This window comes from Vipera ursinii (assembly GCF_947247035.1).
Source record: "Vipera ursinii genome assembly, chromosome: 10".
NCBI lineage: Eukaryota > Metazoa > Chordata > Lepidosauria > Squamata > Viperidae > Vipera > Vipera ursinii.
This window is the reverse complement of record NC_139520.1, coordinates 6,019,624-6,145,830: the sequence shown is the minus strand read 5'-3', so window position 1 is coordinate 6,145,830 and position 126,207 is coordinate 6,019,624. Positions and strand designations below refer to the sequence as shown.

Below are 126,207 nucleotides of genomic sequence, written 5' to 3'. Positions count from 1 at the left end.
ATATATGTTTACTTCTGTCATGCTCTCATCATACGCTAAGTAACAAAGTAGTAGTCCTTGTTTAGCAGCTGTTGAGACCCCACCCTAACAGCCACCCTTTTGTGAAGCCTCCCATGGGCTCTTTTAAGGTCAGACCAATCAAGAAAGAAAAAGTCATATACGCTATAATAGGTGGAGGACGTCCACCCCACCACGTTGTCGATTCCACCGAGACACTGAGATTCCCACAACTCTAGCAAATTAGCCTTGCGCAGAATTTTGAAAAAACACTTTTGAAAAGATCTTCGCCATCTGCATCTCCTGTTTGAGCAGGGGGTTGGACTAGAAGACATCCAAGGTCCCTTTCAACTTTGTCATTCTGTAAATGCCTTTCCCTCCAGCCCCAGAGGTTTTCATAAACATTGGAAGGTTTTCTTCCAAAACTAGCAAAGGGATAAGGCAAATAAAATGGTAATCCTCGAAGCAAAGGCCTTCCCCCTTAAAAAAAAACGCCTTCAGGAGTTCCCACAAAACTTTAAAGACAGGATAGCTTCAGGGCTTTGTCAGATGACCGTGTGAGACCGGGTGTGGTCCCAAGATCGTTCCAGGAATAAACGATGCTATGTGGGAAAAATGTACTCTTCACACGCAGCCCTTACTGTCTGCGGGAGCAATTCTTGGAAGGATTCCTTTGATGCCCCACAGAAGGACACTTGCATTGGTATTAAACTGACTTGTCATTTGTCCAGAATATCTCCAAGCGGCAGAAAATGACGTAGTCTTCAATCCTAGTATTTTAGCCTGCCAAGGCTACTTACTATTCAGGCTGCAAACTATGTACGAGGCCAGGAACAGCGCCTGAAACCTATGATAGTTAATGGGGATGTGCTAATTGTCAGCACATCTTAAGGACCTTGGGTTGGAGAAGGCTGAGCCGAGCCGTGGATTTCTTTTATCAAAATGTGGCCCCTCTCTTTTGTAATCAGAAGCTTTCCTTCGTTTCCTGTTCCTCTTGTTCGTCCCTTTTGAGGACGAGAAGGTTCCAAGCCCTGCGGGATTAACAGGATAACAGAGCTGGAAGGGGCCTTGGAGGTCATCTAGTCCAACCCCCTGCTCAAGCAGGAAAACCCTATACCATTTCAGACAACGGGCTGTCCAGTCTCTTTCTCAAAAGCCTCCAGGGATGAGGCACCCACAACCTCTGAAGGCAAAGCCGTTCCAACTGGTTGATTGTCCCCACTGTCAGGAAGTTTCTCCTTAGTTCCAGGTTGCTTCTCTCCTTGATGGGTTTCCATCCGTTGCTTCTTGTCCTGCCCTTCAGGTGCTTTGGAGAATAGTTTGAAACACCACCCCCCTCCTCTTCTTCATGGCAGCCCCTCAAATATTGGAGCACTGCTGTCACGTCACCTGAATATATTTTTTTTATGCATGTAAAAAAGAAAAAAAATGGTCAGGGGCTTCAAACACGTGCTTGAGGCCATCCTCTTTAATTTCTCCCCCCGCCCCCGCTTTCCGTGGCAGAACCCCCTGCTCCACTGTCTCCCCCCCCTTCTCCCCCAGCCCCCCCCCAACCTCCGAAACCTCAGAGACGAGAAGAAGCTGAGCAAAGCCTCCATTTAGGTGCAAGCCCGCCCGGCCGGGGGCCTCTGATCTGACATGCAAGATGTATTATCAGTAAAGTTAGCTTGAAAAACCAGGCCCAGCCAAGTGTGGCATCTGTTTCTAATGAGAGGTACAAATTTAGACCTAACTCGGCATGAATCACAGAAGCAGGCAGGGCCAAGTTTTCGTACATTGATGCCATTGTAATGAGCCCAAATGGGGGAAGCATGTCAGGAGAAGCGGGGTGTGCCGTTGAGAGCAACTGCTCTTTTGTGGTTAACAGCCTCCCCCCCAAACCCCAAGCTTAGGGGGGGGCGACCTCATGTTCCTGCCAAACAGGGTCCTATTCCTCCCCCACCCCATCTATTCCTCCCCCACCCCATCTTTCTCAGCACATTTGGGCAAGGCTTTGGGGGGAAAAACCCCCGCCTCCCCCCACTCCCCGCCTCCCCCCCGGAAGAAATGATGGGTCTGAAAGCGCCACGAACAGCCTGTCAAAGCTACTGAGCAACTAAGTGAGGGGGCCCCACCCCACCCGAATTTCCTCAGGCTTGGCGGGTGGGACAGAGGCTACCCGAAATGAAAACCAGGTTGGCGAAGCTGCGGCTGAGCTCAGCCTGCTTATGGCTGTTAAATCAGAGTTTCTCGAGGGCTCCCCTTAAAGGGATCGCTTAAGCGAGCGGATCCATTCCGCTTTGCTCTTTCCTTCGTTCAGGATGCAGGGGAAAGAGGGTTGGGTAGCCGTGGGGCTGGAGCAGAGTTGGGGTTTGGGGATGGGGATGGGGCAAGAGGTGGGTTTCTTCGCAGCAGGATTTTATGGCTGGGAATTTGCTGGAGGAAGGAAGGAAGGGCAGAGGAAGGAAGCTGCATCAATATCTGGAGCAGCTTTCTCCCAACCGCAGCCTGCCAGAGAGCTCAAACGCAGGCCCCATCGTCCTCAGCCCGTCTGACTTCCTGGAGAAGGAGCACCAGGTCTCAGATGAATTGGCCAGAGGGGGTAACGGTTGCCCCAGCAGACAATCAGTCCCTGGATGGTGCTTTTTTGGCATTCTCCTTATGATAGATAGATAGATAGATAGATAGATAGATAGATAGATAGATAGATAGATGGATGATAGATAGATAGATAAATAGATAGATAGATAGATAGATAGATGATAGATAGATAGATAGATGATAGATAGATAGATATAGATAGATATAGACGTAGACAAACAAAATGATAGATAGATAGATAGATAGATAGATAGATAGATAGATAGATAGATGATAGATAGATAAATAGATAGATAGATAGATGAATAGATAGATAGATAGATAGATATAGATATAGACGTAGACAGACAAAATGATAGATAGATAGATAGATATAGACGTAGACAAACAAAATGATTGATTGATAGATAGATGATAGATAGATAAATAGATAGATAGATAGATGAATAGATAGATGAATAGATAGATAGATATAGACGTAGACAGACAAAATGATAGATAGATAGATAGATAGATAGATAGATAGATAGATAGATAGATAGATAGATAAATAGATAGATAGATGAATAGATAGATGAATAGATAGATAGATATAGACGTAGACAAACAAAATGATTGATAGATAGATAGATAGATAGATAGATAGATAGATAGATAGATGATAGATAGATGATAGATAGATAGATAGATGAATAGATAGATAGATAGATAGATAGATAGATATAGACGTAGACAGACAAAATGATAGATAGATAGATAGATAGATAGATAGATAGATAGATAGATAGATAGATATAGATAGATGAATAGATAGATAGATGAATAGATAGATAGATAGATAGATAGATAGATAGATAGATAGATATAGACGTAGACAGACAAAATGATAGATAGATAGATAGATGAATAGAGATAGATAGATAGATGAATAAATAGATAGATAGATAGATAGATGAATAGATAGATAGATGAATAGATAGATGATAGATAGAAAGATAGATAGATATAGACGTAGACAGATAAAAAGATAGATATAGATAGATAGATAGATAGATAGATAGATAGATAGATAGATAGATAGATAGACAGACAGATAGACAGACAGATAGACAGACAGACAGACAGACAGACAGACAGACAGACAGACAGACAGACAGATAGATCCTAAGAAGAAAGCCCCAGGGAACCAAGCTGGAAGCATGGACAGGGGATGATGGGAGTTTTTGTCCTCCACATCTGGAAGATTGAGCAAATCGGATGAAAAAAAACTATGTTGCACAGACCCCCGTTTTTATTTTCCCCAGAACACTTCTTTAAAATCTGTGCTGTCGGAATTCTGAACACGTTCTTTATTTCTCTTTGTGTCGGGTTTCGTGTATCTTGTGATAAATCCCTCACTCTGTCATACCTGTTTCTCACAAAGCGTGGGATTTTCTTTTCATTTTCTATCTTTCCATGAGAAGGATTCTGCCCAGGCTTCTGCTGTCCTGCTGTCTCTGTCCTCCCGTAAAGGGGCTCTCAAATCAACTTCCAGATTAAAAACACAGAGAGCCGAATTTAAGGAAAATCAGAACATTGGTAAAACCAGAAAGAGTAACCGTTTCAATTCAAACAATAGCAAGGTTGAGAAAGATAATGATTTTGAAAAGAGAAAATTGCCAGAAGTTAAAATAAAACAAGTTATAGGAGGGAGGGAGGGAGGGAAGGAAGGAAGGAAGGAAAAGAAAAGAAGGAATGAAGAAGGACTGGAAAGGAAGGAAAGAGGGGAAAAAGGAAGGAAGGAATGAAGTAGAGAAGGAATGAAGGAATGAAGGACTGGAAAGGAAGGAAAGAGGGAAGGAAGAAGAGAAAGAAAACGGATGGACAAGAGAGGGAAGAGAAGACATAGGAGAAACGGGAGGGAGGGAGGGAAGGTTTCTGTGGCTGGCTGAGGAATTCTGGGAATATAAGGCCACACACTTTAAAGGTTGTTAAAGCTGAGAAGCACTGGCCTAAATCATTCAGAGAAAGATCACCCCAGAGGTCTGATTCATAGTATTTCTTGGGATGTTAAGATAATGGCAGCCAGTCATCTTTTTTTCAAATTACCTCCTTTTGGAGAGGCGATTGAGAGCAAGAATTCTCATCACTTTCCTCCCTGTTTTCTGTGTAGTAGAGGACTAGAAACTTAATACTTCCCCCAAATGACATAAACTTTGAAAGAAAAAGGCAAACTGGATTTTCACAAGATTCCAGATTAGAGGCGAAAGGGATTGGATGTTTTACATGCACTGCGTGGAGGAAACTCAACCGGTCTCTTTGTGTTTGTCTGTGTGTGTGTGTGTGTGTGTGTGTGTGTGTGTGTGTGTGTAGTATATTCCATTTCATTAATTTCCTGGAGAATACATACACAGAGATATTGGGGGTGGGAAAGAGCTACCACTTTGTTTTCCATTAATATAATTATAAACGGCATTTTAAAGGGAAGCAGAGTACCGAATACTGTTTTGATGGCTTTTTTTTTCTCTTTTTTCTCTTGACAAAGACACGGTAAACTTAGTAGAAAGAATGAGGATTGCTTATGTTGTCATATGTTGAGCGGTGGCTGTTCTTTTATCCTTGTCCCTTTTAAAAAGAGAATGGCGTTGGGCCTCTGAGAATTCAGAGGGTCGCTTCAACTCACTTGAGCAGGAATTTCCAGGCTAAAATATCCCAAACTGCTACAGGTAGTTCTCGACTTACAACATTTCATTAGTGACCATTCAAAGGCGCTGAAAAAAAAGGGACTTATGACCGTTTTTCACACTTACGACCATTGCAGAAGCCCCAGGATCACATGACCAAAATTCTGATGCTTGTCAACTGGCCTGTATTTATGACGGTTGCAGTATCCTGGGGTCATGCAGAAGTGGTGATGCTCCAACACTGGAAGTTTAAGAAGAGATTGGACAACCGTTTGTTCAAAATGGTATAGGGTTTCCTGCCTGAGCAGGAGGTTGGACTAGATGACCTCCAAGGTCCCTTCCAATTCTATTCTATTCTATTCTATTCTATTCTATTCTATTCTATTCTATTCTATTCTATTCTATTCTATTCTCCAATATTTATTCTATTCTATTCTATTCTATTCTATTCTATTCTATTCTATTCTATTCTATTCTATTCTATTCCATCCCATCCCATCCCATCCCATCCTCTATTCTTCTATTCTATTCTATTCTATTCTATTCTATTCTATTCTATTCTATTCTATTCTATTCTATTCTATTCTATTCTATTCTATTCTATTCTATTCTATTCTATTCTAATTCTATTCCATTCCATTCTATTCTAATTCTAATTCTAATTCTAATTCTAATTGTATTCCATATTCTATTCTATTCATGCGATCACCATTTGTGACTTCCTGACAAGCAAAGTCAGTGGGGTCCACTTTATAATTGTATTACTAACTTAACAACTGCAGCGATTCACTTAACAACTGTGGCAAGAAAGGTTATAATATGGAGCAATACTGACTTAGCAAGTGTCTTGCTTAGCAATGGAAATTTGGGCTGACACATCCCTTTCACAAACCGATGTTGGTTTGCTGGGGAATTCTGAGACATCTGGAGAACACTGTTCTGTCTTCTCAAAGCCCTGTAACTTGACTCAAACAAAAAAGGCACCCCGAGGTGGTGCATTAAATGAAAACCATGCAAAAACAGCCAAAAGATCAACCACAATGCAATAGAAAATCTGATGGATAAAGCTAACTATTCGTTGATCAGCTTCAGAAGCCCCATTGACATGAACTATACCAGGGGTAGGCAACCTCGGCTCTTTTATGACTCATGGACTTCAACTCCCAGAATTCCTGAGTCAGCATAGCTATGCTGACTCAGGAATTCTGGGAGTTGAAGTCCATGAGTCATAAAAGAGCCGTGGTTGCCTACCCCTGAACTATACAGTTGCATTCCACAAGTGACTGGAATTGTCCACAAGATGGCGCCATAGAAAAAATGAATTGTGACTTTTCTTCTAGCAGAATCTCTCTCTCTCTCTCTCTCTCTCTCTCTCTCTCTCTCTCTCTCTCTCTCTCTCTCTCTCTCTCCATCACGACATGCTTTCTTCCCCAACACATGTGTCCTTCAAGCCCAGCTTGGCCACCCAACTTTAAACACAGACAAACTGTGGCAAAGCGCCAGAGAGGAAGGAGCCGAGAAAGGCAGAGGGCGGGATGCCGGCGCAACTCTTCAAAAGTGGGATCCTGGGATGATGAGCAAAAACATTGTGAATAACCAAAGACAAATGGTTGGCCACTTGGCCACACCACAGTGACACCGAGTTTGTGCAATGCAGCTGGTTGTTGGAAGGCCACCTACACGTTTGCATGGCCTCCAGCATCTTTTAGAGAACAGAGAAAGAATAGAATAGAATAGAATAGAATAGAATAGAATAGAATAGAATAGAATAGAATAGGATAGGATAGGATAGGATAGGATGGGATGGGATGGGATGGGATGGGATGGGATGGGATGGGATGGGATGGGATGGGATGGGATGGGATAGAAAATAGAATGGAATGGAGTGGAGTGGAATGGAATGGAATGGAATAGGATGGGATGGGATAGAAAATAGAATGGAATGGAAAATATGGTAGGATAGAATGGGATGGGATGGGATAGAAAATTAATAGAATAGAATAGAATAGAATAGAATAGAATAGAATAGAATAGAATAGAACAGAACAGAACCTTGTAGGTCATCTAGTCCAACCCCTCACCCAACCAGGAGACCCAACACCATTTCTGACAGGTGGCAGTCCAGTCTTTATTATTTTTTATTATTTTATTTATATTTTATCCTGCCTTTGTTATTTTTATATCCCAGGGTGGCAAGCATACCTATATTCTTTCCATTTCCTATTTTCCCTACAACAACCCTGTGAGGTGGGTTGGGCTGAGAGAGAATGACTGGCCCAAAGTCACCCAGCTGTTTTTCACTGTCTGGCTGGGGAATTCTGGGAGTTTGAATTCCACAGGTCTTCAAGTTGCCAAGGTTGGACACCTCTAGTAGAGGGTCTCCTGCTACAGCAGGGCTCTTCAAACTTGGCAACTTGAAGACTTGTGGACTTCAACTCCCAGAATCCCTCAGCCAGTCTTCAAGTTGCCAAGTTTGAAGAGCCCTGTGCTATAGAGCAAGGGGATGGACTAGAAGACCTCCAAGGTCCCTTCCAACTGTGTTATTGCTGTTCAAGTACTGATTCCGAATGGCCACTGGATGGCATCGGTCTTTCACTTTTCAAAACACTACAGCTGCAACAACATAAAACCTCGGTAGCGTTTGCGTTTGCATTCTTACGGCCCTTGCTTTACATTGTCAGGGTTAAACGTAACTTGTTATGCGTCAGCCTTAAGTCAGTTTTCTTTGGCGTGGTTGCATTCTGTCTTAGTGTACAGCAGTGTTTTTCCGCACTTGGCAGCTTTTTAAGATGTGGGAGCTTCAACTTCCCAAAGTGCCCAGCTAGCGTGAGGTCCAACTGAAGTCCACACATCTTAAAAAGTTGCCAAGTTCGAAAAACACTGCTGGACAGCAAGCACCTAACCGGGATAATTGATGGTTAAGAGTTTTTGCATGGGCAGAACAAAGGCTCGCTGTGCGTAGCTACAATGCCAGGCCTTCCGATCCACCCTGTTGTGTCTTACTCTTTTACTCCGATGTTACTCAGTGTTCAAAACTGTTTTATCTCCAGGAGCTTCACTTTCCCCAGACATCCAAAGTTCTCTAGATTTCTTCAGTGCTTCCACATTTGCCTTCGGTCGAATTCTTATTGCATTATCATTCTAGTATTTTCTCTCCTTCCTCCCTCCCTTCCTCCTTCACTGTCTTCCTCTCTCTGCTTCCTTCCACTCTCCCTCCCTCCTTCCTTCCTTCCTTCCGGGGTCAACTTCCAGTCCCCTTCCCCCAAAGGCGGAAGGAAGTACACGAGCAAAGGTGCCTCTGAGATCGTGCAGAGTTCCACCAGTCCCACCCTTGTCCTCTTCTGGGACTAAAGGCAGACACGTGCAACGCCACCACCCCCCCTCCAGGGAAAGAGGAGAGCAAGAAGGGGAGGGGAGCCCCGAGTCCCGTCCCCGGATTCCCCAGCACCCCCATTGTTGCAAGAAAAAAAAGCTTCTGAGCGCGTGCAGAGGGCTTTTCTCCTCCTTCCACCTCCTTTCCAGAAGGGGAGAAGAGATGGGGGGGAGACCCCTGAGCACACAGAGAAGTCTTCCTTCCTCCTCCCCCCCCTTAAGATTGCAGGAAAAAAGCAACCCCGTTTCCAGTGGGTAGAATAGATGGGATGCCTTTATTTTTTATTTATTTTAATTCCATTTATATCCCGCCCTTCTCCGAAGACTCAGGGCGGCTTACAAGCTTAGCCTTTGAGCATGCGCAGAGTTCTCCCCCTGGGGGGAGGAGGTGGTGAGGGTGTTCCTGAGCACGTGCAGAGAGTTTCTCCCTCGAGATTGCAGGGGGGAGGGAGAAAGGGGGGGAAGCCTCTTTGCTACCGGGCATGCGCAGAGTTCTCACACACCCCCCGGAGGGTAGGAGGGGCGGGGGTGTCCCTGAGCACGTGCAGAGGGCTTCTCCCTCGAGATTGCAGGGAGGGGGGGGAGAAAAAGGGAGCCTCCTTTCTATCGGGAGGAAAAGCGATGGGGCTCCTATGAGCATGCGCAGAGTTCTCCCTTCATTCCCCCCCCCTCTGGGAGGAAGAGGAGGCGGAGCGTCCCTGAACTAAGGCCGGGCTCTCTCTCTCTCTCTCTCTCTCTCTCTCCCCGCGGCGAGCCCTCAGCGCGCAGGCGCGGCCCCTCCCTCCTCCCCCTCCCCCTCCCCTCCCCTCCCCTCCCCTGCTGGGCTGGCGGCGGCGGCGGCGATTTTCATGCTTTTTGCGGCAGCCGCAAGTGAGGTGAGTGGCAGCCCCGCCGCCCCCTCCCGGGCAGCCGCGACCCCCGGGCAGGGAGGGGCGGGCGAGGGAGGGCCGGGCTCCCTCCCGGCTCTTCCCCGGCGCCTTTGCGGGGGCGCGAGAAGGAGCCCCCCCCCCAAGAAAGGAGCCCTCTTTGGGGAGGGGGCGCCGCTTTTCCCCCGGGGGGGCTGCGGGGGGGGGGGAGAGCTGCGCCCCTCGGCCCGGCGGGATGACGCTCCCCAGCCCCGCACTACAGCCCCCATCGCTCCCAGCCTCTGCAGGGCGCCAGGTTGGAGAAGGCCAGGCGGTGGGGGGGAGGCGAGGAGGAGGAGGGGGCTTCTCCCGGGGAGGAAGAGCGGCGAGGAGGGGTCTTTCCAGACCCAAAGCCAGCCCCCTCCCCATAATGGGGAGGCATCTCTTATGCAGAGCCCTCTTTGGGGGTGAAGCAGCCCCCCCCCAGGCTTACATAAGTAAAGGGGTGGGGGACCCTTCCCAGGCAGTCTGCCCTCCCCCCACTCTCTGCGGGGAGGGGGCTGCCCCTGGGACTGCTGTCCCTGCTAAGAGAAGGAGTCCAGGAGGGGATTAACCCCACAAACAGACCCCCTCCCCCCTCCCTCTGATGGGACAGAAGGGCATACAAAAAGGGAGGGGGGGTTCCTCCAGGTGTGGAAAACTACCATTCCCAGCATCCTCCTCTGACTCTCAGCCAGACTGCTGGGACTCGTATTCCAGCACCATCATTTTGGGGGCGGGGGCAGGGGGGGGCTTGCGTGACTTTTTGGAGATAGATGGTCAGGGTCCTCGCCCACCTTCGCCCTGATCTTCTTCCCCTGGATCTGCACAATGCGTGGACTTGTAGGTTCGCACAACCAGCGTCGGTTGTGCCAACATCACCGTTGTCGATCATTTTAGGCGCATCGGTGGGCTTTTTCCTCCTGGGGAAAATCCCTCTCTGGTTTCAGGGTCTGTCCGTGACTGAGAAAAACATTATCCCAAACTTTGGCAGGCGGGCGAGGAATCGATTAGACTCACCTGGCAGAGGGACAAAAGGGGAGGGGGGGCAGAGGAGAGAGCAAACAGGCCAGATTGCCTGCCCGTCACTTGTGAACGCAATCCCTCTGTGTCCGAGTATCCCGTGAAGGGAGAGCAAGAGGAGAATATTATGGGATTTACCTGCCTGCTGCAAGACATTGCATCTTTAAAGGGTTTGGGCATTTGGGATCTAAAGGGGGGGGAAGGAAAGTTCTTGTGAAGAAAGGAGCAACAGAAGTGGGAATTTGGGGGTGAAGGGACCCCGTCCGATCTTGGCTTTGGCTTTGGGGTGAGGCCTGAGATAAGAAGGGAAGATTGAAACACCCCCCCCCCCCCCCCGTTTCTCTCCATCTGTCAGGACGAACTACGGTTCATATCGGGAACCAGCCAAGGGCAGCCGGGCCATTCTGTTTAAACCAATGCTAGATTTGGAAGTGCTTCCCGAACGATCTCTTGGGAATGAACAATGGGAATTCACATTGGGTAAGTGCCGGATCCTTCCACTGTGGGGTTTTCCTCCCAGAATTAGGAAAACGGTTGGAAGAAACATTCATTGGATCCAACTTTATCATGCTTCTTTACTGGGTTGGACTTCAGTCCCATCATCCATTACCAACGCAGCACCAACGTGGATGAAGGGACTGAACCACCCCATCTGTTTGGTGGGGGGAAAGGTTCATCTCCGGTGCTGTTTAGATGCTTACGGTTAATTAATTGGTTGGGACCATTTAAAGCAATGTTCTCGGCAACTTTGAGCTGGGTGGATTCCACTCCCAGAATTCATAGTGTGCCTGGCTGGGGGATCCTGGGAGTTGAAGTCCATCCAGCTTAAAGTTACTAAGCTTGAGAAAAATGGCTTTAAGCATTTTTTTAACGTTTTGCAAAGTGGAGATCTAACATAACAGTTTTTAAAGCTTAAAATATATATGTTTGAAATGAACTTTAAAATATAAAGGAAAGCTGAAATGGAGATATGTTTTGGCAGCTTTTCTGCCTGCATTTAGTAAATTAGCACCTCACCGAGTGCTTTAACAAAGCCACTTCCAGGATAAGGCTAGGATTATTTTTATTTTATTTTTTGTCCTTTTATCTTTTGCAAAGGCTTCTTGCATACTCTTGCGTGTCCTTAAAAGGGGTCGTGTTTTGTTTTGGTTTGGCTTCGGGACTCCAGCGTGTTTAGCAACATGTATCAGCCATCACATGGGTGTTGCTCAGATCACCTGGCATGTGGCCCTTGTGGGAAACTAGACTAAAAAGACATGGGGTGTTTTTCCACATTCTGTTCTGGATGCCATATTTCGGAGGGAAGCTGCCAGCTAGGATGCCAGGAAGACGGTGACAGCTGGTGGACTTGGAAGTCTTCAGAAAGGGCAGGTTTTGGTTTTATTCAATATTTGTCGCCAGCTTTCTTAGCCTTGCTAGATGGAAAGGCAGAAGGACTGATCAGATCCTGACTTTGAAGTGTTCCAAGCCTGCATTCTGCTTGAACCCAAGAGAGACCGGTTCAAATCCTCCTTTGTTTTCATTTTATGGTGTCCATCGAATTCAGGAACAGTCCCTCTCCCTCACAGAGGGGTGGTGGAAAAATGAACTATTGAAACTTAAAACGCTGGATGTAAAATTTGAAGAGGCAAAAAGATACTAACTACTAGGCTGACAGTCATTTGTGGCTGCAATGACAGCCAGAATTCTCCAACCCCTAGGAATAGCAATAGCCCACAAATTGACACAGTGACGCTCCGCCAGGAGTTATCCAGAACTGAAGACAAGATACAGAAGGATGAAAGAAACAATGTAATTTACAAAATTAACCATAACAATTGCAACCAATTCTACGTGGGACAAACATCAGGTTGATTAAAACCCAGTATACATGAACGTCGGCTGGCAGTCAAACGCCACGATCCCAAATCCTTCATCTCTACCCACACCGACACCCAACAGCACCAGTTCAATTGGAACAACACTAAAATCATCGGCCATGCTACCACCCGCCACATGCGTGTGTTCATCAAAGCCTGGCACCGCACAAGCAATTCCATCAACAGACACACCAACCTACAACCAGCCTACGAACCCCTTGGAATTGAAAACAACCGCACAGCCCACCTGGGACAGCATTGACCCTCAACCCACCCATTCAAGCCCCCCACTCCCAGTGACCCTTATCTGACATGACCTCTCCACCACAAGACCCTCACTTGACACACCCACACCTGACCCATCACAAGACCTATTGAGCACACAAAGCCTTTACAAGCAGAAACACACACACACACACACACACACTATCATTTCCGCTGAAGATGTTGCCTAGCCCAGTAACGCAACGTTCGGAAACAAGCTCAGAGAATGAACTCCATCCTTATGCTGAATATTCTTGGCTTGGCCAGTATCTTTAGCTTCTTAAAAGCTAAAGGTTCCCCCGCACATGCGTGCTAGTCGTTTCCAACTCTAGGGGCCGGTGCTCATCTCCGTTTCAAAGCCGAAGAGCCAGCGCTTGTCCGAGGACGTCTCCGTGGTCACGTGGCTGGCATGACTAGACGCCAAAGGTGCACGGAACGCTGTTACCTTCCCACCGTAGTGGTCCCTATTTTTCTACTTGGCTTTTTATGTGCTTTCAAACTGCTAGGTTGGCAGAAGCTGGGATGAGTAACAGGCGCTCACTCTGCTACGCGGCACTCGGGATTTGACCCGCCAAACTGCCGACCTTCTGATCGACAAGCTCAGCGTCCTAACCCACTGAGCCACCGCGTCCCTTCTTTAGCTTCTTAGGGCTCTTTAAAAGACAAAATGGAATAGCCTTACGCACAGGTTGTTGGGAGGGAAAAACAGAACCAAAAGTTTTTTTTAAAAAAAAGTCTGAAAGAAAGAATCGGATATAGTTTTGTCTGGGTTTCAGTACTGAATTTGCATTACCAGAATTTCTTATTGGGCGGCTTTGAAACCTGGGTTATTTTCATGCCTGGAGTGTCTTCTGGGGACTTGATTTGCGGTGATGTGAAATATTAGTCACATGGAGGTAGTCCTCATTTAGTGACCAATATCACAGTTAACAATGGTGAGGAAAAAGCAACTTAACGAGCAGTCTTTGCATTTCCTTTTTCTTCCCCAACTTTCTGGAGATTCAGCGAGGAATAAAATCTAGGTAGCCCTTAACCCACCACAACTGAGCCCACAATTTCCATCGCTAAGCAAGACAGTTGCGAATTGAGCTTTGCCCCACTTTAAGACCTTTCTTGCCACAGTTGCTGAGTGAATCACTGCAGGTGTCAGTAACCTGGTGGATAAGGGAATCTGGCTTCCCCATTGACTCTGCTTGGCAGAAGGTCTCAAAAGGAGATCACGTGATCCCTGCCACCGTCATAAATATGAACCAGTTGCCAAGCGTCGGAATTTTGATCGCATGACCGAGGGGATGCTGGTCATAAATAGTCTCCTTTTTCAGTGCTGTTGTAACTTCGAACAGTCACTAAATCAGGGGTAGGCTACCTTGGCTCTTTTATGACTTGTGGACTTCAACTCCCAGAATTCCTGAGCCAGCCATGCTGAGGGGAAAGGGAGAGGTTTCCAAGCTGAGCCATGCTGGCTCAGGAATTCTGGGAGTTGAAGTCCACGAGTCATAAAGCGGCCTAGGCCAGGGGTAGGCAACCTTGGCTCTTTTATGACTCGTGGACTTCAACTCCCAGAATTCCTGAGCTAGAATGGCTGATCTTGGAAACCTCTCCCTTCCCCTCATCATGGCTGGCTCAGGAATTCTGGGAGTTGAAGTCCACAAGTCTTAAAAGAGCCAAGGTTGCCTATCCCTGCACTAAATGAATGTTGCAAATTGAGGATTACCTATGCAAAACATAAAGAGAATTTAAAAGGGAGAAATCGGGGAGGAAGGAGTGAAAAAAATGAAAAAAGGGTTAAAAAAAGGGGAAAGTGGGAGACAACCAGATTTTGCTACCCGATGGTTTGAATTGGCCAGTTGTGTATAGAGAAGATGGTCCTGTATAAATACAAGTCGTTCTTGTTTAGTGACTGCCTCGTTTAGCAACCAGTCCCAGATGGTGATGGAAACATACCTTTACAACAGTCTTTCACATTGATGACCTTTACAAGTGTCTCAACTGTGAGAAACACAGTTGTGGTTTTATTGAGGGTCTGCTTCACTTAATGGCCAAATTGCCAGTCCCAATTATGGTCGCTAAATGAGGACCACCTGTACTCTTATCTCCACGCTCTAGCTGCTTTTAAAATTGAGTATGTGGGTTAGATCAGGGGTCTTCAAACTTGGCCCTTCTATGACTTGTGGACTTCAATTCCCAGAATTCCTCAGCCAGTGATGCTGGCTGAGGAATTCTGGGAGTTGAAGTCCACAAGTGATAAAAGGGCCAAGTTTGAAGCCCCTTGGGTTAAACAGAATGCTCTTCTTGCATACGTCCTTAATGAAGGCTGCCTTAAATCCCTACATTTCTTCACTTTGTCAGCCAAAGGTGGAAGCAGTGACATACAGTTGAGTGAAATTATCCCACCCAGTTGTAACTTTGGGGTTTATTCACGATGAATCACATGGGTGCAGTGTTTCTCCACCTTGGCATCTTTTAAGATGGGTGGACTTCCAGCTCCCAGAATTATTAATGGATAATCATCTCCCATATTTTATCTGCTTCGAAGCTTTTCTTCAAATGTCAGAATGGGGTAATTTCCTGCTTCCTACTCGCTTGTGTCTTCAGCTCCAGAAAAAGGCATTTATTAGCTAAGTATCCTCAGACTCCTATTTTAATTTCATACGCATTGTTCTATTTTTATCTGCATCTTAATCACCACTTGCTGTTCTTTGCTTCTTCTGCGATGATCAGCACCAATGCACTGTAAATAAAATAAGCTCTTTTGGGGTTTTATCCCTTTGCAAGGCAGTTGTAAAAACACAACGCCTTGATTTTGGTTCTCCTGTGCTCCTAAACTGGCCAGACTTTGGCTAATTTTTTCTATTTAATCTACAGGTCGTCCTCAACCTATGACCACAATCGAGCACAAAATTTCTGTTGTTAAGTGAAACAGTTGTTAAGTGAATTTAGCCCCATTTTATGACCTTTCTTGCCTCGGTTGTTAAGTGAATCACTGCAGTTGTTAAGTTAGTAACAGGGTTGTTAAGTGAATCTGGCTTCTCCATTGACTTTGCTCATCAGAAATTCGCAAAAGGGAATCACGTGACCCCAGGGTGCTGCGACCGTCGTAAATATGCATCAATTGCCAAGTGGCCGAATTTTGGTTATGTAACCATGGGGGTCGTAAGTGTGAAAAATGGTCACAAGTCACTTTTTCAGTGCCGTTGTACAGTCACTAAATGAACAGCTGTAAGTTTGAGGAGTACCTGTATTTTTTCAAAGGAGCAGGCATGAATCATGCTTTGAAGGGCATCTTTTAATCATAACCTTATAACTTGCATAAATTCTGGCAAATTCTGGGATAAAAGTTGAACTCGCGTGAACTTGATTCTGTGCCTCTGTTTATACAACCCAGGATTGGACTGGATTGTATGAATCACTGTAGTTCTTAAGTGAATCATGTCTGCTTCCCCCCCCCCCCTTATGAGAATGGGGGACCATTGAGGCAGTCTGAATTGTGCCTGGCTGGGATGGGAAGAGTTCTTAATTGCTTGCATTTAAAAGCCTACGAGCTCTTGACTTTTTATCACAACAAGACCGCAATCAGCTGTAGTTCTTTGTGATGGTCAAAGACCAAACATATTAACAGAACGTTAATATGGTTACTAAAGCCGAGAACGTCAACGAAATAGTCACAGGTCAACGAAATAGTCACGCTAGCCCTGTATACATTCTGCAGGCTTTAACAGTGGGAATTTAGAGACATTTGGAGAAATTAAGTCCCTCCGATCTGACAGCAGGCACGGAAGATCGAAGTGATTGTCCTGGGAAATTAACCGTTAATGGGTTTATGTAATGCGCGTAGATGTTCTTACAGAGAGTGCAAAATGAAAGGAAATGGTTTTTGAGTGGCGTGAGGTTTCCACTTGGAGAGAGTAATATTTCCTAGTTTTTCTTCTTGAAAAGCAGAGTTTGAATCTCACTTGTGGTTCCATGCATTGTTTCCTTCACATTTGCTCAGTTCTATGCCCCATCTGATTTTTAGTTTTTTTTAAAAAGAATCTACAGATAGTTCTCACCTTACAACCACTCATTTAGTGAGCATTTGAAGTTACAGTGGCAATGAAAGAAGTGATTTATAGCCAATCCTCAAACTTGGGGCCATCACAGCATCTAGTGGTGAGGTGATAGCAGTCTTCCAATATTTGAGGGGCTGCCACAAGGAAGAAGGGGGTCGACCTATTCTCAATCGGTCAGTCAATCCGAATAGAGCTGGAAGGGACCTTGGAGGTCTTCTAGTCCAGCCCCCTGCTCAAGCAGGAGACCCTATACCATTTCAGACAAGCAGCTGTCCAGGGTCTTCTTAAAAACTTCCAGAGCTGGAGCACCTGCATCTTCTGAAGGCAAGCAGTTCCACTGGTTGATTGTCCTCACTGTTCGGAAGTTTCTTCTTAATTCCAGATTGGAGAAATTTCCTCACGGCGAGGACAATTAACCAGTGGAACAGCTTGCCTTCAGACATTGTGGGTGCTTCATCACTAGACGTTTTTAAGAAGAGAAGGTGCTTCTACAAAGGACCAGAAGGCAGGACAAGAAGCAATGGATAAAAACTGATCAAGGAGAGAAGCAACCTAGAACTAAGGAGAAACTTCCTAACAGAACAATCAACCAGTGGAATGGCTTGCCTTCACAAGTCGTGGAGATTATTGTGAATACAGGCAATTCCAACTCAGTTGACAAAATCCTAGCATACCGTGCCTTAATACAAAACTCAGCCAACCCGGATGCTCTGTGTCATTGGCACAGTCGCACCTTGCAAACATCACAATGAAATTCTTCATTGAGAAATGGGGGCAGATCACCAGGAAGTTGCAGCTGATTGAGTGACTTAAGTCAAGTTAGGAAAAGTATTTCTCTTAACCCTTGAACTAGGTTTGGCTAATGAGGGTTGCGTACACGTTTTGTTTAAGATGCGTTGGCCAACACTTGATCTTAAAGTGTCTTGTTTGTTTCCCACAAATCTACTGTGCAAACCCTTTTTAAAACAGAAACTGTTTTTCAATATCTCTAGCTGATATTTTCAAGCATAGCCTGTAGAGGTGCCTTCAATCCTTAATCTCAATAAGATACTTCAAAAACATTAAGCTAGTGAGAAAATTTATTAGGGTAAACCAAACCCTTAAATATCTGTTGCTAAGTTTCTGTTGCAAAGTGAAACATTTGTGAATTTTTGTCCTGTTTTACGGCATTTCTTGCCAGAATTGTTAAATTAGTAACATGGTTGTTAACTGAATCTGACTTCCCCATGGAAGTTTAATGTTTTAATTAATTTTCTACTTGTTTTTTAACTTATAAGCCACCAAGAGTCACCTTATAGGGAAAGAAGGGTAGCATAAAAATGTAATTAGATGAGAGAGAGAGAGAGAGAGAGAGAGAGAGAGATGGATAGATAGATAGATAGATAGATAGAGAGAGAGATAGATAGAGATAGAGAGATGGATAGATAGATAGATAGATAGATAGATAGATAGATAGATAGATAGATAGAGATAGAGAGATGGATGGATAGATAGATAGATAGATAGATAGATAGATAGATAGATAGATAGATAGATGATAGATAGATAGATAGATAGATGGATAGAGGGATGGATGGATGGATGGATGAGGGATGATGCCAAAATATGAACTGCATTCTGTATTCTTTTTATTCAATCTGTTTCTTTGATTCCCTCTTATAGATAGGGTCTTAGTTGTGTTCTGTGTTTTATATTCTGTTTTTGATAAGGCTTAATGGCTAATCAAACAATAAAGTTACTTCTCACTAGAGAAATAGATTTGTCTGCATACTTTTACTAAGTGTGACATGTCTAGAGAAATTCTTGATTCCTGCACCATTTTTTTTTGCTCTGCTTCATTTATATTTCATCAGTTACCCTTTAAATCCGGCAATAAATTCACAGCCTATAATCAGTTCTGCATGCCTTTGTTTTTCTTCGGGTGATAAACAGTTCCGTAGGGCAGTTTTGGAAGACAAAGCTATAAAACACTAAGCCTTCTAGGGGATACTAAAATTTTCCACTACTTCTGTAAAATCAGAATACATGCTTGCTCCCCACTTATTTTGTAGAGTTTATGCTGCTTTAGGATTCTGGGATAGTTAATCATAGACTGATGTTTCTCAACCTTAGCAACATTAAGATGCGTGGACTTCAACTCCCAGAATTCCCAACAACCAGCAATATTAACAGATTAACAGAATGACAGAATTGGAAGGGACCTTGAAGGTTTTCTAGTCCAACCCCCTGCTCAAGTAAGAGACCCTATAAATGTAATAAAATAAAATAAATAAAAATATACCATTCCAGACAAATGTTTGTCCAATCTCTTCTTAAAAACGTCCAGTGTTGGAGCACCCACAACTTTTGAAGGCAAGTTGTTCTACTGATTAATTGTTCTCGCTATCGGGAAATTTCTCTTTAATTCCTGGTTGCTTCTCTCCTTGATGAGTTTCCATCCATTACTTCTTGTCCTGCCTTCAGGTGCTTTGGAAAATAGCTTGAACCCTTCTTCTTTGTGGCGGCCCCTTAGATATTGGAACACTGCTATCATGTCAGCCCTAGTCCTTCTTGTCATTAAACTTAAAGACCTCCAATGCAGTGTTTCTCCACCTTAACAACTTTTAGGTATGTGGACTTCAACTCCCCAAACTGGGAGTTGGCTGGCTGGCTGCGGAAATTCTAGAAGTTGAAGTCCATATATTTTAAAGTTGCTAAAGTTGACAGACACTAGACACAGCCATAATTGCATTTGGCCAGCCCTAGGGAAAGCTGAATCATTAGATATATGGCACTCTTTTCAGCTTTAAGCTATGAATAGACATGTGCATGCAACATTACAATAATATATGGCTTTTGTGCCTCTGTGCCCAAAGGCTGCTTGTACCAAAACAGTCAAACTGATCCTTCTGGACATCTATTTCTGTTTTTAGTTTGCAACCATTAATATTCTTACTTCCTGTTTAATAATAATAATAATAATAATAATAATAATAATAATAATAATAGTAATAATAGTAATAGTAATAGTAATAATAGTAATAGTAATACAACGATACCTATTGTCATCGGGGCACAGGGAACTATGTCCCAAAACTTTGCAAAATACATCAAGAAATTGCAGCTTCCTGCAGTAACTCCAACAAAGCTACAAAAAACTGCACTACTTGGAACATCTTGCATTTTAAGGAGATACCTGTTGATACCTAGGATGCTGGCAGCAACCCATGTCAACCATTAGTGCCAGTCAGTTTGAATGTTCAGTGGACTGAGGTTCATGTTTAATGAATAAAAGTTCTATAATAATAATAATAAGAGTTGGAAGGGACCTTGGAGGTCTTCTAGTCCAACCCCCTGCTTAGGGGGTAGGCAACCTTGGCTCTTTTATGACTCGTGGACTTCAACTCCCAATTCTGAAGTCCATGAGTCATAAAAGAGCCAAGGTTGCTTACCCCTGCGTACCATTTCAGACAAAGTGTATGAAACCCAGGCATTGTGATTTGTAAGGCATGGGTTTTGACCTTACATGTTCTGGGAAGACAGCCCAGCATGTGAGAATCCAGCCATCAAAATTTATAATCAGGATTTCTGGCTTAGTGTGCCCAAGCATGGGATTGTTAAGCTCTGGCTTACATATTAGTTGAACCCAGTTGCTTACATAGGTAGTTCTTGATTTATGACACAACTAAGCCCAACATTTCCATTGCTAAGCAAGGCAGGCGTGAGTTTTGCCCAATTTTAGGACCTATTTTTAAAAAATGTGGGCCAGTGTGGTCATAGTAAAAAAATGACAATAAAAGTTATCTTATGTAACCTGTCTTACAAAATTTATTGGCCGCCCATCTTACCATAGGGTAACTCTGGATGGCTTACAGTTACATATAAGCTAAAATGTAAAAAAGTTAAAAACAGACATAAAAACCAAAGGTCATAGACAAATGCAATAGTGGCTAAGATTAATTGTGAACATGCACAGGAAAACTGATTCTTTTCCATGAGCAAAAAAAGGTTGAGCTAAAGAAGGGATAAGAAAGTTCCATCAGCCACCTAGATCAGGGGTCCCCAACCGTGGCAACTTTAAGACCTGTGGACTTCAACTCCCAGAATTCCCTAGCCGCCATGCTGGCTGGGGAATTCTGGGAGTTGAAGTCCACAAGTCTTAAAAGTTGCCAAGGTTGGGGACCCCTGACCTAGATTGTTAATTTAAGCAATTGTTAATATGTTAAGAAAGAAGAGACAGACTAACACTGTTATATTCAAAGATTCAGGTTAGGCACAGCTTTAATGAAGAATGAAAAGAAATGATAAAAAAGCAGTGTGGTGTGTAAAAATAGCTTTCAGCTGGATGGAATGCCTTGGGCACAAATTTGTCCAAAACTAAACAGAGCTATAGACTCTGATCAGAAAGATGGTTTCCCTCAATGTTAGGCTTGTAAGCTGCTAACCACAACAGGCTGAAAAAGCAAAACTTTTGCAGAGTCCTAAATCCAGATTCACAGTCCAAAAGAAACGGAGAAAGCAGATATTTACTTGCTTATTCATCTTAAAACAGGGCTATCCAACCTCGGCAAAATGTCTATGAAGATTCTCCTAGGCAAGCTTGGCCCAAAGTGTTTTTTCAAAAGGCAACTGGACTTGGTTTTTCCTTGAAGACGTTTCCCTTCTCATCCAGAACTGAAGAAGGTTCTTGGATGAGAAGCGAAATGTCTTCAAGGAAAAACAAAGTCCAGTTGCCTCTTGAAAAAACACTTTGGGCCAAGCTTGCCTGTTTTAAGATGTGTGGACTTCAATTCCCAGAATTCCACAGCATGGCTAGTGGCATGTGCTGCTGTTGAAAACAAATTTGTCTAGCGCAATGTAGATAATCTGGTAGTTATAGAGTTGGAATTATAAAGATAAACCTGTTGAGCAATTAAAAGTCTCATGGAATATAGCAGATACAAAACCACAGCGTAATTTGCTGGATTTAAATATCTGTTGAAATGTTCCTAGAAGGCTTTGCATTATGATGAAGACATCCTACTTTGTCCATCAGTTTAATTAACATTTAGGCAAAATACACCTTTGACTTCAAATGCTTTAAAGTAGGTGCAGAAAACTTCCCTGGCCCACAGGTTTTTTTGAGAGTGTGTTGTGGGAGCTTTAATAATAATAATAATAATAATAATAATAATAATAATAATAATAGTAATAAGTTGGACGGGATCTTGGAGGTCATCTAGTCCAACCCCCTGCTCAGGCAGGAAACCTTATACCATTTCAGGCAAATGGCTGTCCAGTCTCTTCTTAAAAACCTCCAGTGTTGGAGCTTTCACAAAGTGGCTTCCATGGGAATGGCCATTTTCTGAGGGGGGGGTCTAATGTTGGTAGGCCTCGATTTACAACCACAGTTGAGCTCAAAATTTCCATTGCTAAGCATGGCAGTTGTTAAGTGAGTTTTGCCCCATTTTATGACCTTTCTTACTACAGCTGTTAAGTGAACCACTTCAGTTGTTAAGTTAGTAATGCGGTTGTTAAGTCAACTTTGCTTTAAGTTGACTTTGCTCATCAGGTGGCAAAAGGTGATCATATGACCCCGGGACACCGCAACCGTCATAACTATGAGTTGGGTGCCAGGGGGTCTCAATTTTGATCACGTGACCGTGGGGATGCTGCAATGGTTATTAGTGTGAAAAATGGTCATAAGTCACTTTTTTCAGTGCCTTTGTAACTACAAACAGTCATTAAACAAATGATTGTAAGTCAAGGATTTCTAAGTATGTCCATCGGCTCAAAAACTTTTCCAGCCTTTGAACTCACAAAACCTCTAGCAGACAAAAATTAAGGGTGCCACCAAAAAACTTACTTTTAATACTTTGTCAAGGGAAGGAATGTTTACACGATAGTTCCTAGATAGGGCTGAAGCCGTAATTGTTCTTTTTCTTTCTTTTTCTTTTTTTAAGAAAAATGTTCCCAATTTTATGGCTCGTTTCTGCTGTGAAAACACAGGTTACTTCTCCTGATTTGACGTGGAGCTGAGTTTACTCACTGCCTTGAAATGTTGTGCGGGTCAACTGGTTTTTCACCAGCAGATATTGCTCCACAAATACTCTGCTGAGCCAACACCTTTGCATCAACAGAATTAAAATAGGAGCAATTCTCTAACTCTTGTTTTCCTTTTTTCCCCCCCTTCAGGAATGCCATTGGCTCAGGCTGTAGCAATTGTTCAGAAACACTGTCGTATCATAAAAAATGTCCAGGTTCTCTACAGTGAACAAGTAAGTCTGGTTTAAGCTTGCTGGCTTTTCTTTTTGCTGTTTATTGCACACCCTGCAAGGAAGAGGAAGGTGTCTCAATGTTGCACGATGCTACTGTATGTGTGTGTTGGTCCATATAATGTCTAAACATTCTTGGCTGTTGCCACATCCCGAGGAATGTAGTTTTAAATCACACAGTGGCTTTCACGTGTGTGTGTAAGTTTATGTATCATTAGTTTTAATCAAGGGTATTTTCTGACCATACCATGGCTTGCAAGTCTAAGGGACCCGTGACATGTTTTGCTTTTTACAATCAGAAAATGTATTGGATTCAGGAAGGTGAATTGAATCCTTTTTTTTTATTATTTGGATCATTGATTTCATTTGGAAATAAGAGAGTTTTGCACACCTCAAAACAATTCAGTAATTTGGTTGCATCTAATCTGCATTGCCGAGTTAGATCTCTAAAACAGACCATTAACCAAAAAGATTGTTAAACTTTTTGGATTGGGGGGGGAGACATTTAACAGCTTCAAAGAATCACTTGTTCAAGAGATTACGATGGATTTTCACAGACACTGTACTTCCATCTTATATTTAGGGTTGCATCAGGGATCAAATCTAATCAAAACCAATGAATTCTCTCATAAAAGCAGAAGAATTAAAAGCAGGATTTAAGACATATTGACGGTTTAAAGAAACAATTGTGAATACATGATTAAAATCTCATTCGGCATTACTGCAATCTCTATTTTCAGATTCACACTTTGCGGTCTGATATCACAATGCTTCCATTCATCCGCACTGAAGTGTGCTTTTGTTTTGCACTCTATTTTTTGTAAGGAAAGGCGGGGAGGATTTTAAAAAGAAAAACCTACAAATCACTGGGTTCCTTGCGACATGGATTTTGCTTCTTGGAAAGAAAGAAATTGACAAAAAAAAGGCCTATGTTCTTAATAGTCACAATTTTTGTCAGTGCTCGGTATCTGGCTGATTTCATCCTCATATATACCGTTGTTAACTTGACTTTTGTAACTTTACACACACACACACACACACACACACACACACACAGAGAGAGAGAGAGAGAGAGAGAGAGAGAGATATTTAAATAGCTATCTGTGTGAAGTAGAATAAAGGAAAATATATTAGTGAAGAGAGTATAAACGTGTGTGTGTGTATATATATGTGTCTGTGTGTATATGTATGCATATCTGTATGTATATATCTGTATGTAATGTATGCATGTATGTGTATATACATTACATACATATACATACATACACATGCATACATTACATACATAGATATACATGCACGCACATACACATATATGGTGGTCCCTTGAAGACCACTCGGAGGCTCCAACTGGTACAGAATGCGGCCGCGAGAGTTGTCTTGGGAGTTTCCCGGTACTCTCATGTTACACCTTTGCTCCGCGAGCTGCATTGGTTACCAGTTGTCTTTCGGGTGAGGTTCAAGGTGTTGGTTACGATCTTTAAGGCCCTACATGGCATGGGTCCGGGTTACCTCAGGGACCACCTGCTGCCGGCATCGACTCCCCTCCGCCCTGTGCGTTCCCACAGAGAGGGCCTCCTCAGGGTGCCGCCAGTCAGGGAATGTCGACTGGTGGCCCCCAGGGGGAGGGCCTTCTCTGTGGGGGCTCCGGCTTTATGGAATCAATTGCCGGTGGAGCTCCGGATGGCACCAGACCTTCGAACTTTCCGTCGGGGCCTGAAGACCCATCTGTTCGAATTAGCTGGTCTGGCCTGATGGGGGATTATGGGCTTTTAATTGTTTTTAATCTGTACTTCTGTTTTTAATTGGGCATGGATTTAATTCTTTTTAATTTTTGTATAGTGTTTCTTATGTATGCCCTGTGAACCGCCCTGAGTCCCACCAAGGAGAAGGGCGGTATATAAATCAAATAAACTATAAACTATAAACTATATGTATGTATGTATGTATACGTATACATATACGTATATACCTGTTTATACTCTCTTCACTAATATATTTTCCTTTATTCCACTTCAAACAGATAGCTATTTAAACAACGTCTGTCCATAACTGTTAATGTGAAAAACTAATAAGGGCGTTTGTCACACATGGCCAATGTTTCAGCGGGAGAATTCTGCAAATGTTTCTGCCATTGCTCGGCTGCCTTTCAATCTGACTCTTGCCTAGTCCGTGTCCAGATAAGAGCATAGCTCGAGTGGTCTCAGCTGCCTCTTATCTGACTATTGCCTGGACTGCGGCTCTTCGTCCTGTCTCCAATTATTATCCCGTTCTCCTCTTTCACGTTAGGACAAATGATATAACTAAGAGCCCGAAATCAGTCAGAGGGCAGGACAAGAAATAAGCTTATGAAAGAGAGATCCAGTGTAGAACTAAGGAGAAATTTCCAGCCAGTGAGAACAAGTTAATGGGTGCCCCATCACCGGAGGGTTTCAAAAATAGTGTCAGACCTACCCCAGCTTGGTCTTCTAGGAAAGTAAGATTCTCGACTCCATTTGTAATGGGGGGAAAAAGAAACCTTTACTAAAAGCCAAGTGGTTACAGTAGATCAAAGCCAGAACTGAGGTTTTTCAAGCAAAAGCTTCTCCGCTAATTTTCCGCCCTGCTGTCTCCTGTTTGTCCAGTCACATTCAAAGAAGTTCTTTTGGTAACTGTCCCTGCAAAGGCTAGATTTTGAGGGTCACGTTCCATTTTCCAGGCCCGTGATCTTAGGATGACGAGCCGAGGTCAGTTTCCCGGTTCCCCCAGCTCCCTCCCACTGTAGTTCCCCCCTGTAGTCCAGCAGGGGGCTGGACTAGAAGACCTCCAAGGTCCCTTCCAGCTCTTTCCAGCTTTTAAACATTTATGGCAGGCTGACACCCAGCGAAGCAGGGCTGGAGTGAAGAATGGCAGTTCTGACAAATAGGTTGCACAACCACTTGACCGGGATGATATAAGATCTCCTGCCTTAAGCAATGGGTTGGACTAGAAGACCTCTAATGTCCTTTCCAGCCCTATGATTCTTTGTTCTATGTCCCCCAAGGTTATTCCCCCATACCACCACAGCCCTGATGTTATACCTAGCTCTGCCTCGATCTAAGTGTGTCTCACAGGGGTTCTTCCTTAGAGAGAATTGTGGCCAGACCAAGCACTAGGCAGACAGATTTTCCTATGCAAAAGGACACACTGTATAAATAATAGCAACATGCTGGCGGTTGTTGTTAGCTGCGAAGTCATATCCGACCCATTGCGACCCCATGGACAACGTTCCTCCAGGCCTTCCTGTCCTCTACCATCTTCTGGAGTCCCTTTCAGCTCACATCTCCTGCTTCAGTGACTCCATCCAGCCACCTCCTTCTCTGTCATCCCCTTCTTCTCTTGCCCTCAACCTTTCCCAGCATTAGGCTCTTCTCCAGTGAGTCCTTCCTTCTCATTAGGTGGCCAAAGTATTTGAGTTTCAGCTTCAGGATCTGTCCTTCTAAAGAGCAGTCAGGGTTGATCTCCTCTAGGACTGACCGGTTTGATCGCCTTGCAGTCCAAGGGACTCGCAGGAGTCTTCTCCAACACTATACTTCAAAGGCTTCAATTCTTTGGTGCTCAGCCTTTCTTATGGTCCAACTTTCCCTGCCATACATTGCAACTGGGAAGACCACAGCCTTGACTATATGCACTTCTGTTGGCAGGGTGATGTCTCTGCTTTTTAGTGTGCTGTCTAGATTTGCCATGGCTTTCCTCCCCAGGAGCAAGCGTCTTTTAATTTCTTGGCTGCAGACCCCGTCTGCGGTGATCTTGGAGCCCAGGAAAATAAAATCTGTCACTACCTCCATTTCTTCCCCATCTATTTGCCAGGAATTGAGAGGACCAGATGCCATGATCTTGATTTTCTTAATATTGTGCTGCTTATATAGTTTTATCTGACATTTCTATAGCCGTTCTAACAAATGCTTCAGTATTTGCACTCCTTGTATTCCTGTATTGGCGTGTTTCTTTACCGGGCCAACTTTAAGATGCGTGGACTTCAACTCCCAGAATTCCCTAGCGGCTAGCCAGTAAGTGGGTTGAGGAATTCTGGGAGCTGAAATCGACGCATCTTAAAAGTTGACTAGGTTGAGAGACATTGCTCTTTTGAATGAAAGCTGTTCTGCTTTGCTTTCGAGGAAGGGAAACATAGCTCCGTGCTCTTTTGGGAGGTATTCCGTTTTATTGCACACTGCTTGCTTGAGATGAGCAACTATATAAATTAGATAAATAAAATAGAGGAGGGCTTAAGGCCTGCAGAGAGGCAAACTGTATTTTTAAGCACCTTCCAAAAGCGGCTGCATGTGCTGCTCAGGAAATTTCAAAATTGACAACATCTCCTGAAATTTCCTAAGCAGTGCAAGCAGCAGCTTTTGGGAGGCACTGCTCAGATGTTTGAAAAAATAAATGGCTCTATCCAAGCAAATCATTCAGGGTTGGAGAGGCTTCTTGAAGAAATTGAAGTCCAAAGTCCCTCTTGCTAATTCCTTTCAGCCTACCTTTCCTGAGTTGAGGAGGTCAAAAAAACAACATTTCATTATTATTATTTTTTTAAAAAAATACAGTATAAAACAGCTGGCTTCTGGAAATGAATTTAGCAATCTGTGCAGTTCTTAATTCACTGTGAGGCACAGAAGTTTCTTCAAAGCAATAGGTGGAATGGGGAACTACAAGGTACACAAAACAGGTTGCTTGCTCTTTCCGCTTGCCCAAGAGCAGGGGTCGGCAACCTTGGCTCTTTTACAACTCGTGGACTTCAACTCCCAGAATTCCTGAGCCAGCATCGCTCAGCTTGGAAGCCTCTCCCTTTCCCCTCAGCACGACTGGCTCAGGAATTCTGGGAGTTGAAGTCCATGAGTCATAAAAGAGCCAAGGTTGCCTACCCCTGCCCAAGATTCCAGGGATGGGAGTTACTGGATCTTAGGGGTCATGAGTGATTGACAGTTTCTGATCATCATGTATCTCAACTTAATCCTTTGAATAGAGGTAGCCTTTGAGTCACAACCATTAGCTTATTGACTGTTTGAAGTTACAACAGGACTGGAAAAAGCGACTTAGGACTGCTTTTCACCCTTAGGACCCTTGCGGCATCCCCTCGGTCATGTCATCAACATTCCGGTGTTTGGCAACTGGCGTGTATTTATGACTGTTGCAGTGTCCTGGGGTCATGAGATCTCCTTTTGCAGCTTTCTAACAAGCAGAACCAATGAGGAAGCCAGATTCACTTACCATTAAATACAGGATGTATTTAACGGCAGTTGCAGCATCCCAGGGTCGCAGGATCGCCATTTGCGACCTGCCCAGCTGGTTTCCGACCTGCAAAGTCAGATTCATTTAAATGACCACATGTTTCGCTTAAGAACTGCAGTGATTCGCTTAGCAACTATGACAAACAAGGTCATACAATGGGGTGCGACTCTTTTAATGACCTTCTTGCTTAGCAATGGAAACTGTGATCCCAATTGTGCTTGTAAATCGAGGACCAGCTATATCTCAGGAGAGCATCTTCTTTGGGAATGACTCTTGTAAACACTCACTCTGTTGGAATGACATTTCACTTTGGTGTAAGCTGACAGTTTTGTTCCTGTGCAAGAACGTGACATCATTTCCCCTCTGTGGATCGGTGTTCTGACTTTCAAGCAATTAACATGCATGTGCCAGTCCTCCCTTCTTCAGTCTGCTGCCTTCAGAAGCTGAGAAGGAATTTGAGAAAATTATCCCCTCTCGTTCTAATTGGCCACGGAACAGCAGGGGCTGTTTATTAACTGTAATAATAAGAATTGGGTGGGTGGGGGAATCTTTGGTGCTCTCTGAACTTGCTTGTTTTCTTGCAGACATTTCATTACCCAAACTAGGTAACATCCGGAGGAGGACTGTGGGGTCTTGGTGCTCTCTGAGCTTGTTCATTTTCTTGCAGATGTTTCATTACCCAAAGTAGGTAACATCATCGGTGCTAGAAGGGTATGAAGTTCTAGCACTGATGATGTTACCTAGTTTGGGTGATGAAACGTCTGCAAGAAAACAACCAAGCTCAGAGAACACCAAGGACCCCACAATCACCATCTTCTTCTTCTTCTTCTTCTTCTTCTTCTTCTTCTTCTTCTTCTTCTTCTTCTTCTTCTTCTTCTTCTTCTTCTTCTTCTTCTTCTTCCTCTTCCTCTTCCTCTTCCTCTTCCTCTTCTTCTTCTTCTTCTTCTTCTTCTTCTTCTTCTTCTTCTTCTTCTTCTTCTTCTTCCTTCTTCTCCTTCTCCTCCTCCTCCTCCTCCTTCTCCCTCTTCCTCTTCTTCCTCTTCCTCCTCCTCTTCCTCTTCTTCCTCTTCCTCTTCCTCCTCCTCCCTCTTCCCAAATCACACTCCCTTCTAGCACTGATAACGTTAACTAGTTTGGTAATGAAACACCTGCAAGAAAACAACCAAGCTCCCCCACGGTCGTCCTCCTCCTCCACCTCGCACCGATGATGTTATCTAGTTTGAGTGATGAAACATCTGCATGTTCAGAGAGCACCAAGGATCCCTCATGTCAACCCTGAGCTACAGATATTCTCCTTTACTGATAATAAGAATGGATTTAAAATTTGAAACGGAATCATAAAGTTGAGGTGAAAGAGCAGAATTCTAGCTTTTTATTTCTCAAAGCAAGGGTGGCTGATTGTATAGTAAAAGTGTCTCTCTGGTGATGCATTTTAGTTGTTCGTCCTCAGCCAGAAACACGAGGTTTGGCTGATGTTCCTGTGGAAGCAGATTTTAAATGTAATCTGAATCTTGCCCAGTGCCTCTATATTTCATTTAAATAAGATGAGGAAAAGAAACTTGGCAACCCCAGGTTTGGGGCAGTGGCTGTATTCTGGCAGCCTCCAATGAACCTGCAACCTTTCCTGGTGCCAACTGAGAGAAATCAGCCTCAACGGTTCCTTCGGAGAACAGGGCGCCGGAAATTCTCCGCCAGCTCCTCGAAACTGAATTTCTTTTGATTTATTTTCCAGTCTCCTCTCAGCCATGACCTCATCCTTAACCTGACTCAGGACGGAATCAAACTGCTATTTGATGCTTTCAATCAAAGGCTCAAGGTAATTCTCAATGTTCAGCAGTTAACCTTCGTCTCTTTCTCCACCCTACCGAAAGACCCTGTGTGTGCATTGGAAAGGTGGATTATTGCAAAGCCGACAACACCATGTTCTGAGCTACGACGGCACAACTGTATCTCCATGGCTACTGCTTCTCTCACTATTTGTGTGTTTACCGGGCTGGCGGCTGCCGCAGTGAGGTTGATGTTGATGCTTTTGTTGGTCTTGATTTAATGCCTTGGATTTTAGATCACTCTGCCAGATTGGAGTGTGTTGTTTCAGCTGGAATATCTGGACAGCTTTTGGATAAGCAGCTTTGGAAAGGTTAGGTTTCAAAAGAAGAAGCCTCCCAGATTTGTTAAACACAGGTAGTCCTTGACTTACAACTATTCATTTAGTGACTGTTGGAAGCTACAAAAGCACCGAAAAAGTGGCCCGTGACCCTTTTTTTTTACATTTACCACCATTGCAGCATCCCCATGATTACGGGATTGAAATTCGGATCCTTGACAACTAGTTTATATTAACGAGGGTTGCATTATCCTGGGGTCACATGATCACCATTTGCAACCTTCTGACAAGCAAAATGAATGGGGGAAGCTGGATTTACTTAACAACCCTGTGATTCACTTAACAGCCGTGGCAAGAATGCTTGTAAAATGGGTCAGAACGTAGTTAATAACTGTCTTGCTTAGCAACAGAAATGTTGGGCTCATCAGCGGTCGTACGTTGAGGACTACCTGTATAAGGAAGGTGATGGGTGAGCCTCTGTTTGACTTCCCTCCTCCATATTTTGGCTGGTAAAGGATGCCAACTACCCTGTTTCCCCAAAAGTAAGCCCTACCCTGAAAATAAGCCCTAGCTTGATTTGTGGGTGGCTCAGTGGGTTAGGCTAGAAGGTCGGCAGTTTGGCAGGTCGAATCCCGAGTGCCGCGTAACAGAGTGAGCGCCTGTTACTCGTCCCAGTTTCTGCCAACCTAGCAGTTCGAAAGCACGTAAAAATGCAAGTTGAAAAATAGGGACCACTACGGTGGGAAGGTAACAGCGTTCCGTGCGCCTTTGGCGTCTAGTCATGCCGGCCACATGACCACGGAGACGTCTTCGGACAAGCGCTGGCTCTTCGGCTTTGAAACGGAGATGAGCACCGGCCCCTAGAGTCGGAAACGACTAGCACGCATGTGCGGGGGAACCTTTACCTTTACCTTTAATATAAGCCCTACCCCAAAAATAAGCCCTAGTTTGGGGGCAAGGCACAGACTTAAAAATCAAGCTAGGGCGGGGGTGGGGAGGTGGATCTGCCCCTCATGGCCCACACCCAGTCACTGTTGCAGCCAGGCCTCTCCTCGCCAGCCCACTTCTTCTGCGGCATGTCCTGCAGCCAGGCCTGCATTTTGCAGTCAGAGGCCTTTCCAAGAAGGCCACTGCAGCCGAGAATCGAGCTATGGATTGAATCCATAGCTCGGTTCTGCAAGAGCTCTGCAGCCGAGGACCGAGCTATGGATTGAATCCATAGCTCGGTTCTGCAAGAGCTCTGCAGCCGAGGACCAAGCTATGGATTGAATCCATAGCTCGGTTCTGCAAGAGCTCTGCAGCCGAGGACCAAGCTATGGATTGAATCCATAGCTCGGTTCTGCAAGAGCTCTGCAGCCGAGGACCAAGCTATGGATTGAATCCATAGCACTGTACTCGTCTGCAGAGGCCTTCCGGAAAGGCTTGACTGCAAAATGCAGGCTGGAATGCAGCTGCGGCATGAAGCTGCTCCTTCAGCCCAAGAAGAAATGGGCTGGCTGGGTGAGGCCGTTGGTGCCGGAGGGGAGTAAGACATCCACCCAAAGTAAGACCTGGTGCCTCTTTTGGAGGCAACCCCCCCCCCAAGACCTGGTCTTTTTTGGGGGGGGAAACACAGTATCTCTCATATACCATGAACAGCTCCTTCTTCCCTCTTGTCTAACAGGAGCAGTATATCAGTAGTCTTGGTATTAAATGGAAGCATGGAGGCTTTGCAACTTACACAGGCCATAAACTAGGAGAGTTCTGCCTTTTTTTAGGGGTCTGTGTTTCCCCCAAACACAGCCAGGACCAGGGCAAAAAGATATTGGATACAATGAATGACATTTAAGAGGCGTGGACTTCAATATGCTGGCTGGGGGATTCTGGGAGTTGAAGTCCAGATCTCTTCTAGGGATTAATGTTAAAGAAGCACATCTGAACTAAAAAGAGAAGCAGCTGGAACTAAACATCCTTCCCTTCCTTCGTTTTATTCACATATTATTGTAAGTTTTAAGTTTTTCTTTGACTAACATACTTACAGAGGTCAAGTATGCCCTACAATTCCAGGGGACAATGATTAATTTTTCATAGTTTGTAATTTACGGTTTGTTCCTCTTTTTTAGGTGATTGAAGTTTATGACTTGACTAAAGTGAAGTTAAAGTACTGGTAAGTAGCTACGCGGTGCTTGCGCTGGCCACAAAAAAGAATTATTAAGGCGTCATTAAGACATTTTCAATTCTGCAGGAGGAGTGCGTCAAAAGCCAAAAAAGATGGTGGCTGCCACTGTGCAACCAAATTCCTGCCTTTTTTTTTAATGTACATCAGGAATCTCCAAATTTGGCAACTTTTAAGACTAGAGGACTTCAACTCCCAGTTGCCAAATTTGGAGATTCCTGATGTACATTAGAAAACTTCAGTCAGATGGTTGTGACTATTGACTTGACATTTTGGACTCGCCCCAAAGACATTGAATTTCTTAAGATGCTTCTTGGAAACTGAATGGTTAAAACTGGTTGATTTCAAAAGAGCTGTGTCTCTTTCTAAGCACGCTTAAAGACAAAGATCAAAAAAGAGAGATGGGTGTTTATAGATTTTATCCTCTGATTCAGCACGGTGCAGATGGAATTTTGAGTTGCATCAGATGAGGAAGCTTCAAATAGAAGCTTTGGTTTCAAACTCCTGGGTAGCTGCTGTATTGCTGCTTACCTTCCTAATTTATTTGAGAGAAACATCCATTAAACTAAGCATCTTTTTATTTTAATCTGACCTGGTGCAGACGGTCCCTTTGTAGCTTAACGAGTAAACGAGAGCAATTTCTTTTGCCTAGCTTGATGGGGTGAACCAGCAAGCCAAAAAGTTCTGTTTAATTACTGTTTCTCATTGTGCGTTTGTTGGAGAATGATGGTTGTTTTCAGGCTGAAATAAGGGCTATTTGAAACGGCCTTTAGGACAAATTGGGATTTTCAGCTCCATGTCTCATTGGGTATCCTGGCTGATTCCCAAGTGGGTTGCCATAACTTTATTGTTAAATTCTGTGTCACAAAATTCACGCCCTGGTGGCTTAAAAGCAGCTCTTATCTTTCAATTGATCTTAATCCACCAAATTGTTGGGATAGGATTGTGTATACCACACCGATCTTCCGAGGGAGGAATAAAGCAGGTAAAGCCTGCCATCCTCCACACCTCATCTTGCTGGAGGGGGTGTGTCGGTTCGTGTGTGGGAGTGTGTAGGGGAGGGACACACAAAATGGTTGCTTGGAAGGCATTGCAGCAAAGGAATCTAGGTTTGTTTCTCCCTGAAGTTCTCAAACCAAACGTACAGGTAGTCCTCCTTTAATGACCACGCTGAGAACTGGCAACTTGGTCACTGAGTGATGTGCTCGCTAAGTGAAACCACCGGTGTGCTTATGATCTTCCTTCAGGCTTCCTTTGTTTCACAGCAGTGTTTCCCAAACTGAACCACTTTAAGATGGATGGGCTTTCTAGGGGATTCTGGGAGTTGAAGTCCATCCATCTTAAAGTGGCTGAGATTGAGAAACATGGCTTGGGCAGACCCGTGAAGGCTGTAAATGAAAGGATTGGTCGCAAAGTTACATGTTCATCACTCTTGCAACTGCAAACCGTCACTAAAAGAGACAGTCCTTAAATGAGGACTACCTGTACTACAGTTTCCCCAGCATTGCGTTATGTACACGGCACAAGGAGGGATTCTTCCCTGCTCACGTACAACTGGGCAGGCAGACAAATTCAGTAGATTTCTTACTACACGTTTGTAAAATTTGTATCTGCCAGTTCAGTTGTTGTAGCTTACTTCTTTCTTCCCACCTTCTCAATCAAGCAGGAGACGGGGAGCAGCTTGACAAATGTGCCATCTGAAGATACTTTTCTGATTTTCAGTTACAACGGCACTGAAAAAGTGACATATGACCATTTTTCAAACTTACAACCATTGCAGTATCCCCATGATCACATGATCAAAATTCAGATGCTTGGCAGCTGGTTCATATTTATGGCGGTCGCCGTGTCCCGGGATCACGTTATCTATCCCCTTTTGCGACCTTCTGACAAGCAAAGTCAATGGGGAAGCCAGATTCACTTAACAACCAGGTTACTAACTTAACAACTGCGGTGTTAAGTTGTAAAATGGGGCAAAACTCACTTAACATACGTCTCACTTAGCAACAGAAATTTTGGGATCAATTGTGGTCATGAGGATTACCTGTATGATTTCTTGAAAGATATTTGGCGTGAGGGAGGGAAAAATTATGATGAGGAACTAGCAACAATGCATGTTAATGTTTTGGATTTTCTCTTCTAGCCCCACATTGTTGTTGTTTTTTAAAAAAAAATTAGAACTGTAATTGCAGAAGATCTGATGAAAATAAGAAAACATAGACTTGGCTTGAAAAAGCCTTCTGTTTCTCACCCCATTAAAGCCAGTAGTTGCAACAAAAGCATTTTGTACGTGAGACGAAAGAGCGTTAAATATACTTTTGAGCCTGTTATACCGAAAGGCCCTCTGCCCTAGAATTTCACACTTGAGCAAATTTGGTTAGAAGCAGAGATAGAATAGGGAATTTAACCTGAAACCCTAGAACACAAATAGCTTTGAGCAATGTAGTTGGTCACAGTTGCAAGTTTCTACGCTGCAAAAAAAAGAAAGAAAGAAAGAAACGTTCTAGTTTTTTAGGTTGTGGATATCAGGAGAAAAGAAACAGTGAAAATAAAGGGATCTTGAAGCAGTTTGTGAATGCATGGCTTGCTCTGCATTTGACTGATGATAGGTTTTAATCAATCTTTCTTTCTTTTTCCCCCCCTCCCCCAGTGGTGTCCATTTTAACTCTCAAGCTATTCCTCCTACCATTGAACAAATTGATCAGTCTTTTGGAGCCACGCACCCAGGAGGTGAGTTGTGGACATTAAAAAAAAGAAAAGATGCAAATCTCGCTTGGCAGCTCATGTCCAGAAGGACCCCAAAGAGCCCCTCCTTCCTTTTAATTTCAGATTCAGGTTGATCACAAAGTGGTAGGTTTATACCAATAGTCCTCAACTTAACAGTGGTTCCTTTTGTGACCATTCAAAGTTACACCCAGTTTTGGGACGTTTATCGAAACTTCCAGAGACTGAGATGATCTGTTCCTACCTACAGCAGAAGGGGTCTTTCATTGAGGGTCGAATGAGTGGACCAGATTCTTTGAAGAAAGGAATTGCTTACAAAGCACAGTGTTTGCACCCAGACTGCTAAACCAAAACCAAATCAAAGTCATGGTAGCTTGGTGCCACCTTCTCTAATTTGATGGAACTCGAGAATTGCCCAACCAACATCAGTTGAGAAAGTCCCAAGACGTCAGGAGGACAACAGATAGAAGAAGATCATGGGCTAAAACTGAAGACATTTCGTGACTATGGGAACAATTAGTCACTGGAGCGATTCACCTCCGGAAGGTGTGGATGCTCCATCGCTTATCGAGCAGAGACCCAACCCTAGAGCTAAGTAGAAATTTCCTGACAGTGAGAACAACTAATCAGTGGAACGGCTTAACTCCAGAAGGTGTAGGTGCTCCATTACTGGAGGTTTTCAAGAAAATCCTGGACAACCAATTGTTTGGTTGGACTAGAAGACCCCCAAGGTTCCTTCCAATCCTATTATTCTGTATTCTCTATTATTCTGTATTCTATTCTGAGCAACACAAATGAAGGAAAGCACGTCAGGCACTTGCATCCAGTTCGTTTGATTTTTCTTGTGCTTGTCTACCAGAATTGTGCAAAACCTTCAAAGAGACTCATGATGAGATGACCAGGAGCAACATCCAAAGCACTTGTATAAATCTGGGGGAGGGGGGGGGGGAAATGCAGTTACTGTGGCAATTCAAAAAGAGTTGCTGTGAAACACTTCTTTTGAAAGGATTGTTTGTTGTCTTTTTCTGGAAGATGGAATGTAAGGCTTGAGTCTTTGAGCTGATTTTATGAAATGGACCCCCCAATATTAGAACTTTCATTAAAAAGGCACAACAAAGAATGTTCCTCCTGCGTCAACTCAGAAAGTTTGGACTGCCCCAGGAGCTGCTGATTCAGTTCTGCAGAGGAATTATTGAGTCTGTCGTTTTCACCTCGATAACTGTTTGGTTTGGCACAGCAACCAAGCAGGACAGGTACAGGTTTCAATGGATAGTTAGGACTGCAGGAAAAAAACAATTGCAAACCAGCCTGCCTTCCATTGAGGACCTGTGTGCTGCACAGGCCAGAAAGAGGGCTGAGAAAATATCTACAGACCCCTCACATCCTGGACATAGACTGTTTCAACTTCTCTCCTCTGGATGCCATTATAGGACACTGCATGCCAAAACAAGTAGACATAAAGACAGTCTCTCCCCCTCCCCCTGTGCCATCACACAGCTGAACACTTAATTCCCACAGCACCATCTCATTTCTCATCTTTTCTCCTATCTTCCCCTGTTGGTTTCTTATGATTTATTAATTATTTATTATGATCTATGACCTATTACTTATTGCTCCTTGGTGGAGCAGTGGGCTAATGCCTCCCTAAGTAACACCAGCTGCCTGCAATTAGTGCAGGTTCGAGTCCCACCAGGCTCAAGGTTGACTCAGCCTTCCATCCTTCCGAGGTAGGTAAAATGAGGACCCAGATTGTTGGGGGCAATAAGCTGACTTTGTAATAATGCCGCTTGGGTGTGTGTGTGTGTGAAAGCCCTAATAAGCAGGCATATACATAGAATGAAGGCTACTGCTAAGTTTGTAAAAGCCGCCCTGAGTCTTCGGAGAAGGGCGGGATATAAATGGAATTAAAATAAAAAATAAAATAAAATAAATGTCTGGGCTTATGCATGGGAGACAAATTCCTTGCGTGTCCAATCACACTTGGCCAATAAACCTATTCTATTCTGTTCTGTTCTGTTCTATTATTCTGTTCTATTCTATTCTATTCTATTCTATTCTATTCTATTCTATTCTATTCTATTCTATTCTATTCTATTCTATTCTATTCTATTCTATTCTATTCTCTATTCTATTCTATTCTATTCTATTCCACTCCACTCCACTCCACTCCACTCTGTTCCATTCCATTCCATTCCATTCCATTCTGTGATGGTATAGCACAAACAGACAAGTTTATTTTAAATGTTTATTACACGCCTCAAAATACTGTAAATAATTCCTACCAGGAAAGCACCCTGTTGCTTGGAAGGGAATTTGCATTCTGTTCATATGTTACAAGATTTTTTTCCCTTGTTAGTAACATTTAATTGCTTGTTTATTTTAGTCATCAAGCTGAAGGTTCTACTAAAAGGTGAAACATTCAAATTCTGCAGTAACTAAATGTGTATACTGTCCTTTGCAATAGTATCTAAATATCAAACTGAAAATGCAATGAAGCTCTAAACATTGGCCCTTCTCAATTATCCACAAGATATAAAGTATCAGATCAACAAAAGAGGATTTAAAAGCCCGGATGAAACAAAACACATCCAAATACCGTTTTTCTTCCAAGAATTCAGCATTTGTAGGAGACAGGAAATCAAGAAAAATGTCTGAATTCAGACCAGAAACTTATACAGGTAACCCTCAACTTAACAACAGTTGGTTTAGTGACCGTTCAAAGTTACAACGGCACTGAAAAAAGTGACCCATGACCGTTTTCCAGTTACAATCTTCATAGCATCCCCTCGGTCACATGATCAAAATTGAGGTGCTTGGCAACAGGCTGATACTTATGACGGTTGATGTGTCCCGGGGTCATGTGACCCCCTTTTGCGACCTTCTGAGAAGAAAAGTCAGTGGAGGAAGCCGGATCCACTTAACAACCGTGCTACTAACTGAATACCTGCAGTGATTCTCCTAATAACTGTGGCAAGGAAAGTTGTAAAATGGGGTGAAACTCACTTCACAACTGTCTCACTCAGCAACATAAATTTTGGGCTGAATTGTGGTCGTAAATCTACCTTTATTTGTTTATTCCTCCTACCTCGTTTCTTAATTTAGTTGCCCCTTGATATCCTATTCTCATTACTTTGGCCACCTAATGAGAAGGAAGGACTCACTGGAGAAGAGCCTAAGGCTGGGAAGGTTGAGGGCAAGAGAAGAAGGGGATGACAGAGAAGGAGGTGGCTGGATGGAGTCACTGAAGCAGGAGGCGCGAGCTGAAATGGACTCCAGAAGATGGTAGAGGACAGGAAGGCCTGGAGGAACATTGTCCATAGGGTCGCGATGGGTCGGACATGACTTCGCAACTAACAACAACAATGACAAGTGTGTTTTAGAACTTGGTTATCTGTCTGTTTTGTAAGCTACGATTAATAACAATTGCAATGTATGGCAGTGAAAGTTGGACCATAAGAAAGGCTGAGCGCCAAAGAATTGAGGCCTTTGAACTATGGTGCTGGAGAAGACTCCTGTGAGTCCCTTGGACTGCAAGGTGATCAAACCGGTCAGTCCTAGAGGAGATCAACCCTGACTCCTCTTTAGAAGGCCAGATCCTGAAGTTGAACCTTAAATACTTTGGCCACCTAATGAGAAGGAAGGACTCACTAGAGAAGAGCCTCATGCTGGGAAGGTTGAGGGCAAGAGAAGAGGGGACGACAGAGAATGAGGTGGCTGGATGGAGTCACTGAAGCAGAAGGCGTGAGCCTAAATGGACTCCAGAAGATGATAGAGGACAGGAAGGTCTGGAGGAACGTTGTCCATGGGGTCGCGAGGGGTCGGACACGACTTCGCAACTAACAACAATCCTGTAGCATGCTTCCTTGTGTCTTTTCCTTGTTTTCTTATTATTATTTAGCCCTATTATAACGTCTAGCCAAACAAGTCAGGTAGGTTGTTTTAGAACTGTCAAAACTTGCAGATCCTGTTTGGGTTGCGTGCCACAGGAAACAGTGCCCCGAGAATCCAGAAACGGGGACATCTGATTTTTTTATCCAATTAAAAATACCCACTGGGTTTTTCTTGACCTTCCTCTTGGGTTTTTCACTGTGTATATTTAATTTTTCTACAATATCTTAAAACTCCTACACTTTACCAGAGGATTGGATAAACTGAGTCATGTTGTAATGAAGAGCTCAACGGGGCCACAGGTTGAGAAGGAAAATGTTTAGATTATTATGCAGTTAGTCGTCAATGACTATAATTGAACCCACAATATCAGTCCTAGGTGGTGGTGGTCATAAAGTGTTTTATGACCTTTTTAGCAGTGGTTGTTCAGCAAACCCATTGCTTGTTATGGGGCGTTTACCAGAAATGGGAAGTAAAGGTTGATTTCTGGAAATTCGTGGTCACTACAAAGGGCTGTTAAGGCGGGCTGGTTGCCAAGCACCCAAAATATGATCACATTACTCCAGGGAGCAGACATTGGAACTTCAAATCTGGATCATAGATTACTTTTTTGTTGTAACTTTGAGCGGTCACTAAGTGATCGGTTGTAAGTCAAGGATTACCTGTACTGGAGTGTTGTGAATGCAACATTTGGTTGTATCAGTATTAATGCCAAGTTTGGGTTTCAAAAAGAGCCACTGTTTTCACATGGCTGCTGTGTGTTTCTCCCCAGTTTACAACTCTGCTGAGCAACTTTTTCATCTGAACTTCAGGGGCCTGTCTTTTTCCTTTCAGCTGGACTCCTGGACTGAAACGCCAAAGTATGAGGTCAGCTACCTTACTCAAAAATAGAAATAATGTATTCCTTCCTTCCTTCCTTAAGCCTGTTGATTGTGAAATTGTGTGGTTTAGGCTACACAGCAGGGGTGAATCTGGAGAAGGGTAAAAAAAACACCCAGTCTGGAGGCCCTGATTGGAGACCAACCGTCTTTTCGTACAAATTCAGGACACGCGTAAAAACAGCCGGCCTTGTGGACTTCATCTTGAACTAACACACACACACACACACACACACACACACACAGACCAAGCTATAGCTGTAGCCATCATGTCAAGCTATGGCATGTTTATCCATGTTTTGTTGAATAAACCACAATTGCCCAGGTTAACACACCACACCAAACCCATAAACTTTGATTTTAAAGACACAGTGGCTCCACTCCCGGAACCGAATCAAATCACCTTAGGGCTCACCCAGTTATGCGAAGCAGATCCTGGCTTTGTGGAACAGACGATTAAATTTTCCACTAAGCGCTTTAATGTAGAGATTACGGCAGTGGCCCCCAACCTTTTGGGCACCAGGGACCGGTTCCGTGGAAAGAGGTTTTTCCACGGACTGGAGAGTGTGTGGTTTTATTTATTTATTTATTTATTTATTTATTTATTTATTTTTGGGACTTATATGCCGCCCTATCTCCCGAAGGACTCAGGGCGGCTTACAACAATAAAAAACAACAATACAAAAATTAAAAAAGAATTAAATAACAGCCCCAAAATAAATTAACTACAGTTAAAAATTAAAACATATTTAAAAACCCATCATCAATCCAGGTCAGCCTGATGGAAGAGAAAAGTTTTGAGGTCGCGGCGAAAGGACCGGAGGTTTTGTGTGCTGACTGCATCCCGCGGATGGGGCTTTGCTTGTTTGTGCGGACCGGTTGCTGGCATGCCACGGCCCGCTACTGGTCCACAGCCCGGGGGTTGGGGACCCCTGGATTATGGTGCTGCTTTAGGAATGTAAAGAAAGAGCTTATCCGTGGTGCGTTCACGATAACTTTTCAACTTGATTCCCACAGCCAAATTTTGCCCACGGCTTAGCCTCCCTGCAAATCCCACACGGGGCAACTGTGAAACGCATGTACATCTACAGCGGAAACAGCCTACAGGATACGAAGTAGGTCCCTGGCATGTTGTGGAAAATATCCCCGGATTATTTGTGAGCGTTGCTTTTTCGTGAATACAGGTGACATGATAGCAGTCTTCCAATATCTCAGGGGCTGCCCCAAAGAAGAGGGAGTCAAGCTATTCTCCAAAGCACCTGAAGGCAGGACAAGAAGCAACGGATGGAAACTGATCAAGGAGGGAAGCAACCTGGAACTAAGGAGGAATTTCCTGACAGTTAGAACAATTAATCAGTGGAGGTTTTAAAGAAGAGTTTGGACAACCATTTGTCTGTAATGGTATAAGGTTTCCTGCCTGATCAGGGGGTTGGACTAGATGACCTCCAAGATCCCTTCCAATTTTATTTATTAAATATTATTAAACATCATTCCCCAAGTTTAGGTGATCAAAATTTGGGCACTTGGCAGCCAGGATTGTTTACGGCGCTTGCCAAGTCCAGGGGGTCAAGCGATGGCCATTGACAGCCTTCCCAGCTGGCTTCCAAGGAAAGTCAGTGAAACGAGCTGGATTCAGTTAACGACCGTGTGATTCGCTCAATGGCTACAGTGATTCAACGATGAGGGCAGAAAAGGCCATAAAATTGGGCGTAATTCACTTAACCCACCGTCTTGCTTAGCAACATAAATTCTGGTTCCAATTGTTATCGTAAGTTGAGGACTCCCTATACGGAGAGTGAATATTTTGCATTAGTCTTTCACCGAGATGTATTTCATCTTCTGTTTTGTGCTTAAACTCTTTTTTTTTTTTAAAAAAAAAATCTTTGTTCAGTTCAGGAAACTCTCTCAGTTTCCAGGCTGAAAAATCTGCTCTTTCACAGATTGATTTCTTGGCATGCAAACCATCTCTCAAAATTCTGCCTTTTTTTCCCCTCCTAAATGAATGGCCCCTGGGGATACAGTGAATATCCAGAATAAAATAATATGGCTTTTGGCTTTTACTTCTTGGCAAGCTTCAAACTATGATTTATCAATTCAGCCATTCTTTAGCGGAGGCTTCCACTTTGTCTGTGTTGGTTTACAGTTCCCATCATCCTCCAGTCAGCTTCTGGAGTTGGACTCGGCCTTCCAGTGTGGTGTCTATTTTGAGTTAGGAAGATTGGGGTATGCAACCTTCAGGGTCGGTAAAGCAGTGTGTCCCATTTTACATTATTTACATTAATTTATGCTTTTAGGGCACCCATGATGCCACTCAGCTGTTTCCTCGGAAATGTGTATGCAGAATATGTTGATGTTCTGCGAGATGCCGCTGGACCCTCAGGTTTACGACTGCGATTACTCACTGCAGGTAGGTCCAGTTCTGGTCACCACAATATAAAAAAGATGCTGAGACTCTAGAAAAGAGTACAGAGAAGAGCAAAAAAGATGATTAGGGGGCTGGAGGCTGCAATATATAAGGACAGTTGCTGGAATGGGGTATGTCTAGTCCAGGGGTAGGCAACCTTGGCTCTTTTATGACTCGTGGGACTTCAACTCCCAGAATTCCTGAGCCAGGCACACTGAGGGAAAGGGAGAGGTTTCCAAGCTGAGCCATGCTGCCTCAGGAATTCTGGGAGCTGAAGTCCACGAGTCATAAAAGAGCCACGGTTGCCTACCCCTAGTCTAGTCTAATGAAGAGAAGGATGAGGGGGGGCATGCTAGCAGTGTTCCAGTATCTCAGGGGCTGCCCCAAATAAGAGGGAGTCAAGCTATTCTCCAAAGCACCTGAAGGCAGAACGAGAAGCTTATCAAAGAGAGATCCAACATAGAACTCAGGAGAAATTTCTTTAATTAATCAGTGGAATGGTTTTCCTTCAGGAGTTCTGAGTGCTCCATCGCTGGAGATTTTCAAGACTGCAATTTGTCTGGAATTGTATAGGGTCTCCTGCTTGAGCAGGGGGGTGGACTAGAAGACCTCCGAGGTCCCTTCCAGCCCTATGAATCTATATTCAGTGTTCTAATTCCAGGCTACAATATTTGTTCTAGGTTTTTCCATTAAAAGACAAGAAAGAGAACGTGACTCAGTTGGTGAGGCTGGTCCCAGCTTTTCTAGCCCGCTCACCTGCTCAGAAGTAAACAACCCAATACTAGATCAGACTGTGACAAAAACAACAATAAATCTCTGTATGCTATTAAAAGTCATGTGTCTATTCCTAACTTTGAGTGGAGTGCAACTTAGGCAACAGTTTTTAGATCAGTGTACCCCCAAATGAAGGGACGCAGTGGCTCAGTGGGTTAGGATGCTGAGCTTATAAATCAGATGGTCGGCAGTTTGGCGGGTCAAATCCCGAGTGCCACGTAACAGAGTGAGTGTCTGTTACTCGTCCTAGCTTCTGCCAACCTAGCAGTTCGAAAGCACATAAAAATGCAAGTAGAAAAATAGGGACCGCTCCGGTGAGAAGGGAACAGCGTTCCGTGTGCCTTTGGCGTCCAGTCATGCCGGCCACATGACCACGGAGACGTCCTCGGACAAGTGCTGGCTCTTCGGCTTTGAAACGGAGATGAGCACCGGCCCCTTGAGTCGGAAACGACTAGCACGCATGTGTGGGGGAACCTTTACCTTTACCTTACCCCCAAATGGGATAATTTAAGGAGTGATACTTTGGCCACCTAATGAGAAGGAAGGACTCACTGGAGAAGAGCCTCACGCTGGGAAAGGTTGAGGGCAAGAGAAGAAGGGGATGACAGAGAATGAGGTGGTTGGATGGAGTCACTGAAGCAGTAGGTGTGAGTTTCAATGGACTCCAGAAGATGGTAGAGGACAGGAAGGCCTGGAGGAACATTGTCCATAGGGGTCGGACATGACTTCACAACTAACAGTAACAAGGAATGAGTCTTTAAGTCATAATTTCATTTCTTTCAGCATAAAGTTCACAGGAGGATTCTAGTTGTTTTTTTTTTTTAAAAAAAGGCTTTGTTTTCTCTCTGACCACCCTCGTTCACGTAATTTTACTTTCTAAGACAATTGGGATCCGTTCGGGTGCTTCCGACTTATCCTACAGATCTCACATCGTCCTTTCTCCTTTATTTCTCCTGTATAGGTTGCGGTCCTGGTGTGTTAGCCGATGCCAAAATACGGGTATCTGAGCGTTGTGTGTATTTCGGTGATTCGTGCCAAGATGTTCTAAGCACTTTGGGGTCCCCTCACAAGGTTTTCTACAAATCTGAAGATAAGGTTAGGCAAAATCCATGCAGATCGTTTTTATAGGCAGCCTGCAAAGACCTTCCCTCTGGTCTTCCTTAATGTTACATAAATTACAGATAATCCTCAACTCATGACCACAGTTGAGCCCAAACTCAGTTGTTAAGTGAGATTTGCCCCATTTTACGACTTTCTTGCCACAGCTGTTAAGTGAACCACTGCAGTTGTTAAGTTAGTAACACGGTTGTTAAATGAATCCGGCTTCCCCATTGTCTTTGCTTGTCAAAAGGTTGCAAAAGGGGATCACGTGACCCCAGGACACTGCAACCGTCATAAACATGAGTCAGTTGCTAAGCGTCTGAATTTTGATCACGTGACCCTGGGGATGCTGCAAAAGGTCGTAAGTGTGAAAAATGGTCATAAGTCCCTTTTTTCAGTGCTTTTTTCGAACGGTCACTAAATGATCTAAGTCAAGGACTACCTGCGTTCTGTTTGGTTTTCATTAATTTTTCCTGCTTGTATTTATCGGTGAAATATTTTTAATGTCATTTTAATTTATTGAGCGTTGGTGGGGGTTTTAATTGTGAACTACGCCTATACGGAAAGTGGCATGTGGATGGATGTGGTTTCCCACTAAATACCGGGAGGTAGTCCTTGACTTACAATTGTAATTGAGCACAACGTTTCTGTTGCTAAGCTAGGCTGTTGTTTAAGGGCATTTTGCCCCAATTTACAACCTTTTTGCCACGGTTGTTAAGTGAATCACTCCAGCTGTTAAGTTGCTAACATGGCTGGCCGAGGGATTCTGGGAGTTGAAGTCCACTAGTCGTAAAGTTACCATGGTTGGAGACCCCTGGTGTACAGGGTTGAATCCGTTCCTGATTTCTCCCATTCAGCTTATGTCATCCATTCAAAGCTTAAGGCTCCCCTTTTCCAATGAGTGCCCAGCCACTGTTAAGTTTGAAAATGAAGCTGTTTCTTGCTTATTTTTTTTGCAAACAGATGAAAATCCATTCCCCTTCGCCTCACAAGCAAGTCCCTTCAAAGTGCAATGATTTTTTCTTCAACTACTTCACGCTTGGAGTGGTGAGTTAAAAGATGGGGTTAGTACATGCCGCTAAAACATCTTTGTTTAACCATAAACACAACTGGCCAGGATCACCCAGTATGCTGAACCACGTCACCTTAGTTCTAGCATTATCTGAGCTTGTCTGGTCAAAGTCCCAAGGGATCTGCAGCGCCACTAGATGGCGCCTTAGGGCCTCAATAATAGAATAGAATAGAATAGAATAGAATAGAATAGAATAGAATAGAATAGAATAGAATAGAATAGAATAGAATAGAATAGAATAGAATAGAATAGAATAGAGCTGAAAGGGACCCTGGAGGTCTTCTAGTCCACCCCCCTGCTCAAGCAGGAGAACCTATACCATCTCAGACAAGTGAATGTCTAGCCTCTTCTTAAAAGCCTCCAGTGATGGAGCGCCCACGATTTCTGGAGGCAAGCTGTTCCACTGGTTAATTGTCCTCACTGTCAGGAAGTTTCTCCTTACTTCCAGGTTGCTTCTCTCCTTGATTAGTTTCCAACCCTTGTTTCTCGTCCTTCCCTCTGCTGCTTTGGTAAACAACCTGGCTCCTTCTGCCTTGTGGCAGCCGCTCAGATACTGGAACACTGCTATCCTGTCTCCCCTGTTTCTTCTTTTCTTCAGACTAGCCAAAGTCAAGTCCCTCAGCCATTCTCTGATGTTTTAGTCTCCAGGCCTTTGATCATCTTTGTTCCTCTTCTCTGAATTTTTTTTTCCAAACTCTCAACATCTTTTTTGTGATACGGTGACCAAAAGTTGGGTGCAGTATTCCAGGTGTGGTTTCACTAAGGTTTTAATCTCAATAAATGAATAAAAAAAGACAGACTGTCCATCAGAGAGTAAAAAGCTGGTGAGATCTTCATAGTTTTAACTTAAGGAGAAAGGTATGGAGCTGCCACACATGACATTACGTAAAATTGCATGCCAGCTGGTTGAAAAAAATAGTTACTTCATTTTTTGAAGTAACTACATTTTTCAAGTTGCTCATGCATCGAATAACAAAGGACCTTGGAGGTCTTCTAGTCCAATCCTGCTCAAGGCATGAGACCTTATGCCATCCTGGACAAATAGCTGTCCAATCTCATCTTAAAATCCTCCAGTGATGGAGCATCCACCACTTCAGGAGGAAAGGCAATACCTGGTTAATTGTTCTCACTCTCAGGAAATTTCTCCTTAGTTCCAGTTTAGTCTAGACCTACCTAGTTCCCTTAGCTGTTCATCATATACTTTAGCCTCCAGATCCCTGATCATCTTTGTTGCTCTTATCTGCACTCTTTCTGGAGTCTCAACATATTTTTTGTGTCGTGGTGACCAGAACTGGATGCAGAATCCCAAGTGTGTCCTCATTAATGCAACATAAAGTAGTATTGTCCCTTCATATAATCTTGATACTTTTCCCTCTGTTGGTGCAGCCTAGGACTGCATTGGCTTTTTTGGCAGCTGCAGCACACAGCTGGCTCATACTTCAATGATGGTCCACTAGGACTAGACCCCTCTCAGTTAATACTGTTGAGCCAGGTACATGTTGACTGACATGTAAAGCAGGGGGGGTCTGTCGGCCCGCAGGCCGGATGCATCATGGCGAAACCGCACCCACCCCATTGTCGGCAATGGAAAAAAAGTCATGATACATCGCAACACATCACGTGATGTTGCAAGTTTGACAGCCCTGATGTAGAGCGTTGCAATAATTTAAACAGCTCAATTGATTATGATGGCTTATTTCATCACTTAAATGTGGTATCCATGTGTTGTTGTTTTTTCCCTGTTCGGTTTTTCTCTCACACAGGACATCCTTTTCGATGCAAATACTCACCGAGTGAAGAAATTTGTTTTGCATACCAACTATCCTGGTCATTATAACTTTAACATGTGAGTAAAGCGCTCTAATGTACGTGCTCCATTTTCCATTTCAGTTTGAAAAGTTATGAGCTAGAATGGCAGCCCTCAACCTTTATGGCTTGGCAGCCCAGTTGGAGGGCTGGGGTGGGGTGGAGAAAGAGATCCTGGCTGCGCAAACTGCGGGTCAGAGTACATGTGTGCACACAGCTCAACTTGTGCAAGTGGTGGGCCAGAGCTCGACTGCAAGTGGAGTGCATGCGTGCATGTGCACGCTGGCCCACCGCTTGCGCAAGTTGAGCTGTGTGCATGTGCACACTAGCCCGCCACAGTCTACTAGTGGGCTGGCGGAAACTTTGTGCTTTGCTGGATTTCTACCAGTGGAAACAAAAAATGCCCAATTTATTGTTTCTAAATCTTCATCAAACATTTGAGGAAGGATTCTAACCCTTTCCAAAAAAAATTCATACAGTCAAAAGCATTAACTTCTTATTCGGTGGAATAGAAGCAGCCCTCATTTAAGGGCCACAATTGAGCCCAGATTGAACAGTTCAATTTAAAAATAATCCATTTAGAGTAGGAATGTCCAACCTTGGCAGCTTTTAAGATGTGTGGACTTCAACTCCCAGAATTCCCCAGCCAGCATGGGGATGCATGCAGGCTGGAGAATTCTGGGGAGTTGAAGTCCACAAGTCTTAAAGCTACCAAGGTTGGACACCCCGATTTAGAGTCAAATATTTTTTGAAATGAAATTCTTGTTTATGATTGTATTTTCTCCTAACTGCTAATTCCATTCTTGCAGTTATCACCGTTGTGAATTCAAGATCCCACTCATTATTAAACGAGGTAAGAAAGAGGAATCTTTGCCAAAAGGTATGTGTGAATAGAAGCATCTAATAGGAATGAATTATGGGTTCTTTTAGGTTCTAGGACCTTTTTTCATGTGTTCTAAAAAAAAAAGTTTTAAACAAGCGAATAAGCCCAAAGCTACGGGTTGTGAAGCCGACACTATTAGGCTCAAGATGGCCAACAATATGAGTGAATTTATGAAAGATTAAGGAAACAAAACAGAAAGACAAAAACTAGTGCTCCCATTCTAATATATTTCATTCATTCATTCATTCATTCATTCATTCATTTATTTATTTAATTGGATTTGTATACCGCCCTATTCCCGTAGGACTCAGGGCGGTTTACAGGGCAGTTAAAACCATGAATACAAAAAATTAGAAACAAATAAAACAATTAAATTACGACCACAATTGAGCCCAAAATTTCTGTTGCTAAGCCAGCCACTTGTTAATTGAGTTTTGCCCCATTTTACGACCTTTCTTGCCAGAGTTGTGAAGTGAATCACTGCAGTTGTTAGCTTAGTAAAAGGTCATTAAAGTGAATCTGGCTTCCCCATTGACTTTTCTACTTAGAAAGATCTCAGAAGGGGATCCTGGGACACTGCGACCGTCATAAGTATGAGTCAGTTGCCAAGTGTCTGAATTTGGATCCCGTGGCCGTGTGGATGCTGCAACGGTCGTTATACGTGTGAAAAGTGGTCGTGTCATTTTGTACAGTGCCTTTGTAACTTCGAACCGTCACTAAACGAATGCTTGTAAGTCAAGGACTACCTGTATATATCCAGAATGCAGGCAGTCCTTGACTTACAACTGTATTGGAGCATGCTTATCGCGCTCGCGATGGTCATAAAGCGAGTCACCTACGTAACCAACCCAATTTTATGGCATTTTTTGCAGCAGTTATGAAGGAAACTCATGGTATACTCTGGGCTGGTTTAGCCGAAATTGGAAGCAAATGCCAATTTTCCATAAAACCACCATAAAATGCTGTTCCATGACTATGGGAGACTGCAAACAGCTGTAAATTTAGGTCTGACATGCAGTCACCAGAGCCCCAGTGGGAGGTGGCTGTCGGACTTTAGGAACTGGGTTGTAACAACCCCTGAGAAAGTCTGTCCTTAACTTCAAACAACCCTTAAGCAATTGGTCATAAGTTGAGGACTGCCTGTATACGGAGCAAAACAGTCAAACTGGAGTATAGTTTAGAGGCAGGAGAGATTTTTTTCCCCTTTTTGATGATACCGGTGACCTACCTATGCGCATATGAACAGGAAGAAAATCCAAATTACCTGCTGCCTGAAGAAGTTGCTGCTTTATTGATTAGCAGTGTGATTGACGTGATCTGGATTTGTAAATAATTTCTTGAATGAGCGACTAGCCAGTGATGTGCTATTTAATAAATAGTAAACCTTTATTGTCAAAGTACAACATGTGTACATTGAGATTAGCTGAGCCTCCCCCTGTGCTCCCTCCCCCCAACACACAGTGACAACAAACCCTCCATCAAAGTCTCCGTTAAAAAAAATTAAAAAGTTGTGAACCTCCAAGGGGGCTAGAGTGAAATGTGGTTCAAGATGCTGGCTAAGTACTGTCAAACCTCTTATTTATTGGAGCAGGGCAATGCAAAGCAGGCCACCAACAAAAATAAGGCTTTAAAATCAGAACCGTCCGGCGAATTCTGTCAGTTGAATTCCACAGTTCTTAAAGTGGCTAAGATTGGACACCCCAGATTTAAAATTATTAACAAAACTGGTTACTTAAAAGAACCAGTTGCTCTAATTTTAATGTTGAAGTTCTTAGTGCTAATTTTAGTCCTTTTTAATGCCAAGAAACAGATTTTATTCTCCAAACATTTTCTAGGCATCCCAAGTGATTAGCTATATTTAAATAAGGGGAGACAGAGAGAGAGAGAGAGAGAGAGAGAGAGAATTTCGGGAAAAACAAGGAAAAATAGATATTTGGCTTCAGTACATACTTTCGTGACCCCTCTTTTAAATTTAAGGAATCCAGAATTCCTCTCATTGAGGGTGTTTTTATTTTGAATTACAGCTTCTCCTCTTTTTTCCTCGTTCCTCCGACAATTGTTGTGCTGCTGTTTCCCGTCATTTCCTGTTTCTTTCTCATCCTAGTTGCAACACACATACAAACACATGCCAAGTGGTGTGCTGCTTAGTTTAGTTCGCCTCCCGTCACCAAGAATAAATTTTCTTTATACTAAAGAGAAATTCTGTCCTTGCAGACTTGCGCAATCTCAGCAACTTCACTTCCATTTCCTTTTATGTTCTTTAACCACCGGCAGCTCATTTCTCTGGGCTAATGGATCCTCTTCCTCTTCCAGATCGCTCACAATCAGCCCATCCAAAGCTTCTGCCCTGCTTTCTCAGACTTCAACACCCCCAACCACAAACTTACAGGTGTTGCATCTTTTCCCAGCCCTAAAAGTGTTATTTTCCAAAATAAAACCTGACAGTCATAAGAAAGCACGGGCCGTGTGATTTTTCTCCGCTTCTGTAGCACACGGCTCCTTCTTACACAGGCCCTTATTTCGCAACAACTCTCGCTCTCCGTTTATTTTAAGGAACAAATAGGCAAATACCTTGAGCCAGTGGGCAAATTTAGAGTTGTGGGTGCCTTCCTATCGTGGCTGCCCCAAGATGTGGTTACTATACTGATTTGCTTCCAGCCAGGCAACTTTGCAGAGGTCTCCAAAAATTCCATAGCCCTGGGATGAAAGCCCTACCAAATTATTTTTTACACACAGCACGGTTGTGATTGCTAACTTGACTTTCCTGATGCACAACCCTTGGAAACACATGTGTCCTGCCATGTTCTCTACCTCCCCCATTCTCTCTACTTGCCTCAGTTTCCCTTTGACTTTGTGGAGAGGAGGGCATAACTTCAAACAACAACTCTTTCACCATCATTCCTTTCTAAGAAAGATTAAGGAATTTTTCTAACACCCCAAATTTGCATCCTCTTAACATTGCGGCTGTGATCATAAAATGCTGTAAAATGCATGAGCATTACAAAATGCTGTTTGTAAATGCATGAGCAGTTCTCATGAGATTTGGGACCCACCACAGAAATCTGGGGCTAATGTACAGCTAGTCCTCATTTGATGATTTAGTTGGGAGTGGCAACTCTGTCATTAAGTGGTGAGGTTGTTCAGTGAAATGTCACAGGACCATGCTGGACCTATGACCTTAGGTCTGCTGTGGCCATTAAGTGCATCACCTGAAGTTGTTAAGCATGACATCACATGACCACAACTTGCAACTTCCTGCTAACTTCTCCATTGATCATGACGGCTGCAAATGGCCCAATAAATGCGTGCCAGTTGCTGAGCACCCCAAATTCGATCACATGACGGGGGGCATTGGAACTTTGAACCTGGGTCGTGAGTAGCCCTGAGGAGGTCTGTCGTAAATCAGAACAGCAGCTAAGAGACAGTCATAAGTCAAGGATTACTTATAGAATCACCAGTCTGGCTTAATTGGATTACCTTTTGAGAGTAAACCCAAAACCTCAGTGGATCCTCTCTATTTATTTATTTATTATTTATTATTTAGACTTACATACCTATACTCTATCTCCCAGATTTGCCAAAATACACAACACCAGTCACCCAGGTCATGGTTGTCCCAATGATGCTTTTCCACGGGGAAACTGGACTTTCTTGTTTTTCTTTGAAAATGATTCCCTTCTCATCCAAGAAGCTTCTTCAGCTCTGACTGGATGGCGGGGAATGGAAGGATTTATACTCCTTGCAGACGGCTGGTCATTTGCATTCTTTTAGAGAGTGGTTGAGGCCACTTGGAGGTTTATCTGTTTCCTCAGGGTCACCTGGGTGGTGCAGATGTGTGCAACCTTGACCCGGATGACCGAGAAGCTCCATAGACATTTAGCTATGCACTTTGGGGTGAACACCCTTCAAATGGGGAGGAAGCAGGAACAGATTCCCCCGAAATCATTTGCGCTTCAGTTTGAGAGGCAGACAACACAAGACACATCCCCAACAGCCTGTGCCTGTTGAAGGGACCCAGGGCAGAAAACATCCTGCCGTCAAGAAGGCTCCACACCCATTTGCACCGCTCAGCTGACCCTGACGACACAGATAAACCTCCAAATGGGAAGAATGCAAATGACCAGCGGGTCTGCAAGGAATACAGGGAGTGCAGAATTATTAGGCAAATGAGTATTTTGACCACATCATCCTCTTTATGCATGTTGTCTTACTCCAAGCTGTATAGGCTCGAAAGCCTACTACCAATTAAGCATATTAGGTGATGTGCATCTCTGTAATGAGAAGGGGTGTGGTCTAATGACATCAACACCCTGTATCAGGTGTGCATAATTATTAGGCAACTTCCTTTCCTTTGGCAAAATGGGTCAAAAGAAGGACTTGACAGGCTCAGAAAAGTCAAAAATAGTGAGATATCTTGCAGAGGGATGCAGCACTCTTAAAATTGCAAAGCTTCTGAAGCGTGATCATCGAACAATCAAGCGTTTCATTCAAAATAGTCAACAGGGTCGCAAGAAGCGTGTGGAGAAACCAAGGCACAAAATAACTGCCCATGAACTGAGAAAAGTCAAGCGTGCAGCTGCCAAGATGCCACTTGCCACCAGTTTGGCCATATTTCAGAGCTGCAACATCACTGGAGTGCCCAAAAGCACAAGGTGTGCAATACTCAGAGACATGGCCAAGGTAAGAAAGGCTGAAAGACGACCACCACTGAACAAGACACACAAGCTGAAACGTCAAGACTGGGCCAAGAAATATCTCAAGACTGATTTTTCTAAGGTTTTATGGACTGATGAAATGAGAGTGAGTCTTGATGGGCCAGATGGATGGGCCTGTGGCTGGATTGGTAAAGGGCAGAGAGCTCCAGTCCGACTCAGAGGCCAGCAAGGTGGAGGTGGAGTACTGGTTTGGGCTGGTATCAAAGATGAGCTTGTGGGGCCTTTTCGGGTTGAGGATGGAATCAAGCTCAACTCCCAGTCCTACTGCCAGTCTCTGGAAGACACCTTCTTCAAGCAGTGGTACAGGAAGAAGTCTGCATCCTTCAAGAAAAACATGATTTTCATGCAGGACAATGCTCCATCACACGCGTCCAAGTACTCCACAGCGTGGCTGGCAAGAAAGGGTATAAAAGAAGGAAATCTAATGACATGGCCTCCTTGTTCACCTGATCTGAACCCCATTGAGAACCTGTGGTCCATCATCAAATGTGAGATTTACAAGGAGGGAAAACAGTACACCTCTCTGAACAGTGTCTGGGAGGCTGTGGTTGCTGCTGCACGCAATGTTGATGGTGAACAGATCAAAACACTGACAGAATCCATGGATGGCAGGCTTTTGAGTGTCCTTGCAAAGAAAGGTGGCTATATTGGTCACTGATTTGTTTTTGTTATGTTTTTGAATGTCAGAAATGTATATTTGTGAATGTTGAGATGTTATATTGGTTTCACTGGTAAAAATAAATAATTGAAATGGGTATATATTTGTTTTTTGTTAAGTTGCCTAATAATTATGCACAGTAATAGTCACCTGCACACACAGATATCCCCCTAAAATAGCTATAACTAAAAACAAACTAAAAACTACTTCCAAAAATATTCAGCTTTGATATTAATGAGTTTTTTGGGTTCATTGAGAACATGGTTGTTGTTCAATAATAAAATTAATCCTCAAAAATACAACTTGCCTAATAATTCTGCACTCCCTGTATAAATCCTTCCATTCCTCGCTTTGGAGAAGCGAAACATCTTCAAAGAAAAACAAGAAAGTCCCGTTGCCTCCGGAAAAAGCACCTTTGGGACACAACACTCAGAAAGATTACTAATGACCGGATGACTGCAAGGACTATAAATCCGTCCATTCTCCACCGCTCAAGTCGGAACTGAAGAGGCTTCTTGGATGAGAAGCAAAATATTTTCGAGAAAAAACAAAGAAAGTCCAGTTGCCTTTTAAAAAGAAAGCATCTTTGGGACAGCCTGTTGTGATTCAGGGTCAGCCTGTGGGTTCGGCAGTTGGGTCGGATGACTCAGATGAGGGGGAGGAGGGGGGTGTTGAAGAACTTGCTGATGATGGCTTTGAGGCTCCGCAGAGCCCCCAGCCAGGCCCCTCCCACCTGGTGGAGACCCAGCTGTGTGAGCCTGACAGCGTGGATGAAGATGACCCACAGCTGGCCCTGTTCAAGGACGCCCGACACAGGAGGCAGTCAAGTAGGAGTAAACAGAGGAAGGCAATGGGGCTTCTCGGAAGGAGGCAGAGAGAAGCCACGCCCTGAACTCTTTATAAGGGGAATGTGTGGGGAGGGCTGGTTTGCTGAAAGCAACCGCTCAGATAGTGTTTCAAAGCTCCGGTATCTTGGTTCGTGTCTTGTTTGTTTTTGTAATAAATTTGGCAGACGTATTCCAGCCTCTTGCCGTCTGTAAAGGGGTTGCCTTTTCTGCAAGGCCGGTAGCAGGCTGGTACAGAACACAGCCATGACCTGGATAACAGAATCTCCACAGACCTTCCTTTCTCGGCTCCAGACCAAACCCAGCTTATTGGTGTTTTATTAGGCGTTCGCTAGGAGGATTGTGGCCCTGACATGTAATCTTATAAAATGTTTGTTGTTTTTCTCCCCCAAACTAGAAAGCACCGAGTCACAGACGGAAACCTGCACAACCTATAGCAAGGTAAATCACAAAGAGGAGCTTCCTAGAACGGCCCTGACCTTTACAGGTGTTTTACCTGTTTTTTGTCCAGGTTAATAGGAGATGAGCTGAAAAAGACCATTTTCCAGGGGCTCTGGGAAAAATCTGGGGTTGATGGATTCATCCCAGGCTTACTTTGAGATATTTGCAGTTTTAAGTTTCCAGTAAGGCCCAAGAAAGAGCAGGCTTCATTAGGCCAGAAACAAGGCCTCCGCAAGGCTCTGGGGTCACCACCGGGAGACCATTTTGCAGCTCTTCCAAAATGGCGCCTGAATTCTGGGAGTGAGATGCACACAGAACCTTTTTTGCATTTGTTTTTAAATAAGTATATTCACAGAGAGCTTCATTCTCTCAATTTCCTTTTTTTCCTAGTGGGATAATATTCAAGAACTTCTTGGACATCCTGTGGAAAAACCCGTAGTTCTTCACAGGTAAAAAAAAAAAAGCATACCTGGCTAGCAAAATATGGGGAATAAAATCACAGCTCCGAAAATGATATTGAGGAGCTGAAAGGGGATCGATTCTAGATTATTTAGTACTGCTGCAGAATTCTGCTCAGCCTTCATTTGTGTCACGCAAAACTCATTGTCAGAACAGAATACAGAATATAGCTGGAAGGGACCTTGGAGGTCTTCTAGTCCAGCCCCCTGCTCAACCAGGAGACCCTATATAATTTGAGACAGGTGGGTGTCCAGTCTCTTCTTAAAAACCTCCAGTTATGGAGCACCTACAACTTCTGGAGGCAGGCTGTTCCACTGGTTAATTGTCTTCCCTGTTAGGAAGTTTCTCCTTAATTCCAGGTTGCTTCTCTCCTTGATTATTTTCCAGCCATTATTTCTTGTCTTGCCTTCTGGTGCTTTGGAGACTAAATTGACCCCCTCTTCTTTGTGGCAGCCCCTCAAATACTGGAAGACTGCTATCCTGTCACCCCTACTTCTTCTTTTCCACTAGACTGGCCATTCCCAATTCCTGCAACCGTTCTTCAACCATTGTAACTTTGAATGGTCACTAAATGAATGGGTTATAAGTTGAGGACTTCCTGTATTCTATCTTCACCATTATTTTGTTTGTTGAATAATATGATAGAATTTATTACTTGCTGAATAAGATGTAGCATAGCAAAGAATGTGACGCGTTTTCATTTCATAACGTCAGTTTGAGGCCAGCAAAACATACATTGCAAAATTGTGCCGCGTGTTGAAAAATCCAGGATTCCTAAAGGGGCGTGTTTTTTTTTTTTAACCTTAGCTGAGGTTTGCTTTTATACAACCGGTCAACATACCTGCTTCTCTCTTTCCTATAGGTCGTCCTCTCCCAACAACACAAATCCATTTGGGTCAACCTTTTGTTTCGGATTACAACGGATGATCTTTGAGGTTAGGAAAGCAGCCGTCAGTTGCGGTTGGGTTGGGTTGATATTATTGCTGTCCCTTTTTTAAAAACGGATTATTATTTTCTGTTGAGGTAAGAAGGGCCACGATGCCTACCGGATACATTTCCAAGTCTGTTGGTTCGTTTTGTTTGCTTATTCCACGGAGAGGCTGCCCAACTCCACGACCCTTGCAAACATTTAATGTGCTATTATCGTATTGAGATGTTTTGCTTTCTGATCCCATCCCTTTGGGCTAAAGTCGAAAGCAGATGCCTTGTTCTAGGATGGTATGTGTGAATGGCCTTGGGACACAGGGAAGAGACACACACTGATAGATAAGATAGCTAAGATAAGATAACCTTTATTGTCTTTTTTTTTTTTACTGTGGGCACAACGGCAGGCATCAAAAATGAAATTTAGTTGCCCGCTCTCAAAGTGGAAGACATACACGAGACACACCTAACCATACTATATACAACATACAGTATGTATAGATCCACACCCCTACATATACATAACAAATGAATATTAAATACTGTCCATCTGGAATATATAATGGAAGGAGGAAAGCTTGAGGGTTCACAAGGTTAATGCGGTATGGAATGAAACTGTGCCTGAATCCGAATCTTCTGCTGCGGATGCCACTGCCCACTCCCCTGGGGTCAGAAAAGAGGCAACGGAGCCCTCAGAAGTAACGTGGGCAGGTGAACAAATGTGTCCGCAGGGACCCTCCCTATTTTCGTGGTCTGCAAAGGCAACAGGGGAGAAACCTCCTCTCTTGACTTGCAAGATTTTGTTAATATAACCTTGCAATAAATTACAGATCATCTTCTGTTAATCAGGGTAATCGGTAATTTCCATGGCCAAGAGATGGGATTCGTGGTTGCCACCGTTAAGCAAGGATGGTGGGTCATTAGCAAGCAGCCCAGCTGGCGGGTGAGCGGCTGGAGTTGGGTGGGGGAGGGCCGAAGAAGGGCAGTTTGAGTGGGGTGGGGCCGAGGGCAGCTACTGCGGGCTGAGTTGTTAGCCATAGCCACTAATACGGGTAGTCCTTCACTTAACGACCACGATTGAGCCCAGAATTTTATGTCGCTAAGTGAGAAATGTGCTAAGTGAATTTTGTCCCCATTTTGTGACTTTTCTGGCCACAGTTGTCAAGTGAACCACCGCAGTTGTTCAGTTAGCAACACGGTTGTTAAGTGGCTTCCCCATTGACTTTGCGTGTCAGAAGGTCACAAGAGGGGACCACGTGATCCCCGGGGACAATGCGACCGTCGTAAATACGAACCGGTTATCAAGCATCCGAATGTAAATCATGTGACCGTGGGGATGCTGCAGCGGTCATAAGTGTGAAAAACGGTCATGAGTCATTGTCAGTGCCATTGGAACCTCAAAAGTCGCTAAATGAACTGTCGTAAGGTGAGGATTAGCTACATACCACTTCACACTGCTTTACAGCCCTCTCTAAGCGGTTTACAGATTCAGCCTTTCGCCTCCAACAATCTGGGTCCTCATTTGACCAAACTCGGAAGGATGGAAGGCTGAGTCAACCTTGAGCCAGTCAGGAGCAATTTAGTGGATCAATTTTGCAGCCTTCCTTGCTGTCTTTTCCATTGAGTTGCTTGTGAGAAGATGGCAGGGAAGCAGCAAGTGATGTTCACATGACCGTGAAACACTGGAACCATTATGAGCTGGTTATTAAGCACCCAGATTGCAGTGATGTAGCCTCAGGGATGCTAAGACAGCCAGAACTTCAAAGACTTGTATCCAAGTACCATCCTAACTTTGAACGAACAAATGATCATTAAACGGAGACTGCCTGTAGTTCGTCTGGGCACGCTTCCTGTCTGGACTACCTCACAGGACTGACGTCCCTTTCCATGGGGTTGGCTGAGCCACATCCTGCCCTGGGGATTCTGCTCTGGCCTTCAGCCGATGCCTTCTCTTGCTCCCAATCCCCTTGGCTGCCATTTTGAAGTTGTTGGCCGTCTTTTATTCGCAGGTGATGCAAAACAACCACATCGCGTCCGTCACCCTCTATGGCCCGGCCCGGCCCACCATCCAGAGCAAGACCTTGGATCTTCCCCAGTGAGCAATACCCATTGAGCATAATGCTACACAATTAGTTCAGCGTGCCTTGAGTTGCTGCCGCTTATCATATGGAAAAGCACGAAACGGTGGAGAGCATGTGTGGGTGTGTGTCTTTATGGGTGTGACACACACACAGAGAGAGAATGTGTGTGTGTACAAGAAAGCTTGGCCCTCGTCCTCTATGGATGGCAGAAGCCGGAAAGCCTCTGGAGCTGAACCTTGCGGGACTTGGAGCCAGTGGCAGAGGCACATCACACACACACACACACACACACACACACACACACACACAACTAGGCAGCACTACCATTAATCCTCTCTTCTCGCTTGGCCTCGGAAGATGCGGCATAAATGCAAACAGTTTGTGGCTTTGCCGAGTTGGACAAAGGAAGAGCTTCCGAAGAGCTCAACAAGAACTCCACAACTTAGAAGCACAAGTTTCTCGGCCTTGGGCATCTGCAAGCAGGTTTCTTTATATAGAGATAGATAGATGTATGTATATGTATTTTTCCCTCTCCTTTCTTTCTCCTCTGTGTGTTCCACGTATTCAGAATCGCGTTCCTGTGTTTTATTTTGCTTCTGAGGGGGGAAAAAAAGGAATAAGAGAGAGATATGGATGGATACAGACTCACACAGAGCTCATGTATAGGTATATATGTATGTATAGATATATATATATTCAGCAGCTTGGGATATCACACCAGGCTCGGCTCGCAGGAAGAGACAGGCCCACAATTTCAGTCGTTGGATGTTGGAAATAAGGCGCGAAGACTTGGCGGTCATATATATGTGTATATATATTTGCACTACATACACTTTAATTACTTGATAAGATCTTTACTAAGTGCTGGGCGTGAGTGGAGGCTGGGATAAGTGTTTGCCACACCTAAAACAGTGGAAGAGAATCCGATGCAATTTTTTTCTGCACTAACGCTTGGTACTTGATGCAATGAAGCAATTTTGTCTCCTGCCACGTTCAGTGAACTAAACCCCAGTTTATGGGGTTGGAGAGGAGGAACAAACCTCCAGTTAGATGATTCCTACGAATTATGCTCTTAGGAGGAGTTTGGATATCATTTTTTTTCCTTTGTATGCAAAACAGATAAATAATATGCATTCTCGGAAGAGGGATGTGGCTACCTTAACTGTCCGCAGTGTGACATGGATCTGATTGGAAAGTCTGATTTCCCGCTCCTTGTCTTGTAAACAAGTTTAGCGGGGAAATTAGCGCTATTCATACCAGATTCCTTTTTTGTCTCACATATATCCTGCTGAGATGAAATGGAAAACATGTCGCCTTAAAGCAGAGGAATTTTCCCAAGAGCTTTTTGAGGAACACCAATCCAGGAGGAGAAACTTCTGGGTGGTTTTACTTGTAGCAGAACGAGGACTGCCGCTTTTTTTGTGTTTTTAATTTAATGCCAAAATTTTAGCCAAAGAGGTCCTTAATCTAGTTTCAACATTTCTACGTGTATTAGATAGACATAGATAGGAAGAGTGATCAGTGTTGGGCAGGTCCACATCCTCCATCTGTGGCAGGGGAAAAATAATAATTTAGTGACTTCTAGTTAGTTATTTAACACTTGTTATTTCAAGAAGGTTTTAAGGGACGCATGTGATTCTTTTGCTGCTTTTTGTCTAAAAAAAAGTAAATAATAAATGGTCTTGCTTTTCTTTCGATCGCAACCCTTTTTACAACAGCAGAGAGAATTTAAAAAAAACTGCATAGAGAGGTTTATAATTTTATCCCATTTTTTAATATTTTGGTGTAGCAACTTGTGATATAAATTATAGATGATTTTGTGAGTTTTAAAACTGTGTGTAAATACAGATTTTTGTAAATACAAAAAAAAACATTTTGTAATTTTAATGCTGTGTACAGCGAAAGCGTGTATAAATTTATCCACAAATGAGGAATAGGGGATTTCAGAGTGTTAAAAAGTTATCAATCCTGGACCGGTAGCAGGATAAATGTTGTCTGGGTTTGCTGTAAATTTGTGTGTGAGTGTGTGTGTGTTTGTGTCCTTCCTTTTTGTCATTCAGTCCTCTACACACTGTTGGACTAATAAATAAATAAATCAAGGAAGCCTCATTGGGCTAACGGGAAAAAATGGTTTAGGATTTACCTTAATTCTTAAATGTTTCTCCAAATCTTGAACAGTTGCTTGCTGAGAAATTTTCTTTTCTTTTTATCTCGTGAATTTCTGTTTTCATAATTCCCCTGTAGATTCTCTGAAATGCATTAACATCTAGCATGTACATTAAGAGGACAAATAAACAAGACCCAGTTGCTGTGTTTGGTTACAGCGGCCGAGTCTGTGTACTTTGCAATCAATGAGTCGGTCTTTGATTTATCTTCCCATCTAGAACCTGCAGAGGTGATTACGGTAATCCTTTCAGAGTTACTTTGTAAAGTAGATTAGGTTGAGTAATATTTGCATAGTGCTCAAAGGTAAATTTCTTTAAGGCGAGGATTACTTTAATACATTCTGTAAGCTCGTGTGTTCCCTCTAAAGGCAGTCCTTGATTTGCAAGCATTCATTTAGCCCAGGGGTAGGCAACCTCAGCTCTTTTATGACTCATGGACTTCAACTTCCAGAATTCCTGAGCCAGCCATGCTGGCTCAGGAATTCTGGAAGTTGAAGTCCATGAGTCATAAAAGAGCCGAGGTTGCCTACCCCTGATTTAGCCTATGCAATAAATCACAATTCCAGTATGTTCCAAAATTTGAACGGTCAAGCTATTCTGCAAAGCACCTGAAGGCAGGACAAGAAGCAACGGATGGAAACTAACCAAAGAGAGAAGCAACCAGGAATTAAAGAGAAATTTCCTGACAGTTAGAAGAATTAGCCAGTGGAACAACCTGCCTCCAGAAACTGTGAATGCTCCAACACTGGAGGTTTTTAAGAAGAGACAGCCACTTGTCTGAAATGCTACATGAGCAGGGGGCTTGAAGTAGAAGACCTCTTAAGGTCTCTTCCAACTCTCTTCTTCTGTTAGATTGTACACCCTAAAGTACTACAAGTAGTCTTAAACTTAACAACGGTTTGTTTTGTGACTGCTCAAAATTACAACGGCACTGGGAAAAGTGACTTATGGCCATTTTTCTCACGGCCTTTGCAACCTCCCCGTGGTCAAGTGATCACAAATTAAGATGATTGGCCACTGGCTCATATTTATGACAGTTGCAGTGTCCTGGGATCATGTGACCCCTTTTTTTGTGACCTTCTGGCAAGCAAAGACAGTGCAGTGATTCACGTAACAACTGTGGCAGGAAAGATTGTAAAATGGGGCAAAATTCACTTTGTTGCTTTGTTCAGCAACAAAAATTTCGGGCTCTTTTGTGATCGTAAGTCAAGGAATACCTGTATTCATCTCTCTCTCTCTCTCTCTCTCTCTCTCTCTCTCTCTCTCTCTCTCTCTCTCTCTCTCTCTCTCTCTCTCTCTCTCTCTCTCTCTCTCTCTCTCTCTCTCTCTCTCTCTCTCTCACACACACACACACACACACACACACGCACATACACACACACCCCTGGAAGTTGCCCCAGTTGAGAAATGCTTTTCCAGAAGAAAGTAGTGGCATACATGCATGAAGTCACAAGAAAAGGATCAAAAAAAATTATTTAAAAATGGAAAACATATTTTGCCTTCAGGTTCAGAACCTGGCAGACCTGATGCCAATGTGCTATTATTATTCCCTTTTCAATTTTATATCTGTCCTATAACTTAAAATCTGGACAAGCATTTGATTGGGATGGCATAAGGTCTTCTGCCTTGAGCAGCGGGCAGGACTAGATGACCTCCAAGGTCCCTTCCAGCCCTATGATTCTATGTTTTCTGTGTTCCCAATGTTTCTGCCTTCCTAAGTGATCACCATGCACCAAGTTGTAGTATGGCTTGTTTGCTTCGGTGCCCAGGTTGGTAATAAGCCCGGCTGTGTGAACTGAATATAAGTACTAAGAGCCGTAAAGGATTAATTGAAGGGATTTTGAAGTACAGAGGAAAATAAAATTCTTACTTCTTGCACGTACTGTACTGAAGTGCGAGTAGTTGGATAGGCTAGCCATGAAAAGAGGAAAATGTTTTTTCCCCCTCTCTTAATATTTATTTCTCTGGAGAAATGCTCTCTATCAGCACAACACAATTATAGTCTTGTCTGTTCTGTCTTAATTTGAAACAGATTTCCCACCCCGCCCCCGTGGTAAAATCATGAGATGACGTGATCTGACTTGCAAACACTGATTTTAACGTTCTGTCTTTTTCTTTTTCCTTCCTCTTTGCTGTTTCTAACCTCTTCCCCCCCCCCGCCCCTCTCCCCCCCAAAAGCCTGGTCAACTCAGGTTTTCCATGCCCTAACTTGGAAACTTCTTTTAAAGTTTTCCCCCTTTTCGTTAAATGCAAATCAAAGCAAAAAAAAATCATATTTCTTGAAGGAGTCTGATCAGAGAGATCTGGAAAAATAAACAAGAGTGTAATGATTTCTTCCAGAGTAATTTAATTCTCATTCTTCCCCACCCCCCTCTCTCTCTGTCTCTCTCTCTCTCTCTCACACACACACACACACAGTCAATTTGAACAGTATTTATTAGGTCATTTTTAAAAAGCTCCCATCTTCGGGAACAAATTGAGGAAGGAAGAAAGATTATTATTTTTCTTTAGTTATATGCTGCCGAGTCCCAGAAGGCTCCAGGCAATCAACAACCGCATCATAAATTTAAAATAATCTATTAAAAAAGAAACCACAATACATTAAAATGCCAATCAAAAATAAATAAATAAATAAAATCGGCAAAACCTAACGAACACCTGCTTGCAGCCTCACTGCCACTGATCTTTTCCTGTGCTGGGCAAAACAAATGGGAGTTTGGTGTAATGGTTAGGACACTAAGCTAGAGACCCTGAGACTTGAGTTCGAGTGTCACCTGAGGCACAAAGCCAGCTTGGTGTCAATTTCTCCCGGGCTCAGGAAAGAGGCAGTGGCAAACCACTTCCAAAATCTTGCCAAGAAAACTGCAAAGAATTAAGGCACTCACGACTGTAGGAGGGGCATAGCCAGCCCAGTTTTTTTTTGGGGGGGGGAGGAAGTGGCTATTGAAAACTACTGCAAAGCGATTGTAGGATTTTTGTTGAATTTTTGTTCCGTCTGCTGTGCACCCTCATCGTGCCCCCCTCCCAACATGATAAATAACCTCCATTAAAAATGTTGCTTTTCCTGGTGAAATAAGTTGGGAATTTTTTCTTGGTTTTGCAGCATGCAGAACTGGCCAAGGAAGCTGATCTAGAGCTGGATCTAGATTTGACCACTGCTGAAAACTCAAGATGGTCAGTTAAAGTAGGGTTTTAGACCATCACTGTCCCTTCCTTCCTTCCTTCCTTCCTTCCTTCCTTCCTTCCTCCTTCCTTCCCTCTTTCTTTCCTTCCTTCCTTCCTTCCTTCCTTCCTTCCTTCCTTCCTTCCGTCAAAAGATGCCTGCATAACACTGGATCTTTTTCCCAAGCACAGCATTGCAAGCTTATCAAATAAATTACATTGGACACCATAAATTTCTACAGGTAGTCCTTGACTTACAACAGTTTGTTAACTAGCCAGTGTGTTGGGTAAAAAAAATGACCAAACAAGCGCAGTTTGTGATTATTTTTTTAAGATGACCATGTCTTTAAGAATCAGCAGAAGGACTTCTTATTAAGAAAACTACTTGGGGAAGAACTGCACAGGTGAATTCATATTACTAGGTGGTTTCATGTCTGGCATTGGCTATAAAAGATGAACTGAGATGCTTGTATTTCAACTATCTCACCCTACGAAAGCTATACTAGCCCTGAAGTTCACCTTCAACAGAACTGAAGTAGTCAGTTGAAGACCTAACATCTGCCTTCGAGCAACATGATAAGCTTGATTAATCTTGGTTAATTGGTTTGTGGGTTTAGCCCATGGTTTCTGCTTGGTTTCTGGTTCAGTGTATTGGGTGGACCCTGAAAAAAGGATAATTCAGCATCCTTGCGTGAGCCCAGCCATGGTTCCCACCAACCCTCAGGCAGCATAATTTTTGGCAGTGTCTTTAATTTTCTTCTTCCATCGGAAAGCTTTCCTTATCTGCTTGTTTTGGGTGCAAGAGAGCCGTGGGTTGTGGAGGAGATTCCACATTAGCCAGACTTCGGCTATCTTCAGACCATGGACTACCATGAGATCTTTGTAGAAACAGGGATCAAAAGTCTGCAGGTTGGGAGCTGCTGAAGGTTTGGGTATTCCAAAAGTCTTGAACCCTTCGTGCAAGACGGGCTTCAGCTTGATCCGCTGCAAGCACATGCCCAGAAAGACATCATCAATTGGGAAGAGTTCCACTTGGGTGCAAGCTTGAGCAAGTTTCTTCAAGGTGCTGATGGACAACAGGAACCCACCACCCCCGGCATAGGCTGGGTACATACCTAGCCCATACATTGTTTCCGGAATATAATATTTGCTTTTTCGGATTCGGATCGGTTGTGCGTTGTAGATGATGTCCCCAACAAAGAGGTCCTCGGAAGGATTGCAGCTTGTCAAGAAGTTGACGATGTTTTCCATGTTGACAAAAACATCCGCATCACCTTTGAATATGAACTTGGTCCTGGAGCAAAATTCATCAGCCCAGCTTAGGAAATGGATCTCTTTCAAGGTCAAGTTGAAGAAGGTATCCATGAAGTCCCAGAGTAAAATGTCCCGATACAACTGGCTCTCTTGCTGGACCAGAGTTTCCCACGTGGGCAGTGCCGTCTTGTTCTTTGGAATTCCTAGGAGGAAAACTCTTTGGACCTGCATCCCGTTCACTAGGCCTTCTCTCCCCCATGTTTTGCGTACAATCTCACGGTGGTCGAACTCCTCAACCAGCGATTTTATGGCAACGAGCAAAAAAGGCCTTTCTGAGCTTCTCATGCACTTCTTTGGCTGATTAATGAGAAGGTTGAATTTCCTGTTGTCCTTATTCCTTAGGTAAAGTCTAAAATCAAAGGTGGAATGAGTCAGGGGGGCTGGATTGGTGACTGGGTCTTCCTCAGTTTCCAACTTGGCATCCTTCATAGGCGAGATAATTTTTGGCTCCGATGCGTAACTCTGCGCGTTCGGCTCTTTCTGGAAAACGGGAACGCGGGAATCCCTGTGAGATGCGGTTGAAGTCTTCTTCTGGCCTTCTACTTGTTCTTCTCTGTTGGACGTGGGGCCCAGTTGGGAGTAGAGCATGGTGAAGAGGGCTACCACCAGACAAAGTGTACAGATAGCATCGCTCTTGAGTTGAACTCTCATCATTTCCAGTAATTTCAAAGAAATATCCCAATGTAGTCCTAGGAGAAATCTTTGCTGGCAAGGTCCATCTGCAAATACAGACACTGTAGGTTAGTACAAGCTTTGCAACATCATTCAGAATCTCAGAAATGTCCTCCACTCAGAACAGGGATATTAACCAGCTCATGGAGGATGTTCCTGCTACCATGTTTTTTTTCCCCAAAACCAGTGGGGGTTCTTTTGTTTGTGTTTTTTAAAGTGGTGTAGCCATATAATAAAATTGGAAGAGGGTAGAGTGTTTTTTTTTCTCCTGCATATATTTTAATTCTGGAACCTTTAGGGCTATTCTGTGCCAAATTGTAATTTTTAATGTGACAGAAGAGGAGGAAATAATGGCTTGCCAGTTGTTGAATAATTGTGTCAATTTACCAAAATAAATATAATTTAAACCTGATCAAGGTTTTGCTTAGGCTTTTAGAAACTGGAAACACTTTAGGAAAACAATGAATAAATTTTATTCTGGCCTTGCTTCTTTTTCTTTGTGGTTTCTGGCATACTCAACAGAACTCAATTTTAAATTTAAATTATCAATTCAGGAATGCAAAGATGCTGAACAACCACTAGGTGGCAGCCAAGGATTGCAGATTTCTTCTCTCTTTGCCACCCTCTGTTGCTTGACTATATTTCTGCAGCCTAACTCTTAAGTACCCACATCTTTTCATAAAGTATATTGTACACTCCTAGGAAGGTGGCAGCAGGTAGCTGATCTGAAAAACTAAGTAAGTTTAGACCTGATTAATATTTGGAGGGCAGCCACCAAAAATTCTTGGAGCTAGAGGGTCAAATGGAAGTCAAAGAACATCCCACAGAAATGCAAATTAATTATTGATGTCAAGAAAATAACATGGATGAATAACAGAGTTGGAAGGGACACCTTGGAGATGTTCTAGATCTAATCCAACCCCCTGCTCAAGAAAGAGGCCCTATATCATTTTTTTCTTTATTTTTATTTTTATTTAAATTATTCATCAAACAAAAATTACAAATTCAAATGAGCAAAATGAAAAAAACTAAAACGTGACAGGGACAATAAGCACGCTAGTGCACTTACGCACACATCCCCTTAGGGACTTCTTAAATATTGGTTGATGTCCACAGAAGTTAAGTTGGAGTTAAAACTGTGAAAGTTAATACCCATTCAAGACAAGCGACTATCCAGTCTCTTCTTAAAAGCTTCCAATGATGGAGCACCCACCGCTTCTGAAGACAAGCCATTCCACTGCTTAATTGTTTATCACTGTTAGGAAGTTCCTCTGAATTCCAGGTTGCTTCTCTCCTTGATTAGTTTCCACTTATTGTTTCTTGCCCTGCCTTCTTCTGCTTTGGAGAAGTAGGTTGACCCTTCCTCTTCTTTGGGTCAGCCCCTCAAATACTGGAAGACTGCTATCATATCACTCCGGTCCTTCTTTTATCTAGACTAGACATACCCAATTCCTGCAACCCTTCTTCAAATGTTTTAGCCTCTAGCTCCCTAATCATCTTTGCTGCTTTTCTCTGCACTCATTCCGGAGTCTCAACATCTTTTTTATATTGTGGTGACCAAAACTGGATGCCTTATTCCAAGTGTGATCTTGAATTTGAGATTGCCAAAGTCAAGCATTGACTTAGCGTCTTGACTTTTAGAGGACACGTAAAAACTTTACTTGCTCATTTCTGTAGTATCTTCTGGGTCCACCCAACAAACTGAGGCCCACCCTTTGGACTCAACCGCTGCTCAACATGCTGTGCTGTTTCATGAAAGAAAACTATTCTGAATATGATCGTATAACTTTTCCCAGTCCAGGCAGAGAATTTAATGCACGGTACATGATTTGTTCAGCTGATAGCAAGGCCCAGAAATGTTGAATCCTGGATTTCAGTGTGGAGCTGGCTCGACTTAAGGTTCAGGATACAAACGACAACTTTGGATGTGAGTCTTGGCCCTCTTTGCGGCTTAAGTCAATAAACTCAGGCCTTGGAACCCATTTTTGTGAGAAGACACTCCAATGTTTCCATGATTTAACAGATTTTGCTGGCTAGCATCCAGCAACCCCTGGATGCTGTCAGCAACAACGTCTCTCCCATGGCCAAGACCACCTTTAAAGTATCAGAACAAAGGCCAACAAAGAGAAAGAGAAGACGTTTCTAACTGGGAATCTTGTTAGGAAAGCGACTCAGGAACCATTTTCTTGATTCATCGTAGATTTGGTTGAAACCTGATGCTAAACTAATCACCATTAGAGGAACACGCCTATAACAAAATAACAAGAGTTGGGAGGGACCTTGGAGGTCTTCTAGTCCAACTCCCAAGTCAAGCAGGAGACCCTATACCTGTGGTGGCGAACCTATGGCACGTGTGCCACAGGTGGCACGCAGAGCCCTCTCTGTGGGCACACGTGCCGTCACCCCAGTCCTAGGCCTTCAGCTGGGTTTTATAAAACCTTTTCGCTTTAGGCCTCTGTCGCCATGGGCAAAAAAAAAAGTTCAATCAACCAATTAATTTCAACTTCTTGCGGGGGAAAAAAAAGATCTCGCAAAGTTGGAATTGATTGATTGAACTTTTTAGTCCCACCCAGTCTGCCATTACCACCGCAGCCACGCCCACCCAATTGGCCACACCCACCCAATAGACCACACCCACCCAGCACCCGACAATACACATTGGGTTGCATTTTGGGCATTCATTCTCTAAAAGGTTTGCCATCACTGCCCTATGCCATTCTAGATTAAGTAGCTGTCCAGTCTCTTTTTAAATGTGATGAAGCTCCAGTGATGAAGCACCCACAAGTTCTGGAGGTAAATCATTTCACTGATTAAATTGTTCTCGTTGTCAGGAAATTTCTCTCCTTGATTAGTTTCCATCCATTGTTTCTTGCCCTGCCTTCAGGTGCTTTGGAGAATACTTTGACCCCCCTCTTCTCTGTGGCAGCCCCTCAAATACTGGGATACTACTATCATGTCACCCCTGGTCCTTCTTTTCTCTGGACTAGCTATACCCAATCCCTGCACCTCTTCTTCATGTGTGTTAGTCTCATCTTAGTTGCTCTTCTCTGCACTCTTTCCAACCTCTCAATATCTTTTTTTTATAATGTGACCCAAACTGGATTGCATCAACTCTTTTGGCTGCTGTTGCACCCTGCTGGCTCATACTTAAGTGATTGTCCACTAAGACTCTTTAAGATCCCTCTCGTTGCTTTTGAGTCATGTTTCATCTAATCTGTACCTGTACGTTTGGTTTTTCCTGCCTCAGTGTAAAACCTTACTTTTCTCGCCGTCGAATTTTATTTTGCTCAATAGGGCCCCGTGTTCAAGTCTGTTGGGATCCATTTGAATCCTGAGCCTATCATCTGGGGTGTTGGCTATTCCTCCCAGCTTGGTGTCATCTGCAAACTTGATGAGCGCTTCAGGTGAAAGCCAGATTAGCGCTCGGAACGTTCTCCAACACATTTTGCAACAGGCCCCTTCCCAAAAGGCCTTTTTACACCCCCCCCCCTTTTTAAAAGGACAAGAATGAAGAAGGGGAGACTTAACGTTTCACGTCACATATTAAAACAATCAAGGGAGGGACAGCTCATCTAGCATATGGCCGAATGGCCCGGCGAGCATCTGATGCAACTTTAAAGTGATCTGGATCTGGGCTGATTATGCAAAACAGGAAGCCAAGTTCATGCAGAGTTTGAAAAACAAACTGTGCCCCTTCCCTCATTTTCTGGCTGTTTTCAATCAAAGCTCATTAAGGAAGGGATAAGAGAGAAGAGAGCCAGAGTCGGTTCCGAATGTCTTCAGTTGGAATTCTGCCTTGAGTTTCCAAACATAATAGCTTCCAAAACGATACCCACAAATAGCCAAAAAAAAGCAAACCACCCAAAAACAAAGCCCCTGCGTAAAACTAAAGTTGCCACAGGAGCTGAACCACAAAGTTAGGAAAGACCCAATCTGGGTCGGTCACTGGGATCACAGGCTTTGTCTTCTGAGCTTTCAGGATCGGAATTTCTCTGTGTGCTTTGGGCTGTTCTGTGTGTGGTATTTATATGGTACCTGTTGTGTGTATCTTTTTAGATGTAGATTGGTGTGTTGGTGGCTGGCTAGTAAGTCCTTGGCTGTCGTTTCCTTGTGCTGCCAAGCCTTTGCCTTCTAGGTACATGGCAGGCTGGGAGTAAATCAGCATTCCTGTTGACTGAGGAGGGGGCAGTTTCCCAGGCTTCATCCACTTCCCTGGCTGTTTTTGTGCCTGCTCGTCCAACAATCTTGGTAGCTGCCAAATTGAATAGGTGTCCTTGTTCGTTGCAATGTGAGGCTACCAATGACTTCAAGTTTCCTCGTCTGACCGCTCACTTGTGTTCTTGCAATCTGGTGGTCAGCTTCCTCCCCATCTGTCCTACATAGTCACAGGGGCAATCCATGCAGGGGATCTGGTAGATTACATTGGAAGTATCTCCCAGCTCCAAGCGATCTTTACAGGGCATAATCTGTCCTCGTATGGTAACCCCTGTCATGTCTCCGTCGGAGCCTGAATCTGCTGAGGAAAATGAGCTGGAACAGGACTCTATGGAGGTCGAGGGAGAGATGTCTGTGGCTTCAGAGGAATGTGGGCAAGAGCAGGCCGAGGCAGGCCAGGGCCTTTTAGGATTGGGACAGGATGAACAGGAGAGACAGAGCTCAGGCAGTAAGCAAGGGCCACCCCCTCCTGATCCTAGAGCATGGAGAGAAGGAGGGAACAATGCAGGCAGGCTCAACTACTCTGGAGGAGAGCGCCCTGCCCTTCTCCACAAGGCACACCTGGAGACTGAGATTTAAGGAGATGCTGTGGGGAGGGGCATTTGTCGGGAACAAACGCTGATTCCCTGGAGTTTTGAGTGTTGTTGCTGATCTTGGAAACAACTCTCTGATCTCTTGTTCAGTGTTGTGATTTCTGCTTGGAAACCCAGAAAGTCTGACCATCGGACTGGCTGACAAACTTGATTTGGGTTCAAAGACCTCGGATTGTATTTTGGCTTCTCTTCTGGAACTGCTCAGGCAAGCTTGTGTTTCCACAGACTCATTAGATTTTGGATGTATGTTTCATTCCTTGTTATCTATGTGGCCTTGAGTAAATTACTCTTCTAATCAGACTGTATGTGAAACTACTTGCAGCCAGAGGTGGCTGTGTTACTCTGTTCTGGGGCTTGCCAGAAACATGGGAGCATTTGGGGAAAATTTGGAGCAATTAAAGGGCGGTTTGAATTGCCAGCTGACTGCGTTGCCTCTGTGCCGTGCCCTGGATCATCATACCCCTGGGCGGTGTGTGATGCCCACTTGCAGATCCCGGAAGCTGCGTTCTGCTGCTTCCAAAGTGTTTTTGATGTATGGCAGGGTGTGCCATGTGGTTAGTCTTTGCACCTCGTTTCTTCCTTTCTCTCCTCACCATGTTGCGCAGACATCTTTTGACTAATGATTGTGGGTACCCGCTTTTGACACGCTTTTGAAATTCCAAAGCCGGCTACCATCAGCCCAGGGTGGCCAACTGCTAAGTCGAGGCGGCCTTGCAATGGAGGATTGTCCTCTGTGAGCAGGGCTGGGTGGCCGCCAGCGTAACGGAGACGGTTCCCTCAAGCTGGAGATTCGTGTCAGAGGTCCTTGGCTCTGAGGCTCGAGTCTATTGTTCGTTTCTCCATGTTTAGCCTAACAAAGCAAATTCCTTCTGATGTTTGGCTTGGGAAGGAGCCAGATTCTGCTGAATATGCATGTTTAAGAGATGCCATTTTGTTTGCTGCCTCCGTGAGGAAGAAACACAGTGCAAAGAATACCACTTCGGACACGCACTGATTTACTGCCGTTCCCTATTTACCAGTGGGGGGGGGGGAAAAAGTACGATAGGTTGGGGGGAAAAAACAAAACCTCTAGCCATATAAGGGCCTGGCTATTTTCTTTTTCAACATTCCTGAAACGCTGTGCCAAGCCAATGGTCTCTACAGCTTCTCTATATATATTACAAAAAGAGGGAAGGAGTGTTGTTTAAATTCTGCACCAGACTTTCGACATTTGAAGCATAGGGATCCAACCCAGGAAAAGTTAAAAGGTGCTTATTCTCTTCAAAGACCCTCTAATATCCCCTTATTTCTTGGAGCAAAAGGCTTGGCCCTCCTTCAGTGGCTCCGTTGGCATAAAACACTCAAGCCAGCTTGTTAAAAGACCTGGTGAGTTGCACTCACATCGTAGTTTGTTAGCACCTTCGGCAAACCCAGAAGGCTGTACTGGTTAATGTATGGTTTGATTAATGCCCAAACCCAGAAACTTAAGTCAAATACAGATAGTCCTCCCCAGTGCTTTTTTTGTAAAAGAAAAAGGTGCCGGAACTCACAGATGTCATACAACCCGCCTTGCCTACCCTACAAGGTTCCATTCAAAAAAAGGTGCCGGAACTCCATTCTGAGCGTTCTATGAGAAAAAAAGCCCTGGTCCTCGACTTACACCACTTCATTTAGTGACCATTCAAAATTACAACAGCCCTGAAAATAGTGACTTACGACCGTTTTTCACACTTAACCACCATTACAGCATTCCCGTCGCCATGTGATCAAATTCAAACATTGGCAACTGGCACGTCTTTATTATGCAGTCTCCCGGGATCATGCGATCACTTTGGGGGACCTTCAGACAAGCAAAGTCAACAGGGAAGTCAGATTTCCTCAACAACCATGCTACCAACTTATCAACTGTGGTGATTCACTTAAAAACTGTGACCGAAAACGTGGTAAAATGGGGCAAACTTCACTCTGCAGCTGACCTGCTTAGCAACAAAAAGCTTTTGGCTCAGTTGTAATAAACTCAGTCATAAGTTTATTTAAGGAACCGATTGATAGCATTTTATGATCACGATAAATATTCGGCACACGCGGAACCGTCTACTTAGCAGGCTGCAGAGCCAAGCAAAGAATTCAGCAGAGATTCCAGAACGAGGAATTCGCACGACTCTTTTGCAAGTCTTCGCCCTTTGCAAGTCTACCTTTGGTCAAGTCCAATGGAGGTTCAGACGGGTGTGTGGGGCTACACTCTGAAAGCTCAATCCGATACAACCGAGTTGAAAAACAGTTGACTCGGTGATGACTTGGGACAGATAGGATGGTGTCATTTTCTATGCGTGGATTGCAATAACGGCTTGTCAACCAAGAGTTTTGAAACTGAAAGTTTGCTCTCTTTATTATTCTCCTTCCTGTTAACTACTTTTGTCATTAATATAACATACAGAAGGCAGGTCAGTCATTTGCAAATAGATTTGAGTAGTTTAAAAATTTTGGGAGGGCCTCTTTCGCAAGGGGTGGTAATTAAGGTTGTAGTAATATATTGATCAGCATTCAGCTAGAGAGGATAATATGTGCATAATGTGGTGTGGGGTTTTTTTGATGCACCTTTTTTAATGCTTTGTTTTTGTGTTTTGTGTTGTTTTCTTTTTGGTCTTGGATTTTTTTTTTTGAGTTTTGTCTTTTGTCTTTTAACTTTGTTTTGAATAAAGTATATATGTATGTATGTATGTATGTGTGTGTGTGTGTGTGTGTATGTATATATATATATATGTGTGTGTGTGTGTGTGTGTGTTTTCTGAGGTTTTCGTGGGTGTTTGTATGTAGATCTTTGGTCATTTGGGTTTTTTCCCATGTAGAATTGAAGGTATAAGAGCAACGTTTCGACGAAATCTCATCCGTCATCCTCAGGCTGGTGGCTTCAGCTTCGTTCCCAGAGAAGAAAAACATATCTCCCTTGCTTCTCAGCTAACAAAGTGAGAAAGAGCTTGTGGCCTAGATGTTAAAACAACTGCCTAATGTGCAATCAGCCCAGGTTCGAATCTCAGAAGGGTATGGCTGACTGATGAAAACAAATAAGTTTGAAATATATATATATATTTGTGTAAATTGCTAACAAAGAATTAAAGGAAGTAAATTGTTAGCAATTTACACAAATATATGAGCTGTCACCGGTGTGACTACTGCCTATTCGATGGCCTTCAAGATAGGCTGAAACAGGAAATAAAGATTTGTCCCATGTTTGGGGCCTAGCAAGGTAATCTAAATAGTTAACAAGCATTTGACATATATATATATATATATATATATATATATATATATATATATATATATATATATATATATATATATATATATATATATATATATATATATATACACACATATATATACATATACATATATATATATATACATATACATATAGGTGTGCTCTGATTGGGTGGGAGTTTAAGTGTGTTCTGATTGGGAACTGAGACCAGCTGAGACCAGCCCATACACTCGAAACACACCTCCACCCAATCAGAACACACCCACCATTCAAAACACACTCCCACCCAATCAGAACACACTTCCACCCACAGAACACACCCCCTCTGGCAGTTTAAAAAAGAGGAACAAACAGCCACATGCTTCTCCCAGAAGAAGGAAACAGAAGCCACCAGCCTGATGATGACGGATGGGATTCCGTCGAAACGTCGGCCCTACACCTTTAGTTCTACGCAGGGAAAAACCCGAATAACCAAAGATCCACATACGAACACCCGCGAAAACCTCAGAAAACATATATATATATATATATATATATATGACCCAAATACGCCAAGACCTACATACATACATATATACATATACATATACATATACATACACACACACACACACACATACCGTATATATATATAAATTGTAGACTTGACATAAGCCGCAGAATAAATCACGATGCACATCCAATTAATGTAAAACTAGCTACAGATATTCCTCGTCTTATGACTACTCCTGGGACCAGAATTTCCCCTGCTGAGCAAGGTGTTAAGTGAGTCCAGTCCTATTTTATGACATTTTGGCCAGCACTGTAGTTGTGAAGTGAAGCACATGGGCGTTAAGCGATTCTGGCTTCCCCCATTTACTTTGCTTGAGGAAAGTCAGCTGGGAAGGTGGCAAGTGGCAGTCACGTGACCCTAGGATGCTGCAACCAATTGTAAAAACAAGCTGGCTATTTAATTTAATAGTTAAATAGCAGCATTTAATACTTGATGAAGGAATGAGGTAAGTCAAGGATCACCTGAACTTTAAATTAAAATGCAGTCCAAGGGGCAGTGAAAATGTGCCGGCCTAACTCTATTCTCCCTGGCAGAAGCTCAACCCGGAGTTGGCTTTCTGGAAAAATTTAACAGAATAACAGAGTTGAAAGGGACCATGGAGGTCATCTAGTCCAACCCCCTGCTTAAGCAGGAGACCTTATAATGTTTCAGACAAGTGGCTATCCAGTCCCTTCTTAAAAGCCTCCAGTGATGGAGCAGCCACAACTTTTGAAGGCGATTTGTTCCACTGGTTAATTGTTCTCACTGTTACGAAGTTTCTCCTTAGTTCTAGGCTGTCTCTCTCTCTCTCTTTGACAGGCTTCCTCTATTACTACTTGTTCTGCCTTCAGATGTTTTGGAGAATAAGTCAGCCCACTCTTCCCCGTCACAAGCCCCTCCAATGTTGGAAGACAGCCCTCCTGTTGATCATTTGTTTTTCATTAGACTTCCACTGGTTAATTGTTCTCCTTGTAAGGAAATTTTCTCCTTAATTCTAGGTCGCTTCTCTCCTTGATTTAATGGGGTCACATCTGATATCTTTCACAAATCAAGGGCTATGTCTCATTCCTCTTCTTCAGAGGCCAGGAAAGGGGTGTGGGAAGAGATAATAGTGTGGCAGAGAATATTACTCATAAAAAAACCCCAACTACTTTTGATCTTTTTTTCAGCTAAATTGACGCCTGCAGGCGTCGATTTCCAGGATAATTTAGCATGGCTGAAGTTAGAGTGAATTACAAAAAAAACAAAAAACCTTTTTTGCTGTTCTGCAGGCCAAGTTCTTCAACTTCTCATACAGGGGAGATATTCTGCTTGTTTTGGGGTATTTTGGAAGACACTTGGAAAAGAAACCCTTTTTTCTTTACTCCCTGGGAGATCGGCTCAGTCTTCCCAATTGCAATGTATGGCAGTGAAAGTTGGACCATCAGAAAGGCTGAGCACCAAAGAATTGAGGCCTTTGAACTATGGTGCTGGAGAAGACTCCTGTGAGTCCCTTGGACTGCAAGTCCTAGAGGAGATCAACCCTGACTGCTCTTTAGAAGGCCAGATCCTGAAGCTAAAACTCAAATACTTTGGCCACCTAATGAGAAGGAAGGACTCACTGGAGAAGAGCCTCATGCTGGGAAAGATTGAGGGCAATAGAAGAAGGGGACGACAGAGAATGAGGTGGCTGGAGGGAGTCACTGAAGCAGTAGGCGTGAGCTTAAATGGACTCCAGAAGATGGTAGAGGACAGCAAGGCCTGGAGGAACGTTGTGCATGGGGTCGCGATGGGTTGCACACGACTTCGCAGCTAACAACAACAACAATCTTTATACCCCTTAGCTGATGGTGGGGAGATGAGGGGGAAACAGCCCACCCAGGAGTACTGCAGAGGGTCAAGAGAAAAGTGCGGCCTCTCCTTAGCAAATCTGTCAGTCACAAGAGTCTGAGCAAATCCACCCAATCCGTTGCAAAGCCTCAACTCTTACCTCTACGGCAATCACAGCGTCTGCCTCTGCCCAGCAAAGCTCCGTCCCACGGTTGCCAAGTTGGCACATCTGGATCGCGTTAGTTCTGGCATTCCTCTCAACGTATAGCTTGGAGATGGTAGCTGAACTGTAGCAAGAGAGCTGCTTTTTTTTTTCTCCTAGTGCACTTCCCCAAGGATCTGCTTTTTCCTCTAAACAGGATTACACGGGAAACCCGGCTTGCTCTTCGCCTCCTGAAGGCTTTTCTTCCTCACTCCTGTCCAAAGCTCCTTTCCCGGGACGGCTTATCTGCGTGTGTGCGTGCGGATGAAAGAAAATCTCAGCTCTGCCTCAAGCAAGGCAGCTGAGCTGGCCTCCAGTCCTGCTCACGTGACCTCCAAGCAGATGTTTCGGGTCAAAAAGGCTCATATATGTGCTTGGTAGCCTGCCCCATACAGAGGTTTGCCAGCAGCAGCATAACTTTGGCAGGATCTGTGTGCAGATGGGGATCGCTCGGTTCGCAGACCCGCTGCTAGGTGGGCTTGCCAAAGCTGGACAGACTATTTGGCTATTTTTTTTTCTTTTTCTTTTAAAAAAACATCATGGCAGATGCAGCTCCTTGGGCAGAGGGAAATTATTGGAGCTTGGAAGCAGGGCTTCGGTGGAGAGATCGGGCACGAGCTATAATGGGCCAACTGTTGGTGAAATTGACAGATTTTGAGAAATTGATCCCTGCCCTTCCTGATTATAGTTCAGTTAAAATGGCTTTTAATGCTGAACAGAGCATTGATGTCATTATTTTGATTTAAAAACCAACGTTTCCACACTGAATGCTAAAAAGGAAACAGATCCCATTCTACCCACAGGGGTAGGCAACCTTGGCTCTTTTATGACTTGTGGACTTCAACTCCCAGAATTCCTTGAGCCAGCGTGGCTCAGCTTGGAAACCTCTCCTTTTCCCCTCAGCATGGCTGGCTCAGGAATTCTGGGAGTTGAAGTCCACGAGTCATCAAAGAACCAAGGTTGCCTACCGCTGCCTAGGTGCATTATGAGAAGGGCTGTAACAGACAGCAAGAGTTCAAAGGATGAAAATTAAAAATTAGTACAGGTAGTCCTTGATTTATGACCACAACTGAGCCCAACATTTCTGTCCCAAAGCGAGACTGTTGTAAAGTTGAGTTTTGTCCCATTTTACCACCTTTCTTGTCAGTAAGTGAATCACTGCAGTTGATAAGTTAGTAACTCGGTTGTTAAGTGAGTCTGGCTTCCCCCATTGACTTTGCTTGTCAGGTCACAAAAGTGGGGAAATCCCATGACCCCAGGACACTGCAACCGCCCTAAGTACATGCCCCTTGCCAAGCATCCGAATTTTGATCACAGGACCGTGGGGATGCTACCATGGTCGTAAATGTGAAAAACAGTCACGAGGTTACTTTTCCAGTGCCGTTGTATCTTTGAACAGTCACTAAATGAATTGTTGTAAGTCGGGAAATATTTGTAGAAGCTGGGGAATGCTGGCTCAGGAATTCTGAGAGTTGGAGTCCACAAGTCATGAAGGAGCCAAGCCATAGTTTTCCCATGGTTCATCTATAAGCAGAATTATAATTTTTTATGCCATGAGGACACATCACTGTCTTCATGCTCTTCCTCCTTGTATTGTGTCCATGAGTTGATGGGAATATTCAATATATTTTGAATACTAGCACATCTTTATTAAAATCTGTTAGGCAACCGGGATATTGATATTGTTGCCTTTTAATCACACTGAATTAGAACAAATGTTACAGCACCGGTGAAAAAGAACGGTTAATTAGTGAAATACCACGAAAATGAATACGATTCTAAAAGTTAGTAGTCTTTTACAACAAGGTTTTAATGGCCTTAGTCAAAACAGAAGCAGCGATTCACAAAGTTTCCTCCAGATTTTTTAAAAAATAGCACTATAGTGTTCTACGCTCTTGGATTGTTTTTTAATGTAGAAAAAAAGAGATTTTAATCTTTGTCAGATTCTAAGTGTTAGTATTTGATTTAGCATTACAGCATGATAGTGCTAAAACATTAAATATTACTCCATGTTTTAGCAGTTGTTAAAAGACTAAGAGAAGCAAGCAATTAAGGACAGCAACTATAAAGATTAAAGTGAACGTGTGCTAAATTTCCCTGCTCAACATTGTTTTTTAAAAAAAGTCACCATGCAGACCAAGCTTGTTTCGGGATAAATATATATATATATATCAAATTTCTATTTTAAAAAAATTGAGAACGGTTCTATACAAAATACCTGAGACTCACTTGTTTCAAGGAAATGTGTTGACAAACTTCAAAAGTCACAGAAACTGTTTAGAACGGTATTTCTCAACCTTGGACTTCAACTCCCAGAATTCTCTAAACCAGTGTTGCTGGCTGGGGAATTCTGGGAGTTGAAGTCCAAACGTCTTAAAAATTGCTGAGAACCATTTAATTAGAAGCATCCTCTTGAATAACTCAGATTGAAAATGTCAACGCAGAAAAATCCATTAGTGTAAATGTTACCCAGGGATGGCTCAAACTTCGCAACTCCAGTTATTGTGTTTATGAATGAGTCATTCATCACTTTTCCCTACCTTAGAAACATCAGCTGGCTATCAGTGTAAATATCTAAGGCAGGGTGTCCAACCTTGTCAACTTTAAGAATTGTGGACTTCAACTCCCAGAATTCCCCAGCCACCTATGCAAGGCTGAGGAATTCTGGAAGTTGAAGTCCACAAGTCTTAAAAGTTGCCAAAATTGGACACCCTCAATCTAAGTCCTTCAACGGCTAGTGGACTAAGCTCCTATCAATCAATCAACTCATAAATCAAGGTATGACTTGGCTCCTCTCAAAATATTTCTGAGAGCATGTAATAATATAACTCAGAGGTCCCCAACCTTTTGGGCACCAAGGACTGGTTCCATGGAGACGTTTTTCCGTGGAACAGAAGGTGTGTAGTTTTGTGTGCTGCCTGCATCCCGTGTACTGGTCCATGGATGGGGCGTTGGGAACCCTGATATAACTCATCTATTTAGGAACAGGAAACATCAATTGCTTGGCTGTCTGGTATCTGGGGGATCATGAATTTCCCAGCGTTGACTGAGGTTACTAATCTGTAGTTAATTGAATTTCTGGGCTATTTTTTTTATTTAACTAGTGGTCTACTCAGTTACTCAGAAGGCCTCTTGAAGACCAGGAGAACACCAAAGTTAAATCTGCCCTATGATCATGATAGGGGGAAGGAAGAACCATAGGCTGGAAAGGACTTTGGAGGCTTTTTGGTCAAAGTAGTCCAAGGCAGGAGACCATATATCATCCAGGACAAATGACTGTCCAATCTTTTCTTGGAAACCTCCAATGACAGAGCACCCACAACTCCAGAAAGCAAACTGTTCCACTGATTAATCATTCAAACTGTCAGGAAATTCCTCCTTAGTTGCAGGTTGGATCTCCCTCTGATTAGCTTCCACCCATTGCTTCTTGTCCTGCCCACCCTCTCCTGTGCTACTGTATGTTTCTCCAGACTCTTGACAGTGTCTGGGCAAGTCCTCTTTTTTCATTTCCAATTAGATAGTTCGCTGCTCTTCCAGGGTAGGCTTGCAATTTGTGGTTGAAACCATACTTGATCTTCCAGTTTGACTTCAGCATCTTGGACTTGATTCTTGTTGGGAAACAGTCACAGGGAGAGGCCATAGCTGATCAGGGACTGAATACGATGCACAAGAAAGACCGGTGGGAGGATCAATCAGAGGCGTAAAGCTAGCAGTCTCCAAAAAATTTTTAAAAAAATTAAAAATGGTTCTCTTTTGTCTTCACGGCAAGTCACCTTGGTGGAGACCCAAAATTTCTTCAGCTATGTTGATGAGGCCGTTCTCTTCCAAGGCGGCCACTAGATTTTGAATGGTTGCCTTCTTGCCCTCTGAGTCAATGTATCTGCGGAGCAGCTGATACGCTTGTTCGTACAGGCCTTCGCGTTCATATTCAACGGCCAGGTTGTCAATGAAGGGGTCCCGAAGGGCTCGGCATTTGGTCTGCAGGTAGAGGGACCGGCCCACCTGTTTCCACTTCTTGGACACCAGTTTGGCAAACTTCTGATGGTCATCGGGGGTGATTTTTCTGTTTGCTGCAAAAGGGAGCCAGAAAATCAAGTTATTTTTTTTAACATCCTTGCAGGCCTCCTCTTTACAAAGATATGATTAGGCTACAGTTCTGTACGCTGCCTCTCCCAGCCTGGATCTCCCCCAAGATGTAGTGGTAGCCCTCAAGTTACAACCAGGTAGTGCTCAAGTTATAACCAGTCGCCGTTTGAAGTTACAACGGCACTGAAACGAAATGACCGTTTTCACACTTATGGTTGTCGTTGCATCCTGTAAGCGTTCTTCATATGTTTCTACCTCCAGGCCCTTAATCATCTTTGCTGCTCTTCTCTGCACCCATTTTAAAAAGCTCCGTGGGAGGGAAGTGGGTGCATTCTTGAAGGGGGGGGGGGCTTTCAAAGTTGCACAAGGGCTGCATGCGGCTCACAAGCTGAATTTTTGGCGAAACTAGTCTAGAGAAAGGTCTTGCTCAACGCCAGGGGTCCTCAAACTTGGCCACTTTTAAGTCTTGTGGACTTCAACTCCCAGAATTCCCCAGCCAGCCTGGGAGTTGAAGTCCACAAGTCTTAAAGTGGCCACGTTTGAGGATCCCTGCTCAACACAAACATCCATACCAGGGGTCTTCAAACTTGGCCCTTTTATGACTTGTGGACTTCAACTCCCTGGCTGAGGAATTCTGGGAGTTGAAGTCCACAAGTCATAAAAGGGCCATGTTGGAAGACCCCTGATCCATACTGTACAAAGAAACTGTTTTCAGTGCGCCCTCTAGGGGGAGGCTGAAGAAATACACCTTTGGTTAAAACTTTACCTTCATTGCGAACCCTTACAGGAGAAAGTCCTTGACTTACAACTCGAATGGAATCTGCCATTAGGCGTCGAAAACTGGAAATAAAGGCCGTTCTACAGCCAAAATGTCATAAAATGTGATTAGGTTACCGTGGGACACAGCAAACGGCCATAAATTTGATCCAGTTGTCCAGTGCCCAAAATACGGTCACATGACTGCATGGTGGGGTGGGGGGGCGACTATCATAACTTTAGAACCGGTTCTTAAGTCCCCTGCGGAAATCTGTTGTAACTCTGAAGAGTTGCTAAGCGACGACCTGTACACCTGACTTCCCTGCTGGTCCTATTTGCAACTGCACAAACCTTTGTGTGTTCTTCCAGCCACAAATACCTGTGGGATTTATGCAACTTTCTATCGGGAACTGTCCTTAGATGTTGCACTGCAGGATTCCACAAACAGGTGGGCCACAACTGAACCCGCTGCTAAGTGAGACAGTTGTTCGTTGAGTTTTGCCCCCTTTCTTGGCCCAGCCGCTAAGCGAATCGCTGCAGTTATTAAGTTAGCAACGTGGCTGTAAAGTGAGCATGGCTTCCCATTAACCCTGCTAGGCAGAAGGTCGCGAATGGTGATCACCTAATCCGCGGTCAAAACACGCCAGCTGCCCTGCGTGTGGATTTTGATCACATGACCACCGGGATGCTGCAATGGTCACCAGTGTGAAAAAGGATCGTGTCTTCTTTTTTTCAGCGCCTTTGTCACTTTGAACAGCCTCTAAACGAACGGCTTTAAGTTGAGGAGTACCTGTACAGTCCTTGTGGAGTACACATACTCCGTATGGCTGGCACCCGGTCGCGTTTCGGCCTTCCGTTCATTATCTCTGCCCAGGATTTTTGTCTCAAGGCCCCGCCTGAAACACTCACCAAATTGCTGCTTCTGGAAAACGAAGGTGTCTTCTTTAGCCTCTGAAACCCCTGGAGGGCCGTAATCCGGAGGCGAGGAATTCAGAGTGGGAAGGGAAGAATCTGAAGAGAGTTGCTCCATTTTCGCGGATGGAAGGAATCTTCTTTTCAAAGAAAGACTCTTGAGCGATTCTTCCAGTTCTGCTATTTCTTCATCTCTAAGGTGATCCGGCTTCAAAAGAAAAAAGAAAAGATGGGGGGAAAATGTTTCTGTGAATTATTTTCTTTATTTTCTGTATTAGTTAGCATTTTTCTAATCTGAGTAACAGAGTTGGAAGGGACCCTGGAGGTCTTCTAGTCCAACCCCCTGCCCAAGCAGAACCTATTCCATTCTAGACACACGGCTACCTAATAATCTCTTCTTAAAAACCTCCAGTGATGGAGCACCCACAGCTTCTAGAGGCAAGTCGTTCCACTGGTTAATTGTTTTAAGTGTCAGGAAATTTCTCCTTAATTCCAGGCTGCTTCTCTCCTTGATTAGTTTCCGTCTGTTGCTTCTTGTCCTGTCCTGCTTTGGGAACTAGGTTGACCCCCCTCTTCTTTGTGGCAACCCCTCAAATAGTGGAACACTGCTAGCATGTCACCCCCAGTCCTTCTTTTCATTAAACTAGACATACCCTATTCCTGCAACTTTTCTTCAAATATGTTAGCCTCCAGTCCCCTGATCATCCTTGTTGCTCTTCTCTGCACTCTTTCCAGAGTCTAACCATCTTTTTTATATAGGTAAAGGGTAAAGGTTCCCCCGCACATACGTGCTCGTCGTTTTCCGACTCTAGGGGCTGGTGCTCATCTCCGTTTCAAAGCCGAAGAGCCAGCGCTTGTCCGAGGACGTCTCTGTGGTCACGTGGCCAGCATGACTAGACGCCAAAGGCGCACGGAACGCTGTTACCTTCCCACCGGAGTGGTCCCTATTTTTCTACTCGCATTTTTACGTGCTTTCGAACTGCTAGGTTGGCAGAAGCTGGGACGAGTAACAGGTGCTCACTTTGCTACGCGGCACTCGGGATTCGACTCGCCAAACTGCCTGATCGACAAGCTCAGCGTCCTAACCCACTGAGCCACCGCGTTCCTTTTTTATATAGTGGTGACCAAAACTGGATGCAGTATTCCTACTGTGGTCTTTCCAAAGCACTACAAAACTGGTCAGATTTAAAACAAGGAAAGCTAGAATGCTTGGTTGAGAAAGACAAGGGGGCCTTCGTTCATGTGGACACTGGGCCTGCATTTTAGTGGCTGTCTCTCCGAAGTGACAACAAGCCACCCATTTCAGGCTGACACATACCTTCTGCCGAGAGATGTATTCCAGACAACGGTCTTCCTCCTGGATGATGGGATCCAACTTTTCAGCACCAGCTTTTAGCTCCAGATTGATGGGCCCTAGGATGGCCAAGGGCATGGAGGCACTGAGACTCCTCGGGATAGCTTGCTGAAGCTCTCCTCGGTGGTAGCTTCGCAGGAACTTTCTGCATTTCTCTTGCTCACAGAATTTGAGCTGGATGATCAAATCAGGCTCACTAATATGGATCTTCAGAATATCCACCCCGCTAGAGTTCCCTACGGATTCTGCGAAGGAAAGAAGGGGGAAAACGGAGGGTGAATCAGAAGGTTTACTACTGGTTGCTGCAGCAGAAGATCTAAGCTGGTGTTTTTCAAACTTGGGAGTAATGTTACAATGTGTGGACTTCAACCTCCAGAAGACCAGCTGGGAAATTCTGGGATTTGAAGCCCCATACATTTTAAAGTTGCCAGGCTTGAAAAACGCTACTGTGGTTATGTCCTTGAATAAGTAAGTCCTCTCTGGAGGAGGAGCTTGTGAGGAGCTCAGCTAGGGCCTCTCTTAGGAGGAGAAAGAAGAAGAAAAGCAGAAGTCTTCTGAAGTCAACTTGGGTCATCACACCAGGGTCTTGGAATCATTTCTGCGTGCTCCTGATTCTGCAGTCCTGTAACGTCGGCACCACGAAACTATGGACCAGCGGCCAGACAAAAATAAGACAGGGCTCATTTTGACTGTTTGAAAGATTTCCTTGGGAGTAGGGATCTATTCTGGAGCAAGTGCTCCACTTAAGGCAGGGGTGTCAAACTGCTGGCCCATGGGCTGGATACGTCACGACAAAACCGCGCCCACCCCATTGCCGGCAATGAGGAAAAAGCTCCGATACACGGGTTTGACACCCCTGACTTAAGATGTAGGTTGTTACTCTTGAATGCACTTTCTGCATTTTTGCTCTAATCAATGCCGGCTATATTGGGAAGGAAGTATAAAACTCTCCAGAAGGGGAAAAAACATATTTAATTATACTCTGTTATATTTTGGTTTCAAGTTCCCTAGGTCAGGGCTTTTCAACCAGTGGTACGGGTACCGCATTGGCACCTAGCAGGTGGTATGCATAGCTGACTCAGGAATTCTGGGAGTTGAAGTCCATGAGTCATAAAAGAGCCGAGGTTGCCTACTCCTGGTCTAGTCTAATGAAAAGGATTAAGGGTGACAGGACAGCTGTCTTCCAATACTTGAGGGGCTGTGATGGGAAAGAGGGGGTTGACTTGTTCCCCAAACACCTGAGGGCAAGATAAGAAGTAATGGATGGAAGCTCATCAAAGAGACATCCAACCCAGGACTAAGGAGAAACTTTCTAACACTGAGATTCTAAGCATAACTTTACTAGCATGTGAAATGAGTGCAATGGTGCAATAACAAGGAAGGAAATCCATCATCATCATCATCATCATCACCATCACCACCATCATATAGCTGATTGATATCGCTGTACCAGGAGATGCCAGAGTTGAAGAAAAAGAACTGGGGTGGAACATAGGGTGGAAAAAGTTGTCAATGAGAGGGTGAAGATCTTGTGGGACTTCCGAATACAGGCAGATCACCATTTGGAACACAACACACCAGATATCGCAGTGGTAGAGAACCGAAGTGTACAGCTGATTGATATCGCTGTACCAGGAGATGCCAGAGTCGAAGAAAAAGAACTGGGGAAAATTACGAAATATCACGACCTGGCCATCGAAACTGCGCGATTATGGATGAAACGGGTAACAGTGCTACCCACTGTCATTGGGGCACTGGGAACTATTGTCCAAAAACTTTGCAAAACACATCAAGAAACTGCAGCTTCCTGTAATAACTCCAGTAATGCTACAAAAAACTGCACTACTTGGAACATGTTACATTTTAAGGAGGTACCTGGTTGATACCTAGGATGCGGGCAGCAACCCGTGTCCACCATCATTTGACTGAGGTTCATGTTTTAATAATAATAATAATAATAACAACAACAACAACAACAATAACCACAACAATAATAATAATTTACACAGGGTAGTGGTGGAAAGCATTTTGAACTTGGAAGTAAAAAATCTGAGCTGTTTAGCCAACTGATTCCCGCTGATCATAAACACGTGAGCTGGGTGGACCAAGGCCAATGCCAGCGACATACCTGCAAGTGCCAACTTCAATGCTTTGTATACCAAGTGTCTGCAATTTGGCTTTTGGTAGAATGAAGGTAGAGAGTAAACTTCCGAGGATGTTCGGACAAACAGGTGAGCACTGCCCACCCACTCATCCATACTGGCCGCCATCCTGGAAATGCCTCCTGAAATGGAACACAAATCAGCCGTTACCAGAGACGCCTTAAAACAGGGGTCCCCAACCTGTGGGCTACAGCCCACTAGTGGGCCATGAGGGGCTTTGCAATCAGGCCACAGGAACGGCCGGCGAGCACACACACACACACACACCCTCGCTTGCAAGCAGGTGGGTGTGCATGCTGCTCGTGGAAATGGAGCTGTGCGCATGCCAGCCGCTCGCCCGGAACTATCCCCTTCCCCTCCCCCTCCGTCGGTCCACAAAGCTGGAAACGCCTGGGAACTCTGTCTTAAGACATACTCATCCGCAGACAATCATCAACCAAAGGTAGTCCTTGACTTACAACAGTTCATTTAGTGACTGTTCAAAGTTACCAGGGCACTGAAGAAAATGACTTATAATTTTTCACACTTATGACCTTTGCAGCATTCTCATGATCACGTGATCAAAATTCAGACACTTTGTCCACTGGCTTATATTTACGACGGTCGCAGCGTCCTGGGGTCATGTGATCTCCTTTTGGTAATCTTCTGACAAGCAAAATCAATGGGGAATCTGGATTCACTCAACAACCGTGTTACTAACTTACCAATTGCAGTGATTCACTTAACAACGGTGGCTAGAAGGGTTGTAAAATGAGGCAAAGTCCATTTAACAACCGTCTCACTTAGCAGCGGAAATTTTGGGCTGTATTGTGGCCGTAGGTCTATGAATTGTGAGAGCTGAAGTCCTCATTGATGGCTCGTTAACACTAGAACGATGCTTTTGGGCTGACCCTGCTTAAGAATTGCAAATATGGCATGTATGACTGCTTAAAGGTAAAGGTTCCCCCACACATGCGTGCTAGTCGTTTCCGACTCTAGGGGCCGGTGCTCATCTCCGTTTCAAAGCCGAAGAGCCAGCGCTTGTCCGAGGACGTCTCCGTGGTCATGTGGCCGGCATGACTAGACACCAAAGGCGCACGGAACGCTGTTACCTTCCCACTGTAGTGGTCCCTATTTTTCTACTTGCATTTTTACGTGCTTTCGAACTGCTAGGTTGGCAGAAACTGGGACGAGTAACAGGCGCTCACTCTGCTACGCAGCACTCGGGATTCGACCCACCAAACTGCCGACCTTCTGATCAACAAGCTCAGCGTCCTAACCCACTGAGCCACCGCGTCCCTTATGACTGCTTAGCCTTGGACAATAAAATGCCTTGCTGGAAACGGATGTTGATTCAAAGGACAGAAGCCAAAACTGTCTCCAAAGTTGTTTGCAATAGCTTTTCTACTGCATCAGCTCTTTTGTTTCTCTTTTCAATTGCATGTATTTTTTTTTGTTTTTATCTCTTTGGTTGTGTGTGTGTGTGTGTGTGTGTGTGTGTGTGTAAGAACCTCCTCCAGACACTAAAATAAAAAAATAAAATGTGGATTTCAATTCCAAAAATTCCCCAGCCCATAGAAATAGAAGCCTAATCTATATTCTTGGGATTCCTTAGTAAACTCTGGCCTAATTATTGACTGATCCCGGTTTCTGAGTTTAGATAAGATCAGCCTACTTACAATCATTTGTTCAGTGACCGTTCAAAGTTGCAATGGCTCTGGAAAAAGTGACTGTGTATGACCGTTCTTCACACTTAGGACCACTGCAACATCCCCAGGGTCGTGCGACCAAAATTCAGGTGCTTGGCAGCTGATTCATATTTATGACGGTTGCAGCATCCTGGGGAGGGGGGGTCACATGATCACCATTTTTAACCTTCCCAGCCTGCTTCTGACAAGCAAAGTCAATGGGAGAAGCCCGATATGCTTAATGACTGCACGATTCATTTAACATCTGTACTGATTCACTTAACCTGTGATGTTTTGGCAACCTGAGCTGTGGTGGCGCATTGCAGTATTGCAGGTTGACTCTGCCAACTGCCAGCAGTTCAGCCTTGACCTGCTCAAGGTTGACTCAGCCTTCCATCCTTCGGAGGTCAGTAGAGTCCTTCGGGAATAGGGCGGTATATAAATTCAACTAATAAATAAATAAATAAATAAAAGAAGACCCAGTTTGTTGGGGATTATATGCTGACTCTGTAAACCGCTTAGAGAGGTCTATAAAGCACTGTGAAGCTGTATATAAGTCTAAATGTTATTGCTATTGCCCTTTCTTCCTTCCTTCCATCACGTGCAGTGATTAGAGTATTGCAGGCTGACTCTGCCCACTGCCAGCAGTTCGATCTTGACCTGCTCAAGGTTGATTCAGCCTTCCATCCTTCTGAGTTTGATAAAATGAGGACCCAGCTTGTTGGGGGCCATATGCTGACTCTTTAAACTGCTTAGAAGTCTATAAAGCACTGTGAAGCGGTGTATAAGTGTAAGTGCGATTGCTGTCTCTAAATATTCTTCACACTCTGATGGAATCTGTAGTCCAGAACTGCTGTAGACTCTCAGGTTACAGAACACAAGCGGTCATGTGGTCAAAATTGGTCACTTGGCAACTGTCAGGTATTTATGATGGTTGAAGCATCCTGGGGTCATGTGAATGCCATTTGAGACCTTCCCAGCTAGCTTCTGACAAGCAAAGTCAATGGGGGAAGCCAGATTCGCTTAATGACGTTGTGACTCGCTTAACAGTTGCAGTGATTTGTTTAACAACCATGGCAAAAAAGGTCATAAAATCTGGCATGGCCCTTTAACAATTTTGCATAATAAACAGAAATTTTGGTCCCAGCAGGCGTCATAAGTCAAGAACTAATTGTAGCTTGTTTTACATTAATGGGACACACACACCATGCTTTATTCTGCATATTAGAATAGAATAGAGCTGGAAGGGACCTTGGAGGTCTTCTAGTCCAGCCCCCTGCTCAAGCAGGAGAACCTATGCCATCTCAGGTAAGTGATTGTCCAGTCTCTTCTTGAAAATATCCAGTGATGGAGCACCCACGATTTCTGGAGGCAGGTAGTTCCACTGGTTAATTGTCCTCATTGTCAGGAAGTTTCTCCTTAATTCCAGGTTGCTTCCCTCTTTGATCAGTTTCCAACCGTTGTTTCTCGTCCTTCCCTCTGCTGCTTTGGTGGATAACATGACCCCCTCTTCTTTGTGGCAGCCCCTCAAATAGTGGAATACTGCTATCTTGCCTCCCCTATTTCTTCTTTTCTTTAGACTAGCCAAACCCAAGTCCTGCAACCATTCTTCGTATGTTTTAGCCTCCAGGCCTTTGATCCTCTTAGTTGCTCTTCTCTGAATTCTTTCCAAACTCTCAACATCTTTTTTTGTAATACAGTGGTGGCCAAAATTGGCTGCAGTGTTCGAGGTGTGGTCCTACTACTAGGGCTTTATAAAGTGATACTAGTACTTCTTGCAATGTATGGCAGTGAAAGTTGGACCATAAGAAAGGCTGAGCGCCAAAGAATTGAGGCCTTTGAACTGTGGTGCTGGAGAAGACTCCTGCGAGTCCCTTGGACTGCAAGGCGATCAAACAGGTCAGTCCTAGAGGAGATCCACCCTGACTGCTCTTTAGAAGGCCAGATCCTGAAGTTGAAACTCAAATACTTTGGCCACCTAACGAGAAGGAAGGACTCAGTGGAGAAGAGCCTAATGCTGGGAAAGGTGGAGGGCAAGAGAAGAAGGGGATGACAGAGAAGGAGGTGGCTGGATGGAGTCACTGAAGCGGTAGGCGTGAGCTTAAAGGGACTCCAGAAGATGGTAGAGGGCAGGAAGGCCTGGAGGAACGTTGTCCATAGGGTCGCGATGGGTCGGACACGACTTCGCAGCTAACAACAACAAGCAACAACTAGTACTTCGCGTGACCTTGATTCTATGCCTCTGTTTATACAACCCAGGCTTGTTCAACAGGACTCCAAGGTCCCTCTCACCGTTGCTGCTTCCAAGCCAGGTCTCACCCAATCGGTATTCTTCGTGCCTTTGGTTTTTCCTACCTAAGCGTAGGACTTTGCTTTTCTCTATGCTGAAACTCATTTTGTTGGACAGGGCCCATCGTTCAAGTTTGTCAAGATCTTTTTGGATCCTGAGTTTGTCTTCTGGGGGGTTGGCTATTCCTGACAGTTTGGTGTCACCTGCGAATTTGATGAGTTCCCCTTCAATTCCCTTGTCTAAGTCATTGATGAAGATGTTGAGGATGACTGGCCCAAGAGGGAACCTTGTGGTTCCCCACTGCTTACCTGCCGTTGAGGACTACTCGTTTTTTGTTATGCCGAGTCTATTATTTTAAAATATGGCCTGCATCCGATCAAGCTTTCAGGCTGTCACCCAACACACCTGAACTTGTGCAAAGGTAGACATGCAAAGAGCATGCGTGCATGAGTCACGCTCAATAGCGTGCTAACTCCTAGTGATTCGTTTAACAACCGTGACCCCAAAAAAAGAAGTCCTAAAATAGAGCACAACTCACTTACAGGGAGTGCAGAATTATTAGGCAAGTTGTATTTTTGAGGATTAATTTTATTATTGAACAACAACCATGTTCTCAATGAACCCAAAAAACTCATTAATATCAAAGCTGAATATTTTTGGAAGTAGTTTTTAGTTTGTTTTTAGTTATAGCTATTTTAGGGGGATATCTGTGTGTGCAGGTGACTATTACTGTGCATAATTATTAGGCAACTTAACAAAAAACAAATATATACCCATTTCAATTATTTATTTTTACCAGTGAAACCAATATAACATCTCAACATTCACAAATATACATTTCTGACATTCAAAAACATAACAAAAACAAATCAGTGACCAATATAGCCACCTTTCTTTGCAAGGACACTCAAAAGCCTGCCATCCATGGATTCTGTCAGTGTTTTGATCTGTTCACCATCAACATTGCGTGCAGCAGCAACCACAGCCTCCCAGACACTGTTCAGAGAGGTGTACTGTTTTCCCTCCTTGTAAATCTCACATTTGATGATGGACCACAGGTTCTCAATGGGGTTCAGATCAGGTGAACAAGGAGGCCATGTCATTAGATTTCCTTCTTTTATACCCTTTCTTGCCAGCCACGCTGTGGAGTACTTGGACGCGTGTGATGGAGCATTGTCCTGCATGAAAATCATGTTTTTCTTGAAGAATGCAGACTTCTTCCTGTGCCACTGCTTGAAGAAGGTGTCTTCCAGAAACTGGCAGTAGGACTGGGAGTTGAGCTTGACTCCATCCTCAACCCGAAAAGGCCCCACAAGCTCATCTTTGATGATACCAGCCCAAACCAGTACTCCACCTCCACCTTGCTGGCGTCTGAGTCGGACTGGAGCTCTCTGCCCTTTACCAATCCAGCCACGGGCCCATCCATCTGGCCCATCAAGACTCACTCTCATTTCATCAGTCCATAAAACCTTAGAAAAATCAGTCTTGAGATATTTCTTGGCCCAGTCTTGACGTTTCAGCTTGTGTGTCTTGTTCAGTGGTGGTCGTCTTTCAGCCTTTCTTACCTTGGCCATGTCTCTGAGTATTGCACACCTTGTGCTTTTGGGCACTCCAGTGATGTTGCAGCTCTGAAATATGGCCAAACTGGTGGCAAGTGGCATCTTGGCAGCTGCACGCTTGACTTTTCTCAGTTCATGGGCAGTTATTTTGCGCCTTGGTTTCTCCACACGCTTCTTGCGACCCTGTTGACTATTTTGAATGAAACGCTTGATTGTTCGATGATCACGCTTCAGAAGCTTTGCAATTTTAAGAGTGCTGCATCCCTCTGCAAGATATCTCACTATTTTTGACTTTTCTGAGCCTGTCAAGTCCTTCTTTTGACCCATTTTGCCAAAGGAAAGGAAGTTGCCTAATAATTATGCACACCTGATACAGGGTGTTGATGTCATTAGACCACACCCCTTCTCATTACAGAGATGCACATCACCTAATATGCTTAATTGGTAGTAGGCTTTCGAGCCTATACAGCTTGGAGTAAGACAACATGCATAAAGAGGATGATGTGGTCAAAATACTCATTTGCCTAATAATTCTGCACTCCCTGTAATGTTTGCATTGCTTAAGAACAGAAATTGTGGTTTTAAGGACTGTCTGTAGGTAATGTGAGATGTCTCAAAGCCTGTCCATCCCGGGTCATCTAACTGTGCCACCTTTTTTTGTAATGATCAGGGACCAAATGCACTGCAGAGATTGGCAATCTGGGGGGTTGGACTAGAACAGGCCTTTTCAACCAGTAGTACGGGTACCATTTGTGGTACATTGGCACCTGGCAGGTGGTACGCGACCATCCTAGAAAAGTGGTAGTGGGGGAGGGGAATGAGCTGAACCGGTGGCAGCACCGCACAAGCCTGAGCGAGAGATGGCTGGAGCTGCAGGGCTGTCAGGGCTGAGTGAAAGAGCCAGGATCAGCGCCAGGCTCCAGCTGGAGCTGGGCGCTGATCCTGGCCCTTTTGAGCCCAGAAGAACCGCCGATCAGCTGGAATGTTGCAGCATCTCCAGGGTCTTGTGATTGACATTCAGATGCTTGGTAACTGATTCATATTTATGACGGTCACAGTCTCCCAGGGTCATGTGAAGTGACCAAAACCTGCTGCAACCATCCAGCAGAGGGGAGGGAATAAAAACGAAACACCCCCCCACCCCACCCCCACTGCCAATCCTCAACAGAAATGCTCACAACAATGAAAACCTCGGACAGGAGGAAGAGCACCGCCGGGCGGGCAGGCAGGTGTCTTGCTCGGCTGTGGCTTAGGGGGGGCACTTTTTTCAGTGCCATGGTCACTTCAAACAGTCACTAAGCGAACTGATGTAAGTGAAGAACTGCCTGTACTTCATCACTTTTTTCGTTGCTTTTTTTTTGATCATCAAGTTTTTGAACCCTTGCTGGGCGACTGGCGGTACTCGGATGTTGCCGTATCCTAAAAGTGGTACAACGGGTGAGAAGGTTGAAAAGCCCTGGACTAGAAGACCCCCCAAGGTGCCTTCCAGCTCTTATCCTGATCGAGGGGATGAACCTCCTTACCAGTCATCGGACAGGACCGGATCAGCACCCAAAGCACCAGTTGGGCCAGGGGTCTTCAAACTTGGCCCTTTCATGACTTGTGGACTTCAACTCCCAGAATTCCTCAGCCAGCATGCCTGGCTGATGAATTCTGGGAGTTGAAGTCCACAAGTGATAAAAGGGCCAAGTTGGAAGACCCCTGAGTTGGGCGAATGACCTGATTCCGGAATAACGACCTCGCCCCGCCGAGGAAAGGCAGAAGGCCCGGCGCCTCTCCTTCCCTCCCTCCCTCCCTCCCTGCCTCGGCCCAGCGCTGCGTCCGCCCTCCTCGCCCTAACGGCGGAACGAGGAGGATCCCCTTCCCGGCAGCGCCGGGGCCGAGAGCCGAAGCCCGCGGCGGAGCTGCGAAAGGGAGCGGCGGCGCCGCCGTCGCCTCTTCCCGGAAAGGCCGAGACGGCGGGCTCGGAGCAGCCTCGCCCTCCCCACGATCTCGCAAGCCACCGGGGCTCTTCCCCTCCTCTCCCTCTCCGCCTCCCCAACGGGAAAACCGGCTTCCCCTTCGGCCAGCGTGCAGACTAGCCCTGCAAGCCCCCCTCGGGGACGGAGCCAGGCGGGCGGGCGGGCCGGCTAAAGCGAAAGTGCCGCGGGGCCGCCCTCCTCCCGACCAGCGTCCGCCCGACACGTGGGGATGGCGGGACCGCTGGCGGCGGCGGCAGCTCCGGAGCCCTCGGGCCTCGTCGCCGTCCGTCCAAGGCGGCGACAGCTGGAAACAGCTGCAAAGGGGCGGGTAGGGGGGGTTTCAAGGGAAAGCGGCCCTCCCGGGACAGGGGACGCGGAAGCCCCGGGCTGGGCTGGCCAAGCCGAGGGCTGGGGGTCCCCAAGGGCCAAATCGCGCAGAGGGGAGGCGCGGACGGGGGGGGCACGAAGCGGGCTCTGCCGATTCCGGATCTGCCCCTCCCGTTTTGCAGCGCTCTGCCTTCCTGGGCTGAGCCGAGAGCGCTCCGGGCCCCGTTCCGACGACTCGAGAAAACCCGCGGAGGGGATCGCAACCCGCTGCGCCCTGCAGGCTTTCCCAGGACAGGGAGCCGGGTCTTCCGAGTCGCCAAAGCGCCGCCAACCCGGGACGCCCGGGGCTAATCGGGCGGCGAGAGCGGAGCCCCGCCGACCCCCGCCCATCCCCTTCCTCTCCCCCCATCCCGGTGCCTACCCGCGTCTAGGCGCGCTGGCCCGGCCGCCGCCGCCTTCCGCCTCCGCAAGCTCCGGGCGGAGAAACCAGCCGGGCACGTGCGCGCCTTCCCCGCTTAGGATCGGGCGCCGCTTCCTCGTGGGCGACGCAGCCGGGGAGCCTCGCGGAGACTTTGCCCTTCCATCCAAAAAAATAAAAAGCCCCCGAAAAGCTTCGGAAGCGCCGCGCCGGTTACTTTGTAGCCCGCGAGAACTCCGCTCTTCGCCGTTCAAGTTTCCCGATCGGGGCCCGGCGCGCGAGTGGCCGGAGGAGCTGCCAATCCGAGCGGAGCTCCCTTTCATTGGCCGGAGATGGTTTGGAGGGGGGGCAGAGAGATCTCCCTAGCCAATCAGTGACTTTCTCGCTACCGTATTAGCAAAGCGGGCGCCTTTCCGGGAAGTTTTTGCCTGCTGGAGAATTGAAAGCCTTTTTCCTGCGCTCTGCTTTATAAGGTACGGTAGGTAGATGGGATGCACGGGGAAAGGGAGGGAGGGAGGGGGATAGAGGAGCAAAGCAGCGTGCCTCTGAGCGTGCCTGGAGTGCCCGACCTTTCTCACCGCAAACGCCTGGCGCATTCTCCCAGCCCAGGGCGCCGTGTCTCGTCCGGACAGAGGCCAACCGCGTGTGGCGGGGCAGAAGAAGGCGCGGATCTCTCTTGCCTTCCTGCTGACATTTTTTTTTTATCCCATTTATATCCCGTCCTTCTCTGAAGACTCAGGGCGGCTTACAATCTAAAGCACAAATCAATGTGCTTAGCAATATTTTTATTTTATTTTATTTTTATTTTAATCCCATTTATATCCCGCCCTTCTCCGAAGAGTCAGGGCAGCTTACAATCTAAAGCACAAATCAATGTGCTTAGCCTTCATTCTATGTATATGCCTGCTTATTAGGGCTTTCAGCCCCCCCCCCAAGTGGCATTTTTACAAAGTAGGCTTATTGCCCCCAACAATCTTGGTCCTCATTTTTTTTAATTCCATTTATATCCCGCCCTTCTCCGAAGAGTCAGGGCGGCTTACAATCTAAAGCACAAATCAGTGTGCTTAGCAATAGCCTTCATTCTATGTATATGCCTGCTTATTAGGGCTTTCGGGGGGCCCCAAGCGGCATTTTTACAAAGTCAGCTTATTGCCCCCAACAATCTGGGTCCTCATTTGACCTACCTCGGAAGGATGGAAGGCTGAGTCAACCTTGAGCCTGGTGGGACTCGAACCTGCACTAATTGCAGGCGGCTGGTGTTACTTAAGGAGGCATTAGCCCACTGCTCCACCAAGGCTCATTCAGGAGGCAGTGGTCAATCCTGACGACCAAGACCAAGCCACCTGACTCGTAGCTTGAAACCCCCAGTGAGTTAGTCCAGTGCCCTTGGAGCCATCCTGAAGATCTTTGCGCTTTGGGCATCGTTTCCTTCTAGATTGGGGGACTTGGAAACATTAGATTAATTGGAAGGGGCCTTGGAGATCTTCTAGTCCAGCCCTCTTGCCAAACCATCCCGGACAGATGGTTGCCCAACCTCTTCTTGAAACCCACAACTTCAACAGATAGTTAGGACTGCAGGGGGGAAAAAACACAATTGCAAACCAGCCTTGCCTTCCATTGAGGACCTGTGTGCTGCACAGGCCAGAAAGAGGGCGGTGAAAATACCTACAGACCCCTCACATCGTGGACAAAAACTGTTTCAACTCCTCCCCTCGGGATGCTGGTATAGGGCATTGCGCGCCAAAACAACCGGACACAAAGAGACTTTTTTTCCACCCCCCAGGCCATCACTGGGATGTCAAACCACCTAGTAAGGGCTGTATTACCTAGGACGGAGGCAGTAAGTCACACTGTATATATGTTGCATGGCTCTTTTAGAACATCCTCCTAAAACCTCTATTTATTTATTTATTTTTTGGTAAATATGTTTTATTGATTTTTTTAACATAATCACCTTAATATTTGCTAAGCAGCATGTTGTCTGGGTTTATATTTTTTAAAAAAACAATAACAATTAGTTTCTATCATTCTATAGTCCGTATAGTAGCTTTGCTTGATTTTCGCTTCTTCCAAAAATATTCTTACAATTCTTATTTTTTTTTGATAAATAACAATTAAATATGATTAAAAATAAACATTTTTCTAATGTTTCTGCAAATAATAACCACATCAGTATGAAGCTTCTTTTCTAACTGATCATCTCGGTTGGCTCGTCATAGATCCTGTTTACCAAATTCTTATTTATTTTCCCCACATTATTTCAAAACATTCTTACCGGTTAAGGTTTTTTTCAGAGTTAATTACACTTAAGTATTGAAGTCTTTTCCCTCATACAGGCCATCCCAACACTTTTACGTTTCTCATACGTTTAAAAAAAAGTAAACAAAAAAAAGAAAAAAACTTAAAATACTTGTCCCTCTTAGGCTAATGTACATTTATATCCAGAATTTTTCTCCTAAAACCTCTTTATGGGTTTTATTGGGCTAGTTTTCTTGACATTTGGGTTAGGATTTTAGATTTTGCTCTTACCGGCAAGGCTAACTTGCCTGATAGCCTTTTTTTTTTAAGTTACTCAAAATTGGGCAATATTCTAGGGCAGAAACCTTTCGAGTGTCTGAAGTCCACTTTGTGTATTTTCCTCCCGGCAAACGGAGAAAAATCTCTTACAGTTTTATGAGGGTTTCTGCATTGTATATCTGTTATAATTTCCTTTTTCCTCCTCCTGTCGAAAACTTTGAGGCGTGACAGAAAGTGAGACATCATAATTGCAGAGGGCCATAAAACTAACAAAGCCCTTTTATGGAATAAAAGTGGATTACTTAAATGTCGGTGGAGGTTCTCAGTCCACCAAAGGTGTGTTGTTTTTTCCCAGGAAGCAACTGGACTTTTTTTGTGTTTTTTTTTAAGGCGTTTCGCTTCTCACCCAAGAAGCTTCTTCAACTCCGACTGGCTGGTGGGGAGTGGAAGGATTTATATACTTGTATTTTCAAAGAAAAGCAAGGAAGTCCAGTTGCCTCCTGAAAAAGCACCTTTGGGGGTGGATTACTTGCAGAGCCAAGGTCTCCCCAGCGGTATTGCCCCCCCTTATCTTGTATAATAGGGGGGAGACACTGTTTGAAAAAGAGGCAGCAGATAGAGGTACATATTCTCTCTTGCAGCCCCTGCTCCCCCCAAATGACATTTAGAAAGTCCTCGACTTATAACCATTCCTTTAGCAACCATTCAGAGTTCCGACAGCCCTAAAAAAAGTGTTATGGCTAGTCCTCACACTTATGACCATTGTAGCATTCCCCACAGTCACGTGGTCAAAATTCAAATGCTAGACAAACAGCAGGTATATACGACGGTTGCAGTGCTTGTCTGAACAACCGTTTGTCTGAAATGGGTATAGGGTTTCCTGCTTGAGCAGAGGGTTGGACTAGAAGACCTCTTAAGGTCCCTTCCAAGTCGTCTGTTACTCTGTTTCTCTTCTGTCCCGGGGTCACGTGATTGCCATTTGCAACCTTCCCAGCCAGCTTCTAACAAGCAAAGTCAGTGTGTGTGTGTGGGGAGTTAGATTCACTTAACAACGGCATGATTCATTTAACAACTGCAGTGATTCACTTAACAACGGTGGCAAAAAAATGTCACAAAATCTACTTTTCTTAAGAAATGGAAATTCTGGTTCCAACTGTCGTCATAAGTCAAGAACTACTTGTAGCATTTCCATTCCATCCCATTCCATATTCTATCCTATTCTATTGCATTCTGTATCCTATCCAATTCCATTCCATATCCTATCCTATCCTAAATCTGATTAGAATCAAAGCAATAAATCTGAAATATGAGCTCCACGCTGTTTGAAGGAAGAGGGTGAAAAGTCCTGTTGCTAGTCAGGGAACATAGAAGAGAATGGATCATTGAAGCTTGTAAACCGCCCTGAGTCTTCGGAGAAGGGCGGGATATAAATGGGATTAAATGGGATTATTCACGGAAGGAAAATCTGGGAGTTTATTTTAATTTATTTATTTATTTATTTTATTAGACTTATATACCAGCTGCCTGCAATTAGTGCAGGTTCGCGTCCCACCAGGCTCAAGGTTGACTCAGCCTTCCATCCTTCCGAGGTAGGTAAAATGAGGACCCAGATTGTTGGGGGCAATAAGCTGACTTTGCAATAATGCTGCTTGGGGGGGGGGGGTGAAAGCCCTAATAAGCAGGCATATACATAGAATGAAGGCTACTGCTAAGCTTGTAAGCCGCCCTGAGTCTTCGGAGAAGGGCGGGAGATAAATGGAATTTAAATAAAATAAATAAAATACCGCCCTTCTCCCGTAGGGCGGTTCACAAGGTTTTTTAAAAAAACAATACAACAAATTACAAAAATTAAAACAATTAAAATGATTACATTAACCTTGACATAAAAACCCCAATTCTGAGCAGTTCTGAGCAGCCACTCCATCCCGGCCCTACAATGACGCCTTTCGTGTTCCGTTTTGAAAGGCGATACCAGGGGCTCCGTGGCCTGATGATTTAGCAAGTGCAGGAGGCAGAACAGACACACTTTTTATGAGCAAGGATAACGAGCCGGAAAATCAAAGGTCGGTTTTGGGCTGGGCTGTATTACAAATAAAAAGAAAAGCGTGCCTTAAATCCAAGGAAGTGACTTCATCCATTCTCTCTTTCCGGAAAGTAAAAATAGCGGCTGATCTTTTCTCCTCCTTTTTCAGGTCTGCGGTGAGAAAGCAGGACGGGAAGAGGGGAATCTCTGCTCCGAAGTGAAAGGATTCTTTCTCGGTAGGTGATAGGAAAGTTCCTCTTGGCTGCTGTTTCCATCTGATTTGAGAGAAAAACGGGATTTCTTTCCCAAGGAGGCTGGACGTAACACCGCCAGATATAGACTCTTGCTTTTTCTGTCTCTGGATCAGCTGGCTTCTCTCTCTTTCTCTCGCTCGCTCCCTCTCTCCCCACTTCCCCCTCTCTCTTTCATTCTCTTTCTTTCTTTCTTTCTCTTTCTTTCTCTTTCTTTCTTTCTTTCTTTCTTTCTTTCTTTCTTTCTTTCTTTCTTTCTTTCTTTCTTTTTCTTCTTCTCTCCTCCTCCTCCTCCTCCTCCTCCTCCTCTTCTTCTTCTTCTTCTTCTTCTTCTTCTTCTTCTCCTCCTCCTCCTCCTCCTCCTCCTCCTCCTCCTCCTCCGAAGGAGAAGGAGAAGGAAAATTCCCTGGTGCTAATAAATCCCTGCTTTTATTCCTGGATTCTCCCCCAGATGTGCTGGGCATTCAACTGCCAACCAGAAGATGTTTTTTAAGAAGTGGGGATCAGGAGCTGCAGTCACTTTTTATCACATCCCTTTGTCTGGAAAAGTTTGATCTTGAATTATGATTTATTGTATTTTATTTATTATTTTTTTACGCTGCCCCTCCACCCCGCCAGGTGACCCTGGTCGGCTTACAATTCAGATCCAGGATTCTGGAACAATTGCAAGTGTCTAAGAGACTTGTCTTTTATTTGGGACTGACTTCCCAAACCTCCCACTGGCTGGGATGCTGGAACTGGCAGTGCCCACCCAATGGAGAATGCCAGCTTGGGCAAAGGCGGTGTGGATACTTTGCCAAGTTTACGTTGGGTTCAGGCTGTTTCATAGCGGAGGGCCAAGCATCTTCTCTGTGGCTGTGTATGGTGCTTGTGTTTGTGTGTGTGTACGTACACGCATGCGTGGCATAGGGGCACAGAAGTACAGATAGTCCTCAACTTTCAAGAATTCATTTAGTGACCGTTTGAAATTATAACGGCACTGAAAAAAGTGACCTATGACCATTTTACACACTTAGACCATTGCAACGTCCCCAGGGTCATGTGATCAAAATCCAAGATCCCTGGCAACTGATTCATACTTATGACGGTCGCAGGGTCCCGGGATCGTGTGATCCCCTTTGGCGACTTTCTGACAAGCAAAGTCAACGGGGGAAGCCAGATTTACTTAACAACCGTGTTACTAACTTTTCAACTGCAGGGATTCACTTAACAACGGCAACAAGGAAGGTCGTTAAATGGGGCAAAATTCCCTTGACAACTGTCTCACTTAGCAACATAAATTCTGGGCTCAATTGTGGTCGTACGTCAAGGACTATCTGTAGCTCTCTGAGTCCACTGGAGGAAGGATCTGATTTTTAAAATCTATTTTTTGGTCGGGATACAGGTTTTTCTTTTTTTTAAAAAAAACAACCTATAATTTTATTTTATTTTTTAAATCCCAACCCAAAGCAGCTTTTGGTTTCTTCTTTTTATATTTCTCCTCTCTCTTCGCAAAATTGCACCACCACATTTTGACTGTTCTGGGATGGGGAGATGCAAAAAAATAATAATAATAAAATTTGACTATGGGGAAAGAAGATCAGGGTTTGCCCAGCCGTATCTTAATAGTGATATTTAGTGTGTGGTTTTTTTCAGCGAAGAAGGAAAAAACAGGTGCCCAAAGGATGCCAGAGACAGTAGGAGATGCCTGGAGCTACATTCCGGAGGAAATTCTCTCCCACATCTTTCGCTACTTGTCTCTGCAAGACAGACATGTGGTTTTCCAGGTCTGCAAGAAGTGGGCTGCAGCGGTTTCTACTACCTGTGTCTGGAGCTATACAGAAGTCAGGTAAGAATGGAGCCAGATGGGTCCTGTAGTTGAACTGGCTTAATAGGTGAAGGAGGAGGAAGCGTGTGGTACGGAAGGACACGATACTCATAAAAGCAGTTTGCACTAGGTTAAGGTGCATGCCCCATTCTATTTTTTTTTAAAGTATTGATTTTTTAAAATACAATTCAAAAGTACTTATTCAACAAAGGTGTTGTGTGACTTTATCGTTCACTAATACAAATTGAATTCCTAATCCCTTATTCGTTTCTTCAGCCATTGATAAAATAAGACCCAAGTTTGATAGTGTTCCGTTTCTTCTTCTTTTTTCTTTCAACCTCAGAGTAAGTCTGTCCATTTCCGCACAATCTAGTATTTTGTTTTTAATTATTTCTTCCTCTGGCGGTATTTCTTCATTTTTCCAATATTGTGCGAATATGATTCTTGCCGCTGTTGTCGCATGTAAAATCATGTATATCTTTTTGTTTGTCAAGCTTTTCTGGCATTATACCTAATAAAAAAAAATCAGGTTTAAAATCTACATGTTTTCCCAACATCTTTTCTAGCCAAGGATGCACCATTCTAAATGTGCTATGGGTGGCTTGTCTTTGGCTTAGGATATATAATCTAGCTCTTAGGGTGTCCAGCTGTAATTATGGCTTAGTGCATTGTATGAACCTTGCCAGTTGTAACTTACTCAATAAACCATGATTAAGGAGACAGTGGATTTCAATGAGGCATGAAGCTGTTCTGCGTAGTCACCAGTTGTAAAGAGGCTTGTCAGGAGTCTCTATTCAGACTAAAGACTTGCACTTGTGCAGCACACCAACTCCAAACCTACCAGACCAGTTTCTTATCAACTTTTGAGACGTGAAGCAATCTGGTATAAAGACGATGATTGATGAGTGTTTGCCAGCTTGTGTGTCGTGACTCCAAGTTTGATCAACATAAAGGCTGACATCAGAATATAATAGAGGCAAGCAGTTCCACTGGTTAATTGTCAATATCAATACATAGTTCAACACCAACATGTATTTTAATAGAACATGTTCTAAGTAAAGAGAGAGAGAGAGAGAGAGAGAGAGAGAGAGAGAGAGAGAGAGAGAGATAAATATATATATAGATATAGATTAGATAGATAGATAGATAGATAGATAGATAGATAGATAGATAGATAGATAGATAGATAGATGATAGATAGGCAGGCAGGCAGGCAGATAGATAGATGATAGAAAGAGAGACATGTTTTGAAGATTCCCAAGATAAGTAAAAGACAGACAGATGTTTTGAAGATTCCCAAGAGAGAGAGAGAGAGATGATGATCAGGATTAGGTTTTCATTTGCTACAATTCCAACACTGTGGTATTTTTTCATTCCCATCCTCCCAATGGTTTTCCAGGTGTGTTGCCGAAGATGAAGCCACACTGCAGCATTTGCACCAGTTCCTGTGCCACATCAAGCGCCTCAAGATGGTGTTTGATCAGTCCAAAGAGGGGACCCGTAAGAAAGTCTCCCAGATCTTGGACCTTCTGGCCAAGCAGAACCAGAAGCTGCAGGCCTTGTGCATTGAATGCACGGGAGAGAACCCCTATTTCTATTCTGGCCAAGACATCCTGCAGAGCATCGGAGGCATCTGCCACAGCCAGAACCAAATCGACCTCCGGCACGTTGATTTCCGGGGGATGCCCTTCACTCTGGACGATGGGATCGTCCTGCTGGTGGCGTCCAGTAGCCCAAATCTGCACACCTTGTACCTTAACAACCGCACCTTAGTTTGCAACGTCACCCCTGAGGCCATCATTGAGCTTCTGAAGGCTTGCCCCAGATTGTCCACCCTGGGGGTCTATTACGCCAGCCTTTCCAACGACGTGTTTAAGGAACTGGTGGCATCCAAGCGGTCAACTTTCAAGTGCCTGGATATTTTCTGCGAGCGTCTGGACAAATACATTCCCGTGATCTCGGAAGAACTCTGGGCTTTGGTGCGTGACAGATATCCCCAGCTCTACGTCCAACTGGAATTGGACCCCACGGTCCCACAGTGGAAGATCCCTCGCATCTTGAAGCCCAACATCCCAGTGACGGAGTTGCAGCTGAATACTTACACGTACATAGTGTATCAAATTCGCTTTGCCACCAACAACTACAGCGGCACTTTGGAGAAGCTGGTCCTTCGCACCACCTCTTCGGATGAACTGGACGACTCGCTCATTGGTTTGGCCCGAAAATGTGCCCGCTTGAAAGAGGTCCACTGTTTCTGCGTGGTCAGCCCTGCGGTGGTGGAGGCTTTCCTTTCAAGGTGCACCAAGTTGAAAAGCTACACCCTGAAAACCTCCAAAGAACCCAGTCCTTGGCAACCCACCGCCATCATGTGATTGTGCTGAAGGGTTTTTACTTTTGCATCAGGTGGACTTCAGCAACTCAGCCCAGCTTTTTCCTCTACTCGGTTCGCTCGTGATTTATTTATTACATGGTCCAAGGTTAATCCCAGCTTGTTTATCCAAAACAAAACCAGCAACCAGAAATTAAGAATGGACGATCCTTGAGAGCTCTAAGCTGTAGTATGAGCGTGTGCATGTATGTATGTGTGTTTTATGGCTTAGGGCGGGGGTGTCAAACTTCGAACATCATGTGACGTGTTGCAATGTATCGCGACTTTTTTTTCCATTGCTGGCAATGGGGTGGGCGCGGTTTCGCCATGATGCATCCGCCCTGTGAGTCGGCAGTTTGACACCCCCTGGCTTAGGCAATTATGCAAGCCCAACCCATTTGGCTCAGAAAATCTTGGCAGTGCAAACTATGGTTTAGTCAGTGCCATACATGAATTCTGGTGAAATGCAATCATGGCTAGAAGCCTATTTTAACTGATGTCCACAAGATAGGGAAAATCCAAGGTGGGATCGCAACTTGTGTCTCCAAAATGAAACCAATCATCAGAAGTCAAGAATGGAGGTGTTGTTCCTTGAGAGCTCTGAGCTTTGTGCGTGTTTGTGTGTGTGTGTGTGTGTGTGTGTGTGTGTGTGTTTTAAGGGTTAGGGCATTATGTAAACTCATCCCATTTGGATCAGGAAACCTTGGAAATACAATCTATGGCTTAATGCAATGTTGGAACGTAGTCTTTTTGCCTGGTAGGATCGCAGGCATGGACAGAAGGCCATTTTAGTTGAGGTGAGAACATGACGTTACAGCAGTAGTCCCCAGGCTTGGGGGGGGGAAAGAGAGGGGAACTGGGCCGTGTGACTATGCATGCGCACATGCAGCACTTGTGCAAGTGGCAGACTGGGGTGCATGCCTGCAGCTTGACTTGCGTGAGCGGTGGGCCGGCATGCACATGCAAATCCCCAAACTAGCGCAAGTTGAGCTGCGTGTGTACGTGCTTCGGCCAGTCACTCACGTGGCCCAATTCTGAATAGGCCACGGCCTGGGGGTGGGAGTCCCCTGGTCTACAGGATAGGGCAAGGGAGGACAAGGAGTGTCATGCCCAGTGCTTTTTTTGTAAAAGAAAAAAGTGCTGGAACTCACACATCTCTTACAACCCGCCTTGCCTACCCTACAAGGTTCCATCCAAAAAAGGTGCCGGAACTCCGTTCTGAGCGTTCTATGAGAAAAAAAGCCCTGGTCATGCCTGTTGTGACCTCATGGTGACAGTGATGTCAATTATGCAATTTGCATGAATTGTGCAATGATGTCATGAGACCTGTGATGTCATCATGGCTTCTCCTAGAATTCAGGGGTAGGCAAACTTGGCAACCTTGAGCCAACCTTGGCTGGCTCAGGAATTCTGGGAGTTGAAGTCCACGAGCCATAAAAGAGCCAAGGTTGCCTACCCCTATCCTAGATATCTATGGCTCCCCTTCCTTTCTTCTCTAGAAGGAACAGTGATGCCAAATGGAAGGAACTATCAGGATTCGGGCACTAGCCATGCTCAGCACATTTTCATTATTGTCATATGCAAATTCTTCTCTCTTCTGATTAAGCACAAAGGGACACTTTTGATTGTGCAAACTGCTTAAGTATATATTTAAAAATCCGATGCACTTTCTTAACACATAGGTAGTCCCAAGTCAAGTTAACTGCTGATCAAGTTGTCAGTGTAGATAGACAGTACACAAGCACAGTGCTTTGTAACTGAATTCATAATAAACACACACCAGGATAGAAATAAATTCCACAAATGCAATTCAAGCCAACTGAAAACCCATTACTGCTGAACAGTGTGAGCACATAATTTTAGTTTATTTATATAAACATTTATTTATGTTCATGTCTTCCCCAGCAAATGCACCATATCTTTGTATTCCTTGGCACTGGACCTAGATTAATAAGAAGAGTTTGAGTTGCTGAATTGTTTATTTTCTTTACTTTTTGTTGAATTATAGTACAATGCATACTATATTTTATTATCCTACTTCACAATAAAAACCCCAGCATTTTATCATTTTACTGACCACACTCATCTGCTCTGCACCATTTTAATACACTACAGTGAGGTTTATTTCGGTTGCATATCTAGCCAATTGTGATTTATTCAATAACCACGATAAAAAAACATGCCATCGGGTTATAACCCACAATGGCTTGATTCACATGTCAAGCTAAGGCAAAGAAGAACAGGTTACTATGATTTAGTTCAGAGTGTGAATTTGTCAACCTTGTGATTAGGATCAATTTGATTTAGTGTAACATGTGAACCAGCCGATGTGGCTGTTCATGGGAATTTGGGAAAGTGATGTAAAAGTTCACACATGTAGGACATATCCTCGTTAAGGAAGGCAGTTTTAAATAATAATAAGATAACTTTAGTCAATTTTACTGTGAGCACACTGGCCCACATTAAAAATGAAAATCTGTTGCCGCTACTTGAAAGTGTATTTCTACTCATACACATACATAACACACATATGCACATGCTATATGCATACATTTTAATTTAATTTTAATTTTATTAGATTTATATACCGCCCTTTCCCGAAGGACTCAGGGCGGTTTACAGGGTATTTAAAATCAGCAATACAAATACAAAAGTTAAAAAACAATTAAAAAAGATTAAATTATCCCTTAAAATTATCCCTTAAAATTATCCCTGTATTTCATTGGGTAATGGGAATGCCTGCAAGAAAACAACCAAGCTTGGAGCTACTGTAATTCCCATGCAAATATATACATATATTAATCACTGTCCATTTTGGACACATAGCGAAAAGACAAAACTTGAGAGTTCACAAGGTTGATGCTATAATAAGAGCAATTCTAGCTGGGCATTATGGATTTGAGAGCCAACAAACCTGGAAAGGACCTGGTTGGGAAAATCGGTGTACAGGTTGAGAGAGAGACAGAGAGACACTAATAAAATTACTCTTCTAAGCAGATCTAGTGGGTGAAAAATAAAGTCCCAATTCACTTTTTCACCTTTCCACTGCCTTGCCTCTCCAGTATGCATCTCCCTTTAAGTTTAAGCCATAAGCCAACCACCATCCAGCAGAGGTTGCCGAATGAGCCTCCTCTTATAGTGATGAGGCATCCACTAAACAAGTTAAGCCTCAGTCTGCTTAGGTAAGGTAAAGGTTCCCCCGTACATGCGTGCTAGTCGTTTCCGACTCTAGGGGCCGGTGCTCATCTCCGTTTCAAAGCCGAAGAGCCAGCGCTTGTCCGAGGACGTCTCCGTGGTCATGTGGCCGGCATGACTAGACGCCAAAGGCGCACGGAACGCTGTTACCTTCCCACCGGAGTGGTCCCTATTTTTCTACTTGCATTTTTACGTGCTTTCGAACTGCTAGGTTGGCAGAAGCTGGGACGAGTAACAGGCGCTCACTCTGCTAGGCGGCACTGGGGATTCGACCCGCCAAACTGCCAACCTTCTGATTGACAAGCTCAGCGTCCTAACCCACTGAGCCACCGCGTCCCTTTCAGTCTGCTTAGCCATGGCTTATTAAGCCACCTTTGAGCTAGCATAACCCAAAACTCTAAGCTGTAAAATAATGGTCTGCAAGCCACAGCGGCTGGGCTCCTGCAATGCACTGAGCCAACAGGTGGCTACGTGGCTTCACCTGCCGCGGAAACCGTGGTTTATTCTTTTCTTTTTTTGTGAAGCTAGGAAGAGAATGGCCAGATTGAAGAGAGAGAGAGAGAGAGAGAGAGAGGAGAAAAGGAGAGAAAAAGAACGAGAAAGAGAAAAGAGAGAGAGGGGGAAAGAAAGAAAGAGAAAGAGAAAAAAGAAAAACAGAGAGAAAGAAAAAGAGAAAGAAAAACGGGAAAAAGAGAGGGAAAGAAAAAGAGAAAGAAAGAAAAAGAGAAAGAAAGAAAAAGAGAAAAAGAAAAAAAGAGAGAGAAAGAAAGAGGAGAAAAGGAGAGAAAAAGAACGAGAAAGAGAAAAGAGAGGGGGAAAGAAAAAGAGAAAGAGAAAAAAGAAAAACAGAAAGAGAAAGAGAAAGAAAAACGGGAAAAAGAGAAAGGGAAAGAAAAAGAGAAAGAAAGAAAAAGAGAAAAAGAAAGAAAAAAGGGAGAGAGAGATAGAGAAAGAAAGAGAGAGAGAGAGGAGAAAAGGAGAGAAAAAGAACGAGAAAGAGAAAAGAGAGAGAGGGGGAAAGAAAGAAAGAAAGAGAAAGAAAAAAGAAAAACAGAAAGAGAAAGAGAAAGAAAAACGGGAAAAAGAGAAAGGGAAAGAAAAAGAGAGAAAGAAAGAAAAAGAGAAAAAGAAAGAAAAAAAGGGAGAAAGAGGGAGAGAGGGGGAGAGAGAGTGAGAGAGAGAGAGAAAGAAAGAGAGAGGAGAAAAGGAGAGAAAAAGAACGAGAAAGAGAAAAGAGAGAGGGGGGAAAGAAAGAAAGAAAGAAAGAAAGAGAAAGAGAAAAAAGAAAAACAGAGAAAGAAAAAGAGAAAGAGAAAGAAAAACGGGAAAAGAGAAAGGGAAAGAAAAAGAGAGAAAGAAAGAAAAAGAGAAAAAGAAGGAAAAAAAGGGAGAAAGAGAGAGAGAGAGGGAGAGAGAGAGAGAAAGAAAGAAAGAGAGAAAGAAAGAAAGAGAGAGAGAGAGAGAGAGAGGAGAAAAGGAGAGAAAAAGAACGAGAAAGAGAAAAGAGAGAGGGGGAAAGAGAAAAAGAGAAAGAGAAAAAAGAAAAACAGAGAGAAAGAAAAAGAGAAAGAGAAAGAAAGAAAAAGAGAAAAAGAATGAAAAAAGGGAGAAAGAGAGAGAGAGAGGGAGAGAGAGAGAGAAAGAAAGAGAGAGAAAGAAAGAGAGAGAGCACCTTATTGCCAGCCAGGACTCCCCCGTTCTCCAGCACCGAAAAGCGCCAACCACCTCCGGGGTGGAAAGAGTTAAAGGACCAGGTGAGGCGCTTCCCCGGGCTCCGAGCATGCGCACTCCACCTACCTGCCGCCGTCTAGGACCGGCAGCGGAGCCGCTAATTGCGCGCAGGTGCCGCTCGGGAACCGCGTGGAGCTGAGGCAGAAAAAGGAAGGCGCGATGCGCGGCGAGCCAGGCTGCTGGTCGGCGGGAAGGTGAGCTATTTGGGAGCCTGCGGGGTTTGTGGGGCGTTTTTTGCCCCTCGAGTGGGATGCTTGAACCGCTGAGACTCGGCCCCCGCGCTCGCAGTGTTTGCAAAGCCTGGCTAACTTTCCTGGGAGTAACTTAAGTTCCTTGGCTTTGCTCAATGCATGCAACTCTTGCGGGGGGGGGGGGTGTGTGTCTCTGAACTTGGTGGTCTTCTTGAGACGTCTCATTCCGCAGACTAGGGCAGGGGTAGGCAACCTGGGCTCTTTTAGGACTCCTGGACTTCAACTCCCAGAATTCCTGAGCCTCAGGAATTCTGGGAGTTGAAGTCCAGGAGTCCTAAAAGAGCCCAGGTTGCCTACCCCTGGACTAGGGACATCAGCGGTGCTACAAGGGAGTGGGGTTTGCGTGGTGAAGGAGAAGGGTGGACGAAGAGGAGGACTGTTGGACTTCAACTCCCAGAATTCCTGAGCCAGCTGGCTCAGGAATTCTGGGAGTTGAAGTCCAGGAGTCCTAAAAGAGCCCAGGTTGCCTACCCCTGGACTAGGGACATCGGCGGTGCTACAAGGGAGTGGGGTTTGCGTAGTGAAGGAGAAGGCTGGACGAAGAGGAGGACTGTTGGACTTCAACTCCCAGAATTCCTGAGCCAGCTGGCTCAGGAATTCTGGGAGTTGAAGTCCAGGAGTCCTAAAAGAGCAGACATTTCATTACCCCAAATAGGTCACATCAGTGTTAGCGCAGACACTGAGGGTGTTACCTAGTCTGGAAAGAGGTACAGGAGCATTCGGGCTGGGACATCCAGGTTTCTTCCTACAAGCCATTAGAGGTCTCAACACGAAGAAACTTGAACTATAAATACTTCCATTTGTAGTTTTTTAAGTTTTTAGTTTAGAGTTATGTGTAGTTTGTCTTTTGTTCTTCTTTTGATTGTGTAGTCTGATGTAGCACCTTGGTCCTGGGGAAACGTCGTTTCGTTTCCCTGTGTACTGTATTGTATATTGTTGAAATGACAATAAAGTCTACTACTCCTCATGAAACGTCTGCAAGAAAACAACCAAACTCAAAGAGCGCTCATTTCAATCTTGGGTAAATATTCTACTTTTACCGGCATACGACTGTATGGTAACTGCCATCTTTGGGGTACGCTTAGAGTAACTTTTGCCAAATTAGGTACCCTACGGATGTGTGCAAAGCTGGCTGAGGCATTCTGGGAGTGGAAGTCCACAAGTCTTAAAAGTTGCCAAAGTTGAGGACCCCTGTCCTATAACATTTAGAAGTGCCCCTTTGATGACCTTTGGATGTGATGCGGTTTATTTTATTAAATTTATCTGCCACCCAACTCGCCCTATCGCTCTGGGCAGCTTATAACCCAGCATGTAAAGGGAAATGATTGAAAGCTACTTGCTCCTAACCAAAGCAGTGACTGGCTACTTTGCAGGAAAGTGTGTCATGGAAACCTAGATGTTGCGCTAAATTATTTTATTAAACCTGGGTTGAGCTAGCCAGAATTGGCTGGAAGTGCAGAATATGGTAAGCCAAGTCCAGTAAGAGATATTGTGAGTGAGCTGTGCAGAAAAATGAATCTTTACTCAATTTTTTTGCTTCTTTTTGCTCATGGCTTTTCCTTTCTGTTTTGGGGTGGGGTTAATTTTGCAGGGAGTCGTCCCCGAGGCTCGGAGGATGTCTGACGTGACTGACGATCTTTGGAACTATATGCCAGAAGAAATTATGGCCAATGTGTTCTCCTTCCTGTCGGTTAGAGACAGATACACTGTTTTACACGTGTGCAAGAAATGGGCTGCAGTTGTGGATTCCTCCGCTGTCTGGAGTTTCACAGAACTTAGGTAAGAAGAAGAGCTGGCTTTCGTTCAGGTGGTAACAAGGCCGCTATTTCATTGGCTGGAGCTCAGGGATCAACTTAAGCCATCATTTGGTTGGCTTGTCATGTGGCACGGAGCAGTTGAGGATCTACAGCCCAGCACAATGTGTAAAGATAGATAGATTGATAGATGATTGATAGATGATTGATAGATAAATTATAGATGCCAGATACCTAGATGATAGATACCTAGATGATAGATAAATTATAGATGATACATAGATGATAGATGATAGATAATAGAACAGGGGTCTTCAAACTTGGCCCTTTTATGACTTGTGGACTTCAACTCCCAGAATTCCTCAGCCAGCAGCTGGCTGAGGAATTCTGGGAGTTGAAGTCCACAAGTCATAAAAGGGCCAAGTTTGAAGACCCCTGTAATAGATGATAGATAAATTATAAATGATACATAGATGATAGATGATAGATAATAGATGATAGATAAATTATAGATAGATGATACATAGATGATAGATGATACATAGATGATACATAATGATAGATACATAGATAATAGATACAGAAGATAGATAGACAGACAGATAACCTTTATTGTCATTTTTTATTGTGGGCACAATGGCACACATTAAAAATGAAATTTAGTTGCTTGCTCTCAAAGGCTACATGTACATAACACACATTTAAAACATACTTCATATAACCTATGTATAGACCTTCTATATAGACCCTAACCTTCTTCAACAAATCATGGGCAAAACAGTTGTGATTAATACAGGTAGGTTTATGGCCACAATTGAGCCCAAAATTTCTGTTGTTCGAGTGAGAGATTTGTTAAGTGAGTTTTGCCCCATTTTATGGCCTTTCTTGCCACTATTGTTAACTGAATCTCTGCAGTTGATAAGTTAGTAACCCGGTCGTTAAGTGAATCTGGCTCCCTTCATTGACTTTGCTTGTCCAGAGGTTGCAAAAGGGGATCATGTGACACACACACCCCGGGACACAGCAACGGTCATAGATACGAACCAGATTGCCAAGCATCTGAATTTTGATCACACAATCATGAGGAGGCTGCAAAGGTCGTAACTTTGAAAAACTGTCATAAGTCACATTGTTCCAGTGCCGCTGTAACTTTGAACGGTCGCGAAATGAATTGTGGTCAGTCAAGGACTGCCTGTACAGGTAGACTTGCAATCGCAAGTGGGGCTGGAATTTCTGTTACTAAGCCAGGTGGTTAAGGGACTTGTCCAACTGAACAAACTTTTTTGTAATAGTTGTTAAGCATATATCTCTGTAATAATTAAAGAGAATCACATGGTTGTTAAGCAAAGCTGGTTAATCCACGGTCTGCTTGGTGGAAGGTTGCAAATGGCCATCATTTAACTCTGGGATGCCGCAACCATCGTAAATACTTGCTGGTTGCCAAGCGCCCGAATTTCGATCAGCTGATCCTGGGCAGGTTGTGATGGTCGTAAGTAGGGACTGGTGAAAAGTCACTTTTTTCAGTGCGGTTGCAATTTTGAACAATTGCCTTGCTTAGCGGTGGAATTGGGGGCGGGGGTGTGTGTGTGAGCATCCAAACGTGCTAAAATAAAAGGCTCCCTGTGAGTTGGGGCTAAAACAAAATTGGAGAGTTATAAAAGGGGACTGTGTAAGCTGTTAGTGGCAGACACAAGAAATGTTGATCCTCTTGGTAAATCAAGATCTAAAACAAATTCCGCATCAGATTTCTCCACCTTCACCTAAGCCTAGCATGGCTAATTTAATTTAATAATTTAATTTAATTTAATAATTTAATTTGTATACCGCCCTTCTCCCAAAGGACTCAGGGCGGTGAACAGGGTAATACACAATAAAAATAGAGTACAAAAATTAAAAAACCATTAAACCATTATGCCCATAAAATTAATACATATTAAAATTAAAACTATTTTTAAAAACCCAACCCCATCCCGTCAGACCAGGCCAGCTTGTTCAAAAAAGAAAGTTTTGAGATCGCGCCGGAAGGAGCGAAGGTCGGAGGCCATCCGGAGCTCGACCGGTAAGCGGTTCCAAAGGTCTGGCGTGCCCACAGAGAACGCTCTCCCCCTGGGGATCACCAATCGGCATTCTTTGATCGGCGGCACCCTGAGGAGGCCCTCTCTGTGGGAGCGCACTGGACGGAGGGAAGTTGACGCCGGCCGCAGTTGTTGCCGTAGGTAATCCGGACCCATGCCATGTAGGGCTTTGTAAGTCATAACTAACACCTTGAACCTCACCCGGAGAGCAACCGGTAGCCAATGCAGCTCGCGGAGAAAAGGTGTAACATGGGAGTATCGGGAAACTCCCAAGACAACTCGCGCAGCTGCATTCTGCACCAGCTGGAGTCTCCGGGTGGACCTCAAGGGCAGCCCCATGTAGAGAGCATTACAGTAGTCTAGACGAGAGGTCACGAGCGCATGAGTGACTGTGCGCAAGGCATCCCGGTCTAGATAGGGCCGCAACTGGCGCACCAGGCGAACCTGGGCAAAGGCCCCCCTAGTCACAGCTCCAATATGCTCTAAGGTCATCCGTTATTGGTTTCTTACAGGAAGATTGGCATCTGTCAGGATTGAACAGACATTGTCGTCCAGATGTAGGGGCAATTGTTTATAGCGCAATTCAGACCTGGTTTAGCTGCCGTTTGTTTTGTCTGTCTTGGGTTTCTTGAACAAGCCGCAAAGATCTTGGAAAAGATCTGGAACCATAAATCACAGCTTACAAGCCACAGAGACTGTGGTCACCCAACAGGCAAATAAAATACACAATGGCTTACTGTGTAGTAACAATCAGTGCAGTAAAAAAATGGTCCTGGGGAATCTATTGTTAGAAAAGGCTGCGGCCGGTGTTTCCCTCCAAATAAGACCCAACCAGATAATAAGCCCTAGCATGATTTTTCAGGACGCTTGTAATATAAGCCCCACCCCCAAATAAGCCCCAGTTAAGATCATCAGCCAGACAGATGCATTTAGTACCGTATTTCCCCAAATATAAGCCCTAATCAGAAATAAGCCCTAATGCATCTTTTGGAGCAAAATGTAATATAAGACCCCCGTCTTATTTTTGGGAAAACAGTGGTATTATGGTTACATTGGAGGCATATTTGTCATTGTAATGAGTGCATTTACTGCATGGGTGTCATGGTAGAACTGCCTATTTATAGAAAAGCTGCCCGCTGGAGCAGAACTAATTACCAAACAAATAAAATATTGTATTCCAGTCCATCAGGATGGTCTCTAATATTCTGGGGCTAAGTAGTATGAGAAGGGTCTATTTTGCACTATAGCTAGTCCTCGACTTACAGTCAAAATGCAAGGTGGTGGTTAAGTGAGGTGTGCTGATTTTACGACTTTTTTTTTTTTGCATTGGTGGTTATGTGTCTCACTGCAGCTGTTAAGCCCACTACAAGGTTTTTGAGCAAATGCAGCTTTCCTCATTGCCTTTGCTTGTTGGAAGCCAGCTGAGAAGGTACAAAAGATGATTAAGTGACTCAGAGATCTGCAGTTGTCATAAATACATGCTGCTTGCCAAGTGCCCAGATCTGTATCAAGTGAGCTTGGGAATGCCGTGATTTAACTATAATGCAAATACTGATCTGAAGTCTCTTTTTTTAGGACTGTTGTAATTTGGTTGCTAAACAAATGGTCTCAAGTCAGGGACCAGCCTGTATGCCAGGGTCCTTTTAAATGTATGTATAGAACAGCCCTTAGACTTATATACTGCTTCACATTGCTTTACAGCCCTCTGTAAGTGGTTTACAGAATCAGCCTCCAACAATCTGGGTTCTTATTTTATTGACCTCAGAAGGATGGAAGGCTGAGTCAACCTTGAGCGTGTCAGGATTGAACTGCTGGCAGTGGGCAGAGTTAGCCCACAATTGATGGATGGATGGAAGGAAGGAAGGACAATAGCAATAGCCCTTAGACTTATATACCACTTCACGCTGCTTTACAGCCCTCTCTAAGTGGTTTACAGAATCAGCCCCCAACAATCTGGGTCCTCATTTTATTGACCTCAGAACGATGAAAGGCTGAGTCAACTTTGAGCCGGTCAGGATCAAATATCTGGCAGTCAGCAGAGTTAGACTGCAGTACTGCATTCTAACCACTGTTCAGGATGGATGGATGGAAAGGAAGGGAGTGAGGGAAGGAAGGGAGAGGGGGAAGGAAGGAAGGAAGGAAGGAAGGAAGGAAGGAAGGAAGGAAGGGCAATAGCAATAGCACTTGGACTTACATACTGCTTTCCAGCCCCCTCTAAGCGGTTTACAGAGCCCCCCAACAATCTGGTTCCTCATTTTACCGACCTCGGAAGGAGGAAAGGCTGAGTCAGCCTGGAGCTGGTGAGACTCGAACTGCTGGCAGCCGGCAGTCAGCAGAAGTAGCCTGCAGTCTTGTGTTCCAACCTCTGTGCCACCAGGGCCTCGAGATAAGTACGGATTCTGATGGGCCCTCAAGGTGTTCTACACCATGAGAAGCCCCACAGGAAGAACATGGTGGTTGTGACCCCAGGAGATGGCCTGGTTTGCAGAAAGAGGGTGAAATTACCCACCTTAAAATTACTGCCTCCTACCTTGCCTAAGGGACGGGGTGGCTCAGTGGGTTAGGACACTGAGCTTGTCGATCAGAAGGTCGGCAGTTTGGCGGGTCAAATCCCGAGTGCCGCGTAGCAGAGTGAGCGCCTGTTACTTGTCCCAGCTTCTGCCAACCTAGCAGTTCGAAAGCACATAAAAATGCAAGTAGAAAAATAGGGACCACTCCGGTGGGAAGGTAACAGCGTTCCGTGCGCCTTTGGCGTCTAGTCATGCCGGCCACGTGACCACGGAGACGTCCTCGGACAAGCGCTGGCTCTTCGGCTTTGAAACGGAGATGAGCACCGGCCCCTAGAGTCGGAAACGACTAGCATGCATGTGCGGGGGAACCTTTACCTTTACGTTTGCCTAACTACTCAAGGAAACAGAAGCAAGACTCAGCCCTGAAATCACTCTTGCTTCCTTTTTTTTTCCTGTTCTAGAAGGCACACACAGATAGTCCTCAATTTACAACCACAATTGGGCCTGAAATTTCGGTTGCTAAGTGAGACAAGTGAGTTTTGCACCATTTTACCACCTTCCTTGCCACAGTTGTGCCCATTCTTTTTTTTTTTTTAAAATCAATTTATAATATAAAATGCAAAAGAAAACAGTAGGAAAATAAGGCAGGGAGAAGGGAAGGGAAAAGTGTGAGAAAAATAAAAAAAGAGAAGGCATTGACTTCCGACTCCCTTTGATGCAGTAGAACAAGACAATAGCATCCAACCTCAACTTTTTACTTTTACGCGGCTTCATAGCCATTTCTATAACAAACCCGCCTACAGTTTATCCACCGTTGCTAAGTGAATCGTTGTAGTTGTTAGTAACCGGGTTGTTAAGTGAATCTGGCTTGCCTGTTGACTTTGCTTGTCAGAAGGTCGCAAAACGTGATCTCATGATGCCGGCACACGGAAACCGTCGTAAGCACATGCCAGTTGCCAAGCATCCAAATTTTGATTGCGTGAAAACAGGGATGCTCCAACGGTGGCAAGTGTGAAAAACAGTTGTAAGTCTTTTTTTTTTCCCCCAGTGCCGTCGTAACTTCTTGTAAGTCGAGCACTTAACCTGCAAATGAGGTCAGAATTGCAAGGACCTCAAATGTCCTGTCAGGGAATTTGCTCGGTGGCTTCATTAAGGTTTCTTTGTCCCTTTCCTCTTCCCCTCCCCCTCCCACATCTTTTCAGTTTTAATTTTGAAGATGAAGATGAAGCCTGCATATTAAGGGAGCTACGAGCATACCTGGTCCATATCAGGCACCTGAAGATTGTACTCAACCAGTACTTGGAGTTAAACCGAAGGCTTGTCACCCAAACCTTGGACATGCTGGCCTACAGGAAGGCCAGGCTGCGGGCTCTGTGCATTGTTTGCCAGGGGTTGAATCCTTACTTCTATTCCGGCCAGGATGTCCTGCAGAGTATCCGCTGCCTTTGCCAAAGCAACTATAAGATGGATCTGCAATACGTCGACCTCCGCCAGATGCCTTTCATCCTGGACAACGGGACGGTGCTGCTCCTGGCTTCCACCAGCCCCAACCTCCGCACTTTGCTGATCAACAACCGAGTTCCTGGGGTGATCATCCTGAAACCTGAGACCATCATGCAGGTGGTGCGGATTTGCCCGAAAATTGAGGTTTTAGGAATTTATTACACCAGCCTCTCCAAGGGCCTCTTCCAAGAATTGGAGAAGCCCACCAGGGGTCCGTTCAAGTGTTTGGACATTCTGTACGAAGGTCTGGAGAAGGAGATTCCCGAAGAATGTTGGGTCGCGGTGAGCAGGAGACACCCCCAATTCCGGGTGAAGATTGAATTTGCTGCCATGGTGGACCCCACCAGGATTCCCGGGGTCCTCGGGGCCAGCATCCCCATTATATCTCTGCAGTTTAATTACCTCCACGGCATGACTGATCAACTGAGGCTGATCACCAACTACTACAGCCAGACCCTGGAGAGGCTCATCCTTTACACGGCCTCTTCGGATGCTCTCAACTCCTCGCTGTTTGAATTGGCCATGAAGTGCAGGCATCTGAAGGAAGTTCATTGTTACTGCGTGGTTAGCCAAGAGGTGGTGGATACGTTTCTCTCGCACTGCCCCGGTTTGAGAAATTACACTCTTTCCGCCGAACTCTTGCCTTGTATGTTACCAGTTATGTGCCCCTAAGTTGGCCAGCATGCAGGTGAATCTCCCCAATTCTGAAGCATAAATGCAACACGATTTGGGGCACAAAGGGGTACGATGCACTTTCTTCCCATGGAGTGGGCAATTTAAATAAAACGGTTTTATTTAAATTGCTTTTTAAAATCGCTTTCTTTTATTTCAATATTGCTGTACAGATCCATTTTATTAATCGCCTGATCCAGGCACATACATAAAGGATCTTTACTTTTGTTTTTAAATAACTCCCCCCCACAAAAAAAAAACCCAACCCCCCCCCCCACACCTCTATATAGGCACAGTCAGTCACAGAAAGAAAAGCACAGAATTCTTGGGAACAATGCAACATTTTGTTTACTCTGCATTCTGAATTTTCATTCAGCTGCAGATTTTAAAATTTTCTAACTCTTGTTTATTTGGCAAACATCATGGTAACTCTTGATTCACAATAAAGATTTGCACATAATGAACAGTTTATAGTTTTCTTGCTGTTTCTTTAAATGCTTGCCTGGGCAAAAAGTCACTTTTTTTGGTTAATGCAGGTCCCACGTTGCATTAAGTCAAAGTCAAGAGATGCAGAGCCTGTCGAGCGAAGGTTTTAAGTAGCCTCTGAGCATCTCTAGAGTTTGGTCCTGACTTGTGGTTTCTCATGACATAAAGCTGCTCAAGTTTCCGCAATGGAAAGTTCTTTTGTCATTCTGTTTTTAATTGCATTGACACTAAAGTTCTTTCCAGAGATGTAGAGATCTTCCTTGCTTAATGACTGGTTGCTTAGCAGCCATCAAAGATAGGATGAACTCCCCACTCCCCAAAAAGATTACTTATGACCTGATTCCACTGGCTGCCCCCCCCCCCTTGGCGATGGTTTAAACGCTTGGCAACTGGCTCATCTCTACATCCAGTTGAAGCATTCTGTCGTCCCATGACCATGATTGATGACTTTGGTTTCCGGCCTCTAAAAAAATCTCCTGTAGGAATACATAGATTCACTTAACGACTGTGGGATTTGCTTAAGGACTACTGCAAAAAAAGTCATAAAATCCAGTACAGTCATGTGGGTCCCTCGACTTAAAACCATCATGAGTCACAAAGAAAATTCTGGGTTCCATTACAGTCATATTTTGAGGATTACCTGTAGAGATAAGGGGTGATGGCAAGAAGAGCCACAGACTAGACCAGAGGTAGGCAACCTCAGCTCTTTTACGACTTGTGGACTTCAACTCCCAGAATTCCTGAGCCAGCCACGCTCAGGGGAAAGGGAGAGGTTTCCAAGCTCAGCCATGCTGGCTCAGGAATTCTGGGAGTTGAAGTCCACGAGTCATAAAAGAGCCAAGGTGGCCTACCCCTGGACTAGACAATGGTCAGATAAAAGGCAGCTGAGCCAGCAGAAGGAATGGGGGTGGGTGGGGGGGCGCTGACAGATGTCTAAGAAGGGACCCACCCTAGTTTCCTGGAACCATGAAAGCGGATGGGAGAGGATTTGTGCTTTCAGACTTGCAACCTTCTGTTAATGCAGCCTTATAATCAAGATAAGAGCTGTTACTTATCCTTGCGCTTCCTGTCTGGACAACCTCTCGAGGTCTAACCTCAAACTTGCAAGGTCTGAAAATGTTTCTGCCCTCCTCTTCTTTGGCTCTGGGGGAAATTAGGGAGGCTCCCTTTTGTGACCCTCCCCTTGGCCTCTTCCTGATGCCTTTCAGTGGACGGAGCTATCTTCCACACGCTGGTTGTCCGGTCTTCGGCTCCACCTTCTACCTTCCATGCTCTTGGTAGTTCATTGATTAGGCTGCTATTTACAACCAGATAGACAAACAGTAAATAACAACCTAATCAAGTAAGAGAATGACCATCCCACCAAAACTGATAGGACAAGCTGCTAGTGTATAAAATGAGAGCAAACCCCACTCCCTTCTAGCACTGAAGATGTTACCTAGCTAGGTCATGAAATGTCTGCAAGAAAATAACCAAGCCCAGAGAACTCAAGGACCCCACAGTCGTCGTCGTCCTCCTCCTCCTCCTCCTCTTCGCACTGCTGATGTTACCTAGTTTGGATAATGAAATGTCTGCAAGAAAATTACCAAACCCAGAGAATTCAAGGACCCCACAGTCCTCCTCCTCCTCCTCCTCCTCCTCCTCCCACTGCTTATGTTACCTAGTTTGGATTTATGAAATGTCTGCAAGAAAACAGCCAGGCTAAGAGAGCCCCAAGCACCCCCTCATTTCAGCCTTGAGCTGCTATCCGTTCTTTACCCTGCAGGTAGAGTGTTTCTCTTCCAATGATGCAGTCGTTCCTTGGCTTCGCTGCCCTACATCGCCAACTCCTTTAGGGTTTTCTCAGATTAAAAAGTGGTCCGGAAGCCGCCTGAACATCTAAGCTGCGGACCTGAAGGGGCTAGCTAGGCGCAGATTGCTTTTCATTCTCTCCTGCAGGTTGTGTAAGCACAAGATGAGTTAGTAGGTGTTGCCGTTTCCTCTTCTCTCCCCCCCCCCCGTGATTTGCTGACCTCCTGTGTTTGTGCAAGCCCGTGTATTCTCTTTGCATGATGCTGCATCTTTTTTCATGGCATTGTGCGGTTGAATGCAGGGAGCTTTCGCTCAGAGTATTGTTCCCCCCCCCCGCTCAGCCCACCCCATTAGCCATGTCTGCATATTGTGATGTGTTGGGAGGAGAGCCAATGCCTCTGCTGATAGGGGTCCTGTGGGGGAAAGGGGTGTTTTATCAGCTCTGTCTAGGACACTAAGTGGCTCGTTTCCCCTCTGATCTATGCAAAAGAGAAGAAGGGGGGGGGCATTGTTGCAAAAAAAAAAAAAACCCCGATGGTGTGAGAGTAGTTTTGTGAGTTGCGACACCATGCAGGACTCAACCACAGCCCTTGCTATGGACGGTTACACCAGCAATGTGCCGGCCTTTCTTACTAAGTTGTGGACTCTGGTTGAAGATCCTGAGACGAACCATCTTATCTGCTGGAATACGGTGAGTCGCACTCATGTCTTGGGATTTAAAGGGGTGACCAAATGCACACCAAAGTGCTTGGAACACGGCGTCCAGTTTTGGTCACCACGATGTAAAAAAGATGTTGAGACTCTGGAAAGAGTGCAGAGAAGAGCAGCAAAGATGATCGGGGGACTGGAGGCTAAAACATACGAAGAACGGCTGTGGGAATTGGGTCTGTCTAGTTTAATGAAAAGAAGGGGACGTGATAGCAGTCTTCCAATATCTAAGGGGCTGCCACAAAATAGAGGGGGTTGACTTGTTCCCCAAAGCATCTGAAGACAGGACAAGAAGCAACGGATGGGAGCTAATGAAGGAATGAGGCAAGCTAGAACTAAGGAGAAATTTCCTGACAGTTAGAACAATCAGTTGAACGACTTGCCTTCAGACGTTGTGGGTGCTCAACACTAGGGGTTTTAAAGAAAAGATTGGACAACTGTTTGGCTGAAATGGTATAGAGTCTCCTTGAGCAGGAGATTGGACTAGAAGACCTCCAAGGTCCCTTCCAACTTTCTTATTCTGAAATTGGGTAATCCATTCCAGTTTAAAGCAGTTGGCAGGAATTCAACATTAAGTTTTGTAGGACTACCTATGCATCTCCGCTTGTGATGTCTGTCTGAATGATTGTAGGTATTTTGCTTTACTCAGAACAATTTCAGTCCACTCTCCTGTTGAATTCCTGGTCCTTAGTTTATACCAGAGGTTGGCAAACTTTTGGGGCTGGCGCTGATGTCTAAATTATTTTGCAGTTTCCCCCCCCCCCCACCAACACATTTGATTCTAAGTGGATCATAGATGATGATAATAACCGTGATGGTTATATCAGCCGTGGCAATAATGAAAAGGGTGATAAGCATAGTAATTCTGAAAGAAGGTCTTGAGTTCTCAATGATGGACTCGCCAGATCACAAAAAGCCTCATTTACTGGAAGGCAAATAGGTGAAGTTTCTGTTCCTCTTATTTCCTCCTCCCATTGATCTCTGTCTCAGGAAATGATTGTGGTGCATGAAAGCAATATTACAAAGGATTGTGCTTCCCTGCATGCCATGTTTGAGAGAGAGAGAGAGAGAGAGAGAGAGAGAGAGAGAGAGAGAGAGGGAGAGAGAGAGAGAGAGAGAGAGAGAGAAGAAGGACTAGGGGTGACATGATAGCAGTGTTCCACTATTTGAGGGGCTGCCACAAAGAAGAGGGGGGGCAACCAGAAGGCAAGACAACAATGGATGCAAACTAATCAAGGAGAGAAGCTGGAACTAAGGGGATACTTCCTAATAGTTAGAACAATTAATTAGTGGAACGGCTTGCCTCCAGAAGTTGTGGCTGCTCCATCACTGGAGGCTTTCAAAAAGACACTGGACTGCTATTTGTCTGGATTGGTACAGGGTCTCCTGCTTCAGCACGGGGTCGGGTTAGAAGACCTCCCAGATTCTTTTCAACTCTGTCATTCTGTTAATCCCACAGGGCTTTGAAACTAGCTAAATATAGATACAGATGGAGAAGTAGATATACTGCAGATGAATATGTATAGATAGATAGCAATAGGGAGAGAGAGAGAGAGAAATTATACAGAGAGGATGGATAATAGATATACATGATGTTAGGTAATAGATTGATGACAGATAATGTTGATATATGACAGCTTAGATAATGATCAATGATAGATGGCTAGATGATAGCTAGATGATTGATAGATACAAACAAATACAGATGATGATAGATGGACAGATGATGAATGAGAGAGAGAGAAAATTAGGAGAGACTCTGATGGGACAATTATTGGTAGGTGTGGTTAGGCTACTTTTTCTGTCCAGGCAACTCAGCTATAAAGTTAGAAACTCATCCCCTAATTTATCCAGTCCGTTGTCGTGTCATTGCAAAATAAATTCATTCGTTGTAGCGAACTATGTAACTTCTGTTTTAAAATGGCTTATGCTGCTCAGTTGATAGATTTTTCTCCTTGCGTTTCGTTGAAATTTCCTTCCTAATTTGAGTCCTCTGCCCTGGGCCCCTCCTCTTCAGAAGGACATCCCAATGCTTTGGTCAGACATGTGCCTCTAAACCCGGAGGTAAGAATAGTGTAATAGAGAATAGATATCCAGCAGCTGCCTATCAATTGTTCTGTATTTGTTTCACAGTTTCTATAACTTGCCCCAGTTTGTAGACTCTATATGACATCCAGGAGAGTGAAAATGCCGAATACAAATAAAAAGAGATGCAATATAATTGAAGCGTTCCAGTTGTAATCCAAGACATTCAGTCCTGGTTAAAAACACAGTGAAATAATGGATTTTAGCAGCCTTAACAAAAATGCCAGGTGGGAAGGGTATGCCATAAGCCCATGGACAACATCTCTCAATGATTTGAGTGTGTAAGGTACCTTTTTTTTTAAAAAAAAACAGTGTTATGTACTGTTCAGCTGCCAGACCAGATACCTTGTATGTTATGTAAATCCAAATATACTGCTCTTCGTATGTTTGCAGACATTTGAGATTTCTACTCATCCAGTACAGCTAGCAGCAGTGTACAAGCACAAAATTAAAATGGGAAAATTAAGTACGTAGATAAGTGTGAAGCATGAAGAAAACGGAATGGAAAACTGCTGGCCAGCAGGGAAAAATCTGGCATATCAGATCGGCGTACCTGGCCCGCTGCATTTCAGAGACAAGGTCTCTGCTTACTCAGCCGAGGAATTCCAGGGACCACGTAGCTGACATTGTTAGACAGCCTTCTTTAGCTGGCTGTCTTCCTTATGTATGGATTTTAATGCCCCAAATTCCCCAGCCAGCATGATTAAGTTTAAAATTTCTGGGAACTGGAAGTCATGTCTGTAGTCCTCAACTTATAAGTGTTCTTTAGCGACCATTTGAAGTTCGAACGACACTGAAAAAACGGGATTTGTGACTTTTATGATCCTTGCACTCACATCCCCGCAATCACGTAGTCAAAATTCGGGTGCTTGGGAGTGTCCCAGGGTCACGCGATCTGCAACCTTCCCCAACCAGGTTCTGACAAGCCATCTCCATGGCAAAAGCCAGAATTTGCTTGACACTGCATAATTCGCTTCCCAACTGCGGTGATTCGTTTAACAACCGTGGCAAAAAGGTCCTAAAATCAGGCATGACTCATTTAACAATGACTTTGCTTACCAATGGGAATTCTATTTACAATTGTGGTCTTAAGTTGAGGATTACCTGTACACACAAATTCGGCAAGAGATTGTCCATGCTGATTGCTCACCTGTCTGGGAAAGTCCAGGATGCAATAAGTTGGTTGACTCAAGATCCATCTAGGTTGGGTAGCACCCCACCCTACTGCTTTGCTCTGGTGGGGTGAAGATGACGCCTTCTCAACTGAGATCATGCTCTTCCACTCGGGCAGGGCTTGGAGCAAGCTCCTGGTGTCCACTCAAGTGGAGGAAAGGAAACTCAAGTGTCCAAGTGTCTATGGCAATTGGACTTGATTCTTTTTTTAAAAACATTTCGCTTGTCAACCAAGAAGTTTCATTTCTATTTGAAGCACCTTTGGGACCACCTATCCAAGAGGAAAAAGCTCACCTGGATCCCCAGTTATTACCTACAGGATTCCTGAGCTCAATTTCCCTTTTTTGCCAATATCTCACCTGGGAGAGGAGATGCTTCTTTACAATCACTCAGGTGTGTGTGTGTGTGGGGGGGGTAAAGTTCTATACTGTTCAAAAATTGAACTGAGGACCTGCAACTGGTACTCCCCAATAAGGGGGCTGGAGATTGGAACAAAAGAGTTGTGGATGCTGCATCATTGGAGGTTTTTAAGAAGAGATTGGACAATCATTTGTCTGAAATGGTATAAGGTCTATTGAGCAGGGGGTTGGTCTACAAGACCTACAAGCTCCCTTACAACTCTGTTTTATTCTGTTATTGTGTCTTGATAACACTTCCAGTGAAACAGGAACATAACCACATTTTCCTCCCGGTCCTGATATACAGAGATATTTGAAATGACTTGCTACTTAAATCTGATGCCCTCAAGTTGAGTTGATTGGGAATCTACCTAGACAGATGTTCTACTACCTTGTCCTTCTTCCAGTAATCATCTCTAGCTGTTCACCCTTGATCCTGTTCCTCCACCTTCATGATCCCAGTTTCTCTTTCCCTCAACTGTGTGTAATAGTCTTCTCCATCATCCTAACGTCTAGAAGATGAATTGTGGAAGGGACAGGGTTTATCAATGGGTGCTAAATACGATGGCTGTCATCTCCTACAAAAGCAGATCATTGGCCGGGAGCCACAGTTGCCGTGGCCTCCTGGCTCTGCTTGTGAGCTTCACAAATGTGCTAGCTACTCTCTGACACACAATGATGGACTGACTCAGCCCTTGGGCTGATCCATCAGGGCATTCTGATAACTCCCATGCCTGGGAGACCTTTGTCAGCCTGACTGAATTTATCAGCATTTAGAGTTGCTGAACTGTCATCCAGTATGCGGGCACTGGAAAAACATGGGTTTTCCAGAAAACGTTGAATCAGAAAAATTCCTGGAATAATTTTTTCCCCTAGGCAAATAAAGACGATTTGTACGAGCATAATTCCTATGGTATTCATCACTTGCATTAATATTTAAGCTGTTATTATTTGATGTGGAAGAAAAAGCCCAGCCTTACGGAGATCTTTATTGCCAAGGCTACCATCTGATCAACCTTGACTCACTGCTGTAAAAGTTAAGCAAGGTTAAAGTTGGTTTGTTTGTTTTTTCTCCCAGGATTGTAGGGTAGCCTGGGAAGTAAAATCGGTGCCCCGACAACGGCTAATCATTTCCATATTGTTTCCGGACAATGACATTTGCCCATCAAGGGAGACCGAGGGCTTTGAAGGAGGGTCTAATTCTGTCTTGCTTTATTTTTATTTTTAATTTCAGAATGGCACCAGCTTCCATGTTTTCGATCAGAGTCAGTTTGCAAAGGAAGTCCTGCCCAAATATTTCAAGCACAACAACATGGCCAGTTTTGTCCGCCAGCTGAATATGTGTAAGTAACACTGGAAACTCAGTCGGGAATGTTGGGGTCCTCTGAATGCTGCTGTAGTACACCTCATCCCCTCATCCCTAACCACTAAATGAATGCTTGTCAGTCAAGGGCTATCTGTATACATGACCACTGCAGGCCTGCTGGTGTTCTGCTGGTATTCTGTTTTGCCCTGAGCTGAAGTCTGCAGTTTGCTGATGCAGGAAAGAAGACTAAAGTAGATGCAGCCATGCCCAATGTTATGACATTTTCCCCATGGTTGTTAAGCAAATCACTGCAGCTGTTAAAACAAACCACTTGGTTGTTAAACAAATCTGTCCCCCCCCCCCAATGACTTTGCTTGCCAGAATTCCACTGGAATGATTGTGCCTGAATCGACTCACAGGGGACGCCGTGATGGTCATAAGTGTGAGGACTGGTAGTAATGCCAATATAAATTCACATAACCACTAAATGAATGTTTGTAACTTGAGGACTCTGTGTCTTGTATAATTCAAATCAATATTTTTCAAACTTAACAACTTTAAGAGGGGGTGGACTTCAACTCCCAGAATCCCCCATTTTACCTGGTATTTTGGTTAATTTGAAAGAATAAACTGGCGCTTGAAGCCACCCAGAGTCGCTCAATAGTGAAATGGGTGGCACACAAATTTAACAAGTAAATAAGAATAAAACAAACTATACTGAATAGAAAAATACAGCATATTTTGTAAGGATAATCTATAGGGCTATTATTATTGTCACAGTCTTTATAACCACAGTCAAACCCAAATTTTCCATTGCTCAGCAAGACGGTTGTTAAGTTAATGTTGCCTCATTTTACGACCTTCCTCGCCACCGCTGTTAAGTGAATCACCACAGTTACTAAGTTAGGCACACATCTGTTAAGTGAATCTGGATTCCCCCTTGACTTCGCTTGTCAGGAGGTTGAAAACAGGGGATCACATGAGATCCTGGGACACTCCGACCATCATAAATACAAGTCAGTTGCCAAGCATACAAATTTTTACTCTGCTGCAAGCGTCCAAATTGTGATCACGTGACCCTGGGGACGCTGCCGTGGTCCTAAGTGTAAAAAGCAATCATGAGGTCACGTTGACAGCTCTTGGAAATTTGGTAGAAGTAGATTTGGCTAGTACTGCTAGTAAGAGACTACGTGTATATAAGGGCACCCCAGAGGCAGAAGATGTGGATTGAGAAGTTGGGGAAAAAAGACCTTGGATCTTGGTGGTGCCAACTGATGTCTGTCATGCTGAGAAGAAAAAAATAATTCCACCTTCCCCACTTGGCCTCTGCTCTCTGTTCTGTTCCAGCCTACGACCAGCCCTGTTTGAATGTCAGGGACAACCCCTTTTTATAGTCAACAGGCTGGAAAAAACCCAACCAAATTTATTTACAAAGAAATCAAAAGTTCAAACAAGAGTTAAACCAAAAGTTCAAACAAGAGTTAAACAGGAATAACAGACCAGGACTCTAGCAGAAGATCTTCAAACGGTTGCCTTCAGCAACCAGCACCTCCCACACCTTCCCCTTTTATCAGCAGTCCCAAGGCGTGGCTTCTGATACCAATGGCTCTCCAAACCCCTCCTCCTCCTCTTCAGAATCATCAGAGTCAGCTGCTGGTATCACAGGCTGACACTGAATCACAACACATTCCACACATCCATCTTTTTGGTTATACTGGTCAGAATAGAGTGGGAAGGGACCTTGGAGGTCTTCTAGTCCAGCCCCCTGCTCAAGCAGGAGAACCTACACCATCTCAGACAAGTGACTGTCCAGTCACTTCTTGAAAAACGTCCAGCGATGGAGTGCCCACGATTTCTGGGGGCAAGATGTTCCACTGGTCACTTGTCCTCGCTGTTAGGAAGTTTCTCCTTAATTCCAGGTTGCTTCTCTCCTTGATTATTTTCCAGCCATTATTTCTTGTCTTGCCTTCTGGTGCTTTGGAAAATAATGTGACCCCCTCTTCTTTGTGGCAGCCCCACAAATAATGGAACACTGCTATCCTGTCATCCCTAATTCTGCTTTTCTCTAGACTTTGTTGTTGTTGTTAGTTGCGAAATCGTGTCCGACCCATCGCGACCCCATG

At 44.4% G+C, this 126,207-nt stretch overlaps 6 protein-coding genes across 8 annotated transcripts in view; 4 read left to right on the top strand and 2 right to left on the bottom strand.

Annotated features, from left to right (window-relative positions):
- The first annotated feature begins 9,429 nt into the window (after positions 1 to 9,429).
- Positions 9,430 to 60,664, top strand: PHAF1 (phagophore assembly factor 1). Of its 3 annotated transcripts, none has more exons than XM_083370701.1 (17): positions 9,430 to 9,487; positions 10,875 to 10,999; positions 22,845 to 22,927; positions 29,904 to 29,987; positions 32,378 to 32,421; positions 35,081 to 35,160; positions 39,815 to 39,909; positions 40,938 to 41,035; positions 42,215 to 42,327; positions 44,060 to 44,193; positions 45,163 to 45,246; positions 47,035 to 47,117; positions 47,887 to 47,930; positions 54,576 to 54,619; positions 55,010 to 55,068; positions 55,941 to 56,013; positions 58,012 to 60,664. In XM_083370701.1, the coding sequence occupies exons 2-17, from the start codon at positions 10,936 to 10,938 to the stop codon at positions 58,099 to 58,101; spliced, it is 1,272 nt and encodes a 423-aa protein (XP_083226827.1). In that variant the 5' UTR covers positions 9,430 to 9,487; positions 10,875 to 10,935; the 3' UTR covers positions 58,102 to 60,664. The 3 variants fall into 3 exon arrangements, with proteins under 3 accessions (XP_083226827.1, XP_083226825.1, XP_083226826.1); XM_083370699.1 differs by having other exon boundaries at positions 47,887 to 47,957; XM_083370700.1 differs by lacking the exon at positions 9,430 to 9,487 and adding an exon at positions 9,527 to 9,773 and having other exon boundaries at positions 47,887 to 47,957.
- Positions 60,665 to 64,130: 3,466 nt separating this feature from the next.
- B3GNT9 (UDP-GlcNAc:betaGal beta-1,3-N-acetylglucosaminyltransferase 9) lies at positions 64,131 to 65,393 on the bottom strand (the record flags this gene model as incomplete). Its single annotated transcript, XM_083370906.1, has 1 exon — positions 64,131 to 65,393. Exon 1 carries the CDS (start codon positions 65,376 to 65,378, stop codon positions 64,131 to 64,133), a length of 1,248 nt encoding a protein of 415 aa, XP_083227032.1. The 5' UTR covers positions 65,379 to 65,393.
- A 12,271-nt stretch (positions 65,394 to 77,664) lies between these two features.
- TRADD (TNFRSF1A associated via death domain) lies at positions 77,665 to 93,770 on the bottom strand. Its single transcript, XM_083370719.1, has 5 exons — positions 93,484 to 93,770; positions 85,225 to 85,380; positions 83,061 to 83,341; positions 81,740 to 81,950; positions 77,665 to 80,058 (listed from the first exon to the last, which is right to left on the bottom strand). Exons 2-5 carry the CDS (start codon positions 85,364 to 85,366, stop codon positions 79,748 to 79,750), a joined length of 945 nt encoding a protein of 314 aa, XP_083226845.1. The 5' UTR covers positions 85,367 to 85,380; positions 93,484 to 93,770; the 3' UTR covers positions 77,665 to 79,747.
- Positions 93,771 to 98,218: 4,448 nt separating this feature from the next.
- Positions 98,219 to 102,450, top strand: LOC310644896 (F-box/LRR-repeat protein 8-like; the record flags this gene model as incomplete). Its single annotated transcript, XM_083370229.1, has 3 exons — positions 98,219 to 98,256; positions 99,907 to 100,099; positions 101,478 to 102,450. Exons 2-3 carry the CDS (start codon positions 99,936 to 99,938, stop codon positions 102,448 to 102,450), a joined length of 1,137 nt encoding a protein of 378 aa, XP_083226355.1. The 5' UTR covers positions 98,219 to 98,256; positions 99,907 to 99,935.
- An 879-nt stretch (positions 102,451 to 103,329) lies between these two features.
- LOC310644895 (F-box/LRR-repeat protein 8-like) lies at positions 103,330 to 116,472 on the top strand (the record flags this gene model as incomplete). Its single annotated transcript, XM_083370228.1, has 3 exons — positions 103,330 to 103,383; positions 109,215 to 109,402; positions 115,165 to 116,472. 3 exons carry the CDS (start codon positions 103,330 to 103,332, stop codon positions 116,135 to 116,137), a joined length of 1,215 nt encoding a protein of 404 aa, XP_083226354.1. The 3' UTR covers positions 116,138 to 116,472.
- A 2,510-nt stretch (positions 116,473 to 118,982) lies between these two features.
- Positions 118,983 to 126,207, top strand: part of HSF4 (heat shock transcription factor 4) — a gene marked incomplete at both ends in the record, with an annotated part of 23,662 nt that continues 16,437 nt past the window's right edge. The window contains 2 exons of the mRNA XM_083370227.1: positions 118,983 to 119,105; positions 124,013 to 124,121. Of these exons, the coding sequence (XP_083226353.1) occupies positions 118,983 to 119,105; positions 124,013 to 124,121 (232 nt within the window). The remainder of the gene's footprint in view (positions 119,106 to 124,012; positions 124,122 to 126,207) is intronic.

Excerpts from the sequence above, each read along its gene's own strand:
- TRADD (XM_083370719.1), bottom strand. The coding sequence starts at position 85,366 with ATGGCGGCCAGTATGGATGAGTGGGTGGGCAGTGCTCACCTGTTTGTC. Across the intron at positions 83,342-85,224 it reads ATTGAAGTTGGCACTTGCAG|AATCCGTAGGGAACTCTAGC; the intron begins GTATGTCGCTGG and ends TTTCCTTCGCAG. Across the intron at positions 81,951-83,060 it reads AATACATCTCTCGGCAGAAG|CCGGATCACCTTAGAGATGA; the intron begins GTATGTGTCAGC and ends TTTCTTTTGAAG.
- PHAF1 (XM_083370699.1), top strand. The coding sequence starts at position 10,936 with ATGCTAGATTTGGAAGTGCTTCCCGAACGATCTCTTGGGAATGAACAA. Across the intron at positions 41,036-42,214 it reads AACAGCCTACAGGATACGAA|GGCACCCATGATGCCACTCA; the intron begins GTAGGTCCCTGG and ends TTATGCTTTTAG. Across the intron at positions 42,328-44,059 it reads ACTGCGATTACTCACTGCAG|GTTGCGGTCCTGGTGTGTTA; the intron begins GTAGGTCCAGTT and ends TCTCCTGTATAG.